The 124,930-nt window shown below is 32.9% G+C and overlaps 7 protein-coding genes across 7 annotated transcripts; 6 read left to right on the plus strand and 1 right to left on the minus strand.

Moving 5' to 3' along the window:
- Positions 1 to 10,445: 10,445 nt before the first annotated feature.
- On the plus strand, positions 10,446 to 14,933 carry LOC148611789 (uncharacterized). Its single transcript, XM_088592680.1, has 3 exons — positions 10,446 to 10,579; positions 12,525 to 12,674; positions 13,160 to 14,933. Exons 2-3 carry the CDS (start codon positions 12,559 to 12,561, stop codon positions 13,959 to 13,961), a joined length of 918 nt encoding a protein of 305 aa, XP_088448806.1. The 5' UTR covers positions 10,446 to 10,579; positions 12,525 to 12,558; the 3' UTR covers positions 13,962 to 14,933.
- Positions 14,934 to 15,537: 604 nt separating this feature from the next.
- On the plus strand, positions 15,538 to 34,701 carry LOC148611790 (contactin-4-like). Its single transcript, XM_088592682.1, has 24 exons — positions 15,538 to 15,689; positions 17,324 to 17,385; positions 18,309 to 18,403; positions 18,937 to 19,022; positions 19,619 to 19,770; positions 20,478 to 20,585; positions 20,869 to 21,210; positions 21,683 to 21,778; positions 22,365 to 22,595; positions 23,068 to 23,167; positions 23,917 to 24,101; positions 24,463 to 24,735; positions 24,993 to 25,286; positions 25,625 to 25,788; positions 26,003 to 26,129; positions 26,462 to 26,626; positions 27,223 to 27,369; positions 27,967 to 28,145; positions 28,659 to 28,806; positions 29,527 to 29,648; positions 30,119 to 30,305; positions 32,227 to 32,342; positions 33,923 to 34,097; positions 34,425 to 34,701. The coding sequence occupies exons 1-24, from the start codon at positions 15,673 to 15,675 to the stop codon at positions 34,538 to 34,540; spliced, it is 3,687 nt and encodes a 1,228-aa protein (XP_088448808.1). The 5' UTR covers positions 15,538 to 15,672; the 3' UTR covers positions 34,541 to 34,701.
- Positions 34,702 to 36,017: 1,316 nt separating this feature from the next.
- Positions 36,018 to 48,992, minus strand: LOC148611791 (poly(A) RNA polymerase, mitochondrial-like). The gene is made up of 10 exons (XM_088592683.1): positions 48,855 to 48,992; positions 46,642 to 46,765; positions 45,268 to 45,395; positions 42,740 to 42,945; positions 42,244 to 42,468; positions 40,093 to 40,308; positions 38,809 to 39,020; positions 37,975 to 38,198; positions 36,839 to 36,940; positions 36,018 to 36,391 (listed from the first exon to the last, which is right to left on the minus strand). Exons 1-10 carry the CDS (start codon positions 48,973 to 48,975, stop codon positions 36,045 to 36,047), a joined length of 1,905 nt encoding a protein of 634 aa, XP_088448809.1. The 5' UTR covers positions 48,976 to 48,992; the 3' UTR covers positions 36,018 to 36,044.
- A 171-nt stretch (positions 48,993 to 49,163) lies between these two features.
- On the plus strand, positions 49,164 to 62,342 carry LOC148611792 (uncharacterized). The gene is made up of 11 exons (XM_088592684.1): positions 49,164 to 49,428; positions 52,835 to 53,037; positions 53,719 to 54,100; positions 54,406 to 54,734; positions 55,303 to 55,417; positions 55,703 to 55,812; positions 56,241 to 56,479; positions 57,909 to 58,138; positions 58,555 to 58,638; positions 58,995 to 59,116; positions 60,505 to 62,342. Exons 1-11 carry the CDS (start codon positions 49,353 to 49,355, stop codon positions 61,489 to 61,491), a joined length of 2,877 nt encoding a protein of 958 aa, XP_088448810.1. The 5' UTR covers positions 49,164 to 49,352; the 3' UTR covers positions 61,492 to 62,342.
- A 6,258-nt stretch (positions 62,343 to 68,600) lies between these two features.
- On the plus strand, positions 68,601 to 71,174 carry LOC148611793 (uncharacterized). Its single transcript, XM_088592685.1, has one exon. The coding sequence runs from the start codon at positions 68,755 to 68,757 to the stop codon at positions 70,453 to 70,455; it is 1,701 nt and encodes a 566-aa protein (XP_088448811.1). The 5' UTR covers positions 68,601 to 68,754; the 3' UTR covers positions 70,456 to 71,174.
- Positions 71,175 to 73,538: 2,364 nt separating this feature from the next.
- Positions 73,539 to 99,274, plus strand: LOC148611794 (uncharacterized). Its single transcript, XM_088592686.1, has 14 exons — positions 73,539 to 73,684; positions 78,939 to 79,147; positions 79,502 to 79,645; positions 80,862 to 81,114; positions 81,386 to 81,591; positions 84,486 to 84,629; positions 85,548 to 85,818; positions 86,828 to 87,039; positions 88,465 to 88,608; positions 89,789 to 90,247; positions 90,548 to 90,682; positions 93,525 to 93,669; positions 94,528 to 98,463; positions 98,863 to 99,274. The coding sequence occupies exons 1-14, from the start codon at positions 73,630 to 73,632 to the stop codon at positions 98,886 to 98,888; spliced, it is 6,339 nt and encodes a 2,112-aa protein (XP_088448812.1). The 5' UTR covers positions 73,539 to 73,629; the 3' UTR covers positions 98,889 to 99,274.
- Positions 99,275 to 106,629: 7,355 nt separating this feature from the next.
- On the plus strand, positions 106,630 to 113,667 carry LOC148611795 (rhodopsin, G0-coupled-like). The gene is made up of 7 exons (XM_088595327.1): positions 106,630 to 106,638; positions 107,360 to 107,468; positions 107,709 to 107,874; positions 108,793 to 108,920; positions 111,699 to 112,072; positions 112,434 to 112,719; positions 113,135 to 113,667. The coding sequence occupies exons 1-6, from the start codon at positions 106,630 to 106,632 to the stop codon at positions 112,707 to 112,709; spliced, it is 1,062 nt and encodes a 353-aa protein (XP_088451453.1). The 3' UTR covers positions 112,710 to 112,719; positions 113,135 to 113,667.
- The last annotated feature ends 11,263 nt before the right edge of the window (positions 113,668 to 124,930 follow it).

The following is a 124,930-nucleotide window of genomic DNA, read 5'->3' on the forward strand; positions in this document are numbered from 1 at the left end:
AACAAGATTTCTAGTAAAATGAAGACGTTATTGATGTTTACCAATATTTTCGATTAGCTCGTGACGTCATTAAGTCGGTTTGGTACTGATACTGCATATTAATACATAGCCAAATAATATTCCGGAAATATTTCTACGATCCTGTTTTTTAATCACCAAAAATGCTTGTCAAGCCTACGATTGCACCGATGATAAAAGAGAAATATTCAAAAAGTATTTTTTAACCGGCAACACGAAGTGGCCGTTAGATTTTCCTCTATACTAGTCTTCTAGCTGTAAGTCCAGTTCCATGTGAGTGTTGTCTGACAATTGCTGCCACGTTGTTCCTCAATTTCTTCTCTAGAACAATAACATAGACTTCTTCCTTAATATTGGCTTATAATGAAATCAAATAAACGGAAAACAATTAAACTGTACTGGTTGTAAATACTTATGTAGTTTTAAACAAACGAATTTTTTGAGATACATTTTCAAGACTCGCGTGAAAAAAAAGACAAGCTTTTGCAATTTTGAAACAATAAGTCTATTATACATTGTATAAAGATTAGTACGATAGACTTCGTATGAGCAGTAAAATCTACTCATGAACAAAACAGATCTACAGGTAAATATGTGGATGTCAAGGAGATGTTGTGTTTTAAAAACGTCATCTTGACGGATGACATGGAATATAAATGAATTACTTTAACATTTAAAGGGGCTGTATATCCAAGCATCATTAATGAAACACTCGTGTTGGCGATTCAGGTAGCAATACTTTCTTAATTTTTAGGCCTTTATTTTGACATAATTCTCAAAAGCATTACTACGTGTATGAATGCGTTTCTTTATAAAACATTCTTTACGTAAAAACATTTGTGATAAATCTATCGTTTACGCATAATTTATTTATTCTTCTATACATCTATAGTTATTTCAGTGAATTTACTTTTGAGGCGTACAAATGTATTTTCCAGCTTTTTTAGGATGCATCACCTAAAGATCAATAAGTCCCAATGGTAATTAATATAACAAAATGAATAAGGGCCAACTAATAACTTATCGTTTAATTGTTTATCTTTGATATACTTTTTCAATAGAAAATAAATAGGTAAAATCTATTCCATGCTAATAGTTTTCGAGACCAGTCAATTAGATATATCAGTGTGTTTACTTCTTTGATATAAAGGATTTTAGTATAACTTAAAAAATGAGACCAAGCAGTTTAAATGTCGTTGCTCAGTCATAGACAGAGCCTAAATTAGAAAATATAATACAGGCTTAAATTCCATCGACGTAAAATTAATAAATCAAGATTGGCAATCGCACATTCGGGTATATTAATGTTTGATTGTTCACATCAAATTTTAGAACAAACAAAATATATTTATTCTTGTTCTTGATATATCTGTATAGGGTTTCATGCTTTAAAAATAGGATAGGTAGATAGAATTTCTTTTTTTCACAATATTTATTTCCTTTGGTCAATGGGGAAAATTTAAAGTTTTACTCCTCTGCCAATTCTCCATAAACTCTAATGGTAGACATCAAAAATCTCAAAACCTTAAAACCGTTTTTTTTTTTTACATTTAGCCTTATAATTATTTACGTTATAACAGAACACAGTTGGGAGTTGAGTTACAAAGAACAACCCCAAACATTATATTATGAACTAATAAAGGTAAAAAATAAATATACCGAACCCGTATACATCAATCGGAGGGAAATATTAAATACTACAAAAACTGGAAAATTAAAGTACTAAACCGCAAAAAATGAAATAAGCCACTATGTTCTTGGCTTATTAAAAGCATTGCAAAGTGAAATGATGCGTTAAATCAGGTTTATGGCAAGCCAGATTTCCCGCTTCCATAGTGGTCATTAGAGTTCCGGTGTAGGTTTGTGTCATGCACACATTAGTCTAAATTGGTAACAAAAAGTAGTTCATTACGTGTAAGACTAGATGACTGGTGTAGTGAAAACACGTATGTGAATAAAAGTTTTCAGAATATCATTCAAGAAAAACGAAATAGAACTGAAACATGAATTTTTATTTTATTATAATTTTGTTAAGTTTTTTTTAGAACCTGGTGAGTTTTTGATATCCGGGAACAGAAACGGGTATGTTAGTCCGGGACAACCACAGGAATTTAACAAATGTAGCCAACGCATTTACTTATAACATGTATATTTATTTATACTACACTATAAGTCGATAAGAAGTATTTATTCCTAATTTATCTTCAAGAAATCAAAAGTAACAAAAAGGTTATATTGTGCAAATAAGTCAGAACCATTGCGGTTTCCGGGTTTTGCATTGCAAATTGACAATTGTTACATGGACATTGTTTTTACTTTTCATTTTGCCTAGAGTTTTTAGTTCACTTATTTTGAAATCACCTTTTTGCTTTTTATTATAAATGCACCTTTTAATTTTTTTCAGATATTTCAGAATTTTTTTCTTGTGTGATAAAGGCGAATTCGATAATTTGACTTAAAATTTCGAGTTTAATTGATTTATCTATTTTCGATTCAACATATTATTTAAGCATAAATCTTATTTACTAGAACATATGATATAATAGAATTAATGTAATAAGAATACTAATAACCTGAAACAAGGCTTTCTAACCTCAGTTAAAACAAAAAATAAAAAAAAAAAACAACTGAACAATGCTTACCAGATGATACCCAGCTTCACACATATAAAACATATGTGAAACCCCAAAAGTCATTCAGATGTAAACTAAATAGCAGGAGCACAAAACAGCATTTAATACCGGTTTGCCTAAGCTGCTCGATTATATATGTAGACCATTTGAAAAGAATATATTGCAAGACAATGAGAACACCTTTTTATTATACCCCCGCTAAGTGAAACTTCTAGAAATTCCTTATCAGACCTTCACCGAGATACAAAACGATATTAAAAGGCTACGGAACATATATTACATTTTAATATTCCAAAGAATTCATAAAGTATTAGTCCATACATTTCTTTATGGATATTCCCTCAATGTCGAAATGAATGCGTTATAAATATCATTAAACTACCTTAATTGAATAATTATAGATTTTTATATAAGGCATGGATTTGTGCTTAGTACTTTGTACTTAGTTTGGAGTTCTAATATCAGAAACAAAACATACGTTCCTATATAAAGCACCCATGTCGCAGTTGATTTACTATTTAAAATATGTATAAGCGACCTTAACAATAACAAATGTCGTTGTGATTTTAATGACCCCGGTGGACGTTTCTTTGTTGATTAATTATATGGAATTATTAGTACTAAACCTTTTTGATACAACAATGATAATGCTAACAATACAAAAGAATGGAATCATACCACAAAAAAGTAGTTATCCTGAGCCTTTATAAACTGGTGTTCTCCTATGCATACAAATAATATTCTGTCTGTTAATTATAGGTCATAATGTCTTATAGTTGACATTGTGCTTTCTTATATTTTTCATGAGTATCATGCAACAGTTTTATTGTTTTCTTTTTATTTGTAAACAAGAAGATTCCGCTGTAATATTATGATATTGTTACAATCACAGTTGATGGATAGAATAAATAAAGACCCTTCAAAACAATACTTGGTAGGGATAAACTTCATACCACCTTCAGTCATTTGGACGATATTTTGGTCTACAGAACAAAATCTTTATATAACCGAGAAATTACTGCGTTAGGGTTGTCAAAAGCTTGTGAAAACATTCAAAATATTTTCTCCCGATACAAGAAACACATTCTCAAATATAGATGTACTTGTGAACAATTCAGAGGCTGTCCATGTATAAATCAGGCAGATCCTACGATATGGGTGGCAAGGTAAATCTTATTCCTTTTGTCAAATTTAGATATAACGTGTATGTCAAATAGTAAAAAAAATTGTTTTAAAGCGACAATGGATGTTGTAGAAAATTATTTTTAAGTTCTCTGACAAAGCAACCAAATTTTGCTCAAATAAAAAAGTTATCTTCTTTTTTTAATGAACTTCAACGCTTTCTTTGTAATTTAGTTTTGTTCAAGTTGCAGTTATTAAAAAAAACCAACATTCAATTTAGAATTAGAAAAAGAGATGCATTTGTGATATGAAAAAGGTAATTTTGTTTAAACCACTGCCTGATTTTTGCCTGGACACCTTCTTAATAAGCGCGGTATCACCAACAATATATTTAAGCTCAATACTCACTTTACAAGGTAACGAAACTGTTGAATAGGTTAATTCATACGGGATATATTTATGATATTGTTGTCAAATCGTTAAATATATCATGTATTTGATACTTATACTGATTCGCTTGTAATGTCTTAACATTGAAACTAACACGCTATAACAATTTGTGGCATGACAAGGGTTGTGTCCTTAATGTATGATGATCTACCGTGGTTCTCAAACCACATGAGAAGAAATGAAAATAATATAATATACGGTGAGGGCATAAGGTTTTGTAGGTTTAGTCAAGTCAGTTAACTGTTAATAATCTTTTCTCTGTGCTTTTGTGGTTTTCAGGTTTGTTTAATTGTGTAATATTTTTTCACTGTGGCCAGATTAAAAAGGGGGCGGAGTTGTGATAATGCCGACCCCGCCAAATGTTTTGCGCCTGTTCCAAGTCAGGAATATCCATCCTCTGTGTGTATTGTTCCGTTGTCACTTTAAGTATAACTTTATATTGCTGGAGTATATAGGGACAATGTTTTCATTGTACCTGTGTATAAAGTCATTTAAGACCTATCGGTGACCTTGAGCTGAATTTTTTTGTCGTGGTGGTGTTTTCTTCTTTTTACATATTCACCATATCCGTTCTCGTTATAAAGTGTAGAGCTGGACTTACACTTCGTACGGCGTAGCAATGCAACAGGTTCATTAAAAAACGATACATGCAATAGCAATGAAACAAAATGCGATGCTAAATACTGTGTCGCCTTTGAAGTATTTAGTTTAGGGTTTGGGTAAATCAATTATGACTTTTTATTAGCAATTCGGCGGATGTTTCTAGAAAAGCATAGGACGCTTACCCTACCGGTCCATCTGGTCCATGCTCCCAGTTTTTAGAGGAGTCCGAGTTGCTCATTTACTTTTGTTACTTTGTATGTATGATTTTAGTTACTATATGTTCTTTGTTGTGTATGTCTGTTTTCCATGTCTGGTCTTTGTCCCTGGATTACGTTCTTTTGATTACCACTATAACCTTGGTTCCCTTGATTACTCTTCCATTCAAAATTGAAAATTTACATAAAGCGATAGGTATGTTTTTTATGAATTTCTGATAATTATACAATCTTTGTTTTGACGAAAAAGTTATTCAATTTCTATATGAATTACTAACTCTAGCCTGTTCAATCTTTGGATTTTTTATTGAAATGAATATATAGACATAAAGGCATACATAGAAAGATGTATGAACGAATCCTCCAACAACGATCCGTCGACAAATAGACGATACAAGTTGACTGAAGCTATTCGTGCCAGTAAACAAGAGTGAAGCAATATCAGTAAGAAAGAGTACCGGTGCACCTGGTCCATGCTCCCAGTTTTTAGTGGAGTCCGAGTTGCTCATTTGCTTTTGTTACTTTGTATGTATGATTTTAGTTACTACATGTTCTTTTTTTGTGTATGTCTGTTTTCCATGTCTGGTCCCTGGATTACATTCTTTTGATTACCACTATAACCTTGGTCACCTTGATTACTCTCTAGGAACACCCTTGGATCCCTTGATTACTCTTTCAATTCGCTTGAGATATCGGTCATGATCCTTGCCAACAATAGAGAAGCGATGCGTTTTGTCGCAGCTACGAGTTAGCGATGTACCTGGCAAAAAAACAAACAAACAAACAAAACAAATAATTACTGCACCGCTCATCGCAGTCCACATGTTTCTTTGCGTTTCTGTCTTTAAATGGGTTATTTGCTATGGTACAAAATAACGAAATAAAGCAATGGCATAAAACGAAAAAGCCGAAATAGTTACAAATTGGTATCAAACCTTTATAATTTCCCGGAATAATTTTAAGTGCTTGGTACTTTGGGCAGTGCACTTCCTACAAAGAGTAAAAAGGAATTCGTTTATCAAGAAAAAGACAAACAAATATGTAAAACAGAATTATTTGAAACATTATCAATATGAATGATGTAATAATATCATACTGAGAAATATACTAATGAAGAAGTTTATATGATATCAAATGAAATAATTTTAAAAAGAAGGTTTATTCAATGTAACAAAGGAATTTATTTGCGCCAATATATAGTCTTAGGTGGTTTTCTGTACTTTTAACTGACTAAAATTTGTTTGTTTAGATAGTGATACGCTGCGTGGGATACATATCTGATTTTGTAACTTCTGAAAAAATGTCTAAAGTTGACTATTAAATGATATACAAAAAATTATTCTATATCGAACAAACTAAGGGCTAAACCGATTACTACTTCAAATAAACAGTGAGTCTTTATAATCAATGAGGGGATTTGTATTTTTAATATTAAATAATAGAAATATAATGTTATGATGGAAAATACGCAGGACACACTGATTGAAATAAGAACCACGATATAACACACATTTGATGTAAAGACAAGGACCTGCAAGTTCCGAATAGCGTCTCACATCCGAAATTCACTCTAGACGCTGCAGCCAGCACTCTCAGAATCTTGAAAAGTCGGGAAAAAATGAACGATTTTATGCGACGTTATCCGAATGTCAAACGACGTATAATTTGAATTACGCCCGAGAATTTCGACTGGTCTGTCTGCAGCGGTTAATAAGAGAGGGAACGAACGACTGCTGCTGCGTGGAGCTTGATGGACCAGAGCACGTACACTGTGGTACGCTCTTGACATAAGACTGTTCTCCGGTGACTCAGTTCTAAATGGTTAAAATAGTTTTAATGCTTGACAGTTTACATTTTCTTAAGGATAAGTTAAAAAAACTTATTAATCATTCTGTAAGTAGATTGCCCGGGAACAAACGTTTGGACTGGGCCATATTAATTTTCTTACAAACAACATAAACTTTTCTTGACTTGTAAAGAATTGACGTACATTTTTTTGAAAGTTCAATGAAGTGTTAATTTTTAAAATCCTGAGTATCATTTACAAAAACGTGCCATATTTCGATGTAGTCATTTTAAAAATACAGGTCAATTCGTAATTTAAGTAAACATATTAATATTATGAATTGGGTACAAAAACAAAGGAGAAATGATTTGAAATACATCAATGACATTCTGTTTTCATAGTTTCAAAAACCTTTATGGAAATAATATAAACACGAATTGGGGAGGTAGACGTTAAGGTCTTCGCTAATTTGGTTGTATACAAATTTTCATCTTAACATGTAAAGGATCGGCAAATAAATTAAGATTCGTGGTAAGGCACTTGAAATTTGGAATGTAAATGGTTTTAATGTACGATCTCTGACTTATACATAGTGTATAACTTTAAATCCGCATAGCAGTTTCTATTTGTCTGGTAGCTTCTTCTCCAAACAATCCCCCCACAAAGCCAAAAAATTCAATTACATCATATAACAAAATCCAACAAAATTTTATTCTATTTATCAATTTTGTCAGTTTCGATGATTTTGCGACGAAAGCGTATTGTTTCTGTGTAGTTAAATGACATTTGCAAATCCTTTGATTGTTAACATTTACATGAAAACTTTGGAAAGTCACACGAGACAGACAAAATTGTCCGTGCAAGCTTTTGAGGAGGAGTGATTGATTGATTGATTCCAGTTATAGTACAATTCAGCATTTCAAATGTCATTGTATTTTATTTTATTTTGTTTTTAATCATATATAGAGAAACCCATTAGTCATCACAACTCGTTTAGAAAGACAAGATTTATATATTTGTGACATTATCCTAGCAACATATACGATGTATGCCAGATGTCCTATTGTAAAGGAAATCTTTGTTACACACGTGGAGTTAAAATTACTTTCTTCCCGTGTTACCTGTTGAAGTGTGTTCCGATAAGATACACTATGATAATCTGATGTGATATAAGTAGGGATAACATTGACAGATAACACAAAATTCAAGTTATAGATATTAAAAATGTATATACTTTTTCAAAGTTTTAAAGAGAATATTTAATAGACTATCCATATAAAACTAAAGCAAGTCCTATGATTTCTCTGCTTTAATACAATGTTAATGTCATATGTATGTCAAATAGTATAAAAATTATTTTAATGAGCAATGAATGGCTCAGAAAATAGATTTCAAGTTCCCTGACAAAATTAATTGTTCACCTAAATAAAGAGTTATTCCCCCATTTCAATAAATTTCAATGCATTCTACGTACTTTAAATCTCTTTAACCATAATAGAAAATAAAATAAAACAACATTTAACTTCGAGAAAGGATGCAGTTTTGATATGAAATGAGTGAAAATTATTTGAAAAAAATATGTCATTTGCCATTGCCTGGTTTTTGCAATGGACACCTTCAATAAAAAATAAGAAATCATTGAATGAATTGTGTGATTTTTTACTTTGATTTGACAGGAAGGCTGTCTGCACAAATAATTTTCAAGACTTCAAAAAGTGTGATATACATTCGATTTGTTTTCTGGTTATTGTCACAGAAAGTTATCTTGGCACTCAGTTTTTAACGTCATCTGTATTCCTCTTTTTGTACATTGTACATTGATGATTGTTAGAGATTACGCCAATAGTTTGGAAATAAGGAACATCATAGAAGTTGAAAGTTGAATGACTAAACCTTAAACGTTTGGAAAATAATTAAAATAGATATCGATATCGATGTTTCATATCATTTTACTATGTGTTTGTTTCCTTGTTTAGAAATTATCGAGTAATTGGAATTCGATGTAGAAATAGAGATTATGACAAGTAGATTTTAAGATATAACTTTATCTAAGCCGAATTTTGGGATTAGGGCTGAATCTATATTGATAAGATTTTATTCGAGATGCCTTTTAAACAACTTATATATATTCAGTACCGTTCTACTTCCAGTTATGCTTATTATTAATGTGCTAATAATATACTCATATGGTTGGGTAAGAATATCGAATTTGTATTGGCACAAATTTTGTTTCCAACTATCCCTGAAGTAAATTTGCTATGCATAATAAACAGATCGGTAGTGCAAACGGAAAAGTGAAAACTGTAGTCTAAAACAGGTCAAACAAGGCCATATTACTTTTTAGTGACTTATTCTACTTGATGTAGAATCTCTTCACTCATTGAAACATTTAACCGATCAAAATCTAAAAAAATAAAAGTATAAATGAGCTCGACTGTGTGAAATATTGAGGCAAGTCGTTGAACTTCAAATCCCTGAACATGAAATGCTCTTAGATGGTTTTACGACAGTATAGTTTCGTACAGAAGCCTATTTTTTTGTATTTTGTTTTAAGTTTAAACGATCTTCAGGGTTAGGAAACATTCATGACGCCTTTTTGTAAGAATCAAATATTTGAACGAAAATTACACAAATATAATTCCTTTGTTTACACCTTCAAGAGCATATAATGGGATGTTTGTCGGGAATATTGAGAAAAAGTCACCGTTAGAAAAGTGGTCATGCATTACATATAAACAAAATGGAGTGTTTATTGGAGAATATACACCAAGGAGTTATATAACTGGGGACAGTCAATCTCAGTTACATATCAAATATTCAAAACATACTTAGGATACTTTCAGTCGAGTTGACGTAATTCATAGAGGGTTCATACCGGTGTATTATTCGATTAATTTTATATTTTTTTTATTTTTTTTTGGTTTTTTTTTTTGCATTTGTCTTTCTTTTTTTCCTTTTTTCTTTTCTTTCTTTCATTCTTTTTCTCCCCTTTTGTTCTTCTAGTGAGTGCGAGTGCTTCACATTAAATGTTTCTTTTTATCTTTTTTACTTTTTACTGATGATTGAATTTATAAAAAAAGTATTTGACTTCTCGTTTTAATTTAAAGAGTTCTTTCATCGCAATGTCGTGATATATCAAAGGTAACATAAAAGCGAATTTGAAAAGAAGATTGGAGATGCTGTTTACAAATTCGTTCACTTTTGAATAATTTAAAACGACTGATCTACTCCTATACGAAATGAAAGAATTTAGCGAAGAAATAAAATTCTTACATCAAAGTTAAAGCATTTGAAACAAGTGTATAATTCTTGTATGGAAGCCCTTTAATGCAAAAATGTGATAAACGAATCAGTGTTATCAAAAAGATGGTTAGTTCCCAGAGCCCAGTACTTAACAAGGAAGTCTGAAACCTGTTAGAGCCATTCTTTGAATGTCTGACCTTTAACCAACTGTAAATAATTGTCTATATTTACATCTTAGTAGAGTTTTATTGAAGTTAATTATGTTCACGCACCACCAGTGTGGTAGCAATCAGACATAAATTAAGTTTTCATGTTATTTTCCGATTTAAAATATAAAACCTCTTGAGCTTAAATGTGCGTGAAGTGTATACAAGTTGATCGTGTTTGAATAGCAAGGAGATAACACAAACATACGTCGTCCAATAAAAACCATTCAAAATAATGACTCGAAAAGGAACTTATAAGATAAATTGAGACTAATACCCAAGCAAACTAAAGGTATTAATCGGGTAAGTTTTCTACACTTTTTGGCATAGTTTATTTGATTAACTTATTTGCTTCAATTTATTTGTGTATTGTAATATGATTTTTTTTCAATTGTTTTAAGAATGTAGGAAATTTCATTTGAACATCAATATATTTGTTTCAAGTTTGCATTATCGAATTAAGATTTTATACTTCTCTTTGTGTGTTGAACATAAATAAATGATTGCGTATTTTACATACAATGCAAATTAATTCCTTTTTTATATTCCGATGTTATATAATATTTGAAATTTTACTTCGAATAATAATATTCCAAAATAAAAAAAATGCCATTTTGTGAAACAATGGATTAAACAACTATTTCTAAATTAGAAAATCTGATATGAGCGTAACATAAAGAGAATACACAGTACATTGCTATGAATCTGTCTACATGTATGATTCACATTAAGTAAGTGGGTATGGATACCACAGAGACATTCCTTCTTTTTATTTAATGAAATACCCTAATGTGAAAACATGCCTACAATATATTATACATGTCTACCCACTTGTGCACTTCGTAAAAATATGTCTTTTATTTTTTTTTTCATATATCTAGTTTTTTTCTACGTTAGAAATGAAATAAAATATGTGTATGAGTGCAAGGTGTAATGACAAAAATATAAATGTTATCAAAAACATTGTTTTATCCAATGATACCATAAACGTATACCGGATTTGAAATAAAGTAGTACATTGTTAAACTCTTGTATTGGGTTTTATCAGATTGTCAAAATTTCATAAGTTGTGTCATATTACTGAAAGTACGCCAATAGAGAGACAAGTCGCAGTTGAAGTAGATACTACGGACCACTTGGGGGATAAAATATTTTGGGGGGATTTAATACAGGACTTTTCAACTAAGACAAACTAAACTATGAGTGGACCTAGACAACACTTATATTGTATACATTGATGATAACATTTATCGAAGGTGTTCATTGAAAACATTTGATAAGATATAGTGCATAGCTAATATTAGAGACCTGTCATTCCTATATTAGAATAATAATTTAAGTTATTTTCAGTAGTGTAAATAAGTATCTGTCAGTACTATGATATATGTCACTCAGTTTTTTTTAATCAGCATATCATTCAGTTATATCTACAAAGAAAAAGATTATCGAAGTTCATTGTAAAAAAAAGTTCAAGTCATTATAAAACTAATAGGCATTGCAAATAAACTTATACTTGATGCTAAGACAAAATACATCTTAGAAACGATACATTTTATATCTTAAAATACCTTCGTAGCAGTGGTACTTTAGAAAAAATACGGACTCTTTATTTTTTTAATCGCTGAATAGTCCTAGAAACTTTAATTAAGAAATAAATCAAGGTAATTTCATTTTATCATTCTACTACGGCTGGCCATTTATGTCTCATTGTTTTACCCGGAGCGATAACGACATAAATAGCCCGTGGTAAAACAGTGGTAAGATGGAGTTTCCGAGATTAATTTCCATTCAAATATGACTAGCTCTGTTACACTTTTTAAATAAACGCAGCTGATGTGTTGCACAAAATATTGGTCATGTGTTTATCATTTTTTCCGACGCAGTCGGTATAGTTTCGCTTTTTACCCTTTGACCTTAAAGACGCTCTTCCATAGAAACGCAAGTCACCTGATCACGATTCTGTTTCCCGATCGGCCAGATACCGATAACTTAGTAGCGTTCGAAAAAACTTTCGAAAATTGACATCGCGTGCTATGTGTTATTTCCTGAATGAAATGTAGAAAAAGTAAAAAGAATAAATTTCATTGCGTCGGCTATCTATTTTTTAAAAATTGTACTTGTTTCCATGATGTAGTCTAAAGAGCTTTGAAGTACTAGAATATGACATTTAATCCCCCGTCTAAAATAATTTTAGATTATTCCACTTTCAGATACCAAAACATATTACACATTTCAATTCTATTTGCAGAAACCAAAGATACCATTTCATACTTTAGATAGTTATGGCAGATTTACCACGATGGGAGTATATTTTCATCATTGTATGTGCTGAAATCATTCTAGCTGTAATAGTTACTCTTGTTATTGTATGGCGATGCCGACTTGGGAAAGGAAACAGGTAGTCGAATCTTAATATTATATCTTAATATCTGTAAAAACAGGGAGGGTAGTAATTGTTTTGCATCATGATATCATAACAACGCCTTCATATTTAGTTTTGTATGGTTTTCTAAATATATTCATTAGCCTGGAAATTTTAGCAAACTTTCATGAAGACAATTGAATATATACTGCAACCGTTGGTAAAAATATCTCTGAATATAACCATATGTGACCTTGGTAGGCGTAACTTAATTTTTCTGATCAGCATATTGTGACATCAAAATTAAAATACAGTTAGCCAATAATACATTTATATATCTATTTACAAGCTTGCTCATCATTTCTAATGCATTTCTTGATGGAAATTTAAAACCATGTATAGTTGGGTATATTGTAACGTTGTTTTCTAATATTCAATCACCATTATCAATGAAAGTATCTTTGTAAGTAATAAAATCATGATTATATAACACTAGCCACAACCTACTTTTAAAATTCCAGAAAAGATGACAAAGAGCCATTACAAACCACAGAAGTTGAGGAAATAACAGACAATGACAATGATTTTGTGAAAGATGAACCGGTAGTTGTTGGATACGCTCCAATGCGACATGAATATAAAACAAAAGACGATGATCCTTTTGTGTGCGAGTCGAAAGAGAAAGAACTATCACCAGGTCCCGTTGTATGCGCTAACGCCGCGTATGAGAAGATCGACAGACAAGACAATGAAGCAGTTCGGTTAGATTCGAATCCAACGGACACAGACGAAACCCCAACTGATATATCTGAAAGTGCTGAGCGTGACAAAATGACAGATAACCCCGAAAGTCCAACTGAAAACGATTCAAATAGTGAAAATACTGAAGAAGTGCAAAAAACACCAACATCTGTAAATGCTGCAACAGCGATTTATACCACTAACCAACTTTTCACGACACCCCATGGCCAACAGGTGCTGTCATCGAGAGAGAATTCTAGACTTACACCTGTAGAGTTCGAGATGACAGACATGGATTCACAATCAAGACCGGGTTCTGCAGTACAACGTTCTAACCGTTCTTCCCCAATAACCGTTAAAAGTGTCACGCCGTCGCCTGCAGCAGTTGCTCCAGTTGCAGTAATGGCTACACCAAACAATGAGCGACCATCAACACAGCATGTTCAAGAGACGCCTATACCTTCCTATGAAGAAAGTCAACAATTTACATCCGAGTCACAATTCAGACAGTTCCAGAGAGAAATGTTCATGCTAGTACGATCTCCACCCCCAACTTACCAATCGGCGTTGGATGGTCAGTAACTAAATCGAATCATTCCACAACAGACAGATATATGATTGGAAGAGGTGTTTACTTTAATGTGAATGTGCTATAAAATCTAAATTTTTGTTGTTGTCGTTATTGTTTACTGGTGTTGTTAGGTTTCACAAACGAAGTTGGACCAATAATGTTTACTCTGTTTCTTTTTTATTCTAACCTCCTAAGAATCACCAAAATCATAGAAAGTTGGTTTAAAAATAGGTCCCTATATGATCTATTGATTGATCAGTCTGAGATTTAAAGATATGAACGTCATTTCAAGATTATCAGTCAAAAAGCAATTAAAGTTAACAAAAAATCATTGGGGCTTTCTGATTTTAAATGCTCCAGTGATAAAGTGGGAGCTTTGGAATATCTGTAACGCTTAGAATAACATATAATTATGTACATATTTGTATACAGGCCAATGATGTTTAAACGGAGGTCTTCTTCCGTCCATGTTGACTACAATAAAAAAAAAATGTATAAATTGTCATGTATATAGTTTTGTTGTTTTTTGCTTTGAAGCCGTGTCATTTCATTTCTGTTTTTGTTTGTTTTTTGTTTGTTTTTTTTTTGTGTTTTTTTTATGTCTTAATGTTCATTTTTTTAATGTTGTTTACATTAGTTAATTATGAATTTCAACTGCTAGTACATGAGGGAAAAAAAGACTACAGGTCTTAATTGCAACCTCTTCGAGTTAGTGAAGGTAGCTATTATTGTAAATAATGATTTTGATATTCCAGTCAATCAATTCTACGGCATAATATGTACTTATTACATGTCTTGTCTTGTTGTTCCTACTTGTCCACATGAAAACGTTGTTGACAGGGATGATTAATTGCATTCGTACTTATTTATTCACGTTTGAATTGAATTTATCTTACACTTGTTAATTTATTTCTGTTTGATACTTTTATAATTAAAATTTGTTTATCAGACTGAAGAGATGAATAAAATCATCGTATAAACTACTATTGTCATTGTTTTGTGTAGTATGACATACATTAAAAGGAACGTACACCATTTTAAAGTGATCTATTGAACAAAACAAAATATATGAAATCGTCACATTCCCCGGTCACCACTAACATATTTTTCAAGAACCACATGTTTATTTTTCCATATTTCCTTTTCTTAAATTCCACATGGTGGGTAACGAATCCAAATAAAAGAAAACATAACAGACAAGAATTCGAGACGTCATGAGTTAGTCACGTGAAGACAAACGATCTTGTTTTGACAAACTTTCATTCAGTGTGCACAAATTAGTTGTCTAGTTTTACTTAATAATACATATTTGCGCAACAACTTTACGAAAAAGCATACACAAGACAGAGCTGAAAACTATTTTGATAATGCATGAATAAATAAGGGCACTCTTCAGTATCTAAAAAGATTTCGAATGTTTGAATTCCCGCTATTCGGTAGTGCAAATTGACATCCGGTTAAGTCAAATATAATTTAAAGGGATATTTACATTTAAATAATATACCCTATATGAACCTCGTGATAAAACATTCTAATAATCGTTGCTAAACACAAGTAGCTATAAAATCAGTACTCAACATTACAATTTACAGCTGCCATATAGTTGTAAAATCCCAGTCATAACGCGATGACACATTTCCGTATTTATGAAAAAAAATGTGTATTAAAAGACTAGAAAATGGAACTGATCTAATGAAATAGGAAAAGGTATTTCATAAAACAATGGCTGCCATTGAAATGTAAGTACTGGAATTCAAATATATATATATATAAAAACAACAATTATAATTGACCACAACTTTATTTTCTAGCGAAATTATTGACGAACAAGTGCTTCAAATCGAAATCGGTTCAACAAACGCAAACTTCACAGTAAAAAGGAAGTGTTAAGAAAACGGTGGCATAAGAATAACATTAATTAGGCGTTGGGGAATAAAGATGGGGAATATAAGTAATTAGGATAATTAGTAGAAACGCGCCCTCTGCTTTGCTAAATATTGCTAAAAAAAAACTTTGTCATTTCACCGGCTTCGTTTAAAACTTTCAATGGTCTTAAAATTGGCATCAGCTGCTTCAACATGGATTTTTACCTCATGTTCACATTTCATTTATAGTTTTTTTTTTCGATACTGCCATCTGAATTGAAAATTGTGAACTGCCAAAAAGTAGACACTGGAAGGACATTAATTGTTTTTCAAGTTACATCAATACACAATATTTTTATTCAGATTTTAACAGTGGAATGAACATATGCCTATTTTGAATGCATAAAAATGCATTTATCAGTAAGCAAGCTGACCAAATTTTGCAAAACACACAAATACAAAAACGCACCGATCTGGTATAAATGTTTGTAATTTCGATATGCTGTACACTGGTTTCAAGGGGAACCCCTCATCAGCGTTATCTGAACCAAACACATAGGAAGACATATAAATAGTCTACAAGAAGAAAACGAAAAAGGAAATCAAATAATACACCAATAAGAAGTTCTACCATGTACAATACAAAGAATTTGGCCTCAGTGATTGAACAGTTTTGAATTTCTGATACTGCGAATTTCAGTACAATTTATAATATAATTTCAAGTCAGACAAGTCTCGCCACTGAATAGATAAATATCCACAGGACCACTGGTCCACCTATCTGTTGAAATTCGACCTACAATGCAATATTAACATTAGTTTGCAAATCAAATTTACAAATTAAAGATAATTCAGACATGGATATACTACGGCTCTACTCAAATATTAGTAATTTGTTAGTAACACCTTTTGACAGTAGTAGATAATTAATCAGTGTTTAATATAAACATATTATACGTTATTCGTATTGTGTCTGTTTCTTTGGTATATTTTTTGTCCATGGATAATTAATATGTTAATCCTCGTTCTAATCATGGTATCCTTATAAAGTATATTTTCGTCTTTTATCAATAATTGCTCATTTACTTTTGTTTTGTATGTATTATTTTATGTTCTTTGTTGTGTTTTCCATGTCTGGTCTTTGTCCTTGGTTTGCATTCTTTTGATTTCCGCAATAATCTTGGTTCCCTTGATTACCCTTTCTCTTCATTTGTTTTGGAGTTTTTACAGCTTGTTTTATGGTATGGGTTTTTCCCATCATTGAAGACCGTATCCATGGTGACCTGTAGAAGTTTAATTGTTTGTTGCTTGGTATTTAGTGTATGACTGTTTCAATGGCAATCACACCACATCTCCGATTTTTTTATACTCCTTGTTTTACCTGAACAATCACAAGAAGCCAATCTTAAAAACAAAATTATGGTAACAATATCTGAAAGGTGATTAAATATCCTCTTTGTTTCCTTGTATAATAATGAAAAATTATGTTTCAATTCTATATTTTCCAGATTTTACAGATTTTTTTTGGTATTAATGAACGTAGGTCCAACATTACAACAAGCAGTGTTTGGTAAGTTGTACAAGGTTCCGACAAAACATCACGAAACCTGTAATGACTCTTATTAATTATTGAGTGTTTATCATGAGTATATTTTTAAGGAAAAAATATTTAAATTATTACATTTTTTTTACAAATATGAGGAATCACGATTTAATGGCATGAATGCAAAAAAAGAATAATGAAAACAACGACAACATCCAAAGAAACAAAAAAATAATCAAACGAAAATTTCACTACGGCAATCAGCAATTACTCAAAACAATCGAAATTTGGGTGGGGGGGCGAGAAAGGTGGTACTGGGTTGCTTCGTACCAAAAAAAAAATTATCATGGTACAGTAATTTCCATCATATCATAGTGACATGTATTAGTATTTAAGTACAGAGGAAATTAAATTTGTGTACAACAGCAAATTTAAGACTGTATATATACACATTTAATGCCTGCAATGTCAAAGACGGGTATGAGGTAGACTAAACCAGAATTTAAAAAATAGTTGATATTATTATTACACACAACTGCATGAGTCTCAGAATTAAAGCACGACTGAGATATGTCATATTAATCAGGGCCGGATCTAGGAATGCAAGTAACAGTGGTGTTAATGGAATTAAAGATACAGCAAAGCAAAGCAGGAATGTGAACAAAATTATAATTTCCGTATTTCTGAATGGGTTGTACGCCCAGTGCCCGATTTAATAAAAAAATCTCAAATTGAGATTTTACGCACATCCTGCTTCAACTTAAACTTCGAACTATCAAATCACTTAAAATTAAAGATAGGGAGGAGAATAAAACCAGCACGCTTTTCATGAATCAGCGAATGTTAGCTCACTGATCGTTAATTCATTTGTAACAACAACGCGTCAACGAACAAATGTTGCTTAATTTTAACATTACATCAATCACCATGTTTACTGAACGTGATTTCAGACTGTCCTCTGCCATGGATACCATTTGGAGGAAGTTGTTATCATTTTGTATTTTACCCAACAAAACAGTATCCCGAAGCCAAGATGTCATGTATGGTAGGTATTAAAGATTAGAGATCAAATGCAAATGTTACCACTTTATATGTGCGTGCAAGGATAACAAGTGGGTAATTAAAAACGAAAAGTTTCAACATATGCTAAGGACATCAAGCTTTTTCGTTATTTTAATGTTGGAGTTGTGTTTTTGACGAACATTACTTTCTTCAATTAGACCTTAGGCTTTGCTTTGCTTATGGGAAACTCAAATAGCAACTGTTTTATGATGCTGTTTTTGGTTTTGTTTCGTCCAACGGGACCTTTTGAGACTTATTCGAAAACACTCGCTCTGCACCTGCCTGCGCAGGATCGTGAAGTGTAAAAGTTTTAACAACCGCTTTCCAATTATGTACGTCATTTCCGACAGAACGATTTTGAGCCATGCAAGCTTCAAAGACCCTACATATATCGGACGTCGACAAAGCTCATTCTTTAATAAACCTCAAAAATACTTCTGTTTTTGATTGTTAATATTATTTGTAAAATAAACTTGATACAGAAATAACTTTATTTATTCTATTTCCGATCTGCAGATGGATGGGGCAGCCCTAGCCAGTATAAATACTTTAGCTGAACATAGTTTCGTCAGTCAATGGTTGATGTCAAATGACCCGGCCATGTAAATATTTAATGTCATTAAAGGACCATCATTAGTTCGAAAAACAAGATATAGCTCTCGTCAATTTAACTATTTCAGTTAACAAAACCGCTCACAATTGTCATGAACTTTTCGTCAAAGTGACTGAAATGTGTATACTTACACTTAATTGAGTTTTGGGGAAACAATTTAAAGTCTCTAAAGTATATTTCATCAGCTAGTGTGTGATAATTGTACAAGATAAGAAAATGGACGCATGAAATGCTCTTAAATTGATTTCTGTATTTATTGCATTTGTATGCTTGTATTTATGCATTGTATCTTTTTTTTACTCTATGTTTCTGCGTCTGTTTCTTGGTTTTATACTGCTCCCCTGAATGTACGAGTAACTATGTTTTATGTCATACGTTGTCATTTACGCAGTAAATCTTCCTCGTCTCTCATTCTGCAGATTGAAAAAGCGTATACATAAAATATTATCATCATTTTATGCAGAGATGGTTCGATATTCCAACGTATAACAAGTTTCAAATTATAAAATTTAGGATTACGTGAAACTTTCCATTACAATTCATCAAAAGTGTGTTTTAATCCCCTATGCGTATTTATGTTTGCAGAAATACTTGGTATACAAGTGGAATCATAAACGAAGAAAACTTGAAGATGAGATGGGAAGGGGATGGCACAGACATTCACCCTGGCTTCAATCTCTGGCTTAATAATGATCATAGAGATAAGTCTGGTGATCATATTGTATACACGTACGGAGGTAAGGGACGTTTTTTAAAAGAATGTTAAGGGTAATGTCAATAAATGGATAAGTCCAGGTAAGAGGCATATATTGTATTCCTTATGTGGTAGCGACTGGTTGCATTACTAAACACTAAGAAAAACACGGGTCAGCAAGGAATTACAGCTACAAAAATCTGGGATTAAAAAAAATTCCCTTCCTAAACACTTAAAGGCAAAAGAATAGGCCTGCAGCAGCGCTAAGCTTGTCGTAAAAGGCGACTAAATAGTGCTCAGAACCCTAGCCGGGGTACCCTGGTGTGTTACATGATGGGGTTGTTGCTGCTCGGGCGTTAAACCCCAACAAACAAACAAACAAACAAACTAAACACTTAAATGAGAAATGGTGATCCCACACGGCCATAACTGAACGATTTCCTGCAATGAAATACAATCACTTGTACGACCTAAGGTAAGGACTAAATACCTTTTCTCTATCCAATATAAAACACTTAAATTATGGATGACACAAAAATCAAGAACTGAACAAATGATGAATTAATGCATAGTGACACTCAACGGCAAGCCAGCAAATGGCTGTTCTAAAATAACATTGTAAAGTTTTGACCTCCTAATCAGTTGCAAATTGCCATTGTTATTTTAGAGTATATACATGTATGATACGTGTTGTGATCTTACCTGCAATCAGATACATGTAACACTTGATTCCTTTATGTATACTTTCAGTATATGAGTATCTGTGGAGTAGAGAATATGCAATGCTTTCTCTGCCATATATTTGTGAGATAAGCCAGTACGAGGCATACAAAATAGTCAAAGAGGATCGAGATTTTGGTAAGCTTGTTTTTTTTTTTTAAATTGGCGGCAAAATCATCGCCAAGACAATGCATAAAAAACTATCGTGTTCTTACAATTAACAAAACAAAGACATGAAAAAAGAAGTAAAATACGTCTTGTTATTTACATTAAAAATGTATATGTGGTTTTGATCAGCAGTTGTGAAAAATTCGTGGTACAAGACAGATGGCAGAAAATGTCATTTAGACTATTTAGCAAAAGAAACACATAACTAGAAGTTAACTTGAGAGTACTACAGAAATGGTATTCTACTTTTCAGATTTCGGTTCGAACTACTCAGACCCAGTTTTAGCTCCAAGAGGACCGAAGTTCGTAATTCATCAACATAGTATAGTAGTTGTCCGCTCCTCGACATCACTTAGTGCCATCATAGAGTACGTTGCCACCGGGAAACCACAGCCTATATACACCATCATACATCGTGACTATGATGGGAACATCACCGACATGTCAAATAACCAGGACAATCGTCATACAGTCACCAGTGGGAAACTTACCATTCACAGTCCACAGGAAGCTGAAGATTCGGGCATTTATTATTGTATGGTACAGAATGAGTTTGGGACTGTTGTGTCTAATCCGATGACACTTTCTTTTGGATGTAAGCAAATGTTATTAGAATTATCAACAAAGAAGGTAGCAAACTAATGTCAATAAATATTGCTAAATACAACAGTTTAATCATGAAATATTTAACGGGCCTCTCAGCCATTATACAGCGTATGATCAAATGTATATGTATTGAGATATGCCAAAAATTATTCAAAAGTAGAAAAAGAGAAAAGGCATAAAACTCGTCATATCAAAGTCACACAAAGATTAAGTAAAATCATTTTGTCATTTTTTTCATGGTATTTTAGATGCTGGAATAATGGGGTTCGGTAGAACTGTATCTCAGAGAAAATGTGAAAATCATCTTACAAAGCTGCATTCTAAATATAATCATTCTGTACATTTAAGATAAGCAAACAGACTGAGATGGCATTTACACCATTCTCAATTCCTTTCTACCAGGTAATATCATGATGTTATATTTTTCCTGAATGTTATGTCTTCTTTTCTCATCTCTTTAGATTTAGCCGAATTCAGTAATGTTGATCCAGAGCCAGTTACTGCCAACAATGACGACTGGGCTGCTATAGAATGTGTGCCACCGAATCATAGACCAGGTATAACCAATATATATCTTACCCCGTTGTTAGTATTTGAAAGAGATTGAAAAAAGATAGTTAATATGTTCGTTTAATATAGAAGTTCGGCTAAGAAATAAAAACGTTTTTGCTGTTCATGTATTGCTTAAACTGAGCTACCAAAATATAAAGTATAAAATGTTTAAATTCGTTCAAGTTAGCACGATAAATTGTAGATTATGTGAAAGAAATACTGTGTCGACAACTTAATACAGTCAAATACATTGTATCTATACAGGTGAATATGCCAATAAGTGACCCTTTTTCAAATAAGTTCCTTAAAATTGTAGATTTAAAGAAGTATATATTAAATGAAACTTTCGCTGGTGTCGCGTATATCAAGTTCATTGTTTTGCGTGAACTAAATGCGTGTGGTTCTTCCTCGAATGTTTAAGTTCCTTTACTCTGAATTATAATTTTCCGACAACTGCATTCTCTATGGATCAAGCTTTCGTAGTATTTAAAGAGCTACGTCAAACGTGTTATGATATTTGTCTATTTAAATGACTAATGCAGTATTTATATATACATTGTTTTGGTTTGTTTTATAATTTTTAACTCACAGCTGTTACGTATCAATGGTATAAGGGAAACGACCATTTCATTCGTCCTGATCTTCACCCATATATGTTCATATCTCGGAATGGGAGGCTTTACTTTTCCATCGTATCTCTGAATGATGCCGGAAACTATCGATGTATAGTCAAACTGGCTGCTTACAATGGAGCGGCAATAGGAACAAACCAACCACCTAGCAGAATAAGCCTTCCCATACCTCTTATAGTCAAAAATGCTGGTAAGTTATACTAGTCCATATGCATGTTTTAGATAGGTAATTGAAAAGTAGGTAAGCCATGTACTGAAGATCTTTTAACACAATAACATCTAAGGATTTTATTATTATAACTAATAGAATCAATAAATAAAACGTAATAACAAAATTTCCGAACTTAAAAATTTTAACCGATAGTCAAAAAGGAACGTCCGTTAACAAATGACAATATCAAGGCAAAATAAAACGGAAAGTTGGAAACGTACACAAGTGTCCCGACAAGGTACTGGCATATCCAATTGAAATGTTGGGTTAAACCGTTTCATAGCGCAGTAAACATCCCGCTTCATTAATAATTCAATGAACGATTAAAAGGAAATTGCAAGTAGGAGTGCCTCCTGAAATAGATGCACTAAAAGAGCACAGACTGATTTCAACAAAATGGCCGTACCATATCATCACGCAAAATCTTTATATGTTTTTTTTTTCATTGAAGCTGCATCTGTATGGGGACCAAGAATTCAACATATGGAAATTTTTCCAGCTATTCCAAAACGTGGCAATACCGTCTACCTAGAGTGTCTGGCGATCGGAACGTAAGTATTCAAGCTAGTGCAGTGATTTCATTTCAAATTTCAATCTTTCTTCGACTCGTTGTAATCATTACAAATCTAATGAGAAACTTCTAACAGTATTAACCCAACCAACGAAAAGCGCCATACAACCTCTTTTCTGAGAGGAATTCGATAGTATCTTACATCATGTTTTTCACATTTCACCCAACTATAACTGCTTCGTGCAAATAGTCAATACATTATCTGTACTACATTCTGTTCAATATTTGATTTTTTTTCATATTCCTTTTCTTGACATTTTGTTTGCGTAGTGGATTACTATCAATAAAGAAAGTGATTTCACAGTAAATACCGAATTTAAAATCAATCTTGAATCAATGCCAAATAAGAAAGCCGCTGTTCCTCTTCGCCTAGCACTTTGACAACAATCTGCTAAGCATAGTCTGTGTTTTTTTCTTGAAACCTGTACAATGTCCTGAATCTTTGTACATGATTAAGATGAAAATGTGTTGCTTAATATTAGACAGTCATTTAAAACTAACCTGGCGTTTGAATAGATGAGAGAGAGAGAGAGAGTATTCAAGGGAACCAAGGTAATAACAAAATATACTCCAAGAACACAGACTAGACGAAACAAAGAACATGAAATAACCAAAATAACACATACGAAGAAACAAAAGAAAATGAGCAACCCGGATCCCCTTTGAGCATGGACCAGGTACACTGGCAGGTTGGTATTAGAATATGTTTATCTACATTTTCCGGCACAGTATGTCACTGAGTTACTACTGGAGAAGAGAGGGTCTACCGATGCCTCCGGGAGCTTACATGGTGGATCATAGCAGAGTTCTAGTTATACCAGACTCCAAAGTTGAGGACAGTGGAAATTACACGTGTGTTGTATCCAGACTTAATGCGCAGAGCGTTTCCAAACTACTATATCTCTCTATACAAGGTAATTTGTCACTTGCGTAACAATTTGTTAGGTTCGCTTCTTTTTCGAACATTGTTCATAATAATGATAATAAAAAAAAAGAAATAGTATGAGAAATGAATCAATGCAGTCGTTAAATCTCAAGACTTCTTAGTTGACTTGGAGTCATCTCCTCAAAATAAAAAAAAAAGAAATTTAAAACACATAAATGCACACGTCAATAATAAAACAAACAAAAATCTACTGTATGAGAAACCTACAAGAAAACAATGAATAAGAATAGTAAGAGCAGCATCGTTTTAACCTGCTCTCTTAACTTCTTTGAATAAATTTAAATGGAGATGTTTATTATGAATAGGAACAAATCTTATTTGTATTGCAGCCGATCCCTTTTTCTTGTTCAAATTGAAAGATCAGCACATCGATATAGGAAGTCAGTTGACGTGGCATTGTGCTGCACGGGGTATACCAACTCCTTCATACAGTTGGTTGAAAAACGGAGTCCAGCTGAACACCACCGAAGGAGATATCACAGTGACTAGCAATGTACTAGTAATCCACAATGCCGATCCTGTCCGTCATAATGGGATGTACCAATGTCGGGCGGAAAATAAACACGGCGTTGCTCACACCGAAGGGCAGTTGAGAGTGTTAGGTAATCCGCAGATTTTCGAGTACTATCAATTTTTTTTCATTTCTTAAAATTTAATACACACTCTCTGTGTGATGTCATATCATCGTACAATTCCTGTATTTTTTAATCTCATTTTCAAAAATACTTATAGCAGTGTCAAAGACTTCCAACTTTACATAATAAACATAAACAGATGACAACTATTTCAGTACAGAAACGACTCAATCACATAAAAAACTTAAAAGATATGTGCTATGTGGATTTTTTTTATCATGTAGGATTTTCGCCAACTTTTGCCAAGAGGCCAGTGGAGGAGGTTGTCTACGGTGCAATAGGAGGGAACGCCTCATTTACATGTCATCCCGATGCCGCCCCCTACCCAACGATAAAATGGTTGAAAAATGGCGTCGAAATGAACTTAGTAGCTGGAGACACGAACTCCAGAATAATCCTGCTGGCAAATGGAAATCTTTTAATAACCAATATCAACAATAATGACGCGGGTTATTATACATGCGCAGTGGAGAACGTGTTTGGTACTGCTTCAAGTTCTGGACAATTGACTATAACTGGTGGGCAATACTTTATGTTATAATTAATTATGGTCATATCCAATACGCTTTCTTGAAATCGTTCATCGAACCAAATAACATATACAGGCGAGGATACGGTAGAGCCAAATTAACCAGCTAGTGCGACAAGCTCGTTTTGTTTTCTATCACTATTGACTATAGGAAGAAATTGGAGGTATTTTATTACAAAACCAATAAGGAGCTAGACGCACACTAACGTAAAACATTTGTTCAGAATATACATTTTTTTTATAATAGTTGTCCTAATATAAAAGACCCATTAAAACTTTAACAAGCATCGGACCTCAGATAATTGCGTTGTGTCGTTTTTTTTTCAGGTGACGTTGTAATAAATCACCCACCGTTTCCCGTAACAGTGCATCTCAATGAAACAGCTTTTATCCGTTGCCAGGCAACCGCAAGTCCAGGTATGGACTTGGTTTATAGATGGAATTTCAATGGACACCCACTTAAACTAGAAAACGATGTGCATTTCACAACGGTATGTTTTCTATAACCTCATACAGATAGTCTAGTTTTAAATGATAATAACTATTACTATAAGCTATAAAGATAAAAAAAAAAAACTAACATAAATATTATATTTGTAACTATAACACCATTTTAATCAGGTTGCATGCATCGAAAGTAACACCCCTAGTTTTAGCTGTTGTTCACGTTTGATAATTTCTGGATGAAAGAAATTTTGTTTTCAGGGGAGTTCTCAACTTATAACTGGGTTGTTTTTGAGAATGGCTCAACACAAACACGATGGGCATTATGAATGTATAGCAAAAACTCCTGTGGACTCAGCAAGCGCAGGGAGCACAGTTTCTGTAATAGGTTAGGTATTTATTTGATGCTTTATTCTGCAGCCATAGTTGTAGGATCTAAATTTCATTATTTTGACAGTTTGACATCATTTCCTGGACTTAGTGTATTATACACCTTTGATACGACGATAATGTTTCTATTAAAATAAGTTTCATTATAGTAAATTTTGATTGTCGTTGATTTCGTGATGATGTGACAGAGTTACTTTTTTACTGTTCAAGCGTTTTGTTTAACTCAGGGCAGATTAGATATTGATGGTTTCGTTGTCCAGAAATAGGACGGTGGATTTGAATAGTCAAGTGATGAATGCTGACATTCTATGTGACAAGATATAATTTCAGGCCCACCAGGACCAATAGCTTATGTTTATGTAGAGACAGGAACAATGACGGCTACAACAGCAAGATTAGCATGGGTCCTTGGAGATAGATACAACAACCCAATCCTTTATTACAAAATAGAACTAAGCACCGAACCTTATACAAATTGGACTGTCCATTCGCAAAGTATGTTAATCAAAAATGTCAATTGCAACAATCAAGATTATCCAGCAAGGAAACAAACAAATGCTTAATAGTACACCAGTCTGAATTTTCAGATAACAAGATCGACGTCCCACTGTTGTCTTAGTGATGGACTTATGTTGAATATTACTCTAAAATACTATTATTTTATAACAACATAAAAAAAGTATGCATTTCTCCTCAATTTTATCGAATTAACGTGTTTTCTTAAACTAAACCGTCTAGAGCAAGGGACAGAAAAAAAAAAGAAAAAAAAAAACAAGCGCTTAAAACCTTCTTAAATTTTCTCATGACTGAACTTGAACCAACGGAATTCGTCACTGCTGTACAAAAATATTTAATGAATTGTAAGGACGCTTGCCCTACCGGTGCACCTGGTCCATGCTCCCAGTTTTTAGTGGAGTCCGAGTTGCTCATTTACTTTTGTTACTTTGTATGTACGATTTTAGTTACTTTATGTTCTTTGTTGTGTATGTCTGTTTTCCATGTCTGGTCTTTATTCCTGGATTACATTCTTTTGATTACCGCTATAACATTGGTTCCCTTGATTACTCTTTGTAATATTCCTTTTTATTAAGATTTACCAGAAGGTGATGTAATGGTACCTCCTGATGACACGACTAAACGTATTTATCAGCTAAATGGTTTGAATCCAGGAACGCCACACAAGTTTAGAGTTTCTGCAGCTAACATATATGGTATCGGTGTACCAAGCCTGCCTTCTGGTATATCACTGTAAACTTTTATGCCATTTAGATTTTTCTATTATATATTGAATCACATTGTAAATTTACATGAACATGTCAAAATTGACAGCACCACTGGCGCTTAAACATCCAAGTTACTGCGGTACAAAAGGGCAAAAGTTATTATAAATTCAATCAAAATGTCTAAGCTTTCTCCTTAATATAAAAATGGACTAATTTTATTATCATGTTATAATGAGAAATTATAACTTCGTCATAACCAGATATTATGTCTTTATTTTACCCCCGCCAACTTTTGGGGATATATAGGAATCGTTCCGTCTGTCTGTCTGTTCCTCTAGCAATTAAATAGTTTTAAAATTTTGTTTATATTTGAAGTTTATTTAAAACCTAGACATATGACTTTATTGGTCTTTGGTTTTGGTCGTTCAGTAATTAAACGTCTTATGTCCAAGATAAGTTTGTTCTAGTTGTTTTTGTTGTTTTGGTGTTTACATATTGTTTTTTCTTGAAGTTCCTAATAGTACAAGGTAAATCCAAATGTATGTTATCTAATTAGTAATCAAAAACTTAATTTGATTAATTGTTTGTTCTTACTTAATTTCAACCTGACAGTAATTTATCAAACACTGATGGCACCCCCACCTAGAGCCCCAGATAATGTTGGTGGAGGGTCCGGAAAGGTGGCTGATCTGACGATAACCTGGGATCCCCTACCTGAAGGTGACCAAGGTGGTCCTGGTATAGGATATAAAGTATACTGGAGAATACGTGGGGCAGATAGGTGGCTGACGGTAGGTTTCCCTGGGGTGAATTTACTGAAAAGTACGTGTGGACTAGGTAGCTAAGGGTAGGTTTAATTTTCACTATTATAATGGACATCATTTAATATAGTGACGCATATTTGTTTACACCGATAATTGACATGTTATGGACGACTTTTACAACTTGTAGCAGGTACAAGAGGTTAATTAATGGGCGCTAAAGGGGTGGCAATAAAGAGTGCAATTTATAAAAGTACCGTAAATAGGAAAACACTACCAGTCCACCAAAAATACGCTAGTATTTAGAAAAAAACGTGCATCGGTATCAAAAAAGTAAAACTCACTGTAGTAAGGTCACCATTTGACCAAAAAATTACCATGAATATCTAATAATTGGACCTAGGATTTCAGTCATGGACCGAAGCAACCATGGTGGCAAACGAAAGAGACAGAAGGAGAGGACTTGTTAACGATCCGATTCTCCTCAAGGAGAGACGGAAATAAGAATCTAATAATTGAATTTATTGTATTATTTGCTTCTAGACAAATTTAACTGGAAACAAAGGGGAGTTTGTAACGCAAGTAGGCATTGACAACTTCTATCGCCAGTATGATGTTATGGTTCAACCTTACAATAACTTTGGAGACGGACCAAATTCTACAATAATCGTCATATATTCAGCAGAGGATTGTAAATACTTTTTGTCTTTATTTTTGATAGGCCACTTAAAAGGAAGCGTATACCAATGTGTTTAACACAGTCATGCTAAAACTCTTGTTATGTTGTTAAAATTCCTTTTATTATTTATTGGTATTAACATAACATTTTATATTCTAATTTCCCATACATGCATCAGTTGATATGTCTTTCAATACTTATACAGAATGGAACTTCTTACTGGAGTAAACATAGCAAAACCTTCGAAGACGGTTCGGAACATGAATAACTTAACAGTACTTAAAACAGTCATAAAAAAACGAAATGTACATGCAAAAGTTGCACATTTAATGTGAAAATGAAATCAAGGGCAACCATTGTTTAAAATTCACAACTCTAAGGACGAAACAAGGAATACAAAAAATCCAACAACAAACAACGAACAATAAACACGCAGAAAACTGATAGGAAATAACAGAAGTAAACCCGAGCGCAATCAAACCTTGGCACATGAGCCTGGTGTTTAGGTAGCCATTTCCAGTTATTCTGAAACACCAAAAAGTATCATGCATTGTACCACACAGGAATGAAAACTATCACGAATTGGACGTAATGTTTTCCGGAAGGAGATGTTCACATTCATGATGACCGCGGTGTGTCTGTTTCATCTGGTTAATAACATTTATAATGGGGACGTCAAATTACAACTTGATCATGTTAAAATGATTTATGATTTGCTATATGAATTTGCAGTACCAATCGTCACTGTGACGGGTGTAAGTTCATACCGATACAACTCTACAGCGATAATGGTTACATGGGCACCAGTCAATAACTCGCGAGAGGTCATGAAGGGAATCATCCAGGGATATCAAGTGAGTCTTGCGTGCAACATATATTTACATGTCATTCATTTGTTTGCAATGGAGTGATTGTGGTCTGTAAGAAATCAATTTCGCCTTGATACTAAACAAACTATAGCTAAGGGCGGATCCAGAAATTTTCAGAAGGTGTTTTCAGGCTATTTTTTGCATATTTTTTCCCCAATTTTGCAAGAAATTAACAAAATTTTCTCAACAATCCTGAATCCGCCGCGGATAGTTTACCGCACATGTAACGTCTCATTTTTCACTGTGTAGACATTAAACTCGTTGAAATAGTATAAGTAATCAGGATTTTAAAATTCCATTATCATTCTTACGTAAAAAGCATTATCTGGAAAAGAACTTTGTATGCATTTTCTAATAATATTCAGTCATTTATATCATTTTAAGATTCTTATTCTCATTCAGTGGTATAAGGACTTAGCCAAACAATGCTAATGACAAACTGATATAACTTCCAGGTCAACTATTGGGAACGTTATGATCCAGATCCTATTGTCAATGCTATTAGCTGGAGAACACTGGATCCACATGGTCTCATAATTGGACTGTTACCTAACACCTGGTACGCGTATGACGTACAAGTTTTCAATACAGCTGGGCTGAACTCTATGGGAGATACGTACTTCCAGAGAACAACTCTTAACGGTAATTATATACATAGCCGTGCATGCTATATATCAACATAGTAATGTACTATATAGCAAGTAATATTGTAGAGTAGCCTCACCCCATTAGACTTCTTATATGTATTATATACTTGGTGTGTCTGTATTTGTATATTGTTGCAGATCTCTATTGTCTTACTCGATACCATTAGAGGCTGTCCTATTCAATTACATCATGTGCTGATGTTCGCGCTCAGGAAGTATCACTCAGGTTAACGAAAGCTATATTTTATATAGCCGAGTGGTCTAGAGCGTTGGACTTAGTGCAGACGGTGATGTCAAAGAAGAGAAGGGGTTCGAATCCCGCTGAGGAAGCGACCAAATTTGCGATATATCGCTTATTTGCAACCCCGCATCGATTCTAGAGTGTAGTTTAGACGTGATTATATATATAATATATATATATATATATATATATAAATATATATCTGAAAAGTTCCCAACGATGTTAGAACTGTCAGATTTGCGATGCAAACTTTTGGTCGTTCCCTCCGCGGGACTCGAACTCGTACCGCTGTGACATCTATGGCAACACAGCCTACACACAGTCCAGCGCCCTAGACCACTCGGCCAGCCAGGCTATATAAAGATATAGCTTTCGCTGACCGGGTCATTCCTCCTCGTAGGATAATCTAGGGCTGTAACTTAGTGCACGATGTATAGTAGTACGGGACAGTTCATCTAGGTGTTCTTATGTAGGATAGAGGATCAAATTCTCTATTCGCTACACTGCTCCATCGGATACAGGGAAGATAACGTAAACTTATAGAAGGGTTTGAAAAAATTGATGAAAAAATATATGTATAGACCATGGGATGGGAGGGTCCATCCTGCATCCCACTTTTCATGATTTCCAAATACCTTAAAATCACCCTATTACGAATCAATTTACTAAAGAATAGTCTCTGATTTTCTTCAATTTAAGACTATATATATATACCCAAAACGGCAGGGCCAGAAGCCTTGAATAGTCAAACTTCTAAATAATCCTGATCGAAATATTACAAATGAAAAAAACTTAACACGTATATGGGTATCATGATATAGCCCAGTGGTTTAGCTTCCCATAAAGTTGCAGACACACTAACAGTTTAGCCCATATGCTAAAAAAATGCTTCCACTTGCAAGGATCTTCGCGGGTGTCTTCGAGTTATGATGAGTTGTTAACAGATACCTTGCGATTGACTATAGCCGCGAGATAGCAATTCAGTAACTTACTAAGGACTCTAAGAACAAATCCATGTATTAAAAAGACGGTGTTAAACTATTTTATTATATTGTTTTAAACCATTATATACCCGTCTGTCTAGCAAGACTTATTAAGTACCATTCTGTCTAAGAATCAGGCAATGGGTGGCACATCATATTTCTCAATTTGGTCTTTTTTGCCTAACATATATTCAATACATCTAAAAAAAAAACTGAAAAGCTATTTAAATTCATCCTGAAGCATCTTTGACATAGATGTTTTTGACTGCTTATACAAGGAAGAAGTGCGGGAAAATTTTCCCGCCATTTTTTCATAGTGCGTTTCAAAAAAAATGACCAAGGAGTTAAATACAGTGCAAAATATAAATCCTTGATTTCACCTATCAATATCTTTAAAGGCAAATATGAACACTTTGATGGTTATTTCTAGAGGTTATCGGGTATAAATACTTGATTAATACAATAAAATCTCTTCTTTTTCCCTTCACGTGCCACACCTTATACATATTTTGATTCTTAGACGGAGAAGTACTTAATTATGTAAAAAATAAAAAAAAACATATTTATATTGTAACACGTAATAATACCTCTAGGAGTAAGGTACGTGTTTATTTACTGAGATAAATTCATTGAGAAAAACGTGTAAATATTACTTACAATACCAACTTTTAAACAATTACATGTACTTTCAGCACCATTGCTCTACCCAACTGAGGTTACTGTGAATTCCCATGGATTTGATAGTGTATACGTGAATTGGAGAGGCATAATGACCGGGTCAAATGAAGAAACACTCATGGGTTACAAGGTACCGTACCTTCAAAATCACTGCTTAGTTATTCTAAAAAATCGAATGATCACGATTTCGTAGTTTGTTCCACACAGCAGACCAAAAAGATATATATTTTTTTTCCATTAAGCACGTGAAGTTTTCCGAATACGAAATAAGGCAGTTTCCCAATTACTTAACGAGGCAGATTTTCAAATAAAAATATTGATTTCGGTTGAAATAAAAATTTTGCGCTTGCGCCAAAAAAAAAATATTATTCCAGACCTGGACATCGGTATAAATCAGAAACCGGTACCTAATTATTTTAATAATGAATGAATGCACCACTGGGAATTTGTTTTGGAGAAGAAAAAGGTACATGTAATTATATATCGGTCTTTTTTATCACTTAAAGACTACTGTACATTGCAATTGAAATTATTTCATCATGAATAATGGTCAGGTCATTACTTTATATTTTGTTCATTGCTCCAATTGGGTCCCCTATATGAAAAGCAAATAACTTCTCCCTCAAATGTGATTTTGTGACTAACGGGAGCTGTTCTGATTTATTCCCGACTTGCCTACCAACATTTTGTCAACATTTATCTCCCTTTGGTGCAGGTGTCTATTCGGAGCACGCAAGGTTTTCCATCCGCTATCGACGATACTTTAGAAAATCTCGAAAGTCAAAAGGGAATTCTCGTTCTACTGACCCTGCCATAAATTTTCTTTACCCGGGATACAAATGAAAATCATCCTCATGTAACCTACCAACAAAATGAAACATACTGTAAATTTTAGAAACCCTGTTGTGTTTGCCTGCTGGGGATTCCATTTCCATTCGAGTTACCTCTTTTTTCTGCATCCGAATCCGAAAATCGATTAGAGAGACTTCGAAATTACACCTGCTCTTACGGGAGGTAACTCTACAAAAACAGGGAAAAATATGGCTGCATCCCGAGCTCCGCAAGTAGGGAATATGGTGAAAAAAGAAAACCTTGAGGACAATAAATGGCAGGTGATCAAATTCAATATCCTATCACTGTCTACATTACATTTTAAAAATGAGGAACTTTTAAATTTTAAAAAATGAAATTGAACAATGAGGTCGAGCAAAAAAGTTATAACTCAAAATAAAATCCCAGCCCCCTACATCCCCCATTTGAGAAGAAAAAGGTCTGTGATTAATTACTGAACAATAATGTTTTTCTTTTTTAATTTTGCAAAAGGAGGAAATAAATTACCCATTTAACTTGAATATCACGTACCTACAACACTGTAGACCCATAAAAATTTCTGATATATTCAGTATATATGTTTACTTAATCTTGACTCACAAAGATTTGGCTGGTCTACATTGGGGCAGGTATCAACTTGAAAATAAATAATTAATCAATCATTTAGCAAAAAAATTATAATTTTGCAATCTGAAATTTTTAACTACAATGTACACGATTCATTATGCACAAGTTTTGATTAAAAAATTCCTACAATCTATAGGCTGGCCTTGTTGAGTTAAGCATCAAATAGGCATACATTCCTATGTCTAGAATTAAGACTAGGAGAGGCCAAAAACACCCCTAAGTGTATCTTAAGCTTTCTTTTACTCTTTCCAGATAAAGTACTGGTTGAATGGTGATGATATAACACAAGCATGGGAAGAAACAACAGGAAGAGAAACACATGCTATTCTGTATGGCATAGCTAAAGGAGAACTGTACCAACTCAGATTACATGGGGTCAGTCGTGGAGGGGACGGAAATCCTGGCAACATAATCTACTTTACTTTAGGTTAAATTTTTTTTACACTTGGAATTAAGGGCTGATATTATTTAAAATCGGAGTATGTTCAGATAAATGGTGACACCAATAGAATGATTTTACAACTTAAAAATATTGAACATCTTGCATATCTAAAATACCAATCATTAACATGATACATGTATCCAGCATGAATTTGGATTCACTACAACCTACTGCAACATGTACCTGTATTAGAGAAGAAAACCTAACAATTTCATAAAAATATTAATAACCATATTTCTATGAACAACTTAAGTATTCGTATTGTTGGTAAATTTCAATCTATTATTCACAAATTATTTACTTTTTTTTTAGGTGGTCAAGTGACTATAGACCCATCACTATCAGAAATAAGAGCTGGAACCTCATGTTTGGCCTCTAGCTGTATTATGACAGTTGGCCTGTTGATTATTAGTACTATATTCAGATAGTTATAGACTCCATGTATGCTACTATATAGATCAAATACTGACTATCAGTGTGCAATGAACAAATATGACAACATCTACAGCACTTTACCTACTTTAAATTTAAAAACTTTGCATGCAGCATGCATTAATTATTGAAATTTTCTAATAAAATTTTCAATCTTTGTGATTAGTGAAAAAAAATATAGTGTTCCCCCCCAGCTTTTGAAAAGGGCAGGGTAATTCAGGTCAAACTGGCACTCCAGCATATTAATGGGCAAATTGAATGCATATCATGTATTTAAGGAAGACTGACAGAAAAGGGCAGGATGCCAAAGCCCTACAAAAACTGCTTGTAGAATATCTTTAATAATTTATTAAGCTAATTTTCAAATTTGCTACATAGCCACATTTTACACATAGGCTTACATGTAATAACTTAAACTGCAATATTTTCTAAAATTACAATATAGTTTTTAGAAAACTACATGTATGGTAAAACAATCATTTTATGACCAGAAACTCTCCATTCTTTAACAACCTAAATCAGTCAATATTATTCAGTATGTATGAGCCATTAAGATCCATTTGACTTCACTTGGTACATGTAGATCATTTTCTATTTCATTTTTTCTTTACTTGTGACCTATCATTCAAAATGACCCCAGTTGTGTATCAGCTTTGATTAAATGTGCAATTAAGTAACTATAAAACAAAATTTTGTTAAGTTTTGCCTTCATAAAATTATATGATACATATTTGTAACATATTAACATAGTATTGTTACACAAAATATACCAGTACTGCTTTGTAATTATACACACGTTTTTACTGAGGAAATTCATGTACAGCATTATATTATGGACCATACTAATACAATCATTCATAAAGTTTACATTATTTTGAGTATTTGTTATGATGTAGATATTCAGACATAAATTCATGGGTATTTAATCAAAGAATCAGTTATTTCTCTTAATACCGAAAGAATATAAAATGCTTTGACACAAAGTCATTATACACTACATGTATGAGATTCATCACAAATCTACATGTATTCAGAAAATAATACTAAAGAGATTCATACACTTAAATTCCATGACGACAAATGCTTTTCAAAATTATGATGAATTTTCCATGACACTAGAGATAGCGAAAACCATGAAAAGATTTTATAAGAGATTTCACAGATTTAAACGTCACAACATACATGTACCAATACATGCTGTTTAAAAAAACAACAGGGCATTAATGGAATATGAAGTGATACCCCAACTCAAAAACTACATTGTGAATTATGCTGAAAACTGAACATAACTAGCACTTTATGGTACTTAATAACTGCCAAAAATTTCATAAAATATATGTAGATCCTTTCTCATATTATCATTTGGAAACTGTCTTGAGACAGACAGACGGACATGAAACTTTTTAGTGTGCAGGTATAAAAAAGGGTCTTTAATTCCACATGTAACAATTATGGCATTTAATTAAAATAAAATGTGTTTTAGATTTTATTGAACCATCACTACTTTGAAACAATCTCATCTCCAACTGCTACTACAACACCATTTGTAAACAAACTAGAAATTTCAAAGTTTGTAGCTTTAGCTATTGACTGATTACTCAACATATTATAAAGGGTTAGTGATTCCTGTCTGAGAATTTTTTGTCCCAATAACATCTCCTGGAATAATTTCTGAACGTTTCTGACATTAACATTTTGACTAACATTATGTCCAATCTCTAGAGGGTTCTGTATACAGAGAGCATGGAAAGTAGTCTTCTCAACAGGTACTCCTTCAATCACAGATATACAGTTTTTCTCAAAGTCAAAATCTGAGTAAAATTCAAAGAATCCTTTTAACAATGAACCTGAAATAAACATATATTAGTACATAAATTTATTGTATACATTAAATGAAAAGAATGACTATATAATTATGTATGACAAGTGTCTAGGACTATTTCACAAACAGTGATTCAGTTGACAGAAAAAGTGATAAAGCTCACCTGAAGTGTTAAATATTGAGCTTTTTCACAATCTAAAACCATAAATATGTATTTAAACTATCGGTACTCAAATGTTTCTTTGAATTAACACTTAAATTCAGTACCTTTGTCAAATTTAAATATTTTCACTATCACAATAATCTCCAGGAAAACACATTTTCTTTCGAGTTAACAACAAAGTAATTAGTAAACAAAATCTGTCTCTCTTCTGCCATCATTATCAGAAAAAAAGTCTGAAAATTATGAAATTAACTATGAATTTGCAAATATTGGTGAGAATTTTTGTGTATAATAATTTTCATGACTTACCAACATCAAGTGTCTCTTTGTTCATTACATATTTCTTTAGCTTATCTATATCGGAACTAAATGAATAGTTTATTCCATCTTGAACAAAATTATCCATTTCATCTGAAAATATTAGATTACCCATGTAAAAATATTTCCTAACAGAACTTGACATACAAAATGGTAAAGTACAATTCTACATTGAATGAACACTTCTTAGATTAAAATAAATGCAAAAATATATTTTACGCAAGCACTGTTTGCACCTGCCTGCAACCAAATATTATCTTAAAAATCTGCAAGCTTTTCGAGAAAAGGTCCAGAAAATGTTCGTGATGGAAAAAGTAACATAGACCTTCATAGTGAGTGCAAAACTTAGGTCCTACTGGTACCTTTTTTGCTAATAAGGGACTAGAACAAAAAAGTTATGAAATATATGATATTGTAGCAAAGAGAAGATGCAAAGGATGGAATATGTTATAAAAGTAACTTTCCCTTTTTTGAAAAAAAATCAACTACATATTACTACCGTAAACTCAAAATATATTACAATGAGTAGACGTGTTGGAATAGCTTACATAAATTATGCTATTCTTTTACATATTATAAAAGATTCTTTTAATTCTTTTAAATATCACAATGACAGAAATAACGTTTTGTCTTTAAAATGACAAAAACTGCAATAACATGTCTAATGAAGCAAATTTGTTATCAAAACAAATATCATTGGATAACATAAATTTTAGTGTATTGATTTTTTGACACTTTGAACTTTTTAGGCATTTACAGAAATTATTTTCAAGACTTGTTATTGACATCTTTGACGGTTGTATAAAAATGCAGGAAACTACAATGTTATGATTTGTCATTGTCAGTCTCCATTTGATTACATGTAATTCAAAAAACAGCTTTCTGGCTTCTCTACCAGTACCTAATTCATCACCACTAAACTAAATTCATGTCTATACAATCAATGAATGATTTGTCCAAACATAAAACAGTTCTCTCCTATGTATATATACATGTATATGCAGGCATTAACTTCTAAATATAATCTAAGTAACTCTATGAAAAGGTTTGTTAGGAAAGACTCGTGAACAAATCTGGGTATGATTTGTACTGAGACTTAAAATTATTTCATTTTGAAGTTAACAAACCTGCTTCTAAATGCATCTGTTTAAATGTGGGAAGTAATTGTTTGTTTTGGAGATAAAATACTGTCATCATAATCATCATGAAGTTAGATAACCATGGTCCAGGCTGTTGATCTTTTATTAACCCTCTCTGATGAGCCCACACCTTTAACACTGCTGCAAGAGGTCGTAATTGGGGACATAGTTCACCCCATGTAAACATCAGTTCTGCCATTTTTATACTACTTCTAAAATAATAATAATATATTGTATGGTTAAAAGACAGTTTTCTTTTAATTTTTAAGATACAAAACAACTTCATAAATATTGAATAAAAACTTTGATTGATTTTCCCACAGATTATGCAACTAAAGTTGAGAGAGACATCCCTATATGCTGCATATGCACTTTAGCTTTGCTAGCTAAGGCAATAAAAAATAATATGTCTGTTTCCTGCTACTCTACCTACTCTATATTTTGTGCCTAACCTAAACATTTTATGGCCATTTTGGCTCAAGCACATTTAAAATCTAAACTTACTCAATGTAAAAAGTTCTGGAACAATAAAATAATTACCTTCCTACCTTTTTTTTTGTGCTAGTAACAGGAAACAAGTCTGTTTTTTTGGGGTTTTTTTTTGCCTATTACCAGAATTTGGTAGCAAGGAAAATATTTGCAAGGAACTTACATCCTAAAAAATCTATAATTAAAAGACTGTACAGCATTAAAGAGATCAAGCAATCTAAAATTATTAACTATACATGTACATTCTTTATAATAAAGATCACAAATCTTACAAAAATGTATGCAACAATCTTGGAAAGTCATTAAAAACAACTTTGACTGTTATTGACTTACAAATCATTTAAACTGATATCACACTCCATACATGTGGCTGTATGTTTAAATTTGACGATTGGTACCCTCGCATTTAGTATTTTTGCAACCTGCATACTACTGGGAATAAATATCCAAACCATACTTCCTATAACATCTAGCAGCTGTTGTTTACAATGTCGGTCATTGTTAAATCGCTGATTTGTCAAAAACTTAAGTTGTTTCTTGTGTCCCTGCAAATAAAAGACAGGGCATTGATGGAAAATCAAGTGATATACCCTGCATCGTTAAGGTGAAAAAGGAACCAGCAAAATGTTCAAAATGGTCTTAGTTGAAAACTACATTTTGGAATCTGCTGAAAACTAAACTTTACTTGTATTTTTTTGGTATTTAACATCTGTGCAGAGTTTCATTTCATAATTTTTAGCAGTACACATTAATCAAAAATCAGTGCATTTTTTTACAGACTAAAGACACAATGCAGTGATTGGAATAAGAGGGGACAATGCCACATTTTTCACATTGTCCCCCCACTAAAATTCTGAATTTTTTATATATTTTTTTTAAAAAAAACATCCCATCCAAATTCTAATTGCTTTTGAAAATGGTTCAAATTTTGATTCTGTTCATTGCCTAAGAAAAGCTTATATGTGGATTATATGTAAAGCTGCAATATTCATGGAGCACATTTGAAAAGTATATACAAGACCTGTTACAGTGCCTAAACTAATTTATGCAATTATAATTGCGATCAGTTATCGCTCACCTATCAGTTTTTGATCATTGATTATTAAAGTATTGGAATTAGAACTGACAAAAAAATGTACCTTATTTCATTGATTAAAAGATATATCATAAGTCACCAAAATTGTTGTAAGAATGGTGTTCTATAGGTAATAAATTTAGGGTTCCTGTTCTTAAAAAATTGAAACAAGTAAAAGCAGTCATAAATTTGAATGCCATTTAACTTTGGGCTTGACCTTTATATATTTAATTATCCAAATATTTAACCCCTCACTATATATCAAGTTACATTTTAATATAAAGAATCAGCCAATGATTAACCAGTTAGTTATCTATGGAGTTGTGATATGGCTAGTACTTTGCTAAGACATGTGTTCTATTCAACTTGTATTTTTAAACTGAAGAGTGTACACAAGACAACATTACGTTACAATAACGCTGCATAAACAATGGTAACGTAGTTACGTTAATAACGTCAGGTAATTGTTCTCCTTGTCGCAAATCTTTGATATTACCTTTCAGGACTGTAATATTTGTAGGTTATTTCTTAATTATACTTACATTATCTCCTTGTTCTTGTTTCAGATCAAACATAATGTCTAAGTCACCATTTTTATTCCCAAATCCATTCACACAAGAACCAAATAAATGTGCCTTACAATGTGGAAACATGTTTTTTAACATCTCTTGAAGGGTTGAAGCAGTAAAATACCGAAGTCTGGTATCTAATTCTGTCATTTTATTTTCATTAAAACACTTCATGATAGCATCTGAAAGCTAATAGATAAGATATTTTTTCATTTTCCCTAATGATGGAGATAGATATTTACTTATTGAAAGAACTTGTAAATTGAAAAATCGTTTTTATTTTTTAACAAATTTAACTTAAGAGAGTAGCAAGCATGTTAACACACCTACATGTATGATTAAAAACCATAACAATCCATACTGTCTATCAGTGGCAATAGTTTTATACAACAATATTGAAAATTGTCAATTTATTGTCTCTGTTAACGCAAAAAAAAATATTCCACCTCCCAATTTTTAATAGTAGGGTAAACATATTAATTTTCATGGCAGCTAATTTATGTGGTTTCTGAAAAGTCAACATGTTCACAGGTATTTATTTTTGTGGCCCTCAAGGTTGAAGAAATAAGTTTTTGTATAGTCGCAGCAGTGTGTGTTCTCTCTTTAGGTAAGTTATTTTACCGTACTTCTATACAACTAATGATGGCTTTTAACATGACATTAACAAACTGACAAGTCCACATAGTTTCCTCTGACCATTTTCATCTAGCAGGGTATTCTTATTAGAAACTAAAAAGAACTCACTTAATTGCCCAAGCCATAGCTTATTGTAGAGATTATCTTTTGACACTTTAATTGCATGTTTACGGATTAATGTTTTATTGAAAATTATCAGCCTGTGTATTTAACGGTAACCTTTCATCGGTAATTACCTGTAGTGTGTGTTAAACTCTTACATTATGTTCTGCTTGTGAATTAAATGCTTGCACTGTATTGATTTCTATTCTTTGATGTAACAGGTACTCTATGGACATTGATACAAATATTTTAACAAAATCATGAATTAAGAAATTATAACCCACTTCCTTTTACTGTATACATTTTTATAATAGACTTAGTATAAATTCTTACTTGCTTGCATTGAATGATACAACCCTTACATAAAATGACGTTTCTATTCAAAATTGTGGAAACCATGATTCAAACGGTCAAAAGACTTGGTAAAGTGAGTATAATTATTTTTGCGGGTAATTTTTGCACCTTTAAGACAACCGCGAAAATTAGTACACAGCAAAAGTTAAAGGGAAAGACCATGTTGTTGTGAACGTCATAAATATCGAAAGTAATCTGTTCAATATTCATGAAAATTAAATTGAAACAAATTAATTTCCTTTTCTTAATTAATAAATCAAGATTTATAATTAGGAAATTTGAATTTCTTGCGCATATGGGCGCCACCATGACTGGTTGAACTGTAACGTCACGAAGTCGGTTTGTAAAGTGAAAGTAAATAGGTAATTGATTACGATGTCCGAAGAAATCGCAAATTTGGGACCTTTTACCTATAATTTCAACCCAAAATAAATAGAAGAAGAGATTGAGGCACAACATGTATAAGCAAATGTCAGACATCATTGACAAACAACAGGATTTGCAGCCAGATGACTAGTATTTGTAAGGAAAATTGTATGGCTACTTCCGAAGAATGTTCGTGTTGCTGGTAAAAAAAACTTTTAGAACATTTCTCTTTTATCATTCGTGCAATCGTAAGCTTGACAAGTCATCGTGTTTTGGTGATTAGATAAACATGATCATAGAAATATTTACGGAATATTCTTTGCATACATATTATTTGCAGTACTTGTATCAGTACCAAACCGACTTAGTGATGTCACGAGCCAATCGTAAGCTATCGGTAAAAATCAATCAAATCTGGCTATGATCTTCCTTCAGATAGGAGAGTTCTGCAAGATGGCTATCCACTTAAATTTCAAGGATTTCGAACTTTGCATAGCCTTGAGCATTTTATAAAAGCGCATTTTGCATTAAAGGTTATTTATTTTTGTTTACTTGGGTATGATTTATCATAAGAGCCCAACTTAATGCAAAGGTGGTCTTTCCCTTTAATATGTTTAAAGTATACATTTGGGTCCAACCCATTTGAACCACATCTGCAACACTTACTGTATGAGAATCTTTCAAGGCATTAATATTGAATTTCTCTTGTTCTGATGGGTAGTCTGTAATATCCTCAAAATCTGCTTCTGTTTGTTGATCTGGCTCTTTGTATAGATATCTTGTTTCGACCTGTACTGGTATTTTTGACATTTCATTCCCACGAAAATGTCCAACTAATTTGAATAATTTCTCTATGGACAGTTTATCTTTAAATTCAATCAACAAAAAATTCTGGAAGTTAAAACAAAATGAAACCTTAAAATGTCAATTTCATTGTATAGCATGTATTATGTATAACATTCAGTGATTGTTTAAATGATGTTTGGAAAACTTTTTCCCTCTAACATTTTTCAATTATTTCAGAAGTTATGATAATGGAATGACAGAAAATATAAAAACAATAAAAAATAAACAGCTTCAAAAAAGCATACAATACACCAGTCAAACTTGAAGTAAGTGAATTCTCAAGTTTTTTATTTAATTCAACTGTTGAAAAATTTACCTTATCTTGAAAGCTGTTATTGATGGCCAACCCTTCATTTTCAATCAGATCTAAAACAGCAGCAGCATCTGTCTTTCTCTTTACTCTGATTAGGACACTTCTATCAGCTTCCTCCATTCTGAATTCTTGAGTCTGGCTGAAAGATCGGCTCTGGGTCAAGGAGCGTACATCATCTATATGTGTCTGTTTCTTTTTTACCACAGTTTCTATTAAAATGGAAAGACACTTTCTTGGTTTCAGGAATAATTTGTTCTGGTAAACAGATCAACAGAATGTCAACAAATACATTCACTGTACACGATATGTTCATTTTAAACAAGAATTTCTCAGTTCATATACCATACATGTACTGAAATATGGTTACCTTATTTATTTCAATCAATGAAAACAAAATTGAGTCAGCCAAATTCTTTAGATTGATACCTTTCAATAGATTTGAGGTATAGAATATGTATATGTATTCAATGCATATATTTTGATAGTGTTTCCAAAAAAAATGGAAATGTTGGTGTCAAACAGCACGTTTGGGAAAGGCTCAAGTTCACTGTACACTGTAATGGATTCATTTAATAATAATTTCATATTATTGGTTCTCAGGACCGAACACCACAAAAAAAAGTTGCTCTTTGTCAGGCTAGGCATACCACCAATGGTGCAAGAAGTTGATATTGGACTAGAACCAAAATTGCTTACATTGTACATCTTATTTATAAGAAGCCACATACCAAATTTAAAATTAATCCATCCATTTGGAGCTGAGATTTTTGCCCCTACATTCCATGAAGTGAAAAACGGCTTAGTCCCATGAAACAGGAAGTTGATAGCAGACAGCATCCAAAATTTATTCCAACATATGCCCCATCTATATGAAGCCACACACCAAATATGAAATTAATCCTTCTATTTAGAACTGAGATAATTGCAACAAAATTTGGACATACAGAATAATAGATTGACAAGGTGATTTCGAAGATACCACAAAGAGTGGGTGTATGATATAGGAGAAATTACTAAGCTAGACATTATAGATATTATATTATGGCATTTAAACATTTCAGAATATTGAATGACCTCATTATAGTCAGTATGATCCCCAGGAAATAAATTGGAGCTTACAACAATAAAAAAAAGCAAAAAACCTGTGGATGAAAAACTGTATACCATAATACATCTATAAAAACATGTACTTGAAACCGTTTGGTGAGGCAAAAAAAAATCTTGTTTCATCTGCCAGCAACAAAAATAGAGTACATGTAGGTAATTTGGAAAATTTGTTTTATTTACCAAAATATTATACATTTAGTTAATGGGGAAATGATACAGTCTTTTATATTTTATGGTCCTTGAGCAAAAGTGGCTCTAAAATGCTTAGGTAGCCACCACAAAAAAATATTGTATGTAGGTTAGGGTAACAGAAAAAAGATGTTTTTTTTGCCTGTTCCTGAGTGATTCATCTTTTCAGAGTAAAAAAAAAGATTTAATATAAATGTGCTTTTCAAATGTTTATAAAGTTCTTCAAAATATTCTGAAAGTGAGCTGAAGTAGTTTTCCACTAAGATGACAAGAATTTTTTACCAGCAACTACACATAAGCACCTCTATGTTGAAATATTAAGACAAAATAATATCAAAATAAAACCAGAAGTCAATATTCAAATTACAGGTATGTCTATCCAACATTCTGTCACATAAAAATTGGAAAACATAAGCACCAAATGATCTACCTTCAGTGGAGTGATTCCATGGTGTAGTCTGTCCCTGGTATCTCATTTTAAAAACGAAGCTTTTTAAAAGTACTTCTCAGTCTTAGAATTAGGCGAAATGTGTATGCATCACAAATGAAGAGAAATATGGTCATTAATCAAACATTAAGAGATACCCATCACGTAATCTTAAAAAAGGAGGGTGGCAAAATGTTCCAAATGGCTTAAGTCGAAAACTTCATTTTGGATTTGCTGAAAATTGAACTTAACCTGTATTTTATTGTACTAAACAACTGTGCAAAGTTTAAAAAATCATTGATCTGTTCACAGGTTATCAAATGGAAACCATCAGGGACAGACAGACACACAACTTCGAGGGTATCACATAGACTCTGACCACCTCGTGTGGTGGTGTATAAAAATGCAGAGATTTTATTGCATTATCCAAGTATTTATACCTCATACCAGAAATAAAAATCAAAGTATTTGTAAAGCTTGGCTTGTATATATATACAAGATATTGATATGTCAAATTTAGTTGAAATACACTACGGAAAAATGCAGAATCTGCACTTTTTCCTTATACAAGCAGTCAATAAATATCTAAGTCACAGATGCTTCAGGATAAATTTAAATAGCTGTTAGGTTGTTTTCTAGCTGTATTGAATATATTAGAGGCAAAAAAGGCATACATACATTACAAACTTTTCTTCTAAAGCCTATTAGGTGAAATAGATGTAACGCATACTCACAAAGACTAAAATTATATATCCTCTACAATTGAGATGTTTTGTCATTAGATGTCCCTATTCCTCTTTGACTTTACCTGATTTTTTAGAATGTTTCACAATTTCCATACTGACAACACTTCCATCTATAGGTTTCATGTTCCATTCCTCTATAGCTTGGTATAACTTTATGGCAGAATTAAACTGAACATATGCATCTTTAGATCTACAATGAAGATTTAAGGCTTTACCATTTTAACAGGGCCTAATCTAGATATTGATGACAAGGAGAAGTTTTTGTAAATACTGAAAAATAGCAATATTGACATTTTTATCCATGTAATCTATTACAAAAAACTTCGCACTCTCAAAGACAAATGGGAGAAGTGAGCACAAACAAGGAGAAGTTTTTGTCCATTTCTTCCTCTAGATTAGGCCCTGCATTTACAATTACCAGTAACAATTACATGCACATATATGAATAAACATGATGAAGCATTTAATGACAAATTTATAGGGAAATAACTCAAATTAAAAATATAACACATATTTTTGTTCCTGCAAGCCAAATATATGATTACTTTTTAGTACTGAACCCTTTAAGTTTGAGAAATATAAAAGCTTCTTAAAAGGGGAAAATCAGTTTCAACTACTTTCAAAACATCTACCTCAAGCTGCTAAAAATATAACTCACTTGTACACCAAGACAGTTTGATTGCCAAGATGAAAACATACATAGTTCATTAACAGGTTTACTCCATAAGTGTTGTAATACAACTTGGAAACAAAGTAGAACTTTTTTCTATTAATTGTTGTTTTTAACGCAAACACAAAAAAACAGCTACACTACAGCACAGACATGCTTGTCCCCCTTCTTAGTATATTAAAGGCCAATAACTCTGAATAACAGAAAACAACGAAAATCATAAAAAAGAGCTACTTTCAATCAATACAACATTCTATCAAAAACTTGAAAGTGTTAAAGGGTTTTTTAGGTTCAATGGATGGGCAAATTGAAAGCATAAAAAAAATGACACACATGTCAAACTCTAGTAGCCCTTCAGTGGATATTAATAGGATAATTAATTGGAAAGAGTGAATAACCAAAATATTATCACAAGTGCCGAAGAACAACTAGATTTAATGAGTGTGCAGAACTTGTTTTGTGCACATGTTAAATCCTCAAACGTTCTTGGCACAAGTGATCATATTGTGGTTCTTCACAATAACCAATTGATTATTCTATTTACTATATAGATTTGCTTCATAATTTATTAATATTTTCAACATGAATTTATATTCTGTGATTGGTGAATTGATATCTATGTTGTGCCATTTTGCCAGCAGAAAGTCTGAGAGTGAAATTACCAAATTTATTTCAGTGTGAATTATTGAAATTTATTACACTGGGAACATTCGATAAAACACTGCAATCTCTATAATAAATATATTTTCTTCTCTGTAGAATTTACCTCTTTCCCTTTGATGGGATTATTCTAACATGAAAAGCACCATCAAAAAGCTTCAATAAATGTTGATAAGTTGTCTGTGGGGACAATTTGCTTACTTTAGCAATATGTGACACATTTTGGAATTCTGAAAAATAAATGCATGAAGTATATAAGTGTGTTAATGGACAATCAAAGAAGAAGAAACAAGTCTGCAGAAATTTTTCATTAATGTGTACAATACTTGAGGAACATAATGGTATTACAATAGAGTTTAAGTTAGAGCTTTTATTTTCTATTTGTCATAGTTTTCTTTTTCTTAAGGGCCTCTACATGTGTCTGACTCATTCTATCATTGCAATTAAGAATTAAGACATTTATTTGTGGAAAAAAAGAAAGATAAGATGGCTATGTAGGTATAATGGAACATAAACTCCTTCACATAAACTATGATGTACAGTACCAGTAACTGTAAATTACCTATTTTCCAAAGAGTAACTATATCCTAAATCTATGTGAAAATTTCAATAGTTTTTATTGAAAATATTGTATGATACAGACTCCCACTGCACTATCCAAATTATATCATTTTAGATATTTTAAATTATTACCTTTTGAGAAATATAAGCTTCATTCAAAAACAATTTTCCATATTCCATCTGACTACAGATTAAGCCTGTGCATTTGGGAAATATGTAAATCATGGCTAGACCTAAATTTTCTGTTTTCAATAATTAGCATCTTAACTTGTTTTCCCTGTGCATTTTTTCAACAATTCTGCAGGTACTGCCAACACAAATAAAGTTGACAGAAATGTTTTGAGATGTTCTCATTCATTTAAGGTATTAAAACTCTTTTCATATTTCCATTCTGGCCAATAGAAGGAGAATAGGCATTTGTATGTAACATGTGATATAAACTTTTTGTATGGAACATCTTTCTTAACCCCAACCTCGCATACATGTATATGATAACATATATCCAAATTTAAAAAAAAGAAAGTTTGCAGGGTCAGAGCAATTTCAAACCATGCTCATTTCATCCCTTATGGGAATCAGTGTCTGGAGCTGAATAAGAAAACAGCTCTAGACCCTGAATCCCAAAGGGGATTACATGTACATGTATACATATATGTTCATATATGTATGTCCACTCTAATGGCTGTATGTCGTAAAATTATTTAGGCTTGAATTAAAGCAGACATCAAGTATCAATGTATTGCCATTTAATTCACATTGGTACATAAACTACAAAACAATACTAAATAATACCAATTATCATAAAAAAAATGTAAGCAGGGCTTCTGATAGACGTTCAGTCAAACCTGAATAAGTATCAGACAGGCCTTCAGAAATGGGTCAGGGAAGTGAATTTATAGTGAAAGTAGCTTTTAAAATTAAAATATGCAATTCATAACAAAGGAATAATAAAAAGAATTCTTTATAGTATATAGATCCATTAGATTACACTATTTTATTTTTATTTTAAATGGACAACCATTAACCTATCCTATCTCGCCCCTTTCAGCTGTTGTCCATTTTTTCAAGGATTTTACTAAAGTAAGAAAAATGTATATTAAAGTGTCATGCTTGGTTTTAGGTTGTGCCTTTCTTTTTTTGTAAGCATATTGTAATGGGAGAGCATGATTTGACTCACAAAATTATACTCTGCCACTGAGGATCGAAACCTAGACCACTCAATGACAAGAGAGCAACAAACAGATTCGGCTAAAGAATGAATCCTTTAGCCAAGTCAATTAAATTGCTATTTAAAACACACTATCTACTACAACGCAGGTAGGCCATCCTGCAACATTTCCCCACCTTAAGAGTCTTCGTACCACTGACTCTAACACTAGCTCATTTTTTAGTTGGGCGCAAAATCCATCCTGCAACATTTCCCCACCTTAAGAGTCTTCGTACCACTGACTCTAACACTAGTTCATTTTTTAGTTGGGCGCAAAATGTAACGGCTAACGCCTAACGGGAGAGCATGATTTGACTCACAAAATTATACTCCACCATCGAGGATCGAACTCTAAACCGCTAGGTAATTAGCCAGCGACAAACTGATTCGACTAAAGAATTAACCCTTTAGCCAAATCAATTAACTGGCTATTTACATCTCACTATATACTACAACGCAGGTAGGCAGTCCTGCCACAATATAATATCATAAATACAAATTACATGAACAAAAAAATTGGATACGACATTGAAGCAGAGCCAAAAAAATACCTTGTTGTGTAGACTTTGTTTTGTTCCTCACGAAGTGACAAAGGAATGAACATCGCTTCAAACGTTGGCGAAAGACAATATCTTTGCAAGTTTGGGAAATTAAATTCATGGGCGCAGACATCTTGTAAAATAGTCTCAAATCTCGATACCGAATGTTGATAAATAAGTTCCTTAATTTTAGCCCATTATCATTTTTATACCATCAATTTACTGAAAATTACTTATCATTTCATCTAATTAAAGATTCTTGATTTAATATATGAAAACAAATTCTTTCTTTTTTCTGGAGATTATTTACCTATAATTATTACTTCCGGTAAAAAGAATAGCCGGTTGCACGCATCTCGTTTACTCTTTTGTCAACTATCAACGCCCCTCTGTATAACAGGTCTAGCATAATTTCAGGAGGTTTCAGCAGACGTAACGAGACATAAACTTGACATCTGGTGTTGTCGATTTCTTTTTCATCGTGATACAAGGTGAAAACGAAAGTACGCGATGCCTGGTGGCCGTGGCAGAAATCGGGGAGGCATGTTTGTCATCTGCGATATTTGTTCCTCAACGATATCTTCAGGTGCAGTATTAAACAAGTCGTCATTATTTTCCCAAAACGGCAGTTGGTGGGTGGGGGCTTATGAATGAATCAGATTACAGTGCACGTTTACAAAGAGTAATCAAGCCATTCAAGGGAACCAAGGTTATAGCGGTAATCAAAAGAATGCAATGCAGGGACAAAGACCAGACATGGAAAACAGACACACACAACAAAGAACATATAGTTACCAAAACCATACATACAAAGTAACAAAAGTAAATGAACAAGTCGGACTCCACTAAAAACTGGGAACATGGACCAGGTGCACCGGTAGGGTAAGCGTCCTCTGTTTTTCTAGAAACGCCAATACAAAGAGTCCAATACAAATTATCTCCCTTTGTCAGATCAGGGAGAACCATAATCCCTTTTGGGATTCAGCGATCGGTGGTGGTCAAACAAAAAATATCTCCAACACTGAATCCCAAAATGGATTAGGAGAACCACTAATATTGACATATTATATCTCAGTTGACAAATAGGAGAGTTCACCAATCTCATTAGTGATGTCATATTTACTAATTTGCATATCATTGTGTAAAATTGCTTGGCAAATAAACAGTTGACAATTTCATGATTAAAATCAGAATTTTCAAAACTTTATATAATTTTGTTATTTTTATCAAATTTTGGTTCTGTGAAATGTTTTGTTTAGATAAAATAATTTATATTTTGTATGGGAATTTATAAGTCTTTTATTTGAAAAATGAATTTGAAATGATATTTAAATGTCAACCTCTTTTTTTCATATAAATTCATTTTTAAAATGGTATGCTCATATAGTCTAATTACTGAATATTTTTTATAAAAAAAATTCCATGGATAAAATGAGTTTTATTGGCAATGTAAGGAACCAAAAGCATTTTTCAATTATCTTAAAGAATGAAAAAGTTGTGATGATTTAAAGTTGATGCCTTATGCTACTCAATGGATTTTTTTACAACCAAAACCAAATCATAGGTACATATGAAGAACTCTTCACAAATTGGCATATTAGTGCTGCTTACAGGTATTAAAAAGTGCTTTAGTTTTCGAGTTTAATGGGTTTAGAGAGTAAACGGCTGTATCATGTCAATGGAAAGATAAATCAGTTAAGTTTTTGAATATCGCACTATCAAAATTAAAAAGGGTAAAGTTATCTGCAATTTTGCATTAATTGGAGGAGGGGTTAGAGATCAGTCAATTTCATATTTAACAATTTTAGTGTAATTAGTAGTTAAAATATGTGAAAATTTAAAGCTTCAAACTCCATTTACAAAGCTTGGTTGCAGATCAAATAAAGAACTTTTGCTTATTTATTTGTAATTCAGTACAGAATATTCAGATGTACAATGTAATATTCTACTGTGTCTTATTTTCTCTTAATCTTTGAAAATGCACTAAAATGCAACCATTTTTAGAGACAATTTTGTTCTGTGATCAACTTTTGTCAGTAATAATGTTTTTGTTTTTTTTTTTTTACATTTTTGAAATTCTTAACATGTGATCATTACATGTTACCTGTTTTCCAATACCTACAATAAATGATTTCACTTAAATTACTTATCAAAGTGTATTGAGGGTTGGTTGATCTTTGACCCCTCCTCTAATTAATGCAAAATAGCAGAAAACTTTACCGCTTTTCAGTTTGAAAAGAATGATATTCAAAAACTACATTAATTTTTTTCCACTGACATATAATATAGCCGTATACATGTACTCTTTAGGCCCATCAAAGTTCGTAAAATCCTTAGCCGTTTGCTGCACTATATAGGGAGATGTGTCAACTAACAAATAATTCACTATTTAAATAATTTAATCTTTGTCTGAGAATGGTGCGTCACTTTTCAAGACAAAACTCAATATGCATGGCCGTGTATGACCCTTACTGAGCCCTATTAGGCTAATAGTACAATGTACATGTATTTTCAATTTGTCGGGGCATGCTGTATATTTTTAGCCTGCCTGATTACAATATTTCTTTTGTTGTATCAACTATTCCATTGACCTTAAATAATGATGATCAAGTGTTTAGATAGGGTCAGTATGCTCATATTCAATTGGACAATACCTGGCTTTTACCTGCTGAGTTAAAATTCATGTCCACTTGACTGCACACATTAATGATAATTAGAGTCATTGAAATGGATAAAATAGCAGTACATGTAGGTGAGCATACAAATGCAATTTTCATTTAAGTGGATATGATGGGTTAACATTTGGAACCTAAATCGACTGGAATGTCATCACCCCTCATCATGGTTTCCTGAAAAGAATGATCCATTTTTGGTTTAAGGTGGGTTTTTTTTTATTAGAGAAAATATTGAATTAGTACAGTACATTACACTCAGGGACCTTTGGACCAATTAATATGATATGACTTATGTCAGTCAATTGAATTTTTTTTCTGGATGGAATATGAGTGTTACACCCGCCCATTTGTGACATCGTTTATTTCAGTTGTTAATTGTGTATGGACAATTGGTGAAGTTAATCTCATTAATCTCTGCCTACTGTATGAACATTGGTATTATTATTAATCAGCAGGGTTCTTGAGGACCCTAGCTCCAGGGTCTCTGATCTCCTTTATTCATTGGAGACCCCTAAAAATACAACAGGGCAGTCCAAGGGCTTGAGAATTGCAGAATATGATTACTTAACATGACATAAAATTAATTTGTCTCATTTGATTGTTGAATCAAGCCATCAGCACACTAAAACATCAGTTGTGACAATTAGCATGTGGTATAAATTATAAAATAAATTGTCAACCCTTATAAATTATAGTCTGCGTTGTTTCTTAGTGTCTAAACATCCTAGTTGTTTATTGGAAATTAATTGACAGGTGTGTGTCAATGTTCGCCGATGCACAGCCACCTGTGACACTTTTAATTGCTTATGATAAGTCCTATCAAAGTCTTCTTGAGTCAAAATTGTTGCATAACTCCTTCTTAAATTTATTGCCCTTGAAAGGCATAATTTAATCATGTGAGTGATTCATGCTCCTGGGAGCCTCTTGTTTTATCTCGTTAGATTAATTACACAATTTATGAGAATGCTTCTGTTTAGATCAATAATTGCTTGGTTTTTGTTTTGTTTTCAAATTAAAGTTGGAATAATAAAGGCTGGATTCAGGCTCTTTAGAGCCTGTTGTTTACGAAATTAGTCATATCCTGGAAGCTACATGTACATGTTGTACAATGTATAATGTTACATATGAATGATTAGACTTTACATCTTAGTACATGCAGTTAATGATATAAACTAAATTATTACAACGGAATTGTTTCCAGCACATTTCTTCTTATTTTTTCACATTCCACAACTACTAGTAGGAGGTACAATTCACTAATGATAATGATATGAACAGGAACAGTTTCTGGTGTGCATGTATTAATTTTATTTTTAGCTGAAGAATATGACAGGCATATGGCTGGAAAGAAACACAATGAAAGACTTCAAGCCTATCTCGAAAAAAAGAGACTTGCTGAAAGCAGCATTTTTGTGAAAGGTTTTCCTGCAAGAACTGAGGAAAACGAAATGGCTATGTATTTTGGGAATTTTGGAATGGTCAGTAAAGTTGTATTTGAGGCCCCAGACAAGAAGCAAAAGGTAACTTTAAGCATACATGTATATATATAAGCTAAAAGTAGCAGAAAGTTTTGAGTTTTCTCTGATCAGTAATTTTGTTGTTACCCTTACTTGTTAAATGTTTTCTATCTACATCTTTTGCTTCTATCCAATGTATATCAAATAGGGGTATTTTTTGTTTTTCACGGCTTTCTAACTTTTATGCTTGGTGGGCAAACAGCTCGGGTAGATTAATTTACTTTAGAATGTAGGGGTACTTTTTGTTTTTAATGGCTTTCTAACTTTAATGCTTGGTGGGCAAGAGCTGTGGCAGATTAATTTACACCAGTATGTCTGTTGGATAACTTAAAGGATACATGGCTTGTCATAGTATCTTCTACAGTTTTTTGCCAAAGATCAAACACTGGTACCTGTGATTTCAGAGGGATTGATTGTTGTATTGTAGCCAATCAGAAGTTTGGGATGGCCAAACCATGAAATTTGGTTCCCAAGAAAAGGAGATTTCCTTTGATGTTTGTACTGAAAATCTCAAAACCATAAATTCAAGAATCCACAAACTTGTGTTTCTTCCCTAATCTTCTAAAATTGGTATCTACGAATTAAGTACTTTCACAGTAGATGGCAATATTGGAAATGGTGCACTGCAGCAGAAACCCAGGAAAAAGTAATTTGGTTAAATCCAGCTATTTTCTTTCCTTTCAGCAAGTACCACCAAGATACTGCATCGTAGAATTCCAGAAAAAAGAAACTGCTAAAAATGCTGTAGATTATGAGCCTCACATACTTAACAGTTGTCGCTTGACTGTCAGGCCTAGAAGTTTTAAAGAACTTAAATTAACACCTTATTTCCCCTGGGAAAAAGAAAAAGAACAAAAGGAACAAGCAATGTTGCCCTGGAACCAAATGGGAGGGGGTGATATGGGGGCCGGGCCTGGAGGACCACCTGAAAGTGGAATTCTTGGTAGAGGACCCCCTGGTTTTGGTGGCCCCGCTGGTGGATTTGGTGGTCCCCCTGGAGAGGAGCAGTTCTACATGGATGATTTTGATCAGAGTGGCAACTTCAGAGGATTTGGTGGTCGTGGAGGTAGGAATTTCTGTACAATGTTGTGATACATGTCCTTTAGGATAAAACTAATGGAGAAAAAGAATACCAGATGTATATGCCAACATTTTGTATTTTTTTATATTGGTGTGTTGCTATTGTTGTCATTTGTTTTGATTTATTATTATTTCAGGAATTTATATACGATATAATACAATATATGTATAAATAAGAGTGTCTCATAAATGTTACTCTAGGTCATTGACTATCATTGACATATGTTTTTTTTTTTAATCTCTATGCTTAATGTTGCTTAAATTTTAAATAATACTTAATGTACTCTCCAGGCCCTGGTTTTGGACCAAGACCTGGATTTGGAAGGGGAGGACCTCCATTTGGTCGTGGGGGTCTTGGTGGTCGTGGAGGTTTAATGGGCTCAGCACCTGGAGTTTACCCAGGTATGAGCTTTGGTCCTCCAGGTGGTGACAGACCACCACCTAAACCATTACTTGACCTAAACACTGGAAGTGGTTTTAAGAGAATGAAGGGAATGCCATCACTGCCTGGTATGGGAAAAAAAGCCAGAAAGGGTAGAGGAGCTGATGATCCACAAGATCCCTTGCCTATCTCTGTACCAGAACTAAAAAAGAAATTCTCAGAGAGTACATGCATTACAGTAAGTAGTCTTAGATCATTTCATGCTTAGGTGTTAAGTCTCCCACTATTTCACGAAAAATTCAACAATCTCCTGCCTACATGCTGCATTAAAGCAGAAGATTTAGCCAGAAATTTCTCTCAGATTATTATAAATTTGGGCTTAAAATATAAGTAAATTACTTAATTCTTATCAAAACAAATTCAATTGTATATTTGTACGTAGGTGTTAACCTTTATAAAATCTATAATGGGAGATTTCCCTCTCATAGCTTTTGTCAAAGCAGGGGATCTAATATATCATGTTAAAAGTACACGTCACTATATAATAAATAATTTATTTATGTTAAGTAAATTACGACTTAAGTAAATTATTTATTAAATTGTGACATGTGCTTTTAACATAATATATTCACATATTTACAAATATAGTCAACACCTGGCCCGGTGGACCTTTAAGGCACCTTAAAAAATTCAGCATTTTCATGATTGTCGTGATCACTCTCATAAAATAAACTTTAGTTTATTTAGGCTTCATGTAAATCTTATTAAGAAAGAGGCCAAATTGATATTTTGTATGCTATTTTTAGATTCAGTCCCAGATGCAGCTACTGGTTGATACAATTCAAGCTTCTCCTGAAGAGTTGCAGCAAAGATACTATATCTGTAAAGTTTTAGAGCAGGCTTTGACTCCATTCTTTCCAGGTATGTGTATATAAACTGATTTTATGGATAGGTATGGTGCTTCATTAGTGCTGTGCTGTTACCTTGAATCTGTTTGATAAAAGTTCATCAAATATACAAAAAGCACAAGTTATTACTTTATTTCCATTTGTGCAGGAAAATTTGAAGAATTATTATCTACATACAAATGTGTAGCGCCATTTTTTTTTTAACAAAACAGTGTGATTTTAGTTGACTGGGTTTGTTTTAATGTCAGCATTGGAGGACTTACTAAGTTGTATACATGTACCTGTGTTGTTATGACAGGTGTGACTGTGAATCAGTTTGGTTCATCGGTTAATGGCTTTGGTTTAAAAGGCTGTGACATGGATGTGTACATTGCATTGGACTCCATTGGGATATCAGTCCGTAGTGGTGTAAGTACATACAGCTTTACTATCATTTTTACCTAAAAGTGTCCTTAATTGCTCTAATTGTTTTGGGTCAATGGAGTATTCATTCTTCAAAAAATACATTTAAGGTCATAGGTCATAACATTACATTTAAATTTCAAGATGAGTTTGTCTTACATTTTGCACATTTAAATACATATATTTTTTTGACAATTATATTACAATATTCGACTGTCCTTCCATTCACTCAAAAACATTTCAAAACACTTAGATTCATCTTCAAAAATGGTACAAGGTTTTGTCTCCATTGGTGGGAGATATGTCTCCAGTTTTAATTTTTTTGGTCCTTTTTTTATTCAGAGTTATCCTGCCAAAGACACAGTAAAATGGGGCACAAGTAAATAAGTAGCTCTATTAATGGTAACCAATGCTATTTGTGTATTTAATTACAGAAAGTTGACCTACCATACACTAGGGATGTTCACTCTCTGAAGAAACATTCAGGTCCCCTCACCCAAGCTGATGTTGATGGCATGACCAATGGTGACAAGGGCAAACTGATTTCCCGTATTTTGATTGAGCATGCTCCAGCCTGCAGCAATACACAAGTCATCCCTAGCAACCGCTGTCCAATTGTTCGATTCAAACATGAGTCATCTGGAATCAAATGTGATCTGTCTATTGATAACAAGTAGGTACTGATTATCATGGTTAAATGTGTATGAAACAAAAACAATATTCATTCAGACTTTTTATATTTTTTTACTTAGACATTAAGTAGAAGTTACACTTAATCTTTCTACAGTAAATTTACTTATTTTTGCGTGCAATTTATTTTTGCTGATTTACTACCATTATGGCATGACTGTTATATTTTTTCGGTCTATGAAGAAATAACCTCAGTCACGTGTGCACACATATTAACCTGAGGAGCAGGTTATTTTCAAGTGTGCAGATTTTGTTTCCAATCAGAAAGCGTGTTTCTTCTGAAATTAAATTATTTAAAAAGACTACATTTTGGTGAAAGAGTAATCAAGGGAACCAAGGTTATAGCGGTAATCAAAAGAATGTAATCCAGGGACAAAGACCAGACATGGAAAACAGACATACACAACAAAGAACATAAAGTAACTAAAATCATACATATAAAGTAACAAAAGCAAAAACAAAAATATAAATCACAAAAATCTGAATCAATAAAAATATAAAAATATAAATCACAGAGAATATAAATCAACAAAAATGTAAATCACAAAAATCTTAATCAAGAAATTTATAAATCACAAAAATATAAATCAATAAAAATAAATTGGTTTACAGTATTTGTTGAACAATGTGTTTCATTTTTGTTTACACCTGACATTTTATATGTGGAATTTTATTAATACATTAAAAGTGGCTTGTCATTCTCAAAACATTTCTCTTCACCTTATATCTTGACATACTGTTAATCTTTCAAGTGTGTGAAACCCAGATTTACAATAAAATAAATGCTTCTCTCTGTGTTTAGTTTTCTGGTGTATTCGAGAATTGAGGGTTACCTAAATTTATTATATAGGAGCAATGTTTGGTATTTTAACAAGTTGTGTTCCAGAAATGATTGGTGTTTGAGTCATCCAAGTGACAGTATATACTAGATAGTCAATACAGTATAGAATTTTAACATGATTTCAGGCTTTGCTGATGATTGACAGAGCTTTTGTATGCAAATTTAATTCATTTTTTTGGTAGTGCAATGTTACAAGTTGCATCCTATCATAGAATGACAGAAAAATATGGACCAAACTTTTTAATCTTTGGTAGAGTCAACAAAACAGTTTAATAGCCCAAAATATGAAAATTTCTTTTGAGATAAATGTGTGTTGTAAAAGTGTTACAAAATGCTGATGCCTGTACTGTCGGGACATGAGACTTCCTTTAACACACCATTTAGTTCAAACAATCACATCCTATCTGCATATATCACCTCCAAAATAGGTCACTACCAACAGGAAGATTTTGAGCCATTCATGTTTTGGCGGAGGATGTACATGTACGTATGTAGGATTTCACTGATGCTCCTTCCCAATAAAATTGGTGTTAAGAGGAATTAGCTTACATGTCTTCACATTTCTTTTCAGACTTGCTTTACAGAACACTAGACTTCTACAAGCATTCAGCCAATATGATCCTCGCATCAAGCCTCTTGTGTATGCCATCCGTTACTGGGGCAGACTAAAACATTTAGCTGGTAACATCAAGACTGGGCCAAGAATGTCTAATTATGCTTTGACACTAATGGTTATATACTATCTACAGAATACCAATCCTAGGACGTTACCAACAGTCCAGCAACTCTCTGATTTGTCTAGTAAGTCTGGCACCAGAGCCTTTCAGTTTTATACCATCTCTTAATCCTTAAGATGTAATGTAAACCATGAAATTTTCTCAGCAGTTTTATTTTCACTATTTTCGCAGTAATACCTGAAATATTGTGATTTTTTTTTTCAAAGAACATGATACATGTACTATAATTTGGGTAAAGATCGTAAACTTAAAACTGTGGGAAAGTAAATTGGTCACAGAAAGTGTGAAAAAAGATGCTGTGAAAATTTCTGGGTTTACAGTACTCCTTGGAAAATGAAATGATTTAAAGTTTTGTATATATATATAATCAGCATAGGTATGATTGAGGTATCATTTCCCTTTGTTTCCAAATTAAGTGATGAATTAGTTGATTTATTGTCACTTATGGATAAAATTTAAGATTCAATTTTATTATTTTAGATGCCAAGACTGTAGTTAATGGATGGGACTGTTCATTTGTGTCTTCTAATTTTATTCCACCTTCTCACAATGTTCAGACTTGTGGTGAGTATAGAAAAGTGAAATTTTCCATTAAAATACACAAAAGGCTTGTAAAATTATCATAAAACACAGAACAAATGTGTGTGTGTGTTTTTTTAATATTTTTTAAATACCTGATATATGTGCTGTTTTTGATAAATGAGATGTTTTAAAATACATAATATACAATAAACAATTCAAAGCTAAAATTAAGGAATTGTCAAGTTAATGTTCAGAATTATCTCCCTTTGTGTACATCCTTTGTAGTAAGCCATTACTTGATAAACAAGTTAACAGTTGTTTTTGAAGCCGTCTTAATTTGATTGCATGGGTTTACTATGGATGATGTACATATGTACTTAAATCATTTGTTTTTACAGAGGAGCTGCTTGCTGGATTCTTCAAGTTCTTCTCACAATTTGATTTCAAGGCCAATGCTCTAAGTCTCAGAACTGGCACTGTTTTACCAGTTGCTAAGATTACACTTGAAAACACCATGAAGGTAACTGCAACCACAGAATTTCCTTGGGCACATGTGCCATATGTGTACAATGACACATATGCAGATACCAGGAAATGGTTACTGTGGCTATTTTATTTCTATGCATTTTGTACACATGAATTTCCTTTCCCCCAAAGTGTCTTGCAGTACATGATGCAAATGTGTACAGTTGCACATGGTTCCATAATGCAGGATTTTGGCATTAAATATCTAAATTGTACACAAATGAAATTTACTTTATTATTTTGGCATTTTTATGACCCTGATGTGTATGTAGTAAAAGTGTGCTAGCTTCAAACACAACAATCGGGCATTTGATGTTTTCAAAATTATTGAGCACACAATCCCTATTTAATTTTTAGAACCTGGCATGTGTAGCTCTGTGTACTTGTTACATATGTAATACGGGGAAAAGTACATGAAATGAAAACAATAGCATTTCAGTGTGGTTTATCGTCATCTGTTCTGTAGATTATTGTGAGAGAGTGGAGTTGCTTTCTGTAGCATTCATAATGTGCAATGTTTGCAATAGAAAATATGTTTCATGAAAAGCCACTTATTTTGCTGGATTTGTTTGTATTTTGGAGAGAAAACAAATTTGCTAAAGTGCTTATTGTAATTTTTAATGTAAGGTTCTTTGAACTTAAGATGTTTTTAATTGTGTCAACTTACAGCTTTCTTTATGGTACAAAACTTCTTCTTCAGGATTAAAGAAAAATCTTTATAACATTTTTAATTCAATCAGTGTTAATTGTAAAAATATCACATTGTATTTTCAGGTGCAAAATATTGACCATATTATTGTTTTTGTGATTTGTTTTTCTTGATTGTCTTTTATGAAAAAAAGAAAAACATTCTTCTTGCTTTCATGATATGTATTTCAATAAAAGAGAAAAACAAATTTTAATACTCCTACAAATTTATATTTAAGAAATGTCTTTTATTTTCCACCAGCAATAGTAGAGAAATTAAAGCTGTGTTAAAGTGCTGTTTCAGAATTTTTATTTAGATATTTAGATGGAATGTACCTGTTTTAGAAAACCTGTTCAATTTGTAATTCATAAATGTTATTATTTGCTGCTTACTAAAACACTTTTGTACATAAGAAATTTTAATTGGTGCTTAAAATGACCCAATTATAAAGATTTTGAAGAGTGGTCCTCAAAAAAGCATAACTCTTCTTAAAAGTATTTATTATGTTCTATTTTGCTTGCTTTTTCTATTGTCTGAACTAATATTGAATTACTTACAATGATTCAATTCTTCACTTCCTAAGACAAGATTAGTGTCAGAAAATCAGTCAATAGTAAAAGTTTGCTGTAATAATTTTAGATGGTCAGAGGATATACACCAGTAAACATTCCTTTAACCTCTATGATATGTTTCAGATTGGTCCTATCAACATCCAGGACCCATTTGTACTTGACCACAATGTTGCCCAGAACATTAACGAAACAATCCGAGACCTATTCATACGAGAATTAAGTATAGCAGCTTACAAGGCAGAGAGGTGGCAAGCCATTGAGTTTGCCCAGACCAAGAACCTTATCGATGTCTTGGATGACAGGATTCCAGAAGGCTTTGATGAGTCACTAGCCTTGTCTGGTGTTCCAGGAATGAAGCTTGGAGAGTATCAGTTTGTTGTGGAGCTGAAGGCTCCTTCCCTGTCACCACAAATGCTGCGTTCATTGGAGTCTGAAGGTGACCTTTATACAGCATGGAGCAAGAGAATGATTAGCTTTATATACAACGCTATAGAGAAAGTTTTAATGTTTGACTGTGAGGTTATTGCTACAAATGTGTCTGATATTGCTGTAAAATCTAGAAAATATGACCATGCTGAGAGGTCGGAAAAGAGCCTACAAAGAGGAATGAAACGATCAAGGCAGGCCATGGAAGATGGCGGAGAAGGTGAGATTGGCGGTAAGGGTGAAGACGAGGGTGGAGCCAAAGGTGAGTGTGAGAGTGAGGGCACTGCCATGAATGTTGATCAACAGGAAACATATGATCCGAAGGCAGAGTTGTATAGTGATGCTCAGTTCTTTATAGACATGAATTCTTACATTATGTGTAGAATTTGGGCTGAAAGAAAGAAGATTGGTAATATACTGAAGGAGCGTGGATACGGAGAGAGTATTGAGTTGGAACAAACAATCTCTGAGAGATTATACTATGATAACCATTATGATGGAAAGTCACCAATTATGGAAATGAGAATTATTTTGAAATCAATGATCTTGAACAACCGAGCCGAGATCTTAGTTGATGTCTCTGGTCCTCCAGGTCAGAGTGAATATCACTGTGTATATCATTACCTAAAGAAATTTGTTCTCAAGATGGTCGACAAGTTCTTTGTTCCAGGCACTGACAAATGAAGACATCATTTGTCAACAAATAGTCAAGAGAGAAAATTAAGTGAAGGAATTGCACTTGAGGGAAATGTATTTCATTTGTAGTTACGTGCAAGAGAGTCTCATGGTTATTGAAATGGATGAAATAACAATGAAAACTTATGTTAAATTGAAGTTTGTTGTTTCTTATTTTGTTTGTTTTTGTTTGTTTTGATATAGTTAAGCAAGTTAATCATTTATTTGAAGTCATTCTATCATGCCATATGTTATTTTAGTCATTCAATCATGCCACATGGTATTTTTAGTCATTCAGTCATGCCACATGGTATGTTCAGTCATTCTGTCATGCCACATGGCATTTTTATTCATATCTTAGCATTAATGTCAAATAGGAGCACACAAGAATGTAAAAAGATCAGAGATGTTTTTTTTTACATAACTTAACAAAGCATGTACATTTGGCAAAATAGCAGCATATTTTACACCAGAGGACATGAATTTGAACTTTTATTTTCATTTTATATACATGTGTGAATATCTTTAAATTTTGCTTCTTGAGCTTGTACATATGTATTCATGTATAAAATTCTGTGCCGGTTTTGAAACCTGGTAGTCTTCTCAAACAATCTGATTAAAATCAGCTGTTAGTATAATATCCTAACAGCTGATTTTAATCAGATTGTCTTCTCAATATTTCACCAACATTTAATCACCTTCAGTCTATGTTTCTGAAAAATCCTTCAAGTTGTTCATGTATTGTCATGTCTGAATGTTATTATTTAAAAAATAAAGGAGATTTATGGATCAACAGTTTCATAAATATTGTAAAAATAGTACTGTCACTTTTGCTTGAAATAAAGTAGTGTTCAATGTAAGCTGCTAAGATTAAATGTTGATTTACATCATTCTTTTCTTTGAAGAAATCCATGGTCAAAAAGTTGTGTTGGTGTCCTTAGAAACTTCTGAAATAATGAATGTGATTATGAACATTGTAGATATATTATTACTAAATAGGCAGTCATTGTGTCAGTCTTAAGTACTCAAACATGTTTCCTCTTTCATTTATTTCTAAGAGTATGTCAAGACAGGTTTATTTTTTTTCTTTTTATTATTTTTGGAGGAAGGACTTAATCACACTGCCAAGACACTACTAGTCATCGTTGGCGTGCTAAGAAATTTCTGTAGTGATTAATGAACTATAAACAGAACAGGTTGACATCCTAGATCAAAAGGAAATAATTCAATAGCATGTCATATTAGAGGTAGAGGTAGTTTGCTTGAAAAGCAGGAGATTTATTGTGATCATGGTGTCCGTTCGTCCGTCCCCTATTCTAATTCAAGTTTGAGATGGATGTTATAATAATTGAGGATGATATACGCCTTTCTGTACATGCCACTTAAGGCATATTATTGACTGTGAATGTGATAATTGAAAATATCAGTATCTTTCAGCTATAATGATAATTACATTGCAACAAAACCCACTTCGTAATTATACTCGTAAATTGCAAGAAAGATAATATGACGTCATCTCATTAATGAGGACGAAGAGAAATCAAGAGAACCAGGATTTCAATGGTATTTATAAAGAACATAATCCAGGGAAAATGAATAGACACGTACAACAAAGAATTTTACATGAAATAACCAAAGTAACGTCCATATACAGAAAAACAAGTACTATCTTTAAAAACGCAGTAAAATTTGCCCTTTTAATTATAACTGTCTACATTTCATTCAGGAAACAACACATGGCACGCAATCTTAATTTTCGATACAGTTTTTTTTTTCGGACGCAACTAGTTATCAGTACTTTGCCAATCGGGGAAATAGAATTGCGATCAGGTGACATGCGTTCCCATGGAAGAGCGTCTTTAAGGTGAAAGGGTGAAAACCGAAACTACCAAGTGCGTCGGAAAAATAAATAGCAATCATTTCTCATTTGCCATGGATAGATTTCTTCCTTCGACTACCACATGTTTTACAGGTGTTAAGCAGAAGACAAATAACTTGAATAATGGTGATTGAAATCATTCAACACATTAGGCTTTAAATAGGAAGTTGAAGGTGATGGATGCAACCGATCAGAATTGAAGTACCAAAACGGGATATGAACATGGATTTTGAAAAGATAAATACTACTGCTTATCAATTTGATTTAAAGATGTGACTGGTATGAAAATGAAAATCGTATCAATAGATCTTTATATTATTATTATTAGTTATAACACAATCTAATTTAAATAGGAAATTATTTCGCTCCACTCCTTACAAATTATAGCACTTATCCCTTTAGATACGAAAACATAACCCCCTCTTTACACACACACTACGCTCCGTGGGGCCTAACCCTCACGGAGCGTAGTGTATGGGGTTACATTATCGTATCTACTATCCTTTGTGTTCTTCGAAGGACTTTGCTTTCATTGTTACCCGATGTGTTGGTCAGTATTGGATCTTTACGCCCTTTATTGAATATCCTTTCGGGTCTCGCACGTATGATAACACCAGGGACTTGAAAAATAGGTGTATAATAAAAAAAAATTTTTAAGAGGCCAGAAGGAGACTCGATATTTTTTCAAGATGACAAATGTATCAGGTACCATGGTCGGTGGGGTCATATAGATTTGCTAGATCTTGATAAACTTTAATAATTGAAAGAGAATACAAATACGTGGTTCATCTCCCGAGGCGAAACTAGTCGACGGAATAAAAAAAAATGCGCAAGACAACCGTCGCATACCACTAGGTATCCACTTCAGCTAGGTGTTCTCTTCTACAAGAGAAAATATTTCCATGATTTACTTTATATGATTTGATATATTTCACTCTTCGCCAACACTTCAATTCATTATAATCTATGTTAGTATTTCAAACCAAAACATTAAATAACATTTAGACATCTGTCTGGCTATTAGTTAAAACTGGGGCTAATAAAACTAACTATAGTTTTATTTAATACAAGGTTAAGACATGTTGAAAAGATGCTTATAATATTAGACAACAAAGTCGTAAATCTTTAGAAGTGAAACTGGAAGATAATAAATGCTTGCATAGCTACACACTGCTCAAGGTGGAATCAACAGAATAGAAAATAATAACTACATTGATTCCCATGATCGACTGATTGCCCTAACCATATACAGATCATAATTAAAAAATATATAAAGGCTTTATATGTAATTCTATTTGCCGATATTTTCAAGACGAGATTTCATTTGAAACTTATTACACTAGAATGAACGCAAATTTACATTGTCAGACCGCAATGTCTGCTATTTTTGATAGTGAGAGCAAGTCTCTGTGGTCAGATTTCCAATTTTAGCATCCGCTATATAGATTTTATGTTTTATCAATAAATAATCCACGATTTTGTCATCTGTCCCTACGAGCTTAAAATAAGAACATACCGAATCTGCCTCCAGATTTGACCTCCACGAAATTGACAAAGAGGGAGGCAGCTTTCAACTAAGCTTTAAGACAAACGCGACGAATTTGAATCTTTAAATTATAAGTTAAAAGCATTGTTATTTTTCGTATGAAAAACCAGGCGATTCGTCGAAAGTTTGTGGAAAAGAAAGTCACATTTTCATATTCAATTCGATAGTTTATTTTTCGGTTCCACTAGCAGAAAAGGATTTTACAACCGGAATAAATGAGTTCAGGTAATTAGAGAACTTGAAAACTTGTAAGTTAATAATTCAGACCAAAATACGCAGATGTGTTAATCATAACCTCACGAAATATGGAAAAGTAAATGACATGATAGTACTTTTGTATAGCAAATTCTAAAGTTACCCGACATGAAATTAGCCTTAAGCTTATCCTCTCACATTAGGTCGTGATGAATGCGAGAGAATCTATGACATTAAGAAGTAAAGTGACAATTACACTCGCAAGCACATCATCACATAATCTCGCATGACATTATCTACATTTAGTCACAAAAAAGTCGCATCAAATTGGAAATCTCTTCAATTTTAGAATAATTAGAAGTTCAATGGAAACATCCGCAGAACACGTCTATCAATTAGTAAATGCTCAGATGGGCGTGTCTAATGAGTTTCTTCAGCTAGCTGTGCCATCAATCTAACTGGTTGTTGGAGCGTGGTCCTTCGGTTGAGAAATGGTTCCATTGGTTCCTGTATAGTCCCTCTATCCAGTAATTGGTTGCATAGTCGGCGAAAGCTGTTACGTCGATGTCTTCTGCGTTTTCTAATGCACTGAACCGTGTCTGTTGGGATAAGTGGACGAACGGCTGCTCGTCTCACGAAAAGTCGTAGGTCGTCGTTCTCTTTGTAGACTGTTGCGAGTCCAAGTTTCTGTGTTCGCCGCCAAATACACTAAGTATTATGACATACGGGATTCGTCGGCAGTTAGTCTATTACGTTTTCGTGGTCTGGGTTGATGTCAATGTACTGAACGTAGTTTAGCTCTTTCTTATAGTTTTTATAATCGGTTTTGGTGTGGTTTCTTTTGGTACATTTCTGTTTTAATCGAATTGAATACTGCCTTGGCTTGTACTTTTGTAGACGATTTTAATAAAATTATATTGCCTAAACAAATTTTAAATTAATTCATTTTAAAGAATTCAAATAATTACCTTAAAAAGATAGAAATATATTTTTAAAGATATTAGTTGCTTTAATATTTGACTTTTTTTACAAAAGCAGAAAAAAACTAAAAAAAGAAACATCACATTATTATTATATTATTATGTCTCTAGTCAATGATGTCATTAAAAAATATCATCCAATCTTTTTATTGGAAAAAAGGTAAAATACAGGTAAATTTAAACTCTTTTGAGAACCCAATAATCCCTAATTTTAATTGATGTTCTTTTAGTCTAATAATTAAATGTTGGAGAAACGTGAACACACCCATGCCGTTCGCCTAGTGTACAAAAGAGCCTACAGAAAGACTATAGAAGCTGAGGCAATCAACCCATCAATCGACTGTTGATTGCTTGTTTGCCTCGTCAGTGTTCTCACGGTACATAGTCATAAATGGATTCTTGTGAATAAAAAGGACTCTTTCAGAATCGCGTGCAGGACATTTACGGATAATTTCCTGAAAACCAATGTATGTTCTCTAACCATTGGTATGTTTTGTATGTAAATATTTCTCATATTATCATATTCTATATATGTCAGACAGTAGTTCGACGGAACCTTCCGATCATTCATTTTTTCCCTAAAATTTATAGTAATAAAAGAGCTTCGGGTAAATCTAGATAGCATGTTGATTTTATAATGACACAGGTGATCTTAGATCAAAATATCGAATTCAAATGAGTATTCCTAGTCAGTTCATGATTTTTGTGACTTTGTGGCATTTTTGTCATTCGGTGCGAAAAATTACTTCATCTTAAAGAATCTGTTGCCAAGTTTTTATTATTATGAGGTGTTTTCTTAAGAATCAGTAGATTTTTTTTAATGGAAATGGGTAAGATCATCAAGCAAATACTGTAAGTTACAAGTAAGGAATATTAAACAAAAAATATTAAAAGATGTAAATGTGTATGATAAAATCGATATGAACTCCGAAGAGATTGATGGACCTTGCTTTGTGCATACTTAATTGGATGACTTATAGAAAAATATACCTTCATTGGGCTAAATAACATGTAAAAAACTTCAATTTTCCGTGAAATAAATGGTTTCTTTCCTGTGCTATAATTTATTGTTGATTTGTACTGTCATCAGTTCCGTCTTCCCAAAATAATCCGAAAATGTCCGCCCCGTGACCCGAAAGAGTCCTTTTTATCCGACAGATTCCTTTATGGCTTTGTTCCAATTCCGATTCCAATTTAAGAAATATGCTGCGTCCTGTACTCGCATGCTTACGGTTGAAAAAACGGGCCGAATCCCGCCTACGAAAAGGGGATGTATACCTCGGGGTTATACCCTCGTGTATGAAATGAAACCTGATGCTTACAAAATCTTACTTGAAATGATATATTTACTTTTGTTTATTTCTATAGATGTTCCCGTTGTAAGGGTTTCCTGTCTTTATTATATTACTCCTCTTGTGACATTGATGCATAAGGCTGACAAGCGGGAACCGAATCAAGGCACGCATGCCAACCGACTATTGCAGACCCCGGATGATCAACAAATATCAAAGGTGCTTACTCTCGGTCCGTGAACTGTCAGTCAAGCAGAAATACACCAGAAAATATTCAGCCCAAAGCATAGTCCATTACACTATTGAGACACTGACATTAAAACTTTTTTAATTTGTCATTGTATAATGTCAACGGCCAAATATATAAGAAAATCGTGAACACCTAAGCAGGTAGTTAGTCATAGTGTGCTGTGAAGTTGCTGAGCTCTTTATTGTAGATTTTGATGTCCAAATATTTTGAAACATTCAAATATCTTTCAATTCTGCTTTCTGAATAAATTTAAAACATTTCAATTGAATATTAGTATTGTAGTTTGAAATTTCCAATGCATTTAAAAGGAACCATGTTTGTTGTAATTAATTTATCAGTGTTTTGTTGATAACAAAAAAAAAATACATTATACTGATATTCTGGATTTTAACAAGGACACAAAGGTTTATTATCAGAGGCCATTGGACTGCTGTTTTATATTAATCAGTGTCGAACCTGTCAATATTTGAAGAGAGATAACATTAAGTACAACGTCCCCGTTCCATTGATATAAATATACCATATCAACGACGATATGACAAAGTTGGGTGCTAACGATCTTGAATTTAATGGAAAATAAATGTTTCCAATGGTCAATTTACTTACACGTCGAGAGAAGTATATATTTTTGTTTCATTTTTGTTTTGAGCAACGACCTTCACAGAATTAATTGTACTGTTTAAAATTCCGATTAATAGGTTCCAACAGGAGAAATGTATTATGATGTAAATTAAATTTAGCGAAAGAAATAAGATTGGAATGTCCAATAGGCAAAAATCTAGAATAATTATTGTTGATGTCAGTAACGTACCATCCGATCGGGCATAGGTCTTTGTCAGGATGAACGTTAACCTTTGTTATGTCTTTCATGCTCTGGTACCCCTCTGACCATGGGCCTATGACCATAAAAGGCACTGTAAGCGTTATACATGTTGATCTAAGTTTATTCATTGAAAAGCTATTTAATATTAATCCATAACAAACAGGATTATTTCCTTCTTATATTTAAATCGAATTGATATAAAATGTTGATAGAGTACATTTGTTCATAGTAGAATGTAGAAACTCGTGAATACTAGAAGTTGTCAGAAAAAAGTACTGTTCTTATACACGAAGTATACAGACACAAAATGGCTACAGGTCGACTCGCTAAAAACATTACCGAGGACTACCTTACTTGTTCAATTTGCTTAAATAGGTTTCGAGAGCCTAGGACACTTCCATGTGAACATTCATTTTGCCTAGTGTGTCTCGCTGATCATATCAAAGACACACAAGTGAACGAAACATTCTGTTGTCCAATGGACAGATTGGAAATCAAAATACCAGAACATTTTACTGATCACTGGGAATGTGCAAATTCATTTGAGAGCGATGTACTTCTGTCTGGACTGATTCGGGCTTTGACTGAAAGTATTGGTACAGCAGGAGCAACAGAGAAGTGCCGAATAGATGAAAAATACGAATTCTTTTGTTTTGGATGCAAATCTGTAGTTACAGCTGAAGATGCGGTTGAAAAACACAGAAGGTCGACGTGTGACTGTGTGAGCCTTAAAAAGGCTTTGAAACGTTCAATGCCTCAAATTGCAACTTTGAACAAAAATCTTGAAGGTATGGTTGTTAAGACTAACAAACTAAGACAAGAATCACAACAACGCACAGAAACTGAAGCAAACAAAGAAGCTTTGAACGAAATAGCTAGTTTTGAATCAAAATTAGACAATTTTTATAATCAATGCAAAGCTAATCTTACATCTCTTAAGGTAAAGCTACAAAATACGGATTCTAATGACACTGAAGAAACATTAAATAGCATATCATCCGACGTTAGAAAAAAATATGATAATTTTAATGAAACTATGGACAATGAGAATGTTGAATCAATTCTAAAAATGTATGTGGAGATTTCAGAAGAAATTCCAGCTCTCCAGAAACGAATTGACGAAGTGCCGAAGTCGTTTTCCCGACGGAATAGTTCAAAGTTCGTTCCCAACGACGACCTGCTAACGATATTTGAAAAGAAAGTCAACTGTGGTCATATTCATACTATAGAGCTGAGTAACTTCCAAGCCAGATCAGACCAAGTTGCCTTTAATTATTATGATGTAACGATCATTGGGAGGTATTTGGTCGTTGTTGATGGTGAGAATGGCCTCCTGAAACGGTACTTGAACGATTGTACGTATGTCGACAGTCTTCGTCTGTCTAATGTCTGTAGAATAACAGCTCTAGGCGAGGACGAGGTTGCTGTAACCCGATTCGGTAAGAAGAAAATAACCTTGGTTTCAATAGGTCGTAAAATGTACGTCCGGAGTCACATTCGGACTAAACGGTCATATATTGGGATAGCTTGGCTAAATGACGGTGGATTTGCAGTTTCCTATTACGATGGAGAATCACCTCCAGGAATCGAAGTGATAAGTAATGAAGGGAAACTTTTAAGATCTATTTCTGGCCAACCACATCCAAATGGCGGAAACCCACTTTTCGTCTGCCCCATGTTCATGACAACAACGACTAGTGGTGACATTGTTGTGTGCGACTATAGCGATACCAAAAATATCTTCTGCTTCAACCAACATTTGGAACCCCTCTGGTGTCACTCTCTCGAGTCTATGCCATGTAGTGCGACGTGCGATAGATTCAGTCTTTATGTGACACTCCCAGAGCAGAATGAAATTATTGCATTGTATCAAGAGACAGGAGAAAAAATACGAACGATAGTTACGGAAACAGACGAACTTGATAGACCGTATGCCACAAGTTGGTTTAATGGGGTGTTGGCCGTAACGGAAGACCAGTCGGACAAAATTCATTTGATTCATTTATAGATTTCACAATAATGTGTTGTTTAGTTGATTTCATAAAGGGTTGTTGTCCGGTGAATTGTCGATTTACTTCCCTAAGCAATTTAGAAGGTTGTAAGGGCAAGGAACTTCTTACATACATGTCATTATCCTATGTTACTAGTTTGATTCGATTTCACATCCCATTATTGTATGAAGAAGTAACGAATTTAAGTGAAAGCGTACTGAATTCGCTTAGTATGTAATTAGAGTAGAAGGATTATTGACTCATTTCCGTAAATTAGATTTATGAAAATATTAGGAGATGAAATATCCTTTTAAATCATTAATACATTTGGGTAAAACAAACGTAGAGGTTAAAGTCGCACATTAAAGGGATAATTGTGATGAAAACACACCTAGAGACTATGCCTCCACGTTTTCATTTGGTTGCTCATTTACTTGATTATTTTCTGTGTATTGTCTCTCAAAGTCTCTATTCTGTTTGCAATTTTATCTGATTTCCTTCTCGATTTTGGTTTTGAGTTATGTATATTGCTCTTTGATTTCTCAGGTTCATTCTCACAGTCTGCGTTTACTTAGATATGGGTTTGAAATCAATAAAACAAAATATATAACAAAGTATACTGATTTACAACACTGGTAGTTCAGGAGATGCATTTCTCCTATATGTAAATTACCGAAAAAGGATGTTATAATTACCGGTTTGAGTAACATAATTATGTTAAAATATCATGTTAAATTTATTCTCTCTGTAACTTTGTTATAGTTTTAAAGAAATAAAGTACATGTATTTGTATTCGTATTCGGTAGTTTGAGTTAAATAAAAAAAAAAATCTTCATTTTTGTAAAAATCTTTAAGGAAAACATTCTACTCAAGATTCAATACAGTAAGGGGACAACCATTTGATTCTAAGGGGACCTGCCAAATTTTTGGCGGTCAAAATATTTATTTATTTATTTTTTTAATTTCGCGCATCAAAAAATTTCTTTTCAACCGGGAAATGATAATCTATTTCAGTTTCACTGTATGGTGTCTGAACAAGCCATATATTTTTTTTTATTATTTTCTGGGAAATTTGGACAAGAATACTTATTTTCAACTTTTTCGGGTCCAGAATACTTATTTCCTAAAACTGCCAGCCACATCTCCCCCTTCGGAATCAAATTGTCGCCAACTAATTCTACGGATTAATCACAATTCTTATGCCGTAAATCATCTCACAACTAAACCCTGAATCGAGCACCTGCCTAAAATCACTTTGCTTCTTTTTCAAGTTCTTTCCTATCAGTAAAACCATCTCGGTAAACTATACAAAACATCTTATCCTGGAAAACTTTGGTATAGAAAGGTTCATTATGACGTGAACTCCAAGTTATTGTAATAAGATTAACAAGTTCTATCTTTAAAAAAAGACAGCCGACGCAGAAAAATTTGTTCTTTTCATTTATAATTTTCTACATTTCATTCAGGAAATAACACATGGCATGCAATTTCAATTTTAGATATATTTTTTTTTCAAACGCCACTAAGTTATCAATATTAGGCCAATTGGAAACCAGATTTGCGATCAGGTGACTTGGAAGAGCGTCTTTAAGGTCAAATTGTAAAAAGCGAAACTATTCCGAAACTGCGTCGGAAAAAAATCCAACATTAACACTCAAGTACGTTTATAATTGATGCAAACCTGATATGATCGGGAAATCCGCATTTATATGTACATACGATCATTTAGTAAACACAAGGAAGAGCTCCAATGCTGCAATCAACTAACATGAACTCCTATTAGACGATAGAACATACATTCAGAATTTGTCAAAAATATCAAATCTTACATTTATATGTGATCCGTACAACACAATTTTTGTTGTTATACATGTATATAATTTCTAACACAAGAATCAGTGAGATTTTTTTTTCTTCGTCATTTTGTATCTTGATGGGCTAAAGTAATCTTGTTGAAAAACGGTCATGCTTGTCCTATACATTTATCTGAAATAGAAGGTATTTGGATTTTTTTTTTAATTTTTGCAGCTTAATGCGAGTAAAACTTCTGATGAACATAATAATTTACCAAATGACCTTCATCAAAATGCGTGGGTCTAAACAAAATAGAGTCGTTGTCAAACCTATCACCTCCACTTAAGAAAATATATCGAACATTTACAAAATAGGTCAGTGATATTAATAAATCGCTTTAATGTAATGCTTTGTCGTGGTAAGGACGTAAGGGTTTCGGAATGATAACTCGGATGTGTCCAATGTAACTATATAACATATTTTTCTAACCTCAATCACGTTACATCCGAATACCATTGCCATATATATGATCTCCTTAATTCGTTTTGTAGACATGCACTCTGTTCGAGATTACTTTCTCTGTTACTGCATATGAATATAACGAGAATGGATATGGTAAACATGTCAAAGACACAACAACCCCACCGGGATTAGGTAAATCGCCAATTTTAATGAGAAATTGATGTCGTGAAAATTAACTTCCTTGTTCTACGTTATATAGAAGGAACAGTCCTTCTGCTACTAGTTTTATGTGTTAGATGCTACTCTCTTTAAACTAATTATCTTTTATATATGTTTCGCAGCTGTCATGGTTTACATGCTTTTAAAATGTGGTGAGTTATAAAGGAACAACTTTCCCAATTCCTTTGGATATAATTGAAATCTGGTATCCTTGATAACCCAGAATGATTTTTTTCAAGAAATCTTACTTTATTTCGGATTGTACCTGAAAAAAAGTTGAAATGAAAAAGAAAACTAATTGGTGTTCTTTTTCATCTCAGAAAAAACACAAATTCCAACAAAATGAACACTTATCAAAACTAAGAAGAATGAGAAACAAGGCCACTAAGCACTACCAGTAGTACTACATTTCAAAAGTCATGCTATGGTGCAAAAATATACAAACTTTTTTACTGCACTTACTGAACTTACGTATGCAATGATGCACAATTTGATTCGAGATGAACGCGAACTCCAGGGTTAAGACATTAATCAAGACTTTATAAAACAAATATTGATGACACACTGGTACAGATAAGGTGTTACCCAAGATAAATTTTGACAGTTCGCCGAAGGTTACCCATTGCAGATTGTTCGTATTTTAACCCAATGATCAATATTATATGATGTAGGTTTGACCTATTCACTATTTTGGAACACATAAAAGCAGTGGGAATATGCACAATTCCGTAGTTTTTCTGATTTTTGTTTGTTCTTTGTTCCGATATTCAGGTAGGTAAATGAATTAGAATGCTAGCGATGTAATTAGAATTAAAAATGATAATTTGAGTGCTGGAATATAAAAACAACACAAAAATAATTCGGAATGATAAAACAAAAAGCACTCTGAAATAAAAAAAAATTATATATAGCGAAATCTTTATTTATTTATTTTTTTTTGCCTGTGTATAGGTCATTCAGCTGAATTATAACAGGTATTTACTAGCTACACCTTAATTACCAAAACGGAATGTAAATATTTTTCGACAACTTATCATATTATTTTAGAGAAAGCTTTTATAAACTCATAAACCCTAACTTGGGTGCCACAAGTTACGACATGAATTCGTTTCTTTCTTTTGAAATAACTATCAAACTAGCAACATCGACTTGCTTTTTCATTAAACATTTTCTGACTAATTGATGAGAGCAAGATAAAAACAACAACAAGAAAAGCAAACAAACAGTAAAAAACTTAAAATTGAATGAAAAGTAAGATGATTTATTTCATACAAAGAGACTACTTAGGCCTGCAAGTTTTAGTCTTAAGCCGTCTTTGTGTTCATAGCCAATTGTGAGCTAATTTATAAAAAATCAAAAATAAAAAAAAACAAAAACAAAAAAAACAAAAAACACGGGCGACTGTAAAGGTATTTCAGATGAAAGGATGTTTTTTTAAGCTTTTCTATGTTCGCGTGTTGGTGACCTCTTGTATCGTCTTGGAACTTCACACCCGAATTAAGGATATGCTCTACGTTGGGCGCGCAGTAGCAATATTTCAAATAAAATTCACTGTTGATATATTTAAAGACTTAGTGTGTTCATATTTTTTTAACTAGCTTCACTGGATGTTGATTAATCATGGCGGAGACAGTCCTTCCGTTAATTCTTATAACACATTAATAGTCTATCATCGATTTGAGCTTAGAGCTGTTGATTTATGAATGCTAGTGTTATTATACCGCGTCTACTACCGCATAACTCAAATAGTCGTAAAAGTCAGTAATTTGGATTTGTGAAAAAAATAAAATAAAACGTCTAAAATTATTTTCTGAGTATTTCCCATAAAACTACTAATTCCGATTCTTGTATTCGAATGGTATTTATATTCCTTATATTCCACAAATGGCCCTTATTGTTAATTATAAGTACATCGTTTGTTACTCGGAATATTTTGGTTTTATTTGTTTAACTTATTGTTTTTCCGACGCAGTCAACATAGTTTCGCTTTTTAACCTTTGACCTTAAAGACGTTCTTCCATGCAAACGCAAGTCACCTGATCACAATTCTGTTTCCCAATTAGCCAAATACTGATAACTTAAAATATAACTAAAATGATAAAACAAAAGAAAAGATAGAAATTCACAAATTTGCGAACAATGAACCTTTGAACCATTTATTGTGTAAAATCACCTGCCTGATTTTTAGAATTTTTGTACTGAATGTATATTCACGCTTTTTAACTATGTAGCATTCCATTAACTGAGTAATTATCAACAATAATGACCAATGCTTCCGGGAACACGAACCTTGTACAAACTGGTCATTTAAAATTGTTTCAAGATGTTTATTCAGCTATCACCAAATACGTACTCCTAATTGCCGTGCTATGATTGTCATGTTTAGTTAGTCTGATGGGTTGTCCTATTCCATTCCAGAATCGACGTGAAATTAAAGAAACACTTAGTGTATTGAGATGTTTATAAAAACTAGAAGCTAATCATTTTATAAAATTTCGACGAGCCTGGCATGTTATCACCATACCATCGCTTATGTTTGTGTTCTGTTGATAAAATACAAACAAACAAAAGCGAAAGTGCGAGACAGATGTTAGAAATGAGAGGCTGGTCCCTTCAAATATTTTTTAACGTATCCTAGTCGATATTAGTTCACTTTTATACTAACATAGAGGTGTTGGAAGATAAAAAAAAACACTCTTGTACACCATCTTTAAACAGTTAAACTATGCTTGCTCCTAAGTACTGTATTAATAATTTTATATTAGTTATGTAAGAGGTTTTCATCTACCGATGCGTTCAATGTGAAATCTTCCCCAAAAGAAGGAATTTGTGAAATGATACAAGTTTCTCATTGTTGAAAATACTACGTTTGATTTAAAATCCTAAAAATTACATGTATATTCTTTTATTAACTTAAATATACGACGTCGGGTTTGCGCATATTTATTCTAGGTATGTCCAATCATGAGAACTCGTGTAGTACTCGTTAATGACAATCCATACTTAGTAATGATGAATTTTGATAACCATTTTAATTTACCTCTGTATGGTTCTAGTTGATTATTGCAAAAACGATACAGGTATCAATTTCATTTCTCCCTGTCAACATTCTGCTGTTAATTATATATTCATGGTTGCTATCTTATATTACTGTATGCCTGACAGTACAATCATCGTACTTCTGTACTACAGTCGTCGGGAATGATTTTCATATTATAAATAACTATTCATTTAGTGGTTTACTTTTTCGATAGTAATATATCTGCGAAAGTAATATCCAGATTTTTTCATCGGGACTGGAGAAATAGTAGATACAAATAGATCAATAATAGGCTGGAGGAAAAAACGTTTCTCTCATGACATATTTTAATTGTTAACTTGCGGGACATCTCTAACAGAACGACCGTTGGTTTGTTTAGTCACTGGCTTAGAATGGGGAAAGTTGATTGAAAAGTCGGACCGAGTTCAGATTGAACACAATAGATGAGTCATAGTCATATTACTTCTCTCGTATCATGCCGGATTTGACATCACCGCTCTGCGTTTATGATGAATTCCGGATGCCCACTTATTTACTATTTTTGTTTTATGTGTCTAACGTCTGATATATACCTTTGTAATGCATATGGTTCCGGGTTATTTGTCGCTTCATTTTCGGTTATTTAGATTTCACCACGTGGATTTCACCTTGCAGTCATCAGTGTTTTCTACCTTCAACTTTTCATGGACCATTCTTTTTCCTTCCATTTTTAAAGTACTCCTCCGTCTAAGAATCAGGCAAAATGTATATAAGTTGTGGCACATGAAGGAAAAAATAGCACAGAGATTTTATCATTAACCAAGTATTTATACCCGTTAAATGTTTGTAAAATTTCCCTTTTTAAGATATTGATAGGTCCAATTTAGTTGAAATTCACTTTAGAAAAATGGTGGGAAAATTTTTCCTCACCTTTTTCTTATATAAGCAGTCAAAAAAATATCTACGTCACAGATGCTTCAGGATAAATTTAAATAACTTTTCACTTGTTTTTTAGATGTATTGAATATATTTGAGGAAAAAAGACACACTGAGAAATATGATGTGCCACCCATTACCTGATTCTTACACAGAATGGTACTTAAATAACAGCATTCACTTATCTTCCGATCTTTGGTACATATTGAACCTGTTCACTTGTTTGTACTGGCGATCATAAAAGGCCACGCATACCAAAGTATATAATTATGTTTTGATTAACTCGTGCGCATGATGATTACTATGGTAACAAAAAAGGGATAATCTGCTACAGGATGTACATCTTGAAATTCTTTGGAAATGTTCATGTCATCGAAAATTCCCCATTTGTGTTGTTACTTGATCACTACAAAATTTTAAACTAATACATATTTTCAGGCCTAATCAATGACAAGGAGAAGTTTTAGTAAATTCTGTTTGAAAAAATAACAATCTTGGCATTTTTGTCTATTTAATGTAATACAAAATTTTTCCCTTTCAAAGACAAATATGAGAAGTAAGCACAAACAGGGAGAAGTTTTTGCCCGTTTCTCCCTCTAGATTAGGCCCTGACATTTTCTCTTATATCGACAAATAATAATGTAAAGCAATTTTATGAGAAGTAACTAAAACGATTAGTAATATTCAACCAATAAGTAATTATGAAAACAAAATGTAAGGATATGATAAAAATATGAAAGAAGTATTGAAATAATTTAAAAATATACAAATTATGGAATTCATAATTGAACTTAGAATTGAAAGCGACGTTCCAAATAGGCTAAGTTACAAATTTAATGGCTAATAAAAAAAAATGCACCATTGGACCTCGGTTAATTAAAAATACTTTGAGTCATATATAGATAAGCACGTGCCGTCTTTAAACGGGTCGTGTTAAGTTAGCTGGTGCAATTAGTGGGATAAATGCTATCAGCATTGTTTATAAAAACAAATCCTCCTCTTGTGTCAAATAACTAAGAAAACCTGCATAACATCCATCAATATTTACCCAACACGAACTTATTTTTGTATTTCTAATTAAAGGTACAATAACAATTTCCGTCAACATTTTGGAATTTCCGTCAAAATCACTGCAATACTATGGAAACCATGAAAATATTGCATGATGATTAGTTGTATGTAAATATTTTTGCGTAGTTAATCACTTACATTTAAGGCATTATGTTCAAAAGCAAAGCAATGTATATTTTGTACATTACGTAAAAGGAAGGAGTTATTACGTAATGTAAATCATCTGAGGAAAATATAGCTGTATAACAAAATTCGTCAAGCTCCACACAGCGACAGTCGTTTGTTTCCTTTCTTACTATATGTACGGCTATTATTAACCCATCCAAATAAATATAAAATGATGCCCTTTATTTGATGTTTCTCAAAGAGTTGAGAAACGTTTGGACCAGAATCACGAGAGGTCCGAGAGTATAGACCTGAGCGTCAGCGCAACAGCTCAGCCGCCAGATAGTAGGGCATTTTCTGACCGAGTTCTTCGGTCATGTATCCGTAAGGTTTCGCTTAGCCACCGACAATTGTTGTTTATTTACCAACAGCGGGTACTGACAGACTCTCGACAAGGGGCGGTAGGGCGAGAACTACAAGGGACGTCCAAACCGTACAACACCCAACCAATCGTTATCATAGAAAATACAAAGAACAGTTGTTGGATAAAGAAGATAAATTCTAAGGCAACGACGAACGGAGCCGAAACTGAAATTCGGATGTCAATGAACAAAATCTTAACAGAAACAAAGAACCAAAAAAAAAATAAGTAGCTAAAAGCAACCTTATAATAATAAACAACTCATTGAGCAGCCTGCAATAAAAAGCGGAAAGCTTGGACCAGGAATTCTGTTGTTATCTTAAACGAAATTCATTGTTTTAAAATCGTTTACAATAGTAAAAAAAAATACCTACAAGATATGAATAAGTCGTCAATTTTATACTAAGCAAATGTCTTTTTTTTTCAATTTATGAAGCTCTGTGAATTTACAGTTTTTCGATAATCTATTTCAGTATCAACTTTCTGCGATTACAGAATCATATCTACAAGCCCAGGTGACGTAGTTTTGACTGCGTCCAGTGAGTTTGGTGCTCCAATAAAGACGCAGATTCACGGTGCATCAAGAGGTGTCTTGAACTACACCCAGTTTACGTCAGCTGACGGAAAAACATACCATGGGGCATGGACAGCTGCCGTCAATAATGATAAACAGTATATCCAAGTAAATAGACATAAAGTTTTATCCTTCTCCATACTTACTTACGTGTGTTGGTTTTCTTTTTTTTACCATATTAAAGTTGTTGCTTTTTATATAATGCTTTCAACCAATACTTCAGTAAATTGCACTGGTTGATGAAAACACATGCAAATAGAGAACCACCGAATCAGAAAGCTTGTAACAATTCAAATTGAATTATAATAAAAATAAATACCAGTATGTGTGACATCAACGATTCAACAAGGCAGTATGTATTCTTTACTAAGATAAAGAATAATTTGGCCATTTCGGGACATTATACATATATATTGCCTAATTGATACTTATAGCCTGACATTAAATTCTCTTTTAACACAGATACAACTGAAAAAGGATTACAAAATAACTGGGGTTATAACACAAGGACGGAACGGATGCTGCCAGCAGTGGGTAACCAAATACGAGGTTTTCTATGGACAAGATTGTAACAGCTTCAAACTACTGGACAGTGGCAATGGATCTGTAAGAATTATAAAGGGATATGATGTAAAACACAAATTGAATGTCGGTTGATGAAGAATATGTAGCAAAACCTGTCTTAACCAAATCTCTTCAGAGTGAATAATTTGCCTGGTTAAGATAGTTTTTTTTTTTGGTTAATATACTAGATTTAATAATTGATTGATTGATTGATTGTTGGGGGTTTAACGTCCGAGCAGCAATATTTCAGCTATATTCAGACGAAAATGGATGATAAATGGACATGAAATGGGATGATAAAATGAAAAATGGGATGGGACACAAGGACAATGGGGTCGACAAATTTTGATTGCCACTGGAAATAGGGAGAGGTGGGTATGGTCGGGCAATTTAGCCTCCTGTGGCGGAGCCCTATGGTTCATACTCCGGGAGTATACTACAGTAGGGTTCTGTGGTGCGAGGAACGTGGCATCTTTCCCAACACAGTGCACCCCTATGGTTTGCGGTCAGGTTTTCCGTATTACAGCCTGACAACCCCAGCGTGTAACACACCAGGGGTACCCCATTCCACCACCTGGGGCACACAACCCAGTTGCTCTGTGGGCAGAGCGCCCTAGCCCCCGGCTAAGGTTCTGAGCACTATTTAGTCCCCTTTTACGACAAGCTTAGCGCTGCTGCAGACCTATTCTTTTGACACCCGGACCTGCACGGGTCTACTAGATTTAAAATACATTGAAAATGATATGAATTATTTTCCGAAGATGTCTAGTTTAGACAGGATACTGCTTTATTTAGTGTTCGATAAAGACAGGATTAACTGTATTTTGATTTTAAAATTTCTGTATAACTTACAAAACAGTCGTGTACATGTTTTTTTTTAATAATTTCTGTGTCCACTCAATAATTGTTTCTTTGGTATTTCAGAATTTTTGACATAATTGTCATTATTTGTTGTTCAGGTTGTGTATACTATAGTTTGGTATCACTTTTTTTCGGAAAAAACGTGAATCTTAGAAAATCAAAATTACATATGTACACGCAGTTTCCGCGTGATATTCTGTCCACTCACGTTATATCGGTAAATTTCCTTCCATGAAGACGCCGACAAACATGGTTAACAGTTACAATTTAAGCTTCAATTTTCCACTCTATGAATAATGGGTGCATTATTAATTTTACGTGGTACTCGTTCAAGTAAGATTAATTGATTATTCGTGTTAACCCTTTAACCCTTTAGCATAAGTTCTATAAATTTCAGATTTTTAAAGGCAATACGGACGAAGATACTATGGTTACAAATATGTTCCCGATACCTGTGACTGCGGGATGTGTTCGAATCGTTCCAAAAGAGTGGAATGGTCAGATTTCGATGAGATGTGATATCATTGGCTGTCAAGCCCTAACGACGCCTTCGACAACGACAATTTCGTCTACCACTGTGATCACTTCAACAACACCTAAGACTACAACGTCATCAAACAGACCTATTATTCAAAAGACATTCTTACCAGGTAATTTGTAGAAAAGAATTTGTCAAAATAAACAATGAAAAACCTGTCCCTTAAAACGATCAATGGAACTTTATTATACCCTTTACTGCCTCCATATATGAAAAAGTGTTTTTCATTAAACAAACCAATACTGGTATGTCAGATGTATGTCAGATATCATAGTTTGTTGTTCACATTTATCTTTTCTCTAATTGATGCATTTTGACGTACTTTCATATCGATAGTGACCACTTTAATATAAGAATCATTCTCAGTAAATTGCAATCTCCAGGTGCCTGTAGCAGTAACCTCTTGGCTGGCAACACCAATACAACTTCTACTATCACTGCATCTAGCATCAAAGATAAGGGGAGTGTGCTGGTCAGCTATGACCCAAAGAAGGCTTTTCTATTCTCAAAAGAAGATACAAACCACTCACAAACCAGATACATGGGTGGATGGAGCCCAAGCACATCAGACAAAAACTCGTTCATACAAGTAAGTAATATCAGTCAACTCAACAAGAGTAAAGAGAAATCATAACGTTCCAACATTTGAAGATACATATTGTGGAATGCCTTTCTAGACGAAACAGAGCTTTCTCAGGGAATTGAATATTTGCTGCTCATTTACATCAAGTTTCGAGTCAAACGCCAATCATTTTTTTCTAATGTAATACCATTTAATTATTGTACATGTTTTTTTTATATATTTACAGTCAGTGTACGTTATCAACACTCCCAATATTATTTGCTTTATTGAGTTTGGGACGATTTTGTACTTTGTTTTCTGCACGTATCTGGCGTCGTCTTTGTCTCCTGCTTTGACTTTCAAATTTAAAATCATAGCGTGATGTTTACGCTTTAAGAACACCGACCTTTCAAAAATGGAAATATTTGCTTAACCGTCATATTTGCTCATATTTATCATTGACACTAGAGCAAAATTTTCTCCACAAAAAGCCGGCTAATGAGACATTGATTTCATGCCCGATCTGAATAAATCGCACATGATCAAGACATATGTAGTTTCCAACTCAAGAAGAAAATATTCGTGCACTCGATTTGTTTTCATAACATATTTTAATCACTTTTCATGCAACGTGTTGGCGTTTATATCTACCGTAATAAACCACAGTTTTGACCTTAGACTATTTTCACTCATGTGCAGTGCAAATAGGTCATTTTAGTTTTATCGTTTAACCAAAAAGATATTGTACTTATTGTACTGATTAATTATTTGTAAACAAAAAATATTCAAATTTACCAATTCACTTATTTTTCCTTACTCTTATAGTAAAAATTGAAGTAGTTTCTGGCTGATGTTTGTAGGTCATGACCAAGCATACCAATCAAAAACTGCCGGTTAAGCGAATCATTATGGCATATGATACAAAAATAGTACTTTTTCTCCCTACTTTTAGATGAATATTTCAAACCATTACTTCAAATCATATATGTAAAATGTGACTATTTAGACATAATGGTCAATAACTTACCAACATTGCAGATAAATTGTTGTGAGAATCAGTTCTACACCCCACGAGGTTTGCATTATTGTTTTTTCCCATGCATGGAGACATCTCATCATAGATAAAATACAACACACCACCTGCTCCACTTTTATACGAAGTTAAGGCTGTTATTTTGGGAAACAACTAGTTTCTGACAAAAGAGTGAAGAACTCGATTATATTTTATTCCATTTTCTTTGTCTGTCATGATTGCTTCTTTAAATTCTAAAGTAAAAGTGTCAAACTAAACTCTGAATAAACTGATGACCTGTCCAAAAACATTCACTTATAAACCTGTATAAACCAAGATGCCTTGATCAATTGAATAAATTCCTTCACACTCAAAGATGTTCAGTTTAGACAAGATTCACTCTAATTGTGTTGACAATATCATTTCAATGGAACAAGTAAATTGTTATTTTCTAGATCGATGCTCAATGGATGATAGTGACCCCTAAAAAACAAAACAAAACAAAACTAAACTAAACTACGAAACAAAACTAAACTAAACTAAACTAAACAAACAGACAAAAAAAACAACAACAACAAAACCTACAAAAAAAGCAAAAAAACAAAACAAAACAAACAAACAAACAAACAAAAAACAAAAATCAAAATAAACAATATAAAAAAAACGATTTAGCTACGCTTTGCAACCTGAATAATCTGACCCCCAAGCGTGTTTTTTACCCTTATTTCCAGGGTACATCTTTCAAATATATAATGCCATTTTATTTTTTTTAGAACTTGAAACAAAACTATTCATTTTCATTTGATTTTGTCTGGAATGTGAGACACTTTTGTTTCTTACATCAATTATTTTGAAAGATAGTGACTTTAAGAGATGCAAGATTCTAATAAAACTCCAACCAAGAACAGCTGATGCTCAGATATAGGAAACCTTATCATCTCCAAAACGGTTTCTTCATAAAATATATCAAGACGAGACGAGAAAGGAAACCATGTACCAAATAAATTCCACAAATAATTTCTCAAACATGTGTAAATTCTTTAAGCAGTCTGTTGTCATTTCCTTTTGTATATTCAGTTAACTACGACTATCATAACAGTTTTCTAGAAAATATTAATTTACAAGTTATTTGAGGAAAGAAAAAAAAGACTCAATCACGTGGTGCACGCTTTAAAACCTTAAAACAGGTTATTTTCAAATGTACATCTAGGGTATTGAGTATTCTTTAATTAATTTATTATAGTGTTAAACATGTAACGAGCGGATCATCAATGGACAAAGACGTCACAGTCATAAAATCAAATACAGTTTATGCTATGAGAGAGTATTACTTATGAAATTAAAATTACTTTTAATATCTCTTGCAATTACTCGTAAGTATTGAAACTTTGCTGTACCCTTGTCGTCTAAGATTCTGATATATTTTTGTCTTCCCATTGGTCGTGCGATTGTTTTATCATTTTTTTTAAAGTCACTTTTGAGAACAATTGAATCTTAATTATTATTCAGTCTTGAAGTGGTGTATTTATATTTTCTGACAGAGTGAGTTTTGTTTTCTGAAGAAGAAGGTGTATCGTAAACGAGATATTTTCCTGCAGCTTATAGAGGACTTATATTTTTCTCTTCTTTTCTTGATTTGACTTTTCCTCCCATTTGCTTTGGTAATGACCCTTAAAAACAATCAACCAAACTCACAAACAAGCAAAAACAAAAAAATAAAAACCATTCGACAGCAGCATTATCATCACCAAAAAAGTAAAACAATAACGAATCTAGTATAATTGAGAAGGTTATTATAAAAAAATCTTTCAACAACAAAATATTTCAAAATGTCTATGATGAAATGCATAAAATCTATATACGAATTCAATTGGTGCAAAATAAAATTAGGGATGAAATCTCTATTTAGGTAGAATTTGCAGACCCCACTGTTGTACGTGGTATCGTAACTCAAGGCAAAAATGGATGCTGTGATAAGTGGGTCAAAAAATATAAAGTTTTCTACAGCGCTGACTGTAAAACATGGACGGCTTCGGGTGGTGGTGCAGGTCAGGTAAGTTATACAGCTGTTATAAAGAATTTGTTCTAATAAAAGATGTTACTAAATATATTTCCAACTGATTCAAGATTAAGACAGATGTAAAAAGTTAAAACAACAAAAAGCTTATTGAAAAGAAATACAACTTAAGAAAGAAAATACGATATTCATGTCACTGTACATATAGATAATTCAGACCATCATCAATCATTTGACACAGTCAAATATTCATTTACCACATTTTTGCGAGCAATGACTAAAATTTAAACCGTTGGTAATTAGAATCTTAAGCATTAAATGGCATGTACATACCAATCACTAATTTTTTATATAGTGTAAAATCTAAACAAGTGGATATTCTACCGTAAAAAAGCATATTAGTTGACTGCAGCCCAGCTGATTAGAGTGATTTAAGCAGGTAGACCTAGGGTAAGGGACATAACTCATGAAATCAGTGATATGTTTGTATTATATTCAATTTCACCAAAGCCTCTCAAGCTTTCGTTTGAAGCAGAATAAAATGAATCCAAGTTAATTAGATGCTTATATACGATTTATGTAAAATACTGAATACAAACGTTCCAGTAATTTTTAAGAGTTGTGTCCCTTACCGTAGGTCTATCTCCTTAAACAATATGGAATCATAAAAGAATAAATGGTTAAAATATCGGCAAAACATATCCAAACGTCAGCAGTGGGATGATTTCAAATACGTCAAAATCTAAAAACATGGCCTAAACGTGAGCACATGAAACATAGATGATCTACATACACATTGTCGCGAACCGAATAAATACTGAACATAAGGGAAACAAGACGGCACACAATACAAACTAAAAAGCTAGCAATATGAACTCCAGCAAAAAACCGGTAGTGACATCAGGTGCTCTGAATGTGTATAAATTTGAACACATTTAGTTTTTGTGTCTTCAGATATTTTCTGCGAATACTGATAAAGATACACCAAAAATCCAGATTCTTTTCTGTCCTCGTGCAGTCAAATGTATAAGAATTCAGCCAACAGAATGGAACAATGAGATAGGCATGCGATTCGAGTTAATTGGTTGTCCTATCGCAAAAGGCGGAGTCCCGGGTTTGAATGTTTCTTATAACAACCAAGTGAATCATGCAACACAGCCGCTTTTGACTTCACCTCCGACAACCCCATCTACTACAGCAAAGCATGTTTCAGGCGCTAGCACAGGTATTTAATATCATAATCAGAATCAGTTAATATACATACTTGTTTTGAATACTTGTTGAATACAACTAATATTTTTGATATGAACTTCCTACATATTTGATTTTAATGCTGCTGGTAAGAGGTTACTCCTCCACACGTGTACAGCTTATCAAAAGTTACAATATATAAAACTGGTATATTTTGTATTTTAATGGAAATGTCAACTGCATTTCTGACAAATGTTTTCTGAGAATTGTTTTTCGAACGACGTTGGTTGTTTTTTTTTTTCAACTTTAATTACCGAAAACGACATGTTTGTACTAGCTTTTTAAGTTACAATACACTCACGCTAAAATATTTGACTTAATAAAAAAAAAAGTTGTTGCAAAATGGACATTAGAATCACTTTAATGTTGAATCATCCTATTCAGTATAAGATATAAAATACATACAGATTTAATAGTTTTCGTTCAGCAAACGTATAAAGGTATTAACAAAACAATTAAAAAATGTATATAGTTCGAAATACATCATTTTTCAAAAGATGAGTCACGACTTATGCATTATTATGTCAACTCTACCTGAAAGTGAGAGATTCATGATAATTGTTGCATTACTATTTTTATGGGAAGACATTTTTGTTGTCCAGTCCGTCTATTCGTTACACTATTGTATGAGATAGGACATGAATGAAATGTTGTAGTGCATATTACCAGGAAATTATGATAAACAGAATTTTGTTGGCGTTATACCCCTTTTAACTTCCAAACGTGGGATACATGCGTTTTTGAAGGCAAAATAAAACTTCAATTCATCACTGCTGTTGTTTCAAGTGATAACCTATTAATATAAAACTAGCAAAAATAAGAAAAGTTGCATGAAACGGTTTATACAAATATTGTATATCAATCACTATGATTCGACACAAATTTTAACTTTTATAACTGATTAATAAAAGATCAAATTTTGAAATTAACAAGATAATGACAGATTATGTTTTCAAAGACATATTCATTTATTCTTTATCGAGGACAAAACTGCAATCAGAGTCTTTTTGCGCACCTTCCATACAAAAGCAGTAAAATTGTAATGACTTCAAGCACTGAACTTAAGCAAAGTGATCCAAGTCATGATTATAGTGCCGATAGAGGGCGCCTTCATGCCACTGACACGCTAGGAGTAAATAAACAACTTCATGGTGGTTGGTCAGCAGCAACTCTTGATACGAACCAGTTTTTACAAGTATGTTTATTAGTATCATAAACCTTGCAGAAAAAAAAAACACATCACGGAATATTGACGGGGGTAGGGGTAGACGATTTCTTCGGAACAAAATAATAATTTTCACTACTTTAGGGGTTAATTTTTTTCACATACATTGAATCAACTTGATAATTATATGTATAATTCAATTCAGTGTGATTAGAAAGATAATAGCATATGGTTTTTCTCTCAATTTAAAAAAAAATATTTATTTTCAAAAAATTTTGAGTCAAAATATTTATTTCAAAATTATTCATACTCCACCACCCTCAAAATCAATTGGTCACCTCATTATGCTCCGTTCTTACATTGTGACATTTGGTTATCGCTTCTATGGCTGTGAAAGTTACCTCCAAACTTATTTGTTAATTAAATTATAACCCAATTATCCTTGAGCTTTATAAACCGTTTTCTCTTAAAATCGACACAGGATTATAAAAAATGAACATTTAAGAAGAAATGGCAGGAGCCTAATTACTGATCAAATAATTTCTGAACCACTGCCAAGAGATCAAATAATTCATTACATTTCGACATAGACGTCAACTGCGAGTCGTTTTATACTTGAGTTTGTAGAAATAAATAAGTGCTCGCTAATATTTAGCAGATTCTTTTGAAATAATTAAGGCTTATGTTCATCAATAGAAACTAAAATCAAACCCAATACGTATTTTAAAATATTCAAGATAACAATACTATTATTTAATAAAATTACTTTTTTGACGGCAAACTTATGATAATATAATAAAATCCTATCAATATAAAATCAAAATAATTGATGATATTTTCTCTTGCTTATATGCTTAATGGATAACCACATATATTTGCAAATTTGATAAGGAGTTATGAATTTGATTTGCTACACAGTTACAATTGGGCTACATCAAGCACCAAAACATTTATTCATCGGTGCACCTGGGTCCATCCTACTAGTTTTTAGTGGAGTCCGGATTGCTCTTTTAGTTTATTTTCTTATACGTTTTATTTTGGTTATATTAAATAACATATTTGTGTTCTCCCTATATAGTCTTTTATCCTTGGAATATATTTTTGTCTACCGTACGAAACTTGGCTCCTTGATAACTCTTTTCGTGGCCACTTTTTAACAGGAGAAAAATTATTGTCTTAGTTTAAGTTTACTCTATAGACCCTAACGTGATAATCACGGGGAAGTCAGTGAACATGCTCAGATAACACTTCCACGAGGAAAAGTCTATTGTTCACTCCAAGTCCTACCTCGCGGAAATATATGTCACGCATGCTCATCGAATATCCCCAGTTACCACAAAAGGGCTGATTGGTTACATTTATATCCCCTTTTTCTGTTTCTGTATTGCACTTTCATATAATATTTGTTTACATAACTTTAACTAAACGTAGACTGCATAACATTGATAATTTCAGGTGAAATTACCACATATCTCTACAGTTACTGGCATAATAACTCAAGGAAAAGATGGACCGGGTAAGGAATGGGTAACAAAATACAGAGTGTTATACAGCGATGATTGCAAGCAGTGGCACATGGTTAATCCTGTCGGTGGAGGGGTTAGTGTTAGTCTAGCAGATAGAGAGAAAATGTGATTCAAAAGATCAAAATAATTACTTGTTGTCATAGATACAATTAAGATCTAAAGCTACATAACTCTGTTTATTGCAAACACGATCTCTCTTTGATGTGCATACCTAAATTAATATCCATTTTAAGGGAACTAAATTCTGAAACTATAATTATGTAGAGAGATTAGAAGTTTCTGATTATCGATTTAATGTCTTATGAAACTCGAGAAGGAACTACGTTATGTTTGTTAGATCCTGTAATTCCAGAACTACTTGGATGATAAAAGTACAATGTACTTTATAAGAAAGGAAGAAGTCATCCAAACGTTAACCTCTGAATGAATTCGTAACACTATTTAGTCATTTTCTGACTGAATGGAATGATTCCAAATATATAAATTGTAGATATATATTTTCATATTCTTTTGTGAATGTTTAAGGCATTAGTTTTAAGCAATAAGAAACCTACATACAAAACTGAAGTTTGTCATATTTTACGCTTAGTAACAACAACACTGAATTAATTCAAAATGACTCTCAACGAATATGCTATTTTTATTTCTCGAATAATTGAAATGAAGCCCTTAATTGTGTCCAGGTTTATTTTACAAAGTTGATGCATGTCTTCTGCGATAGAGTACAATTCTATATTTATTACTACAGTATATTCCTTGTTCTTTAGAAAGATCCATAATAGTTCAAGAACCTTATGGATCAGTAGATCACTTTACAGGATGTGTTTTTCAGTCTGTAACTAGTCCGTTTACGGCTACCAAGTATCTAATATAAGAAGTTCCGAACTGATCAAATTTAGGGAGTAGTCCAAATGAATAGCAAAAAGGAAACTTCGTATAACAAATGGCATTATCAGGGTGAAAACAGCAAATTTCATACCTAATCTTTGGGAAGTTAGGGAGATATATAAAGTTACTCTTCTTGGTTTTGTATACATAGAGATGAGACTATTTACATTTCATGTGGCCAAAATCCTCGAGTCGTCGATATCTTCTCAATGCATCCGTATATGCCAGAGACTGTACTTTTATTTGTCACTATTGTACAATAGGTTTACGTCTTTCATTTATTGTGATATCAGGACTTCAGTCTTTCATGAAAACGAATAATTTGGTCAAGTTATGTCCTTTGATAAAATATATATTTGTTCCAGAGCTTCAGAGGAAATTCTGATGAGTCAACTGAAGTGCTAAACATGTTCAGCCGTGAGGTGCAAGCTTTGTGTATCAAGATAAATCCTTCAGTATGGAACAACCACATATCTCTCAGAATGGACTTAATAGGTTGCTTTAGTTTAAACAGCCACATGCCATCTGTTTCAAATTTAGCTATACCTACTACACAAGCATTCAAAAATCCGACGTTACCAGCTTCGACTGTCAGTAAATCTGCATCATCCACCAAACAACAAGTTTCATATTGTCATAATTCTTTGATTAATAACAAAACACTTGGTTCAGAAGTTAACTTGACTGCATCAAGTACTTTTCACAATCCAACTATACAATCGATGCCGGAAAGAGCACTTCTGGATACTAGTAAAATATTTCTTCAACAAGGTACAATGCTTGGTGGATGGTCACCTGCTGGAAATGGCCAAAACTACATTCAGGTATGAAATTGTTTTGTTTTATCTCAAATAGGATTGTTTTTGTTTTTGCTTCCTCTCGAATTTGCCTTGTTGAGAAAATGGCTGGCTTTATATGCCCCGGAAAATGGTATGCTCTATGTTTTGTCATATATCTACAATATATCTACAATATCTATACTTGCTACTCCAAGTTGTCAAAATTGTTCACACATAGTTTAAAGTGTCTAACAGATGAATAATTTGAACAAATGTTGTCTATTAATTTACAGACTCACCACCAACCTGCTTTCAATTACATCACGATCAATTTTGTCTTCTCAGGCGTCGTTTTCTGACGTGCAGATGATTCAAAGTGTAATTACCCAAGGAATGGACAAATCTCTACAATGGGTTACAAAGTTTTCTATTTACTACAGTGAAGATTGTATTAACTGGCAACAGCTTAGAAACCCTAAGGTAATGTTATGTTAAACTCAAATCCAATGAATGCTATCATATGTGCAAGGGAAATCTTTTGATACAGGATTCGAATGAAAGAGATCCAGAGATAACAACTAAAAGAAAATAGACATACACAACAAAGAACATGGAAAAACAAACTTAACACACTCATAGAAACTAACCGGGCTCCACTTAAATGTGAGCACTGATATGGTGCACTGGTATGATTAGCGTTCCCTGTTTCTTTTTCTTTTTTTTTTTGAGATCAGTTGCTCGTAAAATGTCACATCCAGAGTAAACAAGAGGAAAACTAAGCAAAATTAACCATTCGGTTAAAATGCAGACGGACCATAACGACCTACGATGATTATGACCATATAACTTTTGTAGTGGTGACTTTAATCTTGTATTTAAAACACAACGCTGTTCCAGAAGACATGTTTTAAAGAACCTTACATGTTTTGAAAATTAAGCGTATATTCTACAAGCTTTGGCATAAGGTATGCTGTAGACTTGTTTCAACGAGTAACTTCTTACGTCTTATCAGTATTTGAACAGAATACTTAGGAGGTTCAAATACAAAGTCCTTTAATGATATGTTAAATCGTTTCCCAATATTCATTACGGGAAAAGAACCTCAATGTCATAGCGATATTTCGAATTTGTACTAAAATAAATAAATCGGTAAATAATATGTTACAACTGGTTCCGGTAAGACAGCTCTAGCTACCGGAATGGTGAATATTTACCGGATCATATTATCATAAAACATAACAATCACATAAATATTGCACATTTTGGTATGTTGTACACACGTTTCAAGGGGTAACTTTTCATCAGGAGCCTTTTTATACAAATACTTGAGTCGTACTCCATCTAAGAATCATGCAAAATATTATTCATGGTTGGAAAGCCTACATATTTTTTATTTTTTGATAAATTTGTTTAAAATGCTTAAGTAAACAGATAGTAACATGTGGTATTTCATATAACCCCTGTTCATGAGAGATACCTAATTTATATAGAATGTACTGTAGAATTCAAAATTAAGGGAGATATGCTGTAAGTGACAATAAAATACAATAGAAAAATATTTAGCCTTTTTGGAAGTATGCTAAGACTGCTACTTGATAAGTTACAGTTTCAGGTTCGCAGTTGGAATCCAAATTCAGAAAGGAAAGAATTCATTGCGTTTGTCGTATTGTTTAGTCATGTTTTTTTTCCTGTCCATTGATCTCTAAAGTAAGAAGATATGAACCTGACTTTATAGTGTCTCACCAACCTTTATCGCATGTTATAACATATGTCATTGCTTAAATTTAGCAAATAAATTCTCACAGGAGAGCATGACAAATAAATCCTGTATCTGTTAGTTGCTGTCAACGCAATATGTGAACTTTAACGGTTTTGATATTTAACATGTAAATTTAGATTCTTAGATCAAATCCATATGTTGTTGTTAAGTACGAAATACCTTAGTCATAATTGTTTGTAAAGAAATTGTAAGGTATCAGTCTTGTATTGAATACTCTTTAGCGGATATACGTCAAAATATGGAGGCTAAAATATAGTGCACATCTTATTTATAATTTTTTTTATTTGCCTTTTTCTACCTTTTGCATTTTTCATCAAAAGTACATGGTAAATAACAAGCTTTGACATAAACACTTGTTTTTCAGGATAAACAGTATGTTCAGGAGAAATAATGCTTCAGACATAAGGTCTATTTTATGAACTCAAATAAAGATTGAAAGTAGGAAATATCTGTTTCCTTTTCTATTTTGAGCAAGATTACTTTTAACATATCATTACGTTTGTTGAAGCATGTGGCAAATATGTCTGGATAAAAAAAACACATGTAATCTGAAAATTTCGTAAGAAATTTACGACAGTTGCATGGAGACTTAGTGACACTAAGTTCCGATACAACGTTCTTAAATTTCTCACGAAATTTTCATTACAAACTATAATAAAGTATCTCAACGTACTTCTCAAAGTTTTTTTTCTACTAGCTGTCGCCTAATTAAGTCTGGATTAATTGAAAAACCATACATTCTGAAACACTATAACTATAACTGAAAAGATCCAAATGATTTAAATGCAGTGTCTATAAACACAGCTTGTTGATTGCATATGTCAACTCGACGGAAAAAAGTTTATATCCTTTGCATTATTGCATTGCATTATTGCCTATGTTATCACCCTGAGACATTTTTATTTCGAACCGAGGGACGATATAAACTGAGGACTGGAAAATATTAAGATTACTTTTAACATATGTCTGGATAAAAAAAATCTGTAATCTGAAAATGGCGTATTCCACACATTTTCAATACCAGTAATTTAAAGGCTAGTAGATAGAGTGAGTGGTCTATTTGATCTTACCGCCTTAAATTATCTATCTCGTGCTTGTGTCGTGATACTTAAAACATAATCAGCAATTTGTCCTGACAATTCATGTTAAATTGACTGTTTCGTCGCCTATATACAGAAAAGGGTCTCACTATGTTTGATGTCAGTAAATCTCACGAGAGAGACGGTGCCATGTTATATACCCTGCTTAACCTTTTTATGCCTTGAGGGGAACATAACATACTTTTATTAGCATATGCAAAATTGGTTGTTTTTTTTATAATATATGTCATAAATACAGAGATGTATTACTTAGTTACAGTTATTGAGTTGTAATGTTGAGTAAATCATTTCCAAAAAAATCCATATTCGAATTATACTGGTCTGTATTTTTAACACCAAAGAAGCGAAATATTTCATACAATATTTGATTAAAAGAAGTTGAATTATTTCGCCCTTTTAGATCTTTTAAAATGTTAATGTAACTAAATGTATTCTTTTGCAGGAATTTCAGGCCAACAACGATGACAATACTAAAGTCCATAATAAATTAGGTTGCCCGATTTTTGCAAAGTGCATTAGAATTTATCCGACAGGTTTTCATAACTATACAGGGCTTCGATTTGATCTAATTGGATGTAACATCAAAGGTAGACTTCTTGACAGTGATATCATTTACGACTCCGGAAGCGATTTTAACTAGAAACAATCACGGTTATCGTTGTTCATTGAACTATCATAACGTATACAATTATGCTCAATCTATTAGTGGATATAAAAGAGGCATTCAAAGCTGCGGAACAAAAACTGAAAACAAAAGAATTGAAGATAAAACATATACCAACAAGAAAAAACAAACAACATTTATAAACTTAACAAAAATAAATGTAAAAGACTAAATAATACCAAAGAACACAGAACATATATGTTGTATGGGAAAGCTTTCTCTCTTCTCACAAACAATTATAGATATTACATAGATACATTAATTGATTTATATAATTCAGATATTCAGAAATAATGGACTCCAGAGGACAAGCTGATAAGACATTACACATACGGAAAACACTAAAGTAGATAAAAACAAGCACAAACAAAATGAAAAGAGTAAAACAAAAAATACAAATACACAGAAAACCAAAGAAGAGTACTCCGATTTTTCGTTAGTAATGATTGGTCACTTATTTTCACTGGTTATTCGTTTTAAATCGGAATGAGCTTACGATAAAATAATTTTCATAGAGAGAATTTAATAAATAAACAGCAATCCTAACAATTTTTCCAAGGGGAAATTGGTAGGCCCATCAGTTAAAAAACCAATTGCAAGACAAACGCACAATATGTTTCTGTCATTTTAATGCTACAGGCCATGTTTGCTGTTAGTATCAATACAATTTATTTTAAAATAACGTTTAATATATCAGTGTAATGCGTACATACCAAAATTTGTTCGGCATGAAATGGTATTCAAAACTTGTTTTGTTTGATGCTTTTGTCTTAAATTTCAGATAACAAGAATTCCGCGATTGGCTTAAAAAATCCTTCAACAACAGTACCGACGTTATCATCTGTGTCAACCACACAAAATTCAATTTCATCGACAATATCACCTTCACCTTCACCGATAAGCGTTTCAACTAAAACTACACAGGCAACATCGTCTGTACCTTTTTCACCGACAAAGTCAACACCGAAAACGTCAATGACATCATCAATAGTGACATCGTCAACAACAAAAGCAACTAAATTTTTCACCTCTACAGTGACAACGCCATCTTCAACAATATCAGTGACAACTCCAACAACATCAAAAACAACACTTTCAACAACAAAAACTCCTACTCATATTACTCACAACGTACTTCCGACTGGCAAAGCATCAAACTATAATTCTAAGGATCCTATAGATTGCAAAAGAGCTTTACTAATGTTTACATGTTTACATCCTATAGTAAGAAGGCATTGTTTTTATTCCTGTAATCCAAAACAAGCAGTTATCTCAGCAATTTTTAGTAGCACTTCATCACCTGTGTCAGCTAGTTCCTCTATTACTCAGTCAAGGGGGCAAGTCAATAGTGTACACTATTCTAGTGCTATGTCTTTGGCATCTTCGCAAACACCGTCTATCGTATCGTCAGTATTGACACAGTATTCTCCTTTAGTGTCTTCTCAACAGTTAGTAATTCAGTCTCATACATCGCATGGTTTTTCAACACCTTTGTCACCGTCTTATTCTACAATCGCTATGAAATCATACTCACCCAGTCAATCTACTTCACTACCCGTAAAACCGTCAGCCAGTGCACCTACAACGCACCAATCTACTATCACATTGTCAGCGACCCCATCTTCTCTAATTCAAACGTCATCATCTATACCGAGTATGACTTCTTCTACTATGATCGTAACTACACCATTGCATCATTCCCATATAGTCTTACCTACTGGACAAGCATCAATATACAGTCCTCTTGATCCTTTAGACTGTAAACGTTCACTGTTGAAGTTTTCATGTAGCTTATCAATTATTGCCAAGCACTGCCCAAACTCTTGTTCTAAATCTTCAAGCATCGTCATCTCATATTCTCCTAGTTCAAGCGTGGTAGCTTCAGCTCAAAGCTCAAAACCTACAAACAGTATCAGTAATGTTGCTTCTAGTTCGAGTATACACACAAGTTCCAAACCTTTCAATAGTATAAGCTCTAGTTTATTTGTACCAGTTCCTACTTCAAGCTTGTATACTTCAAACATGCTTAGCCGTAGTGTTTTTAGTACAAATATAAAATCTGGTAGTCCATATTTCACACAAACACACCCTTTGTCATCTTCTTCTACTTTTTCAGCCCAGCTTCTGTATATGTCGTCAGACAGACTGTCAAGATTAACTGCCCAAACCTTAACTTCAAACACAAACATACCTTCATTATCAATTAATTCAATTTCTACTTTGAACCAACAGCTATCTTCTACAAAACCTTTGATTTCACAGTTTTTCAGCTCTTCGCCTCACCAAAATACGGCATTATATTCGCGTCAAGCAGCATCTCAACTTTCGAATGTTCCAATAATCTCGAGTTCTTCCAATGCCCAGCCAAAAAGTAGCCATATCTCTTTATCTACTGTTTTGTCAACAAATGGGCCTGGAAGCATACTATCCTCTATCAGCAAGCCTCTATCTTCGCTTGCGCAACTAAAAGGTATATCCGTGTCTTATTCACTGAACTCTTTGCCTATTCAGACTACTGTTAGCAGCTCCAGTGTCTCATCTAATGTCATTTCTTCATCGCTATCAAAACCACGTTTGCCTTCATTTAGTTTCACTTCATCCAACGTTCAATCTGTATCATCAATTCTATCTTCCTCTCAAGTTGCTTCTACGAATAGCCTACCACCAACAACGTTTGGTGTGCCGTCTTCCTTAAGTAATTTGTTGTTGTCGAAAAACATTCAAACCTCACAAGTGGCCAGTTCTATGTCTTCGTCGTCTTACTCACAAAGAAATTTGATTACCAGTACCACATTGTCAACGCAATCTGGAGTTTTGGGATCACAATCATTCCACGGTATTTCACAAATATCTGGATTAGCGTCGCCTTCGTCAAGCGCTTCTGTCTCTACCCTTGTATCTGTTAGCTCTGATATTATCTCTTCTTTGTTGAATAGTTATTCAAATATATTACCAAGCTATGCAGTTTCAACAAATAGCGTGTCCGCTTCGACAATCAACACGCCATACATCAACACAAGGTCTTCTAAATCGTCACTAGTATCTGATCTCTCATCACCACTTATTTCAAATTTATCAACACTTCATTCTATTGCTCCCTCAACATATCCTACTTTATCACCCTCTGGAAAAAATCAGCCTTTCTTCTCAAGTTCTGCTAATGGGATGCTTAGTTCCCCCTCTATCAAACCGTCCACTTCTTCGCAAATTCAAAACGTACAATCTTCAATATTTAGTAGTTTAATTCCTAGCTCTGATGCTATGAACAGTGCAATTTCACCACATTTCAGCCAATCTTCTGTAATTCTACAGTCTTCAAATCCTTCAACAAGCTTGCTGTCTCTAAGTTCTGTTATCTCTACTACTAACCTTATATCAAATTTCCAATTGCCAACGACACTTTATAGTTACACGTCTGCTCCATCGACTTCAAGTACAAGTTCTTCTGGAATGAATAGCAAGTTGTTATCATCTTCGTTTTTCTCTTTGGTAAGTTCATCTTCAGTGCATTCATCTATGCAAATGCATGTGTCTTCTATGCAAAAGATATCAATTAAGCCCCTTTTTAATTCTGCTGTTGCTACGACTCAAGTTTCTACTGATATTAGTCCTTCAACCACTGCCACTCCATTTCCATCAATTTTGACAACTCAACTTTCCAATGTTATATCTTCTAAACCATCACTACTCCCCATTGCTTTATCTACTGATTCATATATTTCTTTATATCCTAGTCTTCAGCCTTCACAAAACCTTTATCTGTCGTCAGCACAACCTGGAATATCATCCTTATTTAGCAGCTTAACAAACTCAAGTCAATTTCCGTACACCTTGTCATTTTCATCTCACCTAGTCTCTCACTCTGCACCACCAAGTTCACATTCCTCTTCAATTAGTATTGCATCGAACAGCCTACTTACACCACCATCTAAGTCGTCTTTTTCTCACCCACTAAGTACTGGAATACCTTCTTCAACGGACTCCCTGACTTCCTTGTATGGATCAATTCTATCAACCAAACCAGCAGCTTATGCTTCTACCCCCCAACATATACCTCTGTCTGCTGCTGTACAACAACCCAGTGGTCAGCTGTCTGTTACTTGTGTTCCTATCTCGTCAATGTATGCGACACCATCAAGAAGCCTTATGACAGATAGTTTGCTTTTGATGGGCATATCAAGTGCCAGTATGTCAATGAGTATAGTACAAACACCCAGTAGCAATGTACAGTTTCAAACAAACTCCCCTTCAGTAAGTGGGATTTCATCGACTATGCTTGGATCATCACTGATTATAGCAAGTTCTTGCTATACTTTTACAGTTTTTCCAACAAGCGGTGTTAACGTCTACTTGAACTCTTCTCAAACTCTCTTAACATCAGCGTTACCAACCAGCTTTACTTCAGCAAATCAGATGTCAACATCAGTGGGAAATTTGGTTTCTAGTCCTTTTCCTACCAGACAAGTAACTTCAATGCAAACATCTTCGCTTCCTTCACAGACTACAACTACAAGATTGCCTGTGACACATGTAGTTATTCCAACCGGTGTGGCTGGAATTTATGACAACAGGGATCCAGTAGATTGTAGACGTTCTCTCACAATGTTTTCATGTACCAATCCAATTGTTGCAAGACATTGTCATTATTCATGCGCATCCCATCCCGCCAGTCGACCAGACATCTTTGCTGTTCCAAGAGGAAGTAGTGCTGGGAAAGGTAAAAAATAAAAAGACAGATGTATGTAATCAAAGCAATTCTGACAACGATTTTATTTCTCTTCCGTTTATATGATCTAGCAAGAATGCGAACGTCAACTAGCATATTACATTAAAACAAATCAAATTCACATTAAAAGATATTTACTCAATATTTACCGATTATAATTATCTTTCAAAAACCCTTAAGTTTGTTTATGTGGCTGATTTTTAATATTTAACAACTTTTTATTACAATTGTTCACCATACACTACATACTACATGGCGAAGATGGACTTTATCTATATGTTACTTTCAAGCGGATAAAAAAAAAGAAACACCTTATGATTCTTCATTTATTAATATCTTATGTTCCGCTCTGGTTTTCAACTGTTATTTTGTTTCAACATTTATTTTCAGCCAACAGAGATCTTGTAAATGGATGATTAAGTGCAAGTGAATAGTTAGGTTGTGAAAATGTAAATGGAGATTGAACTAGAAACATTTCAATCTGTGATGTAAAAATTCTAGAAATATACGAATCCACATATTTACTTGTTAAGGCTTCCTTTTTTGTTTTTTCAACATATGTGAAAATATATGATACCCTCGATTTGCACTTTACTGTTTATGAACATATATCTCTACAGTAAATAATAAAAAAATATATTTATTGTTTATATCTAGAGACACCCCTGTTCGTTACTACAACACAGTTGTTGGTGAAACACGTCCAAGAAAAACTGATTAAAAATGTTGAATCTTTGCGCAATTCTTACATAAAAACCAGTCTTTACTTTAAAAAAAAATACATTGATGATGTGATATGTATATTACAGTAGTTCTCGCAAATGAAATCACGCTTAGAGGCATATTGTCAAAGTGTCAAAGTTCCCATAGATATCACAAACGTAATAATCACAAGCCTGTTATACTCGGGAAAATGCGTACAACTGCAAATATTATTCAGATTCATTTTAATGATTATTTATCAAAAATATATTACGGTTGCATTATCTCACTGTTTATCATGTTACTTCCTTTGAGAAAATATATCTTCTCTTAACTACAAATGACCCGTTGAGTGGTTATATTGCAATAGTTACAAAACTGGAAATAAATAATTCATTCAGTTATATAACAACACATCGCTAAAAATAAATATGCGAATTTTAGACATATAAAGGTCAATTATTAAATAATACGAAAAGAAGTATTACTCTTATGTTGTTTTTTAAATAACACCTTATTTCCGTACAAAATAATTTAAGCAACAAATTGTATTTATTTTATTTGTTTTATTTTTTCATTATAATTTGTGTACCATATTTACTGTCCTTCGAAAACACATATCAGTAAAAAATCGATAAATACACACACATATATATAGTGTTCGGTAATTTTGTTATTACTCTTATTTACCCTTACCTTGAAATATCATAAAATGTTTCTTCGAATAACTGCCACCGTTAACACAATATTATAAATGTTTAAACAGTTTGGCTCTTTGTTTGTTAATTGCTTCTGTAATGACCTTCGCAGCAAAGTAAACAAAGGACAAAGCCTCTTTTAGTGTATGAGGACCAAATCAAATGTCTTTTATGTTTCATGGCCTTTCTGTCCTCTGACGTATGTTTGAGACTACATCATGGAACGTGCTTTATCAGTGATATATTTTGATAAGAAACTAATTTAATTAAAGCATGAATATGTTCCGAATATCGTTACCTACTACAATACATTTGTAGCAAAGAAAATTAACAACAACATAACAATGAACAACAACACACAAACAAAAACAAAACAAAATAAAATGAAAGAAACAAACATGATAAAGAATTTAAAATTGTAGTGATCTTAAGTGCCATTTCAGACACTACCACGTGTAGAGGTGATTTTTGAAGTAAAAAAAGAACATTCGATGTTTGTTCGTTCTAAGTATGCTATATTTTACTAAACGATAGCACTTTCGGTAAATATTTATTTATTTTAGAACGCAATCTTTTCATCTTCCACTTAAATCAGGAAAGATAACTCTTGCAAAGTGACAACTGTATGTATGATCTATATAATTTTAATCTAAAATGCATATTTACCGAATGAAAAATAAGGCTGGACGTCTGGAGTGTGACTTTTTCTGAATAGAAACAAAAGTGAATTTCATGAAACTCCACGAAAAATCCATTTTCATTTTTCTTATAAAATATTATTTATTATAAATTTCGTCACTTAACATTTCGAAACATTTTTATCTAAATTTAAATATGAATTTAAACGAAATATTTTGGAAATGTTCCCAAAAGAAAAGTAAGTGGCGAAGTTTATAGTACATGTAATTAAAAATGATTCAAACTGTACCAACATTATATACAGAAGTCACCTGCACATTATTATAAAATATTATTTATTATAAACTTCGTCACTTAACATTTCGAAACATATTCACCACATCTTTATCTAAATTTAAGTATGAATTTAAACGAAAATATATTGAACATGTTCCCAAAACAAAAGTAAGTGGCGAAGTTTACAGTACATGTAATTAAAAATGATTAAAATTGTACCAACATTGTATACAGAAGTCACCAGCACATTATTATGTGTATATATGCTCATTGCTGGCAAAATTAACCTGACTGTAACCATTTTTGACTGTTACTCCAAAAAAAGTGTTAACACAGTAGCATTGGTTTAAAATGATTTTCGAACTTATTTGACTTTAACACTATACTTCAGCTCTTCATCTATAGAAATTAAGATTCTATTGTTTTATACATGAATGATTCCCTATTAAAATGAAATACAAAGAGTAATCAAGGGAACTAAGGTTATAGCGGTAATCAAAAGAATGTAATCCAGAGCAAAAATCAGACATGGAAAACAAACATACACAACAAAGAACATATAGTAACTAAAATCATACACTACAAAGAACATAGAGTAACTAAAATCATACATACAAAGTAACAAAAGTAAATGAGCAACTCGGACTCCACTAAAAACTGTAAGTATGGACCAGGTGCACCGGTAGGGTTAGAGTCCCCTGCTCTTCTAGAAACACCCGCCGAGTTTCTCATAAAAAGTAAAGTTCGGGGTAGACGAAAGAGGAAAGGAAAACTATGACCCGTTGAACAAATCACTTTTCATGGAGCAGATGGATATACAGTAACGATCCACGAGTTCATGATGACGACCATGAAACTTCTGTAGTGATGACTTCAATCTTGTAGCAACATAACCTTACTAAAGAAGCCTATTTGTTAGAATTCTAGCGCGATAACAAAAAAGTATGCGTAGTCCCGGCAAGCTCTGGCATAACGTATGAGTTTTGATATGAACACTCCATACGCAGGTGCGAAAGGGATATTGTCACAAATGAAAGGATAATTGATAATTTTGAATGAAAAGTCATCACGTTTGTCGTAAAGTTTTGCCAAAAGTTTTCCTTTTCCTTTACCATCGATTTCTAAGTGTAGGTCAATATATAAGGCTGACTTCACAGTGTCTGTAGTATCCTTTATCTCAAGTTCTTTGGGGTCGATACGATGTATTAAATCCCCAAAATTAGGATTGTTTAAAGATAACATGTCATCTATATAGCGGAAACAGAGATTAAAGGATCTAGCTAAAGGATATTCTTTATTTTGGATCAGATCAGCTATAAAGGCAGCCTCATAAGAGTGAAGGAATAGGTCAGCAAGAGGAGCACAATTTGTTCCCATTGGAATGCCGACCGTTTGTTTAAAAATTCTAGCATTTTGTAAACATCTTCTGTATATTTGGAAGGTGATTTGGAATTATTTCTTACCAAACATACGTGACTTACAAAGTGAGCCATTTCAATAGCAGATCTATTCCTGTATTGTTATGAATCTAAGTTTATGGCTAAACCTCGCAAAGATCATTCCAAATCTGATTTCTTAGAGAGATGTTATATTACTTATTGCTACTTTAATGATGTTTTTGCGCTGAATAACACTGCCTTTTTCAAATACACTACTGAAATTTACCCCAAGGAATTTACTTTGAATAAAGCTAATAAGGACAGTTTTAATTGCTTCTTTGACTCTTTCATACGGTGTAAAAATATCTCAACTGGTTCGATATGCCTGAGTTTGTAGCGATGTATTTAGATTTTAATGAACAAAATCTATGTATTAATGGTATTTTGTTAGGTCAAGGTTTTCGTTATAAAAAATTAGTTATGACTTTTTCTTTATTATTTCATAAATACAACGATTTGATGCTGAAATTGGTTGTACTTGTCGTAACTTAATTAAAAATAGGATTTCACATCCTAGCTTTTAGGGTAATTGGTAATGCAATAGATAAAGTTTAAACAGAATCGTTTCAGTCTGGAAATATATTTGAATAAAGTTATTCGTAAGGGTTATCTTCACCGTATCATTGTTAAATCTGTGAATTTTGTTTTATTGGTTCTCTCATTGGCTCTCTTGTCTACAAATTAAATACTGATTAACATAATTACATTTCGTCCAATTTCACGCAAAAACTTTTAAGACCTTGTTTTTTTCACATTTTATGATATGTGTTCACTGTTGGGCATGTTTTTATTGATACTTTTCTCAGAGTAAACTAGGTGTGATTATCAGTTGCTTTTGGATTTTGTACTACCTTACAGAAACAGCAAGTGTTCTTTCGAGATAGGTACAACTTGTTGTCTTTTGTCCTTCTTGTTAAGGAGTTTGTATTCTGTATCTATCCCAAGAGGTAAAGGTAAATCCGAATTCGGCATATTTTTATAGTTCGTTTTGTTGTATATTCCCATCACACTCCCAGTTTAGGAGGGGGTTGAACGTTCCCGGGCTCATTTAACCATGTCATATACTTTATGCGCCTGTCCCAAACCTAGAACATGTAGTCCAGTGATCGTCGCTGCTTTTTCGCGTATTGTTATTTGTTTTACGTTGTTTTCTATGGACTAAGTCGATTTTCGTCTGTCATGAATAGTTTCACATCATTTATTCTGGAGCATTGTATAGCTTATTCCATTATGAAGACTGTATGGTGATCTGTGGAGGTTACATTGTTTGTTGCTTGACATTTGGTGGATAATTACCTCATTGGAAATCAAACCACATCTCCTACTTTTATATCTTGGTTAAAATGATAATTAAGTCACCGACCACGAAGTGTCGGTGACTTATTGTTTTTACTTCGGTTTTTTTTTTGTTTGGTTTGTTTGTTTGTTTTTGTTTTGATTTTGTTTTTTATAATCATTATTATTTTTCAGTCATCTTCTATCTTATATTAATAAACTTTTCCGGAAAAATTCGCGAATACCGTAAGGTCGATTCATACGAAACAATGCACATATTTCCAGTATCATCTGAAGTTGCACCTAAGAAGTCAAAACTCCGAAAGAGGCCAAATAAGAAAAGGTTAAAATATTAGAATAGGACATCGCAATGTCATGGAAACCTAGGTATCTAGGAACTTGAAATTTTGTACGGTAGTTTAATATTCCAAACAAAATTATGCAAAAAAAAAAGAAACGGTACGATATGTTGCTCCTTGCTATGGCAACCGATTTTTCCGCCTAATTTTCAAAATGCCATCATTTGGATATAACATGGTTTCTAGGGTGAAAATGTTGTGCCGAGTCTAAATATTGACATTTCAAGAAGATAGGGTAGACAACTCTACCATGGCCGCCATAATTTAAAAATGCTCCGATTTGGATGAAATTTGGTTTCTTGAGTGAAAATGACGGGCCACATCTAATTGTTTAGGTTTCAATACCACGCGAAAGTTGTTGTTGCAATGGTGACTGATGTTCCCGTCATAACTTTAAAATGCTCCAAATTTAGCGTAATTTAATTTTTAGGGTGAAAATAATGTGCCGCATGTAAATGTTTAGGTTTCATCGAAATATGTGTACTGGAGATGACGTGACCCACGTTTCGCGAAACGTAAACTTTAATTATGTCAATACTTTCGTAATAAAAGACTTAAAGAATTGCTTTCATTCCAATGTGGTGGACATTCTGCAAAAGAAAACTCTTTACCATTTTTCACCGACCAATTTAATTATGTCATTGTGACCATATCAACCAAATTGTTTCATAAAGCAAATTTCAAGATTAATCAGGTTTCAAAAGGATCCTTCAAATTAATAATAAAATTATGAAGATAGAGTTATGATCAGGATATTACTTCTATTTATCATTTTTGAAAGACAGATACAATGGGGTGTCGTTATCATAACAAAACCAATAACTTCTATTCTTTCAAATGTAAACAATAGTCAGTTCTGTAAGTTCAAAGTATTTTTCAGCAGAACGTTTTAAACTCTTCAAAATATGACTTTAAACTATAGGCAACATATCCCTGCCTTATGTTTCATTTGCAATTTAAATAGAAGTTTTGAATGTGTGTTTGTTGGCTATCAAATGACCCTGAACTTGCAAATAATGTATTACCAAGATCAGTATCATATTTGATTTTCATACTTTGATCATTGAATTCATCTAAAATACAGCTAATCTTTATATCAGTTTGAGATTAGTTATCATTATACTGAATACGGAAAAATTAACTTTAAACTTTAAAACAACCATTTCAATCAACGCGCAATATACCTTTGTTCCATTAGTTCATATATCATTCGTTAAGCTAAAGTACTTCTGTCAAAGGAAATCCGTTTTTGAAGCAACATCTTCTGCACATCTATATTGATTTCATTTCCAATATATATTTTTCTGTTCGTATTTGCAACTTTATCAAATTTCCAATTAATACGAAACCATACCTTTCTACCTGCTTCTCTTTATTCAATCTGTGAAGGATGAAGTAGTGCCGTTTCGGAGCTTACTGCTCATGCGTGTATATTTTTTTCAAGATTGTTCTCGTTTTTCAGTGATATATGGAATTTATTATGCACAAACAATTTAAATAGCTTTGAACATTAGAATGCTCCTAACTTCATTCACGGAGGATTATACGCATAAAATATCTTAACGTTTGTAAACTAAATACAGCAACTATTTAAGATAATATCTATCAATAGAATTTGCGAATTGAGTACTGACCGAGCAGAAAAAAGCAAACATGATATAGATACAGTAAATCCCTATGTCATGAACTACAAATCTTGTAATCCTATATACATAGTAATGAATGTTTAAAATCAAACATAAAGCATATTGGAATAACATGAAGGCAAAAGGCAGAATGTTCATATACGCAACTGCCAATCAGGTGATACGAATTATCTCCTTCATCTGATAAAAAAATTCGATACATTCGCTTCCAAGACATCAACATGAAAACAGCTTACATTCACTGAAGCAAAAGAAAGGATTTTGGAGGGAATGATAATTCAAAATATTGGAATGGTAAGCATCTCTTTTTTGTTACAAGGCTGTTTTGAGCATTTAGACTATAATTAAATTAAGTTTTGTAAGAAAAGTTTAAATAATAAAACAAAAATATTCATTGATTTTTAATGCAAAGAACTTCAATTTTAGATTAACTTTTTCAAAACCATTAAAAAATGAATGTGTTATGCTTTTGTTGATTAATTATTGCCACTATCATTATCATTAAAAGGTGAGTAGTTTTATTTTTTTTTATCTTTTCTTGGTTTTCATCATTGTTTTTCTCACTTTACGATTAGTAAAATGTTTAATTTTATATTCATATATGATTTGTTCACAGAAAATGTGCTTTCTAATATTCTTTTTCGAATACAGAATGATAATTCCCTTGTTTAAATTCTGTTTAACTGTGCTATTTGAACAGTAATGTTTCAATTTTTAATAATGCAGTTAATTAGTAGTCTAGTTTCTGATATGCAGTCTACAATTAATATTTTCGATGACGCCATTGTTATTTCATTGTAATCAGCGTTACAGAATAGTAACGTTAACTTAGTAACATAAACTTCAATGTGGTAATTAAATACCAATCGGAACGCATCGGCTCTTAAAAAAAATGGCTTTAAGATGTTATCAGACATTCTTTTCCCGACAGTATACGGCCTTCACTGTCGTTAATTTGTCGTTAATGAATTATATCAATTAGTTATATCGACAAAATTATTATTGACTAGTTAATTAAACAGACGGAGAAAGGCAGTGCATGATACCATGATACATGATACCACCTGGCATGATTTGTACATTTGTGTAATTTATATTCAGTTTCTGAATTTCCGTTGTTACAATGGCTCAGGTCTTGTTGAACTGATTTTAGGTGTGTTTAATTGTATAACATTTTTTTCACTTGTGCCCAATTTCAAAAGGGGTTGGGTTGTGATCATGCCAAAGTACTTTAACCTGTCGCATTTTTGCGCCCGTCCCAAGGCAGGAATTTCTGGCCTCTGTACGTCTTCTTTCGTTTACACCTTTACTTAATTTTTATGATACTTGAGCACGGTAAAAATAGAAATTTTCGCTATTTTGGGGTGGACAGAAAATCGCGGATAAAAGGTACCTGTGAAATAGATTTTTTAACACTATAGAACGCTTATCATTTTTGGAAACCGCGAAAATTGATATCTGTGAATATGTTCACTTGGCAGAATCCGCAAAAATTAATGCGTATACAGTATATAGGAGCAACTCTTTAATGTTTAATGATGTTTTGGAGCCAGTGGTAACTTGCCATGTGGTATGAGGATTTCCTCGTCGTTCATCGAAGACCGATGCCTCGCCTTGAGCTGACACGATTGTCCCGATGGGATTGTTGTCTCTTTGACATTTACACCATACTTATTTTCGTTATATTTATTCCATCTATCTTTCTATCATTATAACGATATCGCTCATTATAATGACACGTCGATTGTCATGTTTAAAACCCTAAAGATAAACACACATGCTAATTATCTTTACCCTTTTCTCCCAATGTATTTCTCATATTTGTCATAAACTCATTTTTTACTTATTTTTAGGAGTTTTTAAACGGAACAGAAAGCAATCAAACGCATTCGTACATATCATCAATACAACATCTGCCTGATGAGGGTTATGTAACAATAGCTGTATATCTTATTTTTATCGGTAAGTAAACACAATGTTTTGAGAATAGACCGTAAATATTTAAATACTTAAAACGAAACTTACATATTCTTGGAAAAACACTTTATCTACAAGAAAAGTTTCTTCAGTATGCAGCCTAAAGACTTTTAAAAATGCAAGATTGCTTACAGGAATATTGTCTATTTATTTTTAATCAATTTTAGGAAAAATCGTAAAACTTAGTAATTAGATTTTGATTGTTAGCGAATAATGCTTTCGCAGGATGTTTGGCATTGGTAGCTAATCTGTTCGTGATCACTGTTCTACTGAAAGGCAGCATTAATTATCATGATATTCATCACAAGCTGCTCGTCAACATTGTCGTTTCTGACCTTCTAGTGACGTTGATAGCCATACCTCTGTCAACCGCCTCTAGTCTTTCAAAACAGTAAGTAAGTAGAAATGTAGCTGTTAATTTGTTCCAAATATGTTAACTTGGTTATGTTTGGTTTATTGTTTTATTTATATAATTGTTCCTACTGGTAGTTAGTCTTGTTAAGGACTGACTTACAAATTTTCTGCCAACGAAAAAAATTACCTCCATTAAGTGGTACACACTAAATAACCTGCAAATTATGAAGTGTGCATAACGGGCATCGATGTCATTTTAACAAGACAGAAAAAATATAACAGTCACTCCTTATAATATATTTGAATGTCACAGTTGATCGAGTAGTTCATTCAAAAGGTTGATGACGTCACAGCCTTATTACAAATTTGGTCTATTAGGTGATGGGCAAAATTTTTCATTCCATCTAAACGCGTGGTACACCGGAAATGATATCTTATTCTCGGAATTAAAATAGCTGATCAGGAGTCACATTGTTTGTCCAATATTCTCACAAAAGAGATAATAAAGTGGGAGACTACTGAGAAGTGTTTTTTTTTAAAAGACAGACAAAAGCATTATTTAAAGATTTAATCACTTGCATACCTCGTTATTGTTTCTTTGAGAATTTGTTAAAATCTACGAACCAAAAACATACAAACATGTATATGATTATATCCGTGTAATGTTAGTCGATTGTGATAATTGATGCAGATGATTACACTGCTAATTATCAAAACTGTTGACGAGCTTTACCACCATTACAGTATTAACGCAATGATTTTCTCTCTCTAGATGGGCATCCTTAGTGCTGGAATTATTTTTAAAAAAAACCCTATGAATAAATACTTTAAATATTGGCAATTTTGAATAGGTCAATTTGTCAGCAATTGCAAATACATTAAAATGTTTATACTAAGTAAATGAGATTCTGTATAAAACAAATTAATATTGACGATGTGATTATCTTCCTTATAGTTGGCTATTCGGAGATATAGGATGTACTCTGGCCGGATATTGTGTATTTCTGTTCTGTTTAAATGACATGAATACTCACGCTGCAATCGCTGTACTCCGGTATATCATTGTATGCAAGCCAGAATATGGTGAGTTAAATCATATGTAAACTTAAGTTCCAGATGGACACTGGGTTGCAACAAGTTTCACTAATGTTCGTTAGTTTTGACTCTGTTTCTCGTACCTTTTCATGCTCTGTCCTATATTTCTACAGGCCAGATGATCTTATGTCTTTCTTTTTGTTTCTGAGAGAGAGGTCTGTGTACCGAAGAACACAATCAATGTCGCTTTATTTTGGTTGTTTTTTTTTAAGTAACATATCAATATAAATTCAAATGTTACGATCAGTTACGAAACAAATGTAAAATGCAAAATTTGTAATTACGAGTTAATTGGCATGATATACATGTCAATTTGTCGATGACTAAAAGAAATATGATCACATTTATTAATTTCATTATTGTGCTGATGAATTTATTTCAGATTAATACATTTCAGTTATCTCTGAAAGAGTTATCAAGGCAAAATTGGTTTATAAGTTTCAATATTATTTAAGACATTTAAAAGACTGTCCGTGTAGATACCTGGCAAGTTCCATAATGTGAATGCGAAGGGTAAATTTTATCCCACCAATTGTTTTATTTCAATTTAATGTTGAACTCATTTTTGATGTCAGGAAGAACAAGGTGCGGATGACTCAGAATATAAGTTCCGTAACAAAAAAAAATTAATTATAACTACATCAAAGAGTTAAGGATTCTATCAACTGCTTTCTTATCTCCCTATTACCATTTCAGTTAATTACAAACCAACATTCATTTCTTAGAAAACATGAGTTTGTGATTTCTACTGGATGATATATTTTTTTAAACAAAATGTGTGTCCAACACTGCCTCGGTCTTTCATTGACACCATTTTACACTGTAGGTGTTAATGGCGTGTAAAAGGGATGTGTTAATGAATGAAACAGCAATAATCAGGAAATAGGTGTCAAAATGAAATGAAATGAACACCTGTATCTTCTATAATTTTGATAGTAAACTTTTTGTAGCGAGTTGCTTTGAACCTTACAATTTGCTTTCAGTCATTTAAGTTTGCTTATTATGTTAAACATGTCTCCCATTAAAAATTCATATTTAGTGTTCTTATAATCATTTATATTTTTATGGAAAGTATTTGCACTTCTATTCTGACATGAAGTCACAAGTTCAACTAACTGACAAATGACAGTTTTATAAATAAATCTAAGATGTTAAATTTTTATACAAATCAAGATATTCGTGTAGTATCAAGTGATACTAGCGACTTGAATATTCATGATTGTGTAACGTAAATGATACACGTGTAAAATATCACATTAAAAACAAAACCCTCAAAATTAATAAGGTTTATCAGGAAAAGTTAAACAATTTAATTAAGCTAAGTATTTTTGTATCTATTAAATTTGTTATACTGAAAAGTGTCAGAATTACTTCAGTATTTTTCACTGACGACATCTTCCTTCAACCTGAACGCAACCAAAACATTGTCAGGTAAAATCAGAAGCTGAATCATCCGATCATGAGGCCTGGGAAAAAACTCTGGACTTCTGGACTAGAAATAACGCAAACACTTCCGAAATTCTCAAAAATCCAACTCCCTGTCTGCCGCTCTGGTACCTTGGAGAAACGTTGATCTGAATAGCCATTCGAATAATCATCAGGACAAGGTATCCAGGATACCCTATATACTGTTACTGCAGTCATCTCAAACGCGATTTCGTGATCTGGAAAATGAGGTTGATTTACTTAGTAAAAGGCGATTGTGCAATAACGGAAGGTATGTTGTCAGTAGTCCAAATCATCATATTCAAATAAAAAGCATACATATTGGGCCAATGCTTAATGATTTATTATATGCATAAAACTGAAAAAAGTGGACATATAAAGGTTTTTTATCAGTATTTTTGAATATATGCTTTCTGTGAGAGGTTCAAATAGGGGTTGGATAGATCCAATATGATGAGCAATATAGGTTCGGCAAAGAACGTAATCCTTATTTATCTTGGGGTGCTATTAATATGAAAATGTGGGTGTTATATTAATTCACCCCAAATAATTATCTGCAGAAAATAAAACAATTTTTGAGTTTTCCTGGTGCCAAAAAGACAGATATATTAAATTGTGATAATTTTATACTGACATCATCTTACTTTAATTTGAAATCAACCAAACATTACCAAGCTAAGCGTTATATAAAATCCCACACACCTTCCACGACCTTCTCACTGTGTTATTTCTAGTTTCTATTGCTATTTTGTTACTTTTTCAGAACGATCGGCGTATTTTAATAAGCTCATCAACATTAAGATTTATTGAACTTGTGCGGATCAGAATATACTAGATGCCAAATTGAATTCGATGCATTCAACTATAGCTGCATATTTGATATTAAAATGAAGACCCGCCCGTGTGTGCAAGGAAGCAATTGGACTTACATGGAATACGAAGCTACATGCATTGTATTTTTATTGAAAGATATATTCAGTGACTCTCATTTCAACATTTCTCCGGTTATAGCATACATTTTTTTTCAGTTTACTTTAAAGAGAGTTTTAAATATTGTTTTGTCTTATATCATATTTTTTAAATAAATTTAAAATTTGTCACAGGTTGATTTTATGTTTTATTCCAAAAAGTGTTTGTATTGAATTAATTGGTACCCGGAGGCTTCTTGACACTTATTCGAGAAGCACGACACATCTAGATTTGAAGTAGATTAGACCATAAGGATAAGGTAGGCAATGGTTTACTATGATTTGGTTTTTTTTTATTCCTGATTGAATTTGTAATCGACAGGTCCTTATAACAGTTCCTTCTTTTTTGTAGAATTCTATTTGAAGGGAAAATGGGCCATTATGTACTTTTTCGTACCAGTATGGGGTCACACGATCTTTTTCACGACGTTACCGTTTTTCGGTATGAGTCAATATTCTACAGAAGCCTTTGGTGTCTCGTGTTCAATTGATTGGGTCACCAGCTCAACTGCTAGCTTGTGTAGCAACATAGTGATAGTCCTTTGCTGTTATTTTCTTCACGTGTCCATCTTTGTATTTTGCTACTCTAACGTTATTAAGAAGTTTTCTGAAGCATCCGGAGCTATTGCACGATTAAGAGGAGAAATTATTGCAGACGCCCAAACAATTAAATTAGAGGTGATGTTGCGGCATCATAAGATCTTAACATACAGAAAAGTTGCATTGGTAAGTTGACAAAGCCTTCACAAAGTTTTTTAATTTTCAAGTAAACATGACTTGCTCGCTTTTTTTCAAAATAGTTAATTATACCCCTACTACACTTCTAAAGTGGCGGTATGTAGTAATAGTTTTGAATTTAACTGCAAATTATACATTGCCCAAGTTATCATTACCAAAATATCTCTTTGTTTAAAAGGGAAAATTTTGATAAATCTCATTTTAACATAAGTTAACAACTACGATAATGCATATTCTCGATGACTGATGCTTACGTGCATAAATTGTATCAACATGTTTCAAAGTAGCATGTTTATTATGTCTATTTAAAAAAATATTATCAATTGGCTAACACTTTTAAATATTTCAGGCTTCGCTGGCAATGGTTGCAGTGTTTATGGTTGCCTGGACACCTTACGCACTGGCTTCAGTATGTTTCATGTTTACACACAGCGTTCCAGTCTGGGTTCGAGTTGTCCCAACAATGATGGCCAAGAGCAGTGTAGTTTTGAGCCCTTTATCATGTGCTTTATTTAGCTGCAGTTTTAGAAAAGCAGCATGGCATTTGCTATGTGGAACACCAGACGACATTGGCGATATACCAGAGATTGTAGACCTGCGTACTAACAACCATCTCAGTAGGTGAGGAGTAACAGGTAAATGTATAACTACACTTGTATGACCACCTTTTAAAATTCATTCTGATTTTTTACAAGTGGTGGACGGCGTCAATTCGATAATCGTATGATAGTATTTGTTTGGTCTCGTTTTGTTTTTGTTTTTTTTGTGTGTGTGTGTGTGTTTGTTTTTGTTTATTTTTAAACTAGGTGTGGTTTAAGCAGAAGTCGCCTACACCCCCTGGTTCACTAGGAGCATGCTCGTAGTTGTTGGAGTTTCTCACGTTAGTCAGGGTTTCTATTTTGCGATGTTTGTTTTCCTTTTTTTCTCTTTATATATAACTGTTTAATTTTGACATCGAATGCTTCCAATCTGTAGGCCTAATGACAATAATCAATATGTGCTCTTTAATATTCATTTATGCTGCAATTTATTTTTTTCTCTATTTATCAGATACAAGAATAGCATAGAAATGTTTTGTGGCGAAATGTCAGTGAATGGAGTTTACATAGGTAGAGTTAAGTATGGAAGTTGACAAACAATTGGAAAGATAGCTAAAAGTGTTTAATGAAACATAACTGCAGATATTAAATAGCATTGTTTGTTACGCTCTTTGTAACTTAGTACAACGATTTTTTTTCTGGAATCAGTGAAAATGCGTAGATATCATTGTTCGTAAATAAGTGAAATCAAATGTTCCTGAATGTTGCATCCATGTTGTCAAATAAATTTAATCAAAAAGTCATATCTCATGTTGAATTGTATTTTGTGATTGACCAAATCCACAAAGACATGGAAACCTTGTACTCCCGGAAGAGATACACGTTTACAGCATTATCAATGAACAAGCATTTTTGAAAAAAAAAATAAATTAAGACGGAACATATGGTCATAATATATTTTGATTAAAATATATATGCCAACAATCAGCACTCTATTCAGTACTATGTTTTGTGTAATTGTTTATATTGTACAAATAAAAAAATCCAAAAGCTAGATTTAGCAATTTGTGATTGATTTGTGCCCAATTGAACAGAGGGTCCAACTATTATCACTTTGCGTTCGTCGATTTTGTTATTCATCGTAATATTCAATCTGTCCCTTAAACCACCAGTAATTGACATCCAAAGTTAAACGGGTCTTTTGATATCAATCATAAAAAAGCATATCAATGATTTTGAAAAAAAAAGAATGCAAAAACCATGGCTATTTCAAAACAAAACAAGAATGATATGAGAAAACCAATGGGTAGCTTTGAGTTGACATTTTTATCCTGGTGGAGTAGTTTTTCAATTAACAAATTTAAATTTTCCATGCCCATTCTCGTTATAACGTTTCATCTTAAATTCAATGAGGTAAAACATACCATACATGATAAATAACCCATCATGTGTAAAACAAATTTCTTACATCCTACCAGACAAACCTACTATTTAGTCGCTTTTTATCACCACAACAAAGAAATTAATGTTTCATTGTGCTACTTGTGTATATCTAGAATTATATGAAACTTCAATTTGAGTGTCCAATTACAGAAACAAAGTCATTAATGACGTCATATTTATTTTCAATGAACGGCTAAAATGTAACTACCTACGTAACAGAGAATAAATTTTAAAGGGTTTAAATTCACTGGAAACAAGGAGCTCCTCACTTCTACACATGAACATTGGTTGTACTATTTTTACTTTGCTTCCAATTAGTAATGATATCATTGGAGTTAAACATGTTATATATAAATATAAAAGAGGTATCATCCGGTGACTTAAATAAAAAAATCCATTGCATATTATGGTAAACCACAATACTCTATGCAAAGATTCAAAATTGACAATCTTCTTTTGAAATAACCACGTAAGATAATTATTGTCTGTTCAGCATCATTCTGGACGTGTTTAAAACGAATTAATATAGACCTTTGCATTTTCTAACAAGTTACCTAGCTTTATGAAACATTATTTCAGTTTTCTGCGTTATAACGATTTTTTATACATAAAATCAACTAGGCAGGTGTTTCTAGAAAAGAAGCCTACCGGTGAACCTGGTCCATGCTCTCCGTTTTTAGTGGAGTCCGAGTTGCTCATTTTTTGTTACTTTTTATGTATTATTTTGGTTATTTTACGTTCTTTGTTGTGTATGTCTGTTTTCTATGTCAGGTGTTAGTCTTTCGACTTCCGCCAGAATCTTTGCTCCTTTGATTACTTTTAACAATGTATATCAATACATTAAGTCATGTCGATATATTTATAGTACATCAGATTTGAAAATAAAACATTAAAACAATATCATATCATTGTTTTATCATTTTGATTTTTGGACACAGTAAAACCTCGATATTTTGTGGTACTCATTAGAATTTGCGTTTTGTTTTGTTTGGTTTTTCGTCCATAGTTGGTTTATTTTGCAAAATCCCTCTTTAATAAAGTAAACAATTAAATCATACGTTTAAAAAAAAAAGAAAACAAAAACAAAAACGCTTTTCATTTTCCCAGTTATGATTACACTGCAATAATATCAACTGAAAGCTAAAATATATTAAAATCAGACCAAATTAAAAAAAAATAAGAAAAAGGGTTCGTTAATAAAAATTTCATGTAAATAAAAAATAAAAATGGAAATCCTCGGCAGTGACTCTATCGGGGATGTTTTAGTGTACTTTCATAGTATATTGTTTTTTCGTTTTAATTTGCTTGGTTTTTTTTGGGTTTTTTTCTCTTTTTTTTTTCTTAATTTTGGTATTTTGTTTTAAGATAATTAGTTTTACATACACTTGAAACCATAATTATATTAGTTGCCAAAATATGTATTAAATACTAAAACTGACATAAAGCATGTTAAATCTTGATAAATAACTTTATTACTTCTTTAGACTATTGTCTGTTTAGATAACTGTCTTGTATTTACAAGTTAATATGCTTACAGTAGGATTATAGTTAACCATATTAAGTAAATGTCCATATACGAGAAACAACAGATGTGTGACGCACACAATGCTTTGTTTAACTTCTTATTGATGAAATGCAAACCATCGTACACACGTAAACAATAGCGTGGGTTAGCCAGTCTGATATAGAAATTAAGTCAATTGTTTTATATGGAATATTGCAAGATATATTACAGTGCATTTCAACATGTTCATAATAATCTTCTTTAGCGTTTTCTAGACAAGCAGAGGACGCTTACCCTAGCGATACACCTTGTATATACTCCCTCTGAGTGGTTGTTCATTTTAAATTTTGTTTCTTTTTACCTGTTGTTTTTGGTAATTTCATGTTATTAGTTGTATGTGTTTATTTCTCTTGTCTGATCTTTACCTAACCGTCTGAAGCACTTGATGTCATTGCCGATTTTTCGGTTGTTCACATTGCAAGTGCTTTAGGTTTTTTATTAAGTTTTGTTTTTCTTATGTTCGGTTTTAATATGTAATCTATTTTATTCAGTTCACTTCATTTTGTATATGGATCGTCTTAATACCCTGTATCGTTGTCTATAGTCTGTGTATATATGGATTTCGACGTATCTTAATTGTCACATTATCAGCGATTAAAATCTACAATTGTGTTATTTAGGACGGTATTTATTCTCATATTAGCTATATATTTTCATTAGAACAAGTATGTATTGTTACTCTTGCCTTTTCGTTTAATAAATATTGCTGCAGCCTACTTTTCATTTAGAATTGTCAACTTTCCTTTCATCTGTGGCAACATCCCTTCGGCTCCTGCGTATGGAGTGTTCATGTCACAACTCATATGTTATGCCAGAGCTTGCCGAAACTACGCAGACGTTTTGTATCGCGTTAGAACTCTGACAAATAGGCTTCTGGAACAGGGTTTTGTTGCTACAAGATTGAAGTCATCACTACAGAAGTTTTATGGTCGTCATCATGAACTCGTGGATCGTTATGGTGTATCCATCTGCACCATGAAAACTGATTTATTGAACGGGTCATAGTTTTCCTTTCCTCGTTTGTCTACCCCGAACTTGACTTTTTATGAGCAACTCGGCGGGTGTTTCTAGAAAAGCAGAGGACGCTTACCCTACCGGTGCACCTGGTCCATGCTCCCAGTTTTTAGTGGAGTCCGAGTTGCTCATTTACTTTTGTTACTTTGTATGTATGATTTTAGTTACTTGATGTTCTTTGTTGTGCATGTCTGTTTTCCATGTCTGGTCTTTGTCCCTGGATTACATTGTTTTGATTACCGCTATAACCTTGATTCCTTTTATTACTCTTTCAAGTTTATAAAAACACCGACAAGTGTTGATCGTTTGCATATTGATTGGAAATAATATAGTTTGATTCTTGCATACCGATAAGATATTAGAAATAATTAAACTGGACACTCCGATAATCAGCATAACTGTTTTTGTGAAGATATCTACTTTAGATGTTAATCATATCTCGAGTTCTTATGTTGAGCTATCCTAATTTCCTAGAAGAAGTTTACAATTTAGTTTATGTGATATAAACAATCATATTATTTTTGTGTCATGGAAAGGCATTCCTCACATGAAATTCCAACCAGGAAACTTTCAAATATGTAGTTTTATGCAACCGGACCGTAATCCCTGATATAATTAAGGTTATTTCTCATGTAAGTTTTCTTTTATTTAGTAATACATAGTTATTGTATTCATTTTTTTTTTTCAAATATTCGATTCAATTTCACATAATAACTCTAGCCTATTTGCAATACCTTTCAATCTTCTCAATATTTCATTCTTTGATTGAGTGTCTCTGTGATTTCATTAATGCTAAGCAAAACATTCCTCACTATAGTTTTAGTATGTTGTAGACGCAGTGTTAATGGGAATGTTCTTTTATTTCAAAACAACTAATCGATTTCGCTGCTATTGGACCGTAGGTTTCGAAGGTATTTACTAGTCCACAATACGGATATCATATGACTTTTAGGATAAAACACTTTTTGCCTAGTTCCGTCTTCTTGATTAATTCAAAAACCTTGTATATCAAGGGTATCAAGTGTTTCGATTTCCGTCGCTTTTCCTTAATGCCTCTAACCGAAATACCATTGTTAGTGTCGTCGCTGTTCATCGTGGTCACGGGGTGATAAATATTGATTCAAAGGTCAAATAGTTTTCTTCTTTTTTATCAAATATGATGATCACATTCATATTTTATTATTTTTTATATCAAATGTTATCTCAGCATCTAATGTTTGTTTTGATGTAATAGTATTCAAAATTATTTGATTACTCATAAAAAAGTAGAGGTATGAAAACGTTTCGTGCATGCAAAATGTACGGTGGTCTTGATTTTTTTTCCAAGTTAAAGTTTATTTCCTTAACTTAAAATGATTTATACGATATATCAAAGAAGCTTTTGAATTTATAATATTCCATTCTCGTGTTATATTTATACGAAAACATCGAAATTGTGCAGCTGGGTTAACAGTGCAATTGTAGCCTTTACAGTGTAATCAAGGGAACCAAGATTCTAGCGGTAATCCAAAGAATGTAATCCAGGGACAAAGACCAGACATGGAAGAGCAATAAAGGGAACCAAGATTCTAGCGGAAATCCAAAGAATGTAATCCAGGGACGATGGCCTGACATGGAAGAGTAATCAAGGGAACCAAGATTCTAGCGGAAATTCAAAGGATGTAATCCATGAACAAAGGCCAGACATGGAAAACAAACACAACAAATAACATAAAGTAACTGAAATAATACATACAAAGTTACAAAAGTAAATGAGCAACTCGGTCTCCACTAAAGACCTGGAGCATGGACCAGGTGCACCTGAAGAAAATGCGTCCTCTGCTTTTATAGAAACACCCACCAAGTTGCTCATAAAAAGTCAAGTCCGGGATAGACTAAAGAGGAAAGGAAAACTTTGACACATTGAACAAATCAGTTTTTATGGTGCAGGTGGATTCACCGTAACGACCCACGTGTTCATGATGACGGTCATAAAACTTATGTAGTGATGACTTCAATATTCTAGCAACATAACCCTGTTCCAGAAGCCTAATTGTAAGATGTCTAACGCGATTAAACACATCGATTCGGGAAAAAATATGCAATACGATTAAACAATACTGACCATGAAAGAAGACTTTTGTAAATATTGTTTTTAGCGACAAAAATGGAATCTTGAAAAGAACAAAATAGACACCCGACTTTCGAAAAATTACTTGAGTAAACCAATTGTCTATTGTAAAGATCGTACAGATCTCTTACATGAGTAAACAGTGAAAATATTTTTGTTTAAAATAATAAATAAATAAATTTATAAATCAAAAATAACCAAGATATAAAAGAAAAAAAGGACAAGTTACCACACAAGATTGGTTGACACTTACAAATAAAACAGATTCACTTCATGTATTTTGTTCAGTATTCACTTTACTTTTCTAATATGTACTACGCTACTAAAGTTCTTTTTCAGGAAAAGTCAGTGTTGCTTTTTATTGTTATTTTGAACAATCGTCATTTCCAAGATCATAAGTCGGGACGTTTTGAAAATCTATAGTTAAAAACAAATTTACGAAAGACATGCTAATGCTGACGACCTTCTGTATATCATCGATTTCAAGAAACTTTTGTTTTCATAGTTATATTTAAACAGTACATAAGTATTTGATAATTTGAGTCATGAACGTAGTTATACTTGCATTACAGCATAAATCAATCTGTCAGATGTACTCCATTTTATTGTATATACTTGTTTAGGGGGTTTAATGTACCGTCATAATGTGTCATAGCATATATCACACATTTTTGGAATGGTAAGTAGCAATAGAATTTTAGATGTCATAGAAACTCTGCCAAGGCAAATCTTTAAAATATATAACTGTTTGTTAAATGCCAGCTATATATATCACATAAGGAATGTCCAAAATGCAAATCCAGGGGGGCAACAAGAGGTCCGCCTTATGCTTGAAAATTTGGTTGATTAAATTTAACTAGAAATCTGTGAGAAGGCCCGCTACGGGCAGTTAAGGACCGTCTCGGAATCTAGATTTTGGATTCACCACTGTAAGAGCCAACAGAAGAATAGTAGAACGGGTGGTTTTCATTACAGATATTAAAAACATAATGTATTTTTTGGAGGTGAGGGCTTTTAAGGTTCGATAATCATTTCTTTCCCATTGCATTTTCCATGTTCAAAATTTTCATCAGATAATTACTTGTTACTTTTGTGTTCTTCTATGGTAAATGGGATTTTACTTTTTTCGAAGGGAAATCAAGAGAACCACTATTCGAAGTGTAATATAAGAGTAATCAAGGGAACCAATATTGTAGCGGAAAAAAATGTTCTCCAGGGACAAAGAACAAACATGGAAAATAGACAAACACAAAAAGAACATAAAGTAACTAAAAAAATACATGCAAAGTTACACAAGTTAATGAGCAACTCGGATTCCACTAAAAACTCGGAGCATGGATCAGGTGCACCGGTAGGGTAAGCTTCCTCTGCCTTTCTAGAAACATCTGCCGAGTTGCCTATAAAAAGTCTGGGGTAGACGAAAGAGGAAAGGAAAACTTTTCACATTGAACAAATCAGTTTTTTATGGTGCAGATGGATACACAGTAGCGATCCACGAGTTCATGATGACGACTATAAAACTTCTGTAGTGATGTCTTCAATCTTGTAGCAACATAAACCTGTTTCAGAAGGCTAATTGTAAGAAGTCTAGAGCGATACAAAAAGTCTGCAAGCTCTGGCATAACGTATGAATTGTGAAATGAAAACTCCATACGCAGGTGCTGCAGGGATGTTGCCACAGATGAAAGGAAAGTTGTCAATTCTGAATGAAAACGCGTCATGCTTGTCGTAAATGCTGGTCAATAGTTTTCCTTTACCGTCGATCTCTAAGTGTAGGTCAAGATATCAGTATGACTTCACAGTGCGATGTATCAATCCATATAATATCTCATTGCTCATATTTATGGTCACAATACTTAGGTGCTCTTTACAAACTCGACATTTTTTGAAATTTAACAGTTTAGAAATTATTATAAAGAAGAAATTTTAATAAATAATTGCCGTCCAAGCAAATGTTCAATATAATATTTTAGACATACCTTTTTTTATTCCAAACAAAAAGCTACTTGTCTATAGTTGAGAAAAATTAAGTTATATAAAGTTGTTGTTTATTATCGATTTACCATCGGCACATGGTAGACAAGCATTTTCAATAATTAGACAAATTAGTATAATTAAGAAAAACACTTTCATAGTCATTTTGAAAGCAGGATAACAGGGCAATAGTTAAACTACAGATTACATAATCAGGATAAAACAAATCACCAATTATCATAAAACATATTTATGAAAAAATTGAACAAAAATGTATGTTAAATTAGTGCAGTTGTTTTGTACATCAAGACTCCAGCGGCGCAGTATCGGTTACAGTAGAGAAAACACAAATGGAACATGTTGAACTTTACAGTTTAAACATTGTTCAAAGTGACACCAGTTCATGTTCACCGTAGGTTTGAAAAGAATAAGAAAAAGAAGTGGTTTTCTCTGTAATTTGAACGAAATTATGTCAAGTGTATTGCATCTCAAAGAAATTAGATTGAATTTTGACACTATTTGACAACCACTGGCAAATATCAAGGTATATTATTCTTTGACAACAAAACTCTATATTTTAAAACAGAAAGTAACGTGCCTTTTTGTATTAGAGTTTTTATACAACTTAACAAATAATGAGTTACAAAACAAAGTCGAAAATTATAACCAAACGACAGTAGATTGAAATGTTATAGTCTAGTGTAGAGACAAATAGATTTAATAATTGCATGTATCTTCCTTTCTTCCTGGCTTAATATTTTCTGATCACTAATTTTAGTTTTTCTACAAAAGTCAATTATATACTGTGGGAACATATGGCTAAACAGAAAGTAATTTAAAAAGTTCACTGAATAATATATGCTTCAAAGTAAATCAGTATTGTAGTGCGACGTTTTTATGCCATTCACTTTTTATTGGTAGGAAGTCTCTCCATATTGTGATGGGATTAATTTACTTTATCTGGTATAAAGTGTTATGTTTACTGCTTTCGAACACAGAATCAGTGTCAATATTTTCTATGGCATGTTTTGTTACTTTGATATATGACATTTACTGGGGGGGCACTGTCTTCCTTTATCCTTAAACGTAACCAAAAACGTAGTGGAACAGCATAGCCTAAAATATTTATTCTTATCTCGTATATTATCATGTACCAGAAGTATTCATTATTGAGCAAGCTCAAACTGTACCAGTTCAAATTCCTAAATCACACCAGTATAATAAGAAACGCCCATCCTATAATTAGACCATGTCTGAGGATCAGATTAATGTAAAATCTTATCATACAAGATCCCATCAAGTAAGAAATGTAAAACCACCGGCGACAACGCAAACTAGAATCACTATATTTGCAGGATTTTGTACCCTGGCAAACATAATGATGAAAGAAGCTGTAATAGGTAGTATTTGGACAGAACACCAGAATCGCCGAATGGAAACGCACACATGCATACACAGAGACACAACATCGAAAATCCCATTAAAAGGTAATGGTGCAAGTGGAGTTGGTTCAAGAGCACCTAAGTACTGTGATCATAAATGTGAGCAATGAATTTTTTTTCAAACACTTTCTTGGTTAATGGTCATGATCTGAAATGTAAAAAAAAAGTATATATGGTACGACTAGATCGGTGGTTTTGAAGAGGTGATTTTTTTAAATTTAAAATCATTCAGTGACTCAATTAATGTCAATGTCATGTTACACGAAAAAGTTGTTAATTTTTATCGTCATGAATAAACGGCACAGGATGTTGTACACTTAATTTTCCTTGATTAATATGGAAACACGGAAACTATAAATAATTATCTAACAAATTCATGATGGCATACAGATAAAATCAATTCAAAATTATGTAACTTCAATAGTACTTATATTATGCTTTGACAGAAAGTGATTATAACAGATTCATTTTAATCTTGGTTAATGATCATCTTTAGCTAAAAATGTAGATAATCTTTACTTTTACAATGGAATATTAGTTAAATCGAATACATCCGTCACGAAGAAAACAAGGGCCAAGCCAGTTACCATTTTTTTGGGATGGGGTCTTAAGTTGTTTCCGAGGCATTATGTTTTACCTGCGGCGAAAACCAATTTGTATTTCATGACAAGTCGAAAATATTTGTTTTTCTTCAAATTTGACGGCTATAGCTATTAAGAAGGTATTAAAACACGCATTTTTATACGATCCTAAAAATGGCACTGTCGTCGTCTATAGACACTTGGTTTTCGTGCAATAATTAGAGTATTATATGGTCGATCTTTACAAAACGTAGCAAGGTTTCAAGCTACAGTAGGAAAGTTAGCAGTGACTGTGGGCTGATAGCGCAACCGCTTTAGAACTAAAAATTAAAAATTAAAGGGTCTTAAACGGGCATTTCATATAATTTATCTATATAAACGTTTAGGAATGTCAATGATATTGTTCTACAATATTCTATACCACAATGGTCAGACTTTGATTGATTTTAGGGGTAAAGACTTAAAGTTATCGGACATTAGGGGCCATGAAAGAAGGGACAAAAACATGCATTCTCCTGATGTCCAGACGACACCTTGGCAATTATTTAATTTTGGTCCAAATTCGAAAAAAAAAATTGTTGGATACCTTATGAAAATCAGTGCCTGAGTTTTGCAATCAGATTTCAGATATCTCTCAGTTTTTTTTTGTTTTTTTTTTTTGTTTTTTTTGTTTTTGTTTTTGTGTTTTTTTTTTGTTTTTTTTTGGTTAAAAGGTATAAAAGGGCTACAACCCAAACAAAATTCGACTTGTGGAAAAAAAATTGATCAGATTTTCCATTTTTTTATTGGATTTCTTGTGAAAGTCCTTGTAAGTATTTTTTAACCAGATTTAAAATATATCTTATTGTTTCCGAGTTATGCTTGGTCAAATGGGCCACATCCCCAAAAATATACTTTTTTTACTTTTGGTCCGATTTCAACATTAAAAAATTGGATTCCCGATGAAAAAGCCTGCCATAATATCTCTTACGTTTTTCAACATCCGAGGCCAAAGGGGTACACCCCCAAAAATATGCCGTTAATTCTGTATCTAATTGTTTTAAAGATAACTAAAATCTACAAAAACGTTATTTTCAGTCTTTCAATTAAAAACGGAACAGATGCAGTGAAACGCAACAAATGCACCATGGTATAACCTTTATAAAAACTGTGTATACTTACAGAGGTCACAAGAAAGTCTTCAATAAGTGTGAATACACATACAAATAAGCTCTGAAATTACTAACAACAAAAATAAAACAATCCACGGTGACATTTCTTCAAAATAAACTTAAATGTCAAATAACGACACGAAAAACATTAATGACCAACATCTCCTGACTGCGGACAGCCACATGCCTACAGCAACTTCAACACAAGATACACTTGCATAGATAGAGCTCTCCAAGTTATGTCTCAGTTTTCTGAGAGACCACTTGAAACAAGTGGTTTAAGCCCTGTGTACTATAGAAAAATGGCGGGCAGGTTTGTTGTCCGAATACAGTTTAAGCATCCAAACAGATTAAGGATGTCTAAATTTGAAGTTAACCAGAAAAGAATTTTGAAAAATGTTTACAACTGTAACATGGTGGTTAGCACAGAACAATCATCTGTAAAATATAATCTCTAAGAAGTTTATCAAAGAATGATCGATATTCTTTAAATTGTATCTGTTAAGATGTTTTGTAATGAACAATAACCTCCCATTTGTAATTAGTTCAATCAATGATACTTTTTTTAATTGGACAGAAACACTGAATCAAATGCTTCCACAGCATTTTCAAACAGAATCAAAGAGTAATCAAGGGAACCAAGGTTATAGCGGTAATCAAAAGAATGTAATCCAAGGACAAAGACCAGACATGGAAAACAGACATATACAACAAAGAGCATAAAGTAACTAAAATCATTCATACTAAGTAACGAAAGCAAATGAGCAACTCTGACTCCACTGAAAACTGGGAGCATGGACCAGGTGCACCGGTAGGGTAAGCGTCCTCTGCTTTTCTAGAAACACCCGCCGAGTTGCTCGTAAAAAGTCAAGTCCGGGGTATACAAACGAGGAAAGGAAAACTATGACCTGTTGAATAAATCAGTTTTCATGGTGTAGATGGATACACCATAACGATCCACGAGTTCATGATGACGACCATAAAACTTCTGTAGTGATGACTTCAATCTTGTACCAACATAACCCTGT

The sequence above is a fragment of the Perna viridis genome, chromosome 7 (assembly GCF_037379345.1).
Source record: "Perna viridis isolate PV_CMFRI_1.1 ecotype Kerala chromosome 7, ASM3737934v1, whole genome shotgun sequence".
In the NCBI taxonomy this organism is placed as follows: domain Eukaryota; kingdom Metazoa; phylum Mollusca; class Bivalvia; order Mytilida; family Mytilidae; genus Perna; species Perna viridis.

Excerpts from the sequence above, each read along its gene's own strand:
- LOC148611791 (XM_088592683.1), bottom strand. The coding sequence starts at position 48,975 with ATGTCTGCGCCCATGAATTTAATTTCCCAAACTTGCAAAGATATTGTC. Across the intron at positions 46,766-48,854 it reads AACAAAGTCTACACAACAAG|AATTCCAAAATGTGTCACAT; the intron begins GTATTTTTTTGG and ends TTTATTTTTCAG. Across the intron at positions 36,941-37,974 it reads ACAGATGCATTTAGAAGCAG|ATGAAATGGATAATTTTGTT; the intron begins GTTTGTTAACTT and ends TAATATTTTCAG.
- LOC148611792 (XM_088592684.1), top strand. The coding sequence starts at position 49,353 with ATGCCTGGTGGCCGTGGCAGAAATCGGGGAGGCATGTTTGTCATCTGC. Across the intron at positions 49,429-52,834 it reads TTCCTCAACGATATCTTCAG|CTGAAGAATATGACAGGCAT; the intron begins GTGCAGTATTAA and ends TTTTATTTTTAG. Across the intron at positions 55,813-56,240 it reads GGATATCAGTCCGTAGTGGT|AAAGTTGACCTACCATACAC; the intron begins GTAAGTACATAC and ends ATTTAATTACAG.
- LOC148611795 (XM_088595327.1), top strand. Across the intron at positions 107,469-107,708 it reads TGTATATCTTATTTTTATCG|GATGTTTGGCATTGGTAGCT; the intron begins GTAAGTAAACAC and ends ATGCTTTCGCAG. Across the intron at positions 112,073-112,433 it reads CATACAGAAAAGTTGCATTG|GCTTCGCTGGCAATGGTTGC; the intron begins GTAAGTTGACAA and ends TAAATATTTCAG.
- LOC148611794 (XM_088592686.1), top strand. The coding sequence starts at position 73,630 with ATGCACAATTCCGTAGTTTTTCTGATTTTTGTTTGTTCTTTGTTCCGA. Across the intron at positions 85,819-86,827 it reads TGTTTCAGGCGCTAGCACAG|GACAAAACTGCAATCAGAGT; the intron begins GTATTTAATATC and ends TTCTTTATCGAG. Across the intron at positions 88,609-89,788 it reads TTAATCCTGTCGGTGGAGGG|AGCTTCAGAGGAAATTCTGA; the intron begins GTTAGTGTTAGT and ends TATTTGTTCCAG.
- LOC148611789 (XM_088592680.1), top strand. The coding sequence starts at position 12,559 with ATGGCAGATTTACCACGATGGGAGTATATTTTCATCATTGTATGTGCT. Across the intron at positions 12,675-13,159 it reads CGACTTGGGAAAGGAAACAG|AAAAGATGACAAAGAGCCAT; the intron begins GTAGTCGAATCT and ends TTAAAATTCCAG.
- LOC148611793 (XM_088592685.1), top strand. The coding sequence starts at position 68,755 with ATGGCTACAGGTCGACTCGCTAAAAACATTACCGAGGACTACCTTACT.
- LOC148611790 (XM_088592682.1), top strand. Across the intron at positions 26,130-26,461 it reads GAGCACAGTTTCTGTAATAG|GCCCACCAGGACCAATAGCT; the intron begins GTTAGGTATTTA and ends ATATAATTTCAG. Across the intron at positions 30,306-32,226 it reads CCAGAGAACAACTCTTAACG|CACCATTGCTCTACCCAACT; the intron begins GTAATTATATAC and ends ATGTACTTTCAG.